Source organism: Malaya genurostris, chromosome 2 (genome assembly GCF_030247185.1).
Source record: "Malaya genurostris strain Urasoe2022 chromosome 2, Malgen_1.1, whole genome shotgun sequence".
NCBI lineage: Eukaryota > Metazoa > Arthropoda > Insecta > Diptera > Culicidae > Malaya > Malaya genurostris.
Genome location: NC_080571.1, coordinates 211,823,522 through 211,961,297, shown reverse-complemented (window position 1 = coordinate 211,961,297; position 137,776 = coordinate 211,823,522). Strand labels below are relative to the sequence as shown.

At 36.5% G+C, this 137,776-nt stretch overlaps 2 protein-coding genes across 2 annotated transcripts; both read left to right on the top strand.

Moving 5' to 3' along the window:
* Window positions 1–43,588: 43,588 nt before the first annotated feature.
* Window positions 43,589–44,762, top strand: LOC131427384 (mantle protein-like). The gene is made up of 2 exons (XM_058590528.1): window positions 43,589–43,701; window positions 43,831–44,762. Exons 1-2 carry the CDS (start codon window positions 43,696–43,698, stop codon window positions 44,380–44,382), a joined length of 558 nt encoding a protein of 185 aa, XP_058446511.1. The 5' UTR covers window positions 43,589–43,695; the 3' UTR covers window positions 44,383–44,762.
* A 9,853-nt stretch (window positions 44,763–54,615) lies between these two features.
* Window positions 54,616–128,798, top strand: LOC131429116 (uncharacterized). Its single transcript, XM_058593162.1, has 4 exons — window positions 54,616–54,650; window positions 90,457–91,330; window positions 91,511–92,047; window positions 126,448–128,798. Exons 1-4 carry the CDS (start codon window positions 54,616–54,618, stop codon window positions 128,470–128,472), a joined length of 3,471 nt encoding a protein of 1,156 aa, XP_058449145.1. The 3' UTR covers window positions 128,473–128,798.
* Window positions 128,799–137,776: the final 8,978 nt, after the last annotated feature.

The following is a 137,776-nucleotide window of genomic DNA, read 5'->3' as shown; positions in this document are numbered from 1 at the left end:
TTTCCACAACCTGATAACACTCAAAGATAAAATTGCATACTATTTTTAAAACTCCAAACTTGGAGCTTAAGTAATAATTTTCTCGATTTTGCTTTCTTTTCACACGGTACTCAAATAATGTAACGATTATCTATTAACTAACGGAGCAAAACGAATTTGAAATAAATTCACTTGCATTTATTTATTTCAAATCCTATATCACAAAATTGTAGGTGGTTGAACCTAACTTAGTACTTGTCAGATTCGAACACAGATACTACTGTGACTCATGAACGAGTTGCAGGCAACAACTTCGAAACATAGAAACATTTTGCAATTTCAAATGCCGATCGTCGGCTCTGCATGCGGAGAATGAGCAATGCGTGGAGAGATGTATCATTTGATAGGCAGTCGGATTTCATTGTTGAATTGTATTATAACAGTAAAAAATGCGCAGTACTATTTGATAGTTGGTTGTTCGGCAATTGATCAGATAGTAAGAATTTTTTGCGCCAAACTTTTACTTTCTGTTTCATTCACGGCTTTGGTGAAGTAGAATCTGAGTGATACATTCCGATGCGGAACTTGAGCTTCAGTTGTTATCTTAGTGGCTTTAAGAATCCAACAAGGGAGTAGATAAGAGCAGCTATTTCAATAAATGGCATAATCTCTTTCACACACACACACAACTGTGAAGAAACAATCAGAAAACATCAAATTGAGTAACCCTTCCAGCAAGACCCTAGGTAGGTGAAGTACGACAAACAATGTTCTACCATCAAGGCTAAAAGCAAATTAAAGCATCATGACGACGCATTCAAGCATTTGGTGATCCTCTTTAATGGCATCGGTCAAGTACAAGATCGCTTGATGCGTGGCCATCTGTGCATTCTACCATCAACTGCCATCAGCAAATGTTTTAATTTGACGAAACCTCGAATACAAAGTACGGCAGTTAAGTTCGTGCCGGGAAAAATGAATTATTCCAAAATCGGCGGCCACAGCGCAGAACCAAACTAGTCTTGCTTTGCAGAGCAAGCCGGTGTAGGGGACGGTGTGACGGTGCGAGCACCGGCAAGAGTTGGCGGATGTCGGACGCAGTAAAGCTTAACACTGGAAAATGGACATGCTGTGTAGACGTGGAAAACTGCGAATAATTTTTAATTGTGCTCATCATTGATCGCTGCCGGTTGTGAATTGATTGGTCGAATAAAATATGAGCGAAACACAGTCCGTGATCCGCGGAACAGATTATCGCGTGTGAATTGTGCGGTTTTGTTGGCTTTGATTGAATAATGAAAACATAATTAAAACGCCGCTACTAAAATTGACAGTACAAGATGTGACCCATGAATCAAAACCACAGGAAGTACGAATGGTTAGAAGGTCCTTGGAGAGCATTCGAGTTGATATGTCCAATTATTGGTATATGGATATTCAATTACATATAAGATAGTTTTGGATGTAGTTGTGAACAGACTTGTAATAGGACACTAGTTGGAAAACTCATTTAAGCTGTGAGATTGCACTATATTTTCGATTTTTTACTACACTATCGGCTGTAGGAAATTTAAAAAACATCGAGTAGCATAAAATTTCAATGCACGTCTTTTCAAATAACGTCTAATTCTGTGATGTTCTTTCATACTTTCTGCCACACTTCCCGTAAAGAAGCTATGATTTTTCTGAACCGCAGCACGGTCATTTCTCTGAAAGCCATTTTGTTGAAAGGGAATTGGAATTAATCTCAAATAACAACAAAAGAACGATCACGAGATTCACGATCGTTTTGTTGACCTACACTCGTACTTCTTAAACATTTTTTATATTTGAAATAATCGATAAATTAATTTTCCTGCGCTTTATCCAGAAAGACATATCTCTTGATTAAATTTTTTAGATTGATTTAGAATCAAAACGGAATTTTCAAGAAAACTTGTTGATTCTATAAGTTACTAAGCATCAAAATTGAAATAAATGATAAGATATTAACTTAAAATTATTAGTATTTCACCTTCCGCTTATGTTTGTTAAAATCATTTATTTTGTTTTGTTTTTAACAGTACAATGATTTTTTTCGAAATAATTTGAAGGTTTGTTTTTGGAACATCTTTCTTCGATTTATATATTTATAAGTAATTATATCACAATCAAACCCTGGTATATTACTTTTTATAGTATCCAATGGTTCGGTGACCCTTCAGTCCGGTTGAGATAGAGGTAACCTGTATCAAATATGTGTTGTGAAGTGTTATGGAAAGTTATGCAGTTTCTAACTATATTAATTATCAATACTTACGCTTGGATCGTAAAAAATCCCAAGAAAAAGAAACAACTATAAAAAATTTCACTTTTGAAACGCGTAAAGACTTTTCTGTTCACTCACGATTTAAAAACAGCTCTGATTTATAAGAAACTAACTGATTTTTTTTTAATTAAACTTTATTAATAAATATTGCGGAATCCCAGTGGAATTGATTTCCTTTTAAGGTATCCACAATGATACAGGCTAACTAAAAAAAATTATACAAGAATGAATTACTGTTGACAGTTTGTAAAACAAGGAATGAATTAAGGAACTACATTAATTAAATATCTCGTTCAGTCTATGCTTAAAATGATACTTCAGTCTAGCCCCGAATAAGGCACGGCTGGATGTTCTTTGAATGTCAAGTGGAAGTGCGTTATATTTTATTGGACCAACAAAAAGAATCCTTCTTTGACCAATGTTTGTGACTGCTCGAACGCGAAGCAGGTTGTTACTTAACGACGTGTAGTTCGAGAGTGAGTTGAAGTTGGAAACTGTAAATTATGGTGAGTTGAGGGGTTGTGTAGGATATTTTGAACGAACAGTAATGTTTGAACATCACATAAGTATGCCAGAGGATTTATCCGGTGTTGCTCGGAAATGTTTCGTGGAGGCAATTCTAGAAATTGTCCTCCTCATTGATAATCTGATTGTAATGAAACCCAACTTAGACGACAACCCGATTGAACAATACTCCGTTCATGTTCAGATTGCGAATGATCAGTGTGCCATCTCAGATCTCACAATAATAATAATTTTCATAATATTCTCGACAAATTGGGTCAGTTTTATATTTGTACCCTTTTGTTAGAAACATTTAAAACACCTTTCATTCTATAAATACTTTTTTAGTAATCTCCAAGTTTCATATGTATATGTGTTTGTTACGTACTTCCGTACTTCCTCGTCACATTCGATCTTCAATACCTTTGGTTTCCATGGCTATAAACACTTTCTACTTCCTCCTCTTTATAAGAATTTTTATGACATCATTATTTCAACGTAATTGCTCAAAATTTTCCATCTGATAATGATTATTCCATAACGAAAGGCTGTTTATCATCATAACTACATTCGTACTATAGAATTACTTTTTATATCATTTATTTTACACCGGATTTAACAATTTTTTGAATAACGATTCAGTTAATACAAATGTTGTTGTAAACTAATTTCCATCACCTTGAGTCGACAGATTTCTCAATTTACATAAAAAATGCACATTGATTGTATGATTTCGTCAATTCAGATCAATGTTGAGAATACTTATTCCCTTTTCCCTCTTGTGAATATTTTTGTTAACCTCACTTAGTTGCTAAAAATATGCTGTACTCGTAAAGAAGTACCAATTTTTCGTAAAACCTGATCAATTTTCCCTTACACTTTCCATGTTCGGGGCACTTGCTACACTCCCTCACCCCCAAAATAACCTTATAATCTATTTTGATTTGACTTCTCTTATGTTAGTGAACTTACTACAGATTACCCTGAGTAGTGTAGAAATTAACTGTGCTTTTCAAAAAATATCGATTCCCACCTTTAGTACATGTGTCAAACTTGGTTGCGATTCGTTTAGTTGTTTCGTAGTTATGCTGAGACTTAAATACACTCGCGTCCATAGGCACTCAAAGATTATTTTCCTTTAGTTCTTTGAATTCCCCGGAAAAATAAACCAGATCCTTTTGAAATTAATTGAAGAAAATTGCATTGTATTCAAATTAACAACAGCAATACTATCTACTACAACCTTGAAATTCTTGACACTCTCTTGTTTTACAAAAAATTAGAGATAAAAATTTATTTTCAAAAACCCCTCCTTTTAGTTTTCAATTCTTTTCAAATTACGTAAATTTCCTCATTGACCCCCTCACCCCATGTTAAAAACACTTGCTAAACACTCTCTCCCCTGAAAATGCTCTACTGATCATCTTTGAAGAGCAAGAAGTATCTGTGCCAAATTTGATAGCAATCCGTTCAGTGGTTCCGGAATCATGCCGTTTCAAACATTACATCTCTCTTTTTAGATGCACGTACTACATCCACCCCTCCCAAATGCCCCTATAATCATATCTATGGTCTGCAAAACAGTACCGATTCTCGACAAATTAGATAATTCTTTTAATGATCCCCTTTTTTAAGGACACTTGCTACGCTCCCTCCCCCCATACAAATATTCTTATAATTATCTCTGAAGAGCAAGATGTACAGGTGGCAAGTTTGATAGTAAGCCGTTAAGTAGTTTCGGAGTTATGCCGTTTTAAACGTTACCCCCCCCCCCCCCCCCCCTTTTTAAAGGCACTTGCCGCATACATCCCCCTACACCCCCACCCCACCCCTATAATCATATCTATTGTATGCAAAATGTTTCTATGGTCTTAAAAACGTATCGATTCTCGTCCAGTTATATGAATTTTTTCATGACCCCCCTTATAAAATCCCCCTGTTAATGACACTTGCTACGCTCCCTCCTCTATAAAAATACCTCTTAATAATCTATAAAATGCAAGAAGTACCTGTGTCAAGTTTGGTGACAATCCGTTCTGTAGTTCCGGAGTTATGGCGTTACAAACATACAAGCTTACATTCTTTTTATATATAAGGAGTGTATCGATAAGTAGTTAGCAACATTCAAACAGTTATTACTCTGAAATGGCTTAATTTTTTGCAGCGTGTTTTGCGGTGACATGTTTGTTTACATGTCAATAACAGCTGCGCAATCGATTGGTTTCGGTACGATTTATCGTTTCAATGATGAGTCGAATTGATCCGGAAACGCGAAAAAAAATTCTGCACACTTGGTGCTCACAAAGTGGTGTTGGCCAAGCAGTTCAACACCAGCATCGGGATGATTCAACGGATCAAAGTTCGGAACTTCCTGAAAATGTACAAGAAACAGAAGGTGCCGAAAAAGTCCCTGGTACAGTAAGTTCAGGCCAAAACAAGAGCGCGAAAACTGTATAACCGGATTCTACAGAATAAAGAAGGATGTATCCTGATCGACGACGAAACCTACGCCAAGGAAGAATCTCGAGCGCTGCCCGGACCGCAATATTATACGAAATCGGTGTACCAGGACCTGGACGACGCTGACACCACGGTGGCGATGGAAAAGTTTTGGCAGAAGGTGTTGGTCTGGCAAGCAATTTGTACCTGTGGTTTGCGGTCGTCGATTTTCTTCACGAAGAGCACAATTATCGCCAAGGTGTACGAGGAAGAATGTTTGAAGAAGATAATGCTGCCACTGTACAGAAAGCATAAGGCTCCTCCTCTCTTCTGGCCGATTTGGCTTCAGCCCACTACGCCAACTCCGTTCTACAGTGGTTGTCAAAAAATAATGTACAATTCGTGGAAAAGGACATCAACCCACCGAACCGCCTGGATCTTCGGTCAATTGAAAGGTATTGGGTAATTGTCAAGCGGCACTTTCGGAAGGAAGGTACAGTGTCCCAAAACATGCAGGAGTTAAAAAAACTAAACAGCTACCACCAGGAAAGTCACAAAAGTAACTTTGCAAAATTTAATGAAGAATGTCAAGTCCAAAGTGCGAGCGTTTCGCAGAAACTAGGATTTTCTTCAATATAATCAGTGAAATGCACAAAAATGTGATTTTTTCACAATATATCGAAAACTGATGTCAAAATATGTTTTTTTTTCGCTTTTTTATTCAATAATCAATGTTGCTAACTACTTTTCGATACACTCCTTAGATAAAACCTATACGGTGAATCAATTTTTTTTCATAACACGAAAATGAAGCAGAATTAAATCTATATAGATATTGCCAACAAAATCAATTCTACTTTTGTTGATAAGCAATGAATAAGTGATTTATTTCAACAATAAAATCAACCTGAACAATGACTCCATTTTTTGCGTATAACAGATATTCGTGCCTGCGCCGAGGTTCTGGTTTCTTCAACAAGACGTGCTCATATGTGCTCGATACCGATAGAATCTGTTGTGTTTTCGTTACCGAGCTTCGGTGTAGGTTTTCGTTTTCTGTGCTGTGTGGATTCGTTCGTAAAGTCAGTGTTGTGTTTGTTTCGTTCATACTAGGACGTACCAGTTTTTCATCATCACTTGTGAATAAAATACTCACGAAAATGAAAATTTCCCCTCAATTGCGCTGTAAATCCATAGTCAGATGGCGGATCTGGATCAAATTCAAGACGTTTTTAAAAATTTGAGTTTGCGAAAATCGGTTGAACCGAGAAAATTGAGTGCACATATTTTTATCCATTCGCAAAAAAAGCAATGTCTTGGTATTACATTTCTTTTGTGGATTTTGGCCTTTCTGTTTCAACAGACTTCGCAGCCAATTCTTAGCGTACATAATCATTGCATGCCTTGTACTACTGACACTATAAATCCTTCCAGGTCGGGGCTCGAACATACGACAACTGGCTTCTAAGACTAGCGCCGTATGCATTGACCCAGGCGCACATATCACCCTGTAATTTCGGAACCGGAAGTCGGATCCTGATGAAATTAAGTAGTAGATTATGGAGCAAAAATACCTTTCATTTGGATCTAAGTTTGTGAAAATCGAATAAGTTATCTCTGAGAAAAGCTATTGCATATTTTTTTCATATTGTTGGTGCATATCAACTTATATTTCGGGAGTCGGACTGAGGATTATGATGAATCTTAATAGCAGACTGTGAGGTCGTGATATGACCTATCATTTGTATCTAAGTTTGTAAAAATAGGTCTAGCCTTTTCTGAGAAAAGAAAGTGCGCACCCGTACGAACGAAATTCGGCACTCCAAGCCTCGGTTTAAAAGTAGATTTTCACAGCGGTTTCATAGCCTTCCTATATGAGGAACACAAAAACTGCATAAAAACGTTGGCTTCCAATACCGGACTTGGATACTTGGACCTGGATTATCGATCCGGAGCGAAGTGAATGGTTTTTGTAAGATGGAGACGAATAATGATCTACTCTGCAGTTGCGAGCCTCTTATTCCAACGTTTAGCAAATTTGAATTTTTACAGATTTTCGAAATATTTACTTCCAGCTTGGTTATTTGTGGATAAGACTAGCAGTAATGCAACCATCGTCACTTTCAGATTATTTCTTTATCTTTCGTAAGGATGGATATTTGTTTTTTGTCATCTATCTAAGTAGCATCACATCACCTGTTCATGGTACAGCTCAATGCAATATCGCCAATATGTTTTTGTGATGTCTCAACATCAATTGGCCAAAGCAGAAAATGATTTCTTATTCGAGAACTTCTCGTACTTGTTAACAGAAAGCGCTGAGAGCGATGTTAAGAATAACTCTAAAAAGGTTCGGTTACTTAAAAGTGATCATTTTTTTTTTTCATAAATACGTTTATTTCTTAAGGCAGTTTACATAAGTTTTTCTTCGCCGTAGCATCACTTTTACATAATATTCTTATCCTAATTTAATTCTAACATAGTCACAACGTTTTGCATTTATTAAAACATATTCTCTTATTACTTAAATATCATCTTAGGTAACTCGTCATTAATTATGAAATCTACTCGGAAATATTATTTGAACCAAACGATTAACTTCTATAAATTATAAAATAAGCTGTTATTTTCAGACATTTTGTTAATAATTTCATAAACTGTTTCGAGTTTGTTTGTATCATTACATTATTTTTATTCTAATTTAGCTATTGGTTGAACTCATGGACGCAGCTGGGATCAGAACTAAGTCTTGAAAGGGGCCTTTATTAAATTGAAACTCCAGTTTTCTTTATGAAATGATAAATAAGTTTCATGTATGAAAGGTCACGACAAGCAAGAATGTCTCGAACTGGGATATTGGATAGTCTACCTTGGGTACGCAAAGAATTTATTAGTTGAGATCTGACGTCACAATACTCCACGCATGTCCAAACGACATGATCAATATCTCGATAACCTTCGCCACAAGCACAATGATTAGTCTCGGAGAGCCCAATTCGAAGGAGATGTGCATCTAACGTGTAGTGATTGGACATGAGTCTAGACATCACACGAATGAAATCTCTACTCACATCCAGTCCCCTGAACCATGCCTTTGTCGATATTTTCGGAATAATTGAGTGCATCCACCGACCCAGATCATCTTTATCCCAAGAAGCTTGCCAACTGGCAAGTGTTCTTTGGCGAGACGAGCTATAGAATTCGTTGAAAGCAATTGGTCTCTCATAAATTTCACCCTCAATAGCACCACGTTTGGCTAAAATATCGGCTCTTTCATTGCCAGGAATGGAGCAATGAGCCGGGACCCAGACTATAGTGATTAGATAATTATTGTTCAATATGTCGTTCAGGCACTGTTTTAATTTGCCCAGGAAAAACGGTTCAGTCTTGCCAGTCATGTTTGAGCGAATGGCTTCAATTGCACTCAGACTATCTGTGAAGAGGAAATAATGGTTTGGAATTAATGTGACGATTACACTCAAACTATATTGAACTGCTGCTAGCTCTGCTATATAAACAGATGCAGGTTCTTGGAGCCTAAATGAGGCCGAAACATTATTGTTGAACATACCAAACCCTGTCGCTTCTTCAATTCGCGATCCGTCCGTGTAAAACATTTTCTCAGAGTCAATATGCCTGAACTTACTTGAAAATATTTTTGGGATTTCCGTCGAACGTAGATGATCCGGGATTCCACGCACTTCGCGCTGCATGGATGTATCGAAAAATAAAGTTGAGTCAGGGACATTTAGGAGGCTGACACGGATAGGAATATATCTTGAAGGGTTGATTTCCTGTGACATATGGTTAAAATATACTGTCATGAATTTTGTTTGAGATCGAAGCTCGACTAGTCGTTCGAAATTATTAATTACCATGGGATTCAGCACCTCACATCTTATTAGCAGGCGTGATGAAAGCTCCCAAAATCGATTTTTTAATGGAAGAACTCCCGCCAGAACTTCAAGACTCATTGTATGTGTCGAATGCATGCACCCTAAAGCAATTCGCAAACAACGATACTGAATTCGCTCCAGTTTGATAATATGAGAGTTTGCAGCGGAACGAAAGCAAACGCATCCATATTCCATCACTGAAAGTATCGTTGTCTGATACAATTTTATTAGATCTTCCGGATGAGCACCCCACCAAGATCCTGTTATTGTTCGAAGAAAATTTACTCTTTGTTGGCATTTTGTTATCAGAAACCTAATGTGTCCTCCCCACGTGCATTTGGAATCGAACCACACCCCGAGGTATTTAAAAGTTAAAACCTGTTGGATCATTCTTCCCATCATATGGAGCTGAAGCTGCGCGGGATCATGCTTTCTTGAAAAGACGACTAACTCTGTTTTCTCCGCAGAGAATTCGATACCAAGATGAACAGCCCAATCGGACAAGTTATCTAAGGTATCTTGCAATGGTTTATGCAGATCAATAGCTTTGGGTCCAGTAACTGAAACCACGCCATCATCTGCCAATTGTCTTAGTGTACATGGGGTTACTAGACAGCTGTCAATGTCATTTACGTAAAAATTATAGAGGAGCGGACTGAGGCATGAGCCTTGCGGGAGACCCATGTAACTATTTCTGAGTGTTGCCAAATCGCCATGTGAAAAATGCATGTGTTTCTCTGACAAAAGGTTGTGCAAATAATTATTTATAACCGCTGGGAGTCCATTTTGGTGAAGCTTGTCTGAAAGAACATCAATGGAAACTGAATCAAATGCTCCTTTAATGTCTAAAAATACAGATGCCATTTGTTGCTTTTGAGCGAAGGCAATTTGGATGTCAGACGAAAGTAATGCAAGGCAATCATTCGTCCCTTTATTTCTACGGAAGCCAAACTGAGTATCTGACAACAAACCGTTCGTCTCGACCCAAGTGTCGAGACGTCGTAGAATAATTTTTTCGAACAATTTTCTGATGCAGGACAACATCGCAATGGGTCTATATGAGTTGTGATTGGAAGCTGGTTTCCCCGGTTTTTGAATGGCGATAACTTTCACTTGTCTCCAGTCAGGTGGAACAATATTTTGCTCAAGAAACTTGTTGAACAATTCCAACAAACGTCTTTTTGCGAGGTTGGGCAGATTCTTCACCAAGTTGAATTTAATTCTGTCCAACCCTGGAGCGTTATTGTTACAAGACAAGAGTGCTATAGAAAATTCCATCATTGAAAATGGGTTATTAATAAAACCATTATTTGGAGGAGATTCCCGTATAATGCTCTGCGTAGGAACAGAATCTGGGCAAACTTTCCTAGCAAAGTCAAATATCCATCGGTTCGAGTATTCATCACTCTCATTGCCTACGGTACGATTCCTCATTCGTCTGGCCGTGTTCCAAAGAGTGCTCATTGAGGTATCTCTTGACAAACCTTCGACAAAATGTCTCCAATAGCTACATTTTTTGGCTCGAAGTATGCTCTTGTACTTGGTTTCTAAAACCATAAGTTTTTCAAAATTCTGAGGAGTTCCTCCTCTCCGTTTTAGAAACGTCTTGCAAGCATTTTGTTTTGCGAGTTTAGCCTCTGAGCACTCTTTGTCCCACCAGGGGTTGGGAGGCCTTCTGTTAGTCGTTGGCCCAGGAAAGCGTTTAGTTTGGGATTGTTCTGCTGCTTCCAGAATCGAACAAATGAGGAAGTCATATTCTTCAAGTGGGGGGAGCTCTTCCATTGAATTCAAAATACTAGAGATACTACTTTGGTATTTAATCCAGTCGATATTTTTTGTCAAATCATATGGAATACTAGCGGAAGTAGCAATGCAATTGCTACTGCTAATTGAGATGATGATTGGTAAATGATCGCTACCGTGTAAATCAGGCAGTATTTTCCAGGTGCAATCTAGTCGAATTGATGTTGAGCAAAGAGATAGATCTAATGCACTTGGGCGTGCCGGAGGTCTTGGGATCCGTGTCATGCTACCCATATTTAATACCGTCATGCTAAAATTGTCACAAATGTTTTGTATTAAAGATGATCTGCTATCATTGTAAATGGAACCCCACATAATACCGTGCGAATTTAAATCCCCCAGAATCAATCGTGGTGCAGGAAGGGCTTCAACCATTTCATTAAGCTGTTGCTGTCCAACTTGTGCTTTTGGAGGAATATAAACCGAAGCTATGCAAATATCTTTGCCTTTAATGTTTATTTGGCAAGCAACAACTTCTATACTAGAAGTTGAAGGGATGTTTAATCTATAAAAGGAATAGCATTTCTTAATTCCCAAAAGCACTCCACCATACGGAGAGTCTCTATCGAGACGTATAATGTTAAAATCATTAAAATTTAAAGCTATGTTTGATGTAAGCCATGTTTCGCATAAAGCAAATACATCACATTTTTGACTATGCAATAATATAATAAATGAATCAAGTTTTGGCATGATGCTTCGACAATTCCACTGCAGGACAGTGATTGTATCATTTGCGACGGGTGATAAATTATCCATCAAAAGATACAAAACCTGAGACAATTGGCCATTGAGCTGATAACTGCTTCAAAAAGGTTCTAGCTATTGGAAGGAATGCCATTATGAGGGTCTTTAAGGGTTCAGATATATTGAATGCTGAGAAAATCCATTCAACAATTTCCGAAAACTTCAGTAATCCTGTTGGTGGCTGTGAAATGGAGCCCACTGGATTATTATCTTTTTCTGTACTAGATCCTGGATTGGTTTGTGAATTTGACAAACCAGGACGCACAGTCTTTGGTTTTGACTTTTTTTGTTTAACACGGGGATCTTTTTTTGAAGATGAAATTTTAGGTGTCTTTTTTGGTAATTTGGAGGAAGACTTGTTTCTCTTAACTGACCCTTGGGTAGTGATAAACGAATTACCTTCACTATTTTCGTCAGAGTCAGAGTCCTCTGGTTCCTCTAGATTTGAAAACCCGTTTTCGGTTTCCAAAGGGGGGACATCAATGACCGTTTTAAGCATTTCTGCATATGTGCGCTTAGACCGTGCTTTTAAAGAAAGCTTAATTTTGTCTTTGTGCACTTTAAATGCAGTGCATACTGAAATATCATCATGAGGACTATTCCCACAATAAATACATTTTTCAATTTCCTTGTTGCAATCATTATCTTTATGAGGCCCTTCACACTTAATACATTTTGGTTTATTACTACAGTAAGTAGCTGTGTGGCCGAATTTTTTGCAGTTCGTACAATTCATTACATTTGGAACAAAAAGCCGAACAGGGAGGCGAATTTTATCGACATAGACATGGGACGGCAACGCAGACCCGGCAAATGTCACTCGAAACGAGTCTGATGGGCGATAAACTTTTTTTTCCTCTTCATGAACAGTAGTACAGTTGTTTGCACTCCAGTATTTTCACACCCTCAAGCATAGAGTTCTTGAAACGACCAACACCATGCTTGAGTAAATCATCTACCGAAGGACTCGCTTCGGTAACAACACCGTCAATTTCGACATCTTTGGAGGGTATGTAAACTTTATACTCTTTATTGAAATGTTCCGAAGAGACAATATCATTCGCGTGTTTCAAATTATTTACCACAACACGAATTTTATCGTTATTTACTTTTATGATCTCTTTGATTGAAGAGTATCGTGATGTCAAACCTTTATTAATTTGAAAAATGTTTAATGGCTTTGATATACGTCTAAAAAAGACTATCCAAGGCCCAGAAGAGCTCTCCTGATATTTTTTCGTTCGTGGGGGTATCGGATTCATGCTAGGATTTACGTCCATGGATTCATCCATTACATTAAAATTTTTAACTAAACTTTAAAATAAAATTTGAAACCAACACTACACAGTACTCAATCAAAAGGAAAAGAAAAAACTTCTACCTTGAAATTGTTGTCTATCTCCGTTGCACTGCCGTGTAGATCCTCGTTGCTCTAGATGTTCTTGTTGGCTGTGATGCTACTGCTACCTGACATCCAGCACCACTCGATTTCCGATTTACTTTTGTCTTCGCTAGCTGCAACCAGCGCAGGTCACCGGTGTATACCTGCGTGTTGTATGGCAGTGGAAAGACCGAGTTGTCTTGTCTCCTTCTTCCTAGTGCTCCGCACCGATATGCTTCTGCACCGAAGTGCCTTCGCACCGGTGTGCCTTTGCACTCTCCTGCTTCTATGTGCCTTTGCACTCTTCCTCTTCGATGTGCCTTTGCACTCTCCTGCTCAGCACTTGTGGCTGTATATTGCAGCCTGGGTAGAGTTTGGGAAACGCCCTTTGTTGTTTCCTTCACCAGCTTGGCCCAGCACTAGGGCTCTCTTATGCAGCACGACTATACGTTTTAACGGCTGCTGCCAACAGGTTTCTACCTGTAGTTCAACCGTTGTCGTATTTAACGCGTGTAAACCAACCAGCGTTATTAAACTGTACGCTTCTATACACAACCTTCTCGGTTGAACGGCTATTACTGAATGAAAAGTGATCATTTTATTTACATAGTGTATTATTCCACGGTTTCACAGATCGCGTGATTTTAACGGGCGATTGGTGCAACTGTTGTTTTTTCCGTTCCAGCTGTCCCAGAAAGTATGGACGCACTTTGATTTCGCTTTAAAAAATTCACAAGTGTTGGATATTCAAAGTTTATTCGATATACTGATAATATTAGACTACAACAACAGAATATTATTCTCAACATTTGCTACTTAGTCATTGTAGACTAGCTGGCGCACCTTCTTGCGAACGTTCCTCATTAAATTCCGTACAGACTTCTTGGCGATAAGTTTTGACACTTTTCTCCAATCTTTTTCGAACTGTTGAATGGTTTCGGCTGTCGAGACATGTTTCCTAAGATGTGTCGAAGTTGTGGGCAATTTGGTGGATTCATGGGGTTTGGGACGAAAGTGATATTTTTGGTAGTTTTATGATGTTTGTTTAAAATTGAATGTTATTCTTTTATCCTCACGTTTCGTCTTAGACTCATCGGTAATTGTCAGCTCGAATTTAATGGCTATATCACTTACCAGTTCAACCACTAAGCAGATTAAATATATAACCTTCAGATTAGCACATTTTTAGATTTTCTCGTATAGAAAGGCTATGTAATAACTGTGAAAACCGATTTTGAACTTAGACCCGAAGGTCCGAGTGTCATATACCATTCGACTCAGTTCGCAAAATGTCTATGTGTGTATGAAACAAAAATGTACACTCGGTTTTCTCAGATTTTCACAAAATCAGATTCCAATAAAAAGTCTCTCGGTAACACAACCTACTATTGGGTTTGAGAGCAACGGGATAAAAAGTGCCGTCGATTCTCGGAATGAGGGGAAAGGCTCAATGAAACATTGTTAGATCTGCTTCAGTATCCAGGCAAACCTTTTCTACAAGAAAGAGAAAAAAGTGAATATTTATCTTTGCACATTAATGTTGATATAAACCCCTACTGAGCACACATTTCTTGAAAACTAGTTCAGTACCGATTAATTTTTTTGATGATTTGGATTGCTCGAAATACTGAGAAAAATGTAAATTTCACATAATATTGAATTTTATACAGTTCATCTGCGTGTGCGTTCAACCTAAACTCAAGTTTATCGCATAAGCTCGGCGTAAACATTTAAGTTTTGTAAACTTCCGACATATTGAACTCAATTCTTGCGATCAAGTTCATACATAAAAAGATTGTTTTAAAACACAGTGAGTGTTCATACAAGTGCAAAAACCTCAAGTGTACACACACGGGTGCACTATTGTGTATGACTTGTATGAGAGAAGCATGGGGCTCGTAAGAATAGAAAAACTTCAAAATATCTATGAATGTTCAATTTTGGCTACTCAAATGAGTGTAAAAGTTTTTCGTAGTTTCGTGGTACGAGTTTTGAGTTTCTTGTAGAACACTAGTCATGAATTAGTACAGTTCTACTGCTAATTATGTTCAAATAATAGGAGCAGTACGTTTTTCACTCAGAGTTTCTAAATTCGATCCATATTTTATTTTTTGAATTGAATGCAACAATGTTTAAGTTTGATGTTTTGATTACTCTTGTGTGTTGGAAAGAAGATGATAGTCTAGAGATGGGAAGAAATATTCGCATTGAAGAACCATTTCAAAGTGCAAATGATTCTAGTTTGTTTATATGATCACTCCGCTGTTTTCTATTCGTCATACAATGTAATGTTTACAAACAGGTCTAGTATGCTATTAGTAATTTCATTAGTAGAGTCGCCATGTTATTTTTTCAACGAAGCAAACCTGTAATTGCATAGAAATCAATTAAATCTCATTAGGACCAAAACCGCCATTGCAGCCTTCACATGTAAACTTTTGAGGTATAAGTGCAATATAGAACGCCGGGAATTTACTCATTTTCCGTATCTCGACCAGCGACTATCGAAGGTCAAAGATATGCAATAAAATTTTTTAAAAGGACTTCACTTCGAGATTTGATTGAGTTGATTACAGATGAAGAAAGAATCAAGACTCCAATGGTTTTAATGAAACGATAAAGAAGTTAAGTGGAGTTAAGGTTAAGGCTCGCGTATCTGGATATGAGTGCGAAGTAATTTAAATGAATAATGCCCAGCTAATTTTAATAGTTTCTTTTTACTCCCTGAGATTTTGATAACAATCGAATAAAATTCGAATTTTAAGAATGGATTGTGTTTGTGCGCGGATTTAAAACGTTACACCCTTAAGTTGAACTATTGCAGCAAAATTACCTATCCAAAGTCAGGTTGAGAAATTTGCACTTGAAAAATGTACTTCTTTGTGCTGACGATTTCTTCACGCGGTTTATTCCATATTGCCTGAATTAGCCGCCGGCGTGTCGAGTGCACTGACTTCATATACCTTCAGGCGATCGGCTGCCGGCGAGATAGCGATTCGAGTGCCACTTTGAACTATTAAAAATTTAAAACGTTGACAATGTCCGCCATAAATTATTTGTCAATCCGGCGAAGAATTGCATTGCTACTGGTGCTTGCTCGAAGAAGGTCATTTCGCACGCTTGGGTATTTAGTTGAACTCATCTGCACACCCGTTCCGTGCATCTGGACGGCAGTTAGTTAGTAATTGAATGGTCACATCCTGGAAGTGAGCGTCCGTTGGAAAGGCTTCAAGTTGTGACAAGTTGATGAGCCCATATCATGCGTGCTTCGTTGAGCAGATTTCACGACATAAGTGTTCATCGATTTGAAACAATGTCATTCGTGGTAAATTAGTAACTTTAAGCTCTCCGTATGTTACTTTTCCAGTTAGAAATTTGAAAAACCAAGAGTATTGAAAATAGTTCCTTATATTGTAACTAAAATTGTTGTTGTTCCAATTTGTGCATCTTGGTTGATTACCAAAATGTAAATCGAAGATCACCTGTTCGTTTAGTCAAAGCCTGTATCATGCATTATGTGAACTCACTTTCGGTAGCAAATTTCAACTTTTTGCCTCCTGCACAGAACCCAGGCTAAGATATATTTAGATTTCGCAGCAGCATCGCAATGGCTCTCAGAATTAATATCAGAAAAACTACCATGCCGTTTTTTCGCCTAGCTTGCAAATTAAGCAATAAGGCATTCCTTGAAACGCGCTACAGCAATTTTCACGCATCATAAGCAAACTCTTTGCCACGGGTAATTTCATCCCACCACTAGCTATTTTTTGCGGATTCAGTTTGCTGGCCATTCAAGAAACGAGAATAAACTTCCAGTTGGTAGTTGTCGTGTTTCGTCGCAAGAACCGACGATCTGAATGATAGTGACGGTAATGACTACAATGACTATGCTGTAAATTCGGACAAGTTTGGTTGCGAAATTTCACAACTTAGTGATCAAATTACCATTCGGAGTGCGTATAATGATCAGGTTTCGCATCATGCTGCCATGAGCCTGAAGGTGAAATCAAAATGTACATACATAGTATGTTAAGGATTACCGTTAATGAACGGTGATGTTCTATTGTCTCATAGACTGACGTCCTCGAATTAATTATTACTAATTTGTGCTGCTGCTGACTAGATTCTAGGATTTAGGCAATTCGTCATTTATAAACAATCCTTAATGAATTTCGCAATTATTTCTCAATTTTCATTTCAATTGCATTTGACTCGCCCATACCCAAAACTGATTGATTGATTATTTTCACTGTCCTTTGAACATCAATATTCTTCAAAATTTCGTTTTTCAAACAAAAATGTCAAAATAATATCACTTTTACCTTTTATTATAGTCCTTATTATTAACGGTTAGATGACATAGAGTCTGCTTTATAAGAGCATAGTCACTGTTGTGAGAAAATAGAAAGACTCCGCTGAGCGGATTCGGAGTGCCCGTAGTTGTACTCTGAATTCTCTGAAGTTCACATGTGATTGTTTGTGTCAGCGAAACTTGATGACTAGTTTCCACCCCTAGAAATATCGCTAAAGATATAATCGAAAGGTAAATGAGTCTCCTATGATATTTCGATGCTGGATTTCCACTACGCTTCAGTTCGACACCGAAATTATTCGTACATGATTCATTTATTATATTTAATCAATAGAAAATCTCTATTGAATAAATTCGCAATTGAGAAATAATAACTGCAATATTTTCGATGCACGTAGGGTGGTCAATATGAAAAACAATATTTTTTTCTACATTTCAAATAGTCATAAAATCGAAAAACTGTTTAAATTCCAGCTGGTTGTTTACACTGTACTATTTCGATTAAACCCAATAAAACGATATTTAGCATTAATTCGATCTATAGAAGTAACAGGAGTGCAGCATTGTCCAAGTCTCGAACACACAGAAGGCGCAGCGCTTGAATTGGCGTAGCGATAGCTTGCGCTCCAGTTACTTCTGTGTATGAAATTGAAGTAATTTGGGTGATATTTTTCAATCAGCTGCAAAACATGCTTTGTGATTGTTTTGCTTTTCTCATATAGAAAGACTATGCAATCACTGTGAAAATTGACTTTTTAACCGAGGCCCGGAGGCCCGAATGCTATATACTATTCGGCTCAGCTCGACGGACTGAGCAAATGTTTGTGTGTATGTGTATGTAACAAAAATATGCACTCACTTTTCTCAGGAATGACTGAACAGATTTTCACAAACAAAGATTCAAATGAAAGGTCTCATAGTCCCATAGCATGCTATTGAATTTCATTCCGATCCGATTATGTACCAGAAAAAAGAAAAAAATATGCACTCACTTTTTTCAGAAATAGCTGAACTTTTTTCAGAAATAGCTGAACTGAACAAACTAAGATTCAAATTAAAGTTATTATGGTCCCATAGCTTGCTATTGAAGTTCATTTTATTAGTATTTTAGTTAGTAATTTTATTAGTATTTTTCCACGAACGATGGTTAAAAACAGGTACAAATCCCATAAAACTGTCTGATAAATTCTTCTAGTTTGCAGAGCTTGTTAGTTTGTGGGCATAAAAACTTAATTCGGCACTACTGGCCCCCTCTTTTCCTGTTCCGAAAGCACCGAAAGTGGAGAAGAAAATCTCCTTAAACTATATTCACTTCGATTTCTTTGCCATGCTTGAACCGATTTTCACAAATCTTGATTTGAATTAAAGTTCATACTGGTTGTAAAGCTACTGTGAAATTTCATCCGGATCCGACTTCCGGTTCCAGTTACAGGGCGATGAGTGTCAAAGCTTTCAAATCGCCATACAAAGTGACAATATGTACAACACCGAAAGAAGAAGAAAACCCAAAACGAACAAGGCGTGCTTTGTTCTATTTCGTACACGTTGTGTAGTGATTTCAATAATAATAATAATAATAATAATAATAATAATAATAATAATAATAATAATAATAATAATAATAATAATAAGAATAATAATAATAATAAAATAATAATAATAATAATAATAATAATAATAATAATCCTACTACATGTTTTATGTTGCTGATTCATGCTGTTTAGCTTGACTCACATATGCATAAGTAACAGAAACGCAGGTTCGTTTCATTTGTTAGATTTCGTTTAATTGGTTTAATCGAAATAGAGCATGAGATAGTAAGTATAGGTTTAACTACGTTCAAAACTGTTTCAATTTGTAGGTCATATTTGTTGGTAGCAAACGAGCCAACTTCGGCTATTCCGTTCATCTGAATCCGGTTTCGGAAGAATTGGAAATAGTGATCAAAAACTGCAAAAAGGATCTCACTCACTTTTCTTGGAGATGGCCAAATCGATTTTCACAAACTTATAGGTTCAAAAGAAAAGTTTCACAGTTTCATACGGATTTCCTTAATTTTTTGTGGATACAACTTTCGATTCCGGAACTACAGGGTAAACAGGATTTATAGAGTTTGTGAAATTAGATCCGAACAAATTATCCTACTTCTATTCAATAAACAGTTGTATTTGCGAATTTCACGGTTATATTCATGATGTAATGAGTAATATGAGAAGGCATCATTACACCACTAGGTGGATTATAATTGGTTTTTTATTTATTATTAAAATAGGTGTTTTATTTATGTTCTGCCTTTCTCGTATTTTGAAAGCTTTTAGCTCAGTGGTCTGTAGAAGGATTCATATAATCTAACTACCAATAGATTCGAAAGTTTTCAACCTGAACGTGTATTCCAACAACATTGGAGTGTTTCAATAGTACACTATTGAAAAACCTGTCTGATGTGACCCATGTCAACACCAGCCAATCAGAACGCGTTTCGAGTATGAGAACAAAATGTCTTTGCTATACAGTTGCATCGATATAGAAGACGAATATTTCACTTTTTGCATCATTTTCTGAGCAACAATTGTCGAAGCGAGGCATACGGAGGAACAACATTGAAGACCTCACGCTTTTGGAATGAAGTGAGCGCCGAAGAACAGTCGCAGCCGGGCACACGGCAACACCACACCGAAAGCCTACCAGTGGAAGTTGTCAGTCGTAATGGGAGCACTGCTCAGTTAATTTGTCCGGAATTAGGGCCGGATTTCATTGTGAGTTCCAAATTCACGATTTGATTCCTCCCGAAATTGTTTCATCTTCTTTGGAATCCAATTGAAAATCACATTGAATTCTTAGTCAAATTTCGGACGAGTTTATCGAGTGTACACGCCAAAAGCCATCTCAGTTCAGTATAAATGCAGATCCTGTTAGTCGTGACAATTCAAAGCACTTTTCACTTCCGCAGACCAGCAATAAAAATGAATTGAATTTTCTCCATTTCCTATCAAAAACATCAGATTCATCAAAATGGAAGTTGAAAAGTTTGCGCCGTCACTAACATATTCAATTACGACGGTAAGGCTCTCTCGCAATGCGAAAATGAAATTATTAATGTAGAACACATCTTTATACTAGTATGGATGTCGTTTCGAAATAAACCGTGCGAAACAGGGTTGTCACATATACAGATTAATCTCTATTTTATTTCTCATGAAAATTACAGATTTATTTGTTGCAAAAGGAAAGAATTTATTAACACCGCTAAAAACAACATTTGTTTGAAAAGTATGTTTCTGAATATATTTCATGTTTCTATACGGATTAAGAAATCAAGTACGCGCTATTTTGTCGTGAATACGACTTACTTTACTATGGGGCGCCTTTTCAGAAGTGCCAGTATCAAGAATTCAGTTCAATATTGAATCTATTGCGGGATGTTCGCTGAGCCAGTTTCCCTTCAAAGAAGATCGATTGCGTCATTCTGCTGCTGGTCGTTTGCATTGGACCAAAATACCACGAAAAATGGACAACGATGAGGATGTTTAATATCGTAGAGAATTCCACAATTTCACCCTTCGGAAAGCCATAATTACATTCCCGTACAATATTTTGATAGTTTCTTTCACTAAAATATGCAAATACGAAATAAAACAATCGACATCAATATTATGTGTGTTGCTATTTGAATTTCGTACGATGATTCGTTTAATCAATGCAGTTGGAATTTTGCCTTATTTTGACACTGCATTTCACCTTTACATTCGTTTCTACCAAACATTTTGGAAAATTTCATTTTTGAGTAATTTGTGGTTATCTCATACTCCTGAAAATTGTTTCATAATTTACTGGTCATATTTTCAATGGTATGGGGAAAAAATTATGTAACTGCTTTAAATACAGGAGATAATCACGATTAAGTTCTGTCAATTCTTGTGCAGAGTTAAATTTGAAAAGATGCCCCAGAGTATAATAGGACTTATCCACGTCAAAAAGAGCAATGTGCAGTTGATTTCCGTTTAAAATGTACGGGTCATCACTTAACTTTTTCAGACAAATTTCGAATTGGGTGAATGAATAAAAGTTTAGTATACAATCAAACTAATTTCAAATGGAGCTTCAATTCTCAAAGTTTATCTATAGATTAGTTTCGAGATCACAAAAAAAAGTTTTTCGTTCATTGGCTTAACAGGTAAGATAAATAGGGTTTCGAGTTCTCCCTTCCATGAAAATAATGCGGCAACCACATTTCTCAACACGTTATAAGTCGAATCGAGTTCAATGATCAAAGACAATAACGATCTGTTTATTAGAGCTGTTTCCCAGAATCATGTCGTCCATATCCTAGAGAAGATTAAAAGCAGGACATCTCCACAGACTTGAGAAGCTTTTCGGTATATTTCACTATCTCACATTCATCTACCATTTTCAATGTGCAACTTGAGGAGTATTGATAAATAAAAATAACATATCCGGCGAACGACCAAAATTAAGTTAGGTTAATAAACGATATATAGAAAAAGCATATGGTTTAACATTTTTCTTGGTTGTTTAGTTTTCTCATTCTTCTTCTTCCTTCTGGTTATATTGCCAGTTAATTTTTCGTTTATAGTCCAATGAACATTCTGTTCACTGGACTACAAGCGAAAAACTCGAAGTGTGGATACGTCGAATCGCCAAAGTTTCTTTCTTGCGGGATACTCTAATTTTCACCGCACTAACACGATACAAAGTTCTCACCCGTTAGTATTCCTAGTCTTATGTCAGATTTGTAAGATTCATAATAAACCTAATTTAAATAAATTATATCTGGAAACAGAACACATACAAATTTAAAAACATTTAGAAAAAAATATTACAATAAAAAACAAAATTACAACCTGAGTTGCCTTCCACTCACCATTGGGAGACTCAACATAATTTATCAACCAATTTACGATGAACTTTGAATCGGACATTTCAACTGCTGCTTCATTTTGGCTGAATTCAGTTCTCTGAAAGCGCTCTCATCCGCGATTATACCTCTTAAGCACCACATAAATCATACCCAAATGCGGTAAATAAATATTGACTTTAACACCCGTACATCGCATACCTATATGCATACCGGTTGAACCAATACCGGTTCGGTCAGCTGGCTGGCACCGCCGGAAAGTGTCAAAGCAAATATCAAACCCTAAATATGACATGATGTTGGTCTGGTTTTTGGCAATCCGATTTCCGGTGCCAATGGCTGATGGCGTTGCATAGATATCATAATTACGAGATTGGAATCAATCAGACCGGATGGTTGACCTTCGCCCCAATGTTGCTGCAAAGTTAGTAGATTTAGGGCAGCAAGTGGTAGCCGTCGGACGTTGATTTGCTACATTTGAAGCCCATTTGCTCTAAAGGTTACCGCTTTGATTTGTGAAGGCGACATTCGGGCACTGCACATCGGACTGTCGGATTTTTTTGTACAAAAAAACAAAGGTTTTAATGATTAAGATGCATTGCTAGATTTCGTTATGAGAAGGTGGTAAAATAACTACTTTAATTATTCGCTTGATATAATGAAACGTTGTCTCTAAATACCAAATAACTAAATGACACTGAATACAAATCGTATGTCGATGCTGATACTGATCGAATAGATTATTCACTCTAGCCAATGATCAAACTAAAATTATAGTATCATTAATGAATCTATTGTTTAAAAAAAGCCTGCTTGAATCCACCTAGTAGTGCAATAGTGTCATTATCATAAGTTTTGTTTCGCTGTGTGAAATCGACATGAGTTATATTTTGGAGTTTTGACCGCTACAGTGTTCGGAAATTGTGGACCAATTTAACTGAATTGATATGCTTTGGTCAGCAATTAACAGTAAGTAACAATCTGATAAGTTTTGATATCAGTTTTGAAGATGGCGTAAATTTATGTACCGTCACTTATACGGTTTAAAAATTTTAACATTCATCATCATGTAGTTCCGGAACCGGAAGTCGGATCCGAAGAAAATTATTCAAGTAGCCTTTGAGAAATTGAAGCGAGTTTTATTCCGCTTTCATTGAAAATGAAACATTTCCTTTTGTGTATAACGTTTATATCATGGGTTGATGAAAACTGGAACTAGTTTAGAGTGAATGTTCGCTTGTGAAAATGTCGCAATATGTGAAGCCTGTGGGTTCCAAACAAAAAGCATTTCAACAAAAAATGATAGACACGGTAGGAGACATTTCAGATCAATATCACAGGTGAATCGCGTAACAGTTGAGAATTGACAATTTGACATTGTTCCGTCAAGTAAAATTGATAACAGAGACCCATAGCAACCAGTGGCATGTTGTCAGTGGAAGAAACGCAATCCTGTGAACGTAAGGAAGGTGAAGTATTACTTCAGGAGTAATCCAAACCTCTCGAATCAGGTCGTGGCCCAGAAGGTCAATTCTTCAGTCTGATTCATTCTAGCAGAAAACGAAGCGTGCCTTCAAGGCATGCACCTAATCAAACCTAATACGTGGCAGACGATCTGTGAGTACGGCAAAAGCAAACCGTAAAGGCCTGCTGTCTTTCCTCCAGCCCCACTTTGGCAAATAGAAAAGGCGGTTGGGTAATATCAGAGACATAACCGGACGACGTAAATACGAATAAAATGGATGATTCAGCTTGAAGAATCGAAATTCTGGAACCGAATTTTGGAACGCAGCACTAGAACTGAATTCTGGCCCTGGACTTAGAAAACGAACTCGTTAACTAAATTCTGCACCTATATTTTGGAACAGAATATCGAAATTGTTGAACCTGAACTGAACCTGTATTCTGGAAGTGAATTCGAGACCAGAATTTTTGTTCGCACTGAGTTCTGGACCTAGATTTCAATCTGTAACAGATTTTTTGTTACAGAATTCCGGTCCAGAATCTAATTCTTGAACTCCGTTACACCTTTAGGATTGTGGAAATTTTTTTTAATAAAATATTTTATTTATTTTCCATTTTTTGTCAACATTTATATACAGTAGTCTACAATATTTTAGTGAAACAGTTTATAACTTTACATCTATGGTATTTGTGGAACTGAATTTTACAATCAAGAGACCTGCACTCTGAACCTCAATTTCAGTTTTTAAACTCATTTTCGAAATTCAGTTCTAGAGTCCATGTCTAGATTAAAGATCCTGATCTCAGTTCCAGAGTTTGGTACCAAAACATCAAGAATAAATTTCTGAAGTTCGATTTCAGTTCGAGATGGAACTGGATTCTGGTCGAGGATTCAGGAACTGAATTTTCGTTGGGGAATTTGAAAATGAAGAGCAAAGCTGGATTTTGAACTAGAATATCAGAACTGAACTCTAGAATTGGACTCTGAACCTGGCGTCTGGTCAGAACTGAACTAGTTAGCTACTCAGGCTAGAATGAATGAACCCTCAAATTAATACCTACCCTACATATCAAACGTTTGAAAAACTTTAATTGTGAGTTATTTTTGGATATCTCATACTACTGGAAGTTCTATCACAAATTTCTGATCATATCTCCGAAGACGTGGAGAAATATTTTGTTGTTAAGTTAAATAAAACCAGAGATATTCACGATCTAAAATTTATCACTCATCCAAGTGACGAATTTTGAAATGGTACCTCATAGTAAAGTAGGACGCCTTCACGTAAAAAATTCTGAGCGATCATGAAAAACAAGCATCGGAAAACAGCGATAGTTTTCAAAAACGACTACGATTTAAAGAAAGAGTGGATGAACGTATGTTGAAAATATGGCGCAAGTGTTGCTCAGTATTTGATGGATAGCGTTATATCCATGGTGCCGGCATTTACCCTTTTACTTTGGGAAAAATTTTGATATTTTTTCTAAGTCCCAAAAAGTCGATATTTTGAAAAAAAAAATTCGAGATGACACTAAATCTCGACGTTTCATGCAATTCTAAGCCTTTTTGCATCAAAAATTGTTTTTCGATTTCGAAAATGTCATGTACTCCCCCCTATGGTGATTTTTCAAGATATATGAAAATTCCACTAAGTGGACTGAGAAGGGTTTTTTTTGATTAGCATCACTGTTCTCATACAAATAGGCAACGCAAATGTCAAGCACTAGTTTGGAAAAATGATGCTTTATGAAATTAGTATCCGAAATTATTTAATAAAAGTATGAAATATATTTTCATGAGACTGTTATGAAAGAAGAGAAAGGCATTATCACACCACTAGGTGGATTAAGAAGGGTTTTGTTAGTTCCGTTGCAGTGATCGAAATATTTATTTCGCGTCTCATAAAAGATAATATAGAGATGTGGCACAAAAACTATGAGAGATGCCGCCTTTTCAATGTTAAACACGTGAAGTAAAATGCGTCTAATTCTCAAAAAATTTACAGCATGCCTACCCAATACAAAAGGAAGGCCAGAGAAATGCGAAATCCGTGGTCACCCGTAAATTTAGAAGCAGCCATAAAATGAGTCGAAGAAAGACAGTAGACATTTTTTAATCTGTTTCTTCGATCATACATTCTGTGAAAGTGGTTGACGAATAACAAAGATACATTCACACCCTTTTTTCAATCAAGAACGAGTACTTCATTTTTGTCTTAGTCACTTCGAATCAGTTCAAAACGAGTGGCATTTCACACTGCAAAGTCCCAAAAAAATGATCATTGATTTTTCTCCAAACGAATACATTGAATTAATTACATTGTTGTTTATAGTACTTTTAAAAATATTCACGATTCGTTACTTTCTGTTAATTTCATCTTAGCTCAAAGAAAGATGCGGAGTTTCCTCCCCTCTTCACTTACCTAATATGTCTTTATTTATTTCCCGAGTGTTTGAAAAATCTTACTTAAAATAAATTTTTTCTCTTGCGTTTTTTTTAGTACAGTCTTCTGCCTGTGCTTTTGGAGTCAGAAATTGAGGACTAGTGTAACGGATGTGAGCTTTATTTTGACATTAAATAATAAATTCTGCAATCCAGTAGAATTAACTGCTTAGTTAAAATTAGCTTCGTTACATTGTCACTTATAAAACGCACTTTTTAAATTGATAATTACGTCATCTTTCTACCTGTAATTCCGGATTTGTAAAAAATTAGTAGCATGCTATTACAAGTTTTGAATAATAGGTTCAACCATCCCCGAAAAAAATCGAGCCTCGGTTGAAGAAATATATTATATATCAATATTGATTACTCCAGGTAATCCTATAACAAATTACAAATCGAAAAAGACATCAAAGTTATTCCATCTTGCAACGGAAAAGGTTGCTAATTCAATATGGGTAATAGTTTGCTTTTAGCATGAACCAAAGTCTGAAATGTCAAAACTAATTGATCATGAACCACATTTAGAGGTGAGAACTTTTCTATATTTAAATGTTGTTTTTGCCTTTCTCATGTAAAGGTTAAGCAATCAGTGAGACTTTTTAACTGAGGCCCAGAGGGCCGAATGTCATATACCATTCGACTCAGCTCGACTGAGCAAATGTCTGTGTGTGTCTGTATGTGTGTATATATGTGTGTATGTAACAAAAATGTACACTCGATTTTCTGGGAGATGGCTGGACCGATTTTCAAAAACTTAGATTCAAATGAAAGGTTTCTTGGTCCCATAGGGTGAATTTTACTCGAATTGGACTTCCGGGTCGGGATGTGCAAGAATAGAAATAAAAAGTGCACTTGATTTTCTCAGAGACCACTAAACCAATTTTCCTCAAATAAGGTTTAAATTGAAGGCTTTGTAGTCTCATAAGTTGCTATTGCATTTCATCACGATCCGACTTCCGATTCGGGAATTATGGGGTAAAATGTCCAAAATGAACTAAAAACGTGCAAACGATTTTCTCAGATACCGCTCATCCAATTTTTACAAACTCGAATTCAAATGAAAGGTCTCACGGTGCCATACAAAATTCCTGGATTTCATCCGGATGCGATTTCCGGTTCTAGAGCTATAGGGTAAAGTGTGTTCAATATTGTACAGCGTACCTTAAGCAGGCAAAACAAAAACCGCAGAAAATTTTCTAAACTGGACTCAAAACTACACACATCGATAGCCATTATCAGTAGGCAGCTAAAGAAACCGATTCCGGCTATCCTGGTTCTCGGTTCTGGTCCTGATTCGATTAACGACGGAAGAAGATAGCCATATGCTCAAAAGTAGATCTCACTCACTTTTCTCAGAGCTTGCAGAACCGATATCTTAGGGTCAAATAAAAGGTTAGGTCGGCGTCATATAGTATAGTACTACCCAAATTACTGCATATTTTCGGACTCAAAAACTTAAATTTCTAAACCGTCGCACAGTGGTTCGAATCAATAAAAACCTGTTTTAATCCACCTAGTGGTGTTATGATGCCTTTCTCATATCAATCAAAATATCATATATAATACTGTGGTATTCTTCAAAATTATTTTGCTTCGATTCTTAAAAGAATAATCGAAATAGATTTGTTTGACCGTCTACTGATAAAAACTATCAATTGGAAAAGATTTGAGGTCCATTTAGAAAACTTTTTACGGTTTTTCGCTCTTTTCAGTGATGGTATAAAATTTTTAACACACTTTACCCTATATTTCCGGATCCGGAAGTCGGATCCTGATGAAATTCAGGAATTACGCATGGGACCACAGGACCTTTCATTTAAATCTAAGTTTGTGAAAATCGGTCGCGCCATCTATGAGAAAAGTTTCATTTTCATTTTTTTGCACATTTTACCCCATAAAGTTAGGGCAAAAACGTTACATACACACACACGCACATACACATACACACAAACACACACACAGACATTTTGCGTACTCGACGAACTGAGTCGAATGGTATATGACACTCGGCCCTCCGGGCCTCGGTTCAAACGTCGGTTTTCACAGTGATTGCATAACCTTTCTATATGAGAAAGACAAAAAAAAATTTCTTCGATTCTTAAAAGAATAACCGAAATCGGTTTGTTTGACCGTCTACTGATAAAAACCATCAAATTGGAGAAGATTTGAGGTCGATTTAGAAAATTTTTTAAGGTTTTCAGTGATGATTAAGATTTTCAGTGATGGTGTACAATTTTTAACACACCTTACCCTATATTTCCGGATCCGGAAGTCGGATCCGCATGAAATTCAGGAATAACGCATGGGACCACAGGACCTTTCATTTGAACCTAAGTTTGTGAAAATCGGTCGCGCCATCTATGAGAAAAGTTAAAACACATATTTTTTTTTTTTTGCACATTTTACCCCATAACTCTCGAACCGGAAGTCGGATCGAAATAATATTCAGGAATTTTGTATGGGACCCCAAGACCTTTCATTTGAATCTAGGTTTGTGAAAATCGGTTCAGCCATCTCTGAGAAAAGTTAGTGCACTTATTTTCACAATTTTTTGCACATTTTACCCCATAATTCCGGAACCGGAAGTCGGATCCAAATAATATTCAGGAATTTTGTATGGGACCACAAGACCTTTCATTTGAATCTAAGTTTGTGAAAATCGGTTCAGCCATCTCCGAGAAAAGTTAGTGCAAAAAAAACGTTACATACACACATACGCACATACACACACACACATACACACACACATACACACACACACACATACACACACACAGACATTTTGCGTACTCGACGAACTGAGTCGAATGGTATATGACACTCGGCCTTCCGGGCCTCGGTTCAAAAGTCGGTTTTCACAGTGATTGCATATCCTTTCTATATGAGAAAGGCAAAACGTGGACATAAATCAGTAGCTGCCAAACCGTTCTTTTAATGCATATAGTTGCTTTGAAGAAATTATTTACAAATATATACCGCGTAATTTGATCCTATCATTAATTGTTCATGGCCTACTTTGACAAAAAAATGTAACCATAACTTTTTTATCTGAAGAGATAGAAAGTTTTTTTCTTTTACAAAGTTTTAGAACTATTAAAAATAATTTACTTTGTCGAATATACCAAAAGTCTAGGTCGCACCGTTTCGGATATACAAAGCGTTTTTATGGCAACCCCCTTAAAATCAGTTTTTTATTCATAAATTGTTTCGAGTTATTTTGTTATGCATACTTTGTTTGGAATAATTGTAGAATTTATAAAATCGCATACTTTTGTTGAAGATAGTGCATAGGTTTGTTCTTTCCTGGCAAAGTTATGCAACATTTTACCTTTTTTTTACCTAGGATAAAACCTTGCACCGAAGCAAAATATGCAACTTTATGCAGCTGATTTTTACAAAATTTGTAGGAAAAGATGTGCCCAATATCATAAAAAAAAATCTAAGTGGAACTCGGTGGAACTTTTTTTTTAGGTCTTTTCAAAGTTAGTTTAAATTACTGAATTATGGCAACCCCCTTAAAACTAGTTTTCTAGTCATAACTTGTTTCGTGTTATTTTTTTATGCATACTTCGTTTGGAATAATTGTAGAAAATATAGAATTTCATAATTTTGTAGAAGCTAACACATAAGTTTATTCTTTTCAGGAAAATTTATGCATAATTTTACCTTTTTTTACCTAGGAAACCTTGTGCCGAAGCGAAATATGCAACTTAATGCAGCAAACTTTAATAATACTTATAGGAGAACATGTACCTTATCCAATTTATTTTCCAATGAGAATAACTTGAGTACTCTTCGTGTGACTCATTTTCACTATGACCATGCTGAAACCATGAATGGTTTAGAAACAGAGGGCGCACAGTGGTCCAAAACTGGAAGACGACGGTCACAAGTCTGTACAGACTTTCACTGATTTTTAATAGCTAACGTGTCTTCGAAGAAGTTTTACAAAATTATATAGCGCTTCTTTTGAAAGTAGCACCTTAATTTTTTGTTAAGGGGGTAGTACCGATTTCGAAAAAAAAAAATTTTGTTTTTGACGATAAATTTTTTTTTCTATCTCATATCAAAGAAAAAAACATTTCAAGTATTTTTGCTGAAGATATGAATAATGTGAAAAAAAATATTTTTTGAGATATTCGCTGTATTTTAAAAACTTTTTTTTTTATTTATCTACGTAGAATTTATCTCTATTACCTAAGTATCTACTACAAAGTTAGCATTTAAATGAGTAACTTTTCCCAACACTTTTCACAACCTAATCAATCAACTAGGTAGTTAATGTTACCTAATAAATCATTACAATATGTCACTTAGTCGCATTGCATTCGATCAATCAGTATCAGTCACGCTATCGTCCGAGTTTTCCGTATCGCTAATTCCTTGTTCTGTTGTAAGTTCTAGCATATCCAGTGCTTCCAGTGACAATTTCTTTCCAGTTTTGATAGGTTTGTAATAAATATTCGAAATCAGTGGGTCAGACGCTACTAGGAGTCTACAAAAAACATCTGTCATCGTTTTTTCACGGCTGTTTTTCCTCGTGCCCAAGTTTGGATTTTTTTTATTTGTTTATTAATTTTTAACTTTTTTCATTCAATAAACTATAAAGGTTGTTTTATGGAATCGCTTATTTGAAACCTAAGAAAAAACCGTACGTTCATGCCTTGGACGAATTTTTGTATCTTTGTTATATTTTACAGGCTGTTGAAAAAAGGCTTTGTGTGAAATACCCCATGGATTATTACTATACATGCCATGCACGTATGCAAATATATGAAAGATATTTCTATCCTATTTCCGACTACCAGTCTGGACGCGCGTAAACACGCATAAACAAGTTCATGCTTGCACGCGCAACTTGAGCAAATTGTTGCGATTTTTATTTTGTTACTTTTTAAAATTGACAATACTAGAATAAATCTAAGTGGAACTATATGCAATTTTAGGCCTTTTCAAATTTAGTTTTAATTATTGAAAATCCGAAAAATTATCAAAACTTCAACACATATTTAAAAAGACGTTTTCTAGACAAAATATGATAAAGTATTGTTAAAGTACAAACCTTTACGAAGAGATTTCATGTTTAAACGTGTAAATAAATTGAGTTATCGCGAAGCAACACGATTTTTAAGACGAGGTGTTGATCGGGCGACGCTCACTGCAAAAGTGAGTAACAGAAATAGCAGACGCGTGGCGCCCTTTGTTTCTTAACCATTCATGGTTTCAGCATGGCCATAGTGAAAATGAGTCACACGAAGAGTACTCAAGATATTCTCATTGGAAAATAAATTGGATAAGGTACATGTTCTCCTATAAGTATTATTAAAGTTTGCTGCACTAAGTTGCATATTTCGCTTCGGTACAAGGTTTCCTAGGTAAAAAAAGGTGAAATTATGCATAAATTTTCCAGAAAAGAATCAACTTATGCATTAGCTTCTACAAAATTATGAAATTCTATATTTTCTAGAATTATTCCAAACGAAGTATGCATAAAAAAATAACACGAAACAAGTTATGACTAGAAAACTAGTTTTAAGGGGGTTGCCATAATTCAGTAATTTAAACTAACTTTGAAAAGACCTAAAAAAAAAGTTCCACCGAGTTCCACTTAGATTTTTTTTTATGATATTGGGCACATCTTTTCCTACAAATTTTGTAAAAATCAGCAGCATAAAGTTGCATATTACGCTTCAGTGCAAGGTTTTATCCTAGGTAAAAAAAAGGTAAAGTGTTGCATAACTTTGCCAGGAAAGAACAAACCTATGCACTATCTTCAACAAAAATATGCGATTTTATAAATTCTACAATTATTCCAAACAAAGTATGCATAACAAAATAACTCGAAACAATTTATGAATTAAAAAACTGATTTTAAGGGGGTTGCCATAAAAACGCTTTGTATATCCGAAACGGTGCGACCTAGACTTTTGGTATATTTGACAAAGTAAATTATTTTTAATAGTTCTAAAACTTTGTAGAAGAAAAAAACTTTCTATCTCTTCAGAAAAAAAAGTTATGGTTACATTTTTTGTCAAAGTAGGCCATGAACAATTAATGATAGGATCAAATGACGCGGTATATATTTGTAAATAATTTCTTCAAAGCAACTATTTGCATTAAAAGAACGGTTTGGCAGCTACTGATTTATGTCCACGTTTTTATTGATTCGAACCACTGTGCGTCGTTTAGAGTACGATGGCAAAATCGTATAAAAACTTAAAAAACTAGTAGAGTTTGTACATCATGTTACGGCATGACCTACGCGAACAAAGCACTGTTTTATTCTATAGGTTATACTAGTTAATGCACAAACAATCCCTTAGTTCCTGTGAAAAATCGAAGAGAAACATATTGAAAAGAATACCACAGTATTACATATATACATATATATATATATATATATATATATATATATATATATATATATATATATATATATATATATATATATATATATATATATATATATATATATATATATATATATATATATATATATATATATGAGAAAGGCATCATTACACCACTAGGTGGATTAAAACAGGTTTTTTTATAGTTTTTTTTCGTACTGTGCATATGGAGAAATGTTTTATATAATTAGAGTTGTTCGATTCAGTGTATTGATTGGCAAAGCTGACAAATGTGTATACAAAAATTTGTTGTGTATTAGTAACCTTTTTTGTCACCGCAATATCGCTGTGATGTCCCTCGTGAATCGCAAGAGTGATCCATATTGATATATAATATATTTGGTTGAAGAGTCGATTTCCATAGGGATTATATCGTCTTTCTATATGAGAAACGCAGAACACACAAATTTTACTGAATAAAAAGTTTCGGTTGTAGTTTAACTTTTATTTCTTACGATATTTTATCGTTGATGCGTTCAACATTGTCTTCAAAGGCAGCAACTGTGTTGCTTCGTCGTAATAGACAAGACAAATGGATGTTATGAAAATCACACGTTTCTGGAAAACGATTGACAGCACTGAAAGGTGACTACAGCTCAAGCATAAGAATTTCAATGGGATAATCATAAACAACGTCTCATTCACCTATGTTTATTCATTCTAAGACAAAACACGATCCTGTTCTGTTTTCGGTTTTCCTAATTATTTTTTGAGAATTCATTATATTATATTTCATATTCGACGCTCATAAAGATGATTTTTATCTGAAATATTAGGGCATGTCAGTTATGTCATATGTCAGTTTTAACATTTAAATCTGGATTTTATAACACGAAAAACTGGCAGTCCAGAAGTGTTTCACACGTGTTTCAAATTTAGAAACAATAGAACGGCGTCATATATGAGTTTTAAATTCAACAGAAGAACTGTTCGATTAAAAAAAACTAGAACGGTTTGCTGGGGATTCGTTTGTTCCAGTTTCATTTCTATTTTAGATCTTCCATATAGAATTTCTAGCTGCTGAATTTTCTCTTAGTATAATTAATCGTGTCTCGTGCGTTGGATAAATCAAATCACTAAAACAGTTTACTAATCTTCTAGTCTAATTGCTTAATCTATACCAGTTTTATTCTTAAGTTACCTACATCTAATAACCCAGAACCATTTTATTGGGAAAGTTACAACAAAGCCTTCAAAGAAAGACGACTGCATAACAAAATGATTGGCTTATCGCATAAACCCCTTTGAAACACCTTGGCTGCGCAAAAAACGTGACTTCGATCTTGTCGCATTGCTTGGCTGATATCCCATCAGACCTAGTAGTATGTATCTAAAAGAAAAGCGGATCAGTATCTGTCACCTTGTGTAAATCCCTCATTTCATCGGTATTGTTTCTTATGACCCGAAGCGGTTAGGTGTCGTAAAATCGGTGTGTAATCGAAACACGTTTGTGACGCGTAAAATCACTGACTACAGTGAAACAAAACAAAACTCTAAATTAGTTTAGGCATTCATGCGGCGCGATTGATGGGGTATGGTTCGAATCCGCAGAGCGGGGACTTATTTTGCATATTATTTAGATCAGGTCTGATTGCAACAAGTGTCACAATTCGCAAAAACATACACTTTTGCAATTAAACGGTCGCGCAAGCTAAATCAGACAGTTTGTAATATCTTGCTTACTTATATGACACAAATAAATTACGATAATTGACTATTTTCATCAGACTTTTTCGATGGCAATATTGATTCTGCGGTCCACTGATTTTCTTTGCAAAATTATTTTATCTGTCTTCTTACTTATTTCTTATCGATTGAAGGCAAATATTAGCATGATTTGTTATCAGTAATACTTTTCTTAGAGTTCAAATGACAATGCCTATAGGCTTTTTAAGATAGATTTTTCTACAGAATAGGGCCAACATTTGTAGAACCACCAAGAAAAATGCTCATGTTTGCATTCTTCAAAAGACTTTTCCTTGAATATCGAATAAGAACAACAAAGTTTGTTTGGACATACATTAGCATAACCTTTTCAATTCTTAACAGTTTTGACCCAAGTTAGTCAGAATTCCGGAACCGGGAATGAGATCCGAACAAAGGTCTCATTCTCGGAAGTCTACTTTTATAGACCTTTCATTTGAGTTTAAGTTTGTTAAAATCGTTTCAGCTGTGCCTGCGAAAATGAAGAGAGTTCCATCTTTAAGGTGAAATGTAGCGTCATAAAATGCGCGCAAAATTTTATCCGCTTCAGTTGAACGAATCATCGCACAAAGCATACCAATAAAAACGGACACATAGAAACAAAAACTTTTTTCAATGATTGAGCGCAGTGGGCTTACCTCTCGTTATATTGGCTTGTAAAAAAGACTGGACGTAATGGATTTTTGAATCCTTCACACTTTGAATATATGCTTATTCAATCGTTATTGTTAATGATAACTCTTACACTAGCGCTATAAATCATGAGTAATTATGAATGATTAACATGAGGTTGTATGAATATGTATTGACTAACTTGCTAACCATGTATATGCCTGAGTTTAGTAGCAAGCATGGATTCTCCTTCAAAAGAACGATTGCAGACAACAAATTTCAAGTATTTTCGATATCTTTGCCAGTCGTTCACCAGGCCCTTCCCGCCGATGAGATAGAATTTACTTAAAAGTATTTACTTGACTCGCATGATAGAGCGCGTTTGAATTTACTTATCGAATACATTCAATGCCAATATATTCCATTCTAAGTGACTTTCATTATCATCTTCGAAAGAGTAAAAAGTATTATTTCTGTTGTGTCAATAGGATCGTAGCACTAGCCATGTAATCGAAGCTATGCTATGAGTTGGCTGCGAAGTATGTTAAAACAGAAAGGCCAAATTTCTCAAAAGGAATGTAATTCCAAGACTTCCACACCCGGATATTTTCCTGGTGTGGATTCAGTATTCTCCCAATACGGTTCCGCCACTCCTTGTCTGCGAAGTCTGTTGAAACAAATGGTCATATTTAACAATAAATGTAATACCAAGACCTTGCAATGCATTGAACTCAACAGAATTGGACATTATAAGCATTATAAATGACAGTTACTTAGAAAATAAACGATTTCTCACAATACCCATTATATAGTATTCAACAAGTGTTTATTTCAACACAAAACCCAATGCTGCATAAATTCGCGTCATTATTTTATATGTAATTTTTGCTCACGATATAATGCCACCGTGCCCACCGTGCATTTCTTACACCACCTCAATACGAAACAGCAGCGCGCAAGCAATAAAAAAAATGCGAAAAAGTTTATATAAACTTTTTCAAATTTCGGTTGTTTTAGCTAATATTTTATAATTTTGAGTTGCACTTTCAGATTCTTCGTGAAATTCTGCTACAAACACTACTTTTCAGTTCTAAAATCATCACCGTGGAACGGAACAGTAACCGTTTATACATTTCAAAAACCAATTACGGGTCGGCAAAGCAAAATTTCAAAATTCTAAGAATACTTAGTTATGATAAATTTGATTTCGAAAACTTAAGTGTTTTTGGTTTTTCGAAAATCGGTCTAGTTTTTGAATACTGGATCAAAAACGCGATTTTCGCATTCCGCTACATTTCATTTTAAGTTTTTGATTACTATTTCCGAAACTGGAACTGGGAGCCGGTATAGCTGAAATCGATGCGTTTGGCAAGCAACTAGCATAAACTATAAATTGAAACAGCTTTAGAATAATGTTGATGGTTTTTGAGTTATAGCTCTATATGACAGATGCAATTCCATACACATTACCCGATATTTCCGGAGCTGGAAGCCTGGATAAAATTCTACACCAACTTATGAAAACATAAAACTGTTTGGGGGGTTGCACGTGGAAGGTAATCCCTGATCCCCACGGTAGCGATCATCTGCCTATCGTAATTTCAATCGCCACCGGATTAAGACCATCGGAAACAATCAATGTTTCGTATGACCTCACAAGAAATATTGATTGGAATAGCTATGCGACCTCGATATCTGAGAAACTAGTAACAACACAAGAACTTCCTCCGGAGGAAGAGTACACGTTTTTGGCTGGCTTGATTCTCGACACCGCGACTCAAGCTCAGACGAAACGTGTACCCGGCGCGAAAACTAACATCCGTCCCCCCAACCCGTGGTGGGACAAAGAGTGCTCAGAATTAAACGCGGAGAGAACTGCATCATTTGTCGAGTTTAGGAAAAACGGAACACCTGATAATTTCAGAAACTACGCGGCATTAGACGCTAAAATGAAAAGCTTGATTAAAGCGAAGAAAAGCGGTTATTGGCGTCGATTAGTAGACGGATTATCGAGAGAAACATCAATGAGCACTCTTTGGAACACAGCCCGACGAATGCGCAACAAAAACACCACAAACGAAAGCGAGGAATATTCTAACCGCTGGATATTCGATTTCGCTAAAAAAGTATGTCCTGACTCTGTTCCGGAACAGACAATCATGCGCGTCGCTTCATCAAACAGAAACGAAACACCTTTTTCGATGGTCGAGTTCTCACTTGCGCTTTTATCGTGTAACAATAAATCTCCGGGGTTAGACAAAATCAAATTCAACTTGTTGAAAAATTTGCCTGACTCTGCCAAAAGGCGCTTATTGAATTTATTCAATAGGCTTCTACAGGATAATATTGTCCCACATGACTGGAGACAAGTAAGAGTTATCGCCATTCAAAAACCAGGGAAACCTGCCTCCGATCACAATTCGTATCGGCCGATTGCTATGCTTTCCTGTATCCGGAAATTGTTCGAAAAAATGATTCTGTTTCGTCTAGACAATTGGGTCGAGACTAATGGCTTACTTTCAGATACACAATTTGGTTTCCGCAGGGGTAAAGGAACGAACGATTGTCTTGCGTTGCTCTCAACCGAAATTCAAATGGCATTTGCTCGTAAAGAACAAATGGCGTCAGTTTTCCTAGACATCAAGGGGGCTTTTGATTCAGTTTCCATAAACATCCTATCTGAGAAGTTGCATCAGCATGGTCTTTCACCAATTTTGAATAACTTTTTGTATAATCTGTTGTCCGAGAAATACATGTATTTCGCGCATGGTGATTTGTCGACAATACGATTCAGTTACATGGGTCTTCCTCAGGGCTCATGCTTAAGCCCCCTTTTATACAACTTTTACGTGAACAACATTGATGAATGTATCAACACATCTTGCACGCTAAGACAACTTGCCGACGACAGTGTTGTGTCTATTATAGGCTGCCGATCTCCAAGGACCATTGCAAGATACCCTCGACAACTTGTCGACATGGGCTTTTCAAATGGGTATCGAGTTCTCTACGGAGAAAACTGAGCTGGTTGTATTTTCAAGGAAGCGAGAGCCTGCGCAATTACAGCTTCAACTAGGGGGTGAAACCATAGCTCAGGTTTTCACATTTAAATATCTCGGGGTCTGGTTCGATTCCAAAAGTACCTGGGGATGTCACATTAGGTATCTGAAACAAAAATGCCAACAGAGAATCAATTTTCTTCGTACAATAACCGGATCATGGTGGGATGCCCACCCAGGAGACCTGATCAGGTTATACCAAACAACGATATTGTCCGTGATGGAATACGGATGCTTTTGCTTCCGATCCGCGGCGAACACTCATTTCATCAAGCTGGAAAGAATTCAGTATCGTTGTTTGCGTATTGCCTTAGGTTGCATGCAGTCGACTCATACGATGAGTCTTGAAGTACTGGCGGGCGTCTTACCGTTGAAAAATCGATTCTGGGATCTCTCATATCGATTGCTAATTCGATGCGACATCCTGGATCCGATGGTGATTGAAAATTTCGAAAGGCTTGTCGAGCTCAATTCTCAAACCCGTTTTATGTCCTTGTATTTTGATTACATGGCTCAGAATATTAATCCTTCTTCGTTTGTTTCCAATCGTGCTCATTTCTTGGATACTTCTGATTCTACTGTGTTTTTCGACACATCCATGAGAGAAGAAATTCGTGGAATCCCGGATCATGTGCGCCCTCAAGTGGCCCCAAATATTTTTTATAATAAATTTAGAACAGTCAACTGTGAAAAGGTGTTTTACACTGACGGTTCAAACATCAACAGGTCCACAGGCTTCGGCATCTTCAATCAAAACATCACCGCTTCGTACAAACTCAGTGATCCGGCTTCAGTCTACGTCGCAGAATTAGCTGCTATTCAGTACACCCTTGAGATCATTGAAACCTTGCCCAAAGACCATTACTTCATTGTCACGGACAGTCTAAGCTCAATAGAAGCTCTCCGGGCAATGAAGCCAGGAAAGTATCCCCCATATTTCCTGGGGAAAATACGGGAACACTTGCGAACTTTATCTGAACGGTCTTATTTAATATCGTTAGTCTGGGTCCCTTCGCATTGTTCCATTCCAGGCAATGAAAAGGCAGACTCATTGGCTAAGGTGGGCGCATTAGAAGGTGATATTTATGAAAGACCAATCTGCTTCAATGAATTTTTCAGTATCTCTCGTCAGAAAACTCTCGAAAGTTGGCAAACTTCATGGAGCAATGGCGAACTGGGACGATGGCTACATTCCATTATCCCTAGGGTATCGACGAAACCTTGGTTCAGGGGGATGAACGTGAGTCGCGATTTCATTCGTGTTATGTCGCGGCTCATGTCAAATCACTACACCTTCAACGCACATCTCCGGCGTGTTGGGCTTGCGGAGAGCGGTCTCTGCACCTGTGGCGACGGTTATCAGGACATCGAGCATGTCGTGTGGTCGTGCGTAGAGTATCGTGACGCCAGGTCGAAGCTACTGGAATCCCTTAGGGCCCGAGGTAGACCGCCTGAGGTTCCGGTTCGGGATGTGTTGGCGAGTCGGGATAGTTTATATATGCTTCTCATATACCAGTACCTTAAACACATTGATATACAAGTGTAATGTGTTATCCCTCGCTCAGAAAGTATAAACTCCACCTACAGGTTCGACACTAACATCCGCCCGATTCTCTCGATCCCCGTCCCTGTCCACCATCTTCATTGGAACTAACAAGATCTTTTTTTGTCACTAACTTTTTCGTTACCCCTTCCCTATCTCTTCACCATCCCGATGGCAACTAATTAGATCTTTATCGTTTTCAAACATTTTGTTCCCACATCCCCTTTTTACCCCGTTTCCACAATATTTACTTTTTTTTCATTCTCTTCCGTAACATCACCATCATCGTCCACGGAAGGCCGCCCCAGTCGAAAACCAGCATGCGGGCCACCCGCCGGGCCTTCGTAGCCTGGGGGTGTTTCCCGCGGACCCACGCGGACCGAAGGATGCGGCCAACATGGATCTTCGCCAACGGCATATGGAAGACCCTCATGCGATATTCAATTCACCGGCCACTACCGATAGCTTCTCGAGAATCCGCTACCGCTACATTACATAATGATACTTTTCTAGTTTTAAGTTAGTCGTAATTAAGATTAGTAAATACCCTTGGCATCTTAGAGCTTAAGCAGTGTGCCTTAAAATTATACTATAATATTGAATAAAAAAAAAAAAATAAAACTGTTTATTTAAATCTGAGTTTGCGTAGAGCGGTCTGGACGTTTCTGAGAAATTGAAGTGATTTCCGGTTTGAAGCACACTAGTACTTTACCGGTATTTCCGGAACCAGGAACGGTGATCCGGTATACCCAAAATTAACGTATTTGATCATCAACTAACCAAACTTGCCTAATTGAAGAATTATACGGTTATTTGAATGTATTTGGGTTGATTTTTCCGTGCCAAGTATAAAAACGCGCTCCTGAAAATGAAATGTTTGTTCTTATCACACGGAGAACCCGCAGATCACAAAATTACAATATTGCAATAGTTGTTTCACGCCCTGGTTATTTCAACTAAAATGTTGTTGATTCAACTAACATATCTGTTGATTTTGTCATAACCATTCAGGTAATCGAAATTGTTGTATTCAAATGCTGTCACTTGGCGGAGACCGAAGACAGCAAAACGCAGAACAAAAAATCTCTTCATTTCACCAGAAACGTTTCATATTGAAAATTTTCAATGATAAATGAACGTCATTTATGTTGGTTACGTTGTGGTCGTTTTATGTAAGTGAAAGTATGCAGAAGAATATAACAGTTAATTGCAAAACAAGTTTTCCATGTGTTAAATAGATATTCATACAGTATAAATGTTTTGATTTCATCTGACAGTAACTGTACTAGGACAGTTCATGTCAATTTTATTATTATTATTAAACCGCTTAACGCTTAAAAATTTTCTGCTAAAGTGAAGTGGTACTATTTGTATTTTCTTGAAAGTGTATCTGTAGCATTAGGTTTACCAGCGAGCCATTCTGCAAGTCAAGGAAAAATTTCCTAATTCCCTGTGATCATTTTTCTGGTGAGTTCCCTTTTGAGAATTGTAATCTTTTGGTTCATTTCCATATCCTTTGTGAGTTTAGTGATAAAGATATAAGCAGTTAATTAGGTAAAATTTCGTTGTACAAGCAGTGAACGATTAGCTGCCAACGAAGAGGCTAACAGTAAAAAATATTTATTGCAATTGGCGTTTTAAGTTCAAATAACTGAATAATTTGTTGAAACAACTGAGACATTTTTTTGCTTTCATGCATACAAGTAACTTTGCTGGGATTGTGTCTTTTCTCAAGTGCACGAGTGACACCTCATTGAAACGTTTCATTGTTCGCTCAGGGTGTTTGGCATTGCTCAACTGAAACGTTTCATTACTTGTTTGTTACTTGTTGGGTGTCGTTGCTAAGCCTGCCGATACGATAAATCAAAAATGACAGATTTGTTAAAACAACAATCGATTAGTTGTCCCAAATTTTAACCAACCAAAATCAGAAAAACAACTCATATTTTAGTTGTTTTGCGATCGCTGGCTTTTCCGTGCAGCCAGTAATTTTAGAACCGGAAGTTGTATCCGGGTGAAAATCGGTTGATTTACATGAGATTATCCACCCCCGCAAATACACACACACACACCGTAAACTCTAAAGTTTAACTTACTTGGACATATCATGGAATGTTCAATCCATTGTCACACTTTTAGATTCAAATTCGATCCGATTTCGACATTACAGAGTAATGAATGATTAAAATCTCAAAGTGCCGCTTAAAACGACGGTTATTAACATAATGTCATGAGAACTAAAACACCGATAAATATTCATGCAAAAAACACATGCGGATTGATAAAAAAGGTATCATCTCACTGCTAGGTGGATCAAGTACGTTTTTTTCTTTAGAAGACACAAAGGCCCAAATTGATTTCCTCTACATACTCCTCGCGAAAATTTAAAATGTCGTTCCGTTCATTATATTTCAAATGTTAGGCGCTTTTTGTTGATTTAACGAGCTAGAAAAATACTTTATTTTCGTTTTGAACACTGTCAAATTTGGAGCCAAATAAAAAGTATTTGGGGCATGTCCTGAGTTTCTTGCTAATCAAAACAAAAACAAAAACATTGAAAAGTCATCGAGTTCTTGTTGAAAGTTTGTTCCAACCGTAAAAACTTGTGAACGCTGGTTTCATCGTATTATAAAAGCGATTTTAACGCTATTGTCACAAAACGGAAACAAGTCCGGAAAAGTTTGAAACTTACGAGCTACAATATTTTTTTGTTTGTTTTTGAATGTCACTCAGCAGAACATTTCCGATTACCTGATAGCAATGAGAAAAATTCAAAAGGTTGGCTATTTCAAACTATAAATGGAAGTGTTTTTGAATTTTTTTTAATAAATTTTGAGAGCCTGAAACGCAAAAAAAAACATGGATAACGCCGAGTGCAAGGCCGAATAATTTTAACAAAAAAGAAAAAGTTATTTGTGAGTAGTGGGATCTGAAGGGAGTATTGTACCGTTCGCTACCGTCAACAAATCATTAATTTGAGAAATTCATTAATCGAAAAGTGACCAAATTGGTTCGCATATACGACAAAGTCATTCTGCAGTATGGTAACGTCTGAGAAACAATTTCTACACTTGATTGGAAACTTCTACCGCACCCGCCATATTCAAAAGATCTGGCACCTTTTAATTATCACTTATTTTTATCGATGCACTGGCTGAGCAATAGTTTCCAATTTTCGAGTATGTAAACAAAAATGTCTCGATAAATGTATGTCAATAAAAGGTGAAGACTTTTCTGTCAGGTGGTATCCATCAATTGACGAATGGACAAAATATGTTGAAAGCGAGAGCCAACACTTTAAATACAAAATATTTCGTCCTCGCTCCTGAATACTCGTGTGAAACCATCATTATGAACCATATGCGAGTTGAAACTATATTTAAATATTTGCTGTATTTTAATCCCAACATGACCAAATAAAGGAAGAAGACAATATCAAGTTATCAAATAATTAGAAACTAGTGATTTTTCCAATGCTCATAAAATTTTCCAACCACTCGAATAAAACAGGAAAATCGAATCAACTGAATTAAAGTTCCCATTACACAACGAAATGATCTCCGCTGAACGGTTTCGAGCTTTGTTCTAGAGCACACGTAACACACTCACAAAGTCCAAGTCGCGGAAAACCTCCCCAATAGGTCAAACAATGAACACTGAATGACAAACCTGTGAAAATCCACAGCCCACCGACCTATACCGATACACTGATTCATCTCGAGGGTTGCTCCCACTGTGAAAACCAGTCCGCATTCGGTCGGTCGGCCGGTCGTCCGTTCTGCGTTCTGCCCCTGGGTGCTTATGTGCTATGCTAAAACGGGGGTCATCCGCGGAATAGGCCCCCCGAGATGCCGATGATGGGGGGAAACGTTGCCGTGTGTCGCGCGCATCGATCGCTTCCATACCGTCTCCTCCGTCTTGTGCACACCCCAAAGCACACTGGAACGAGTGACGCGGAGACAAAAGCGGGGTCTATCCGATTTGTTCGCTCGCTTGCTCTCACGGTTTGCCGCTAAGTCAATTTATGCTACTGCCGCTGCTGCTGAAACTGCAGCCGGGGGTTGAAATTCCAACACTTTTGTGATGATTTTGGCTAGAGTGGCTTGTTTTTTTCTTGCTCGCGTATAAATATGTTGGGAAAAGTTTGTGAAGCCATCAGTCAGATTTGAACATCTACTAGTGTTACAATTCCTACGTTTAAACAGTTGAAGAATGAAGGTGCGTGTTTTTGATTGTGTTCTAGAATAACAGAAGTGTTCTTCTTGGACTTTTGAAAGACTTTGCTAGAAAAGTGTTTGCATTCGTGTGATTACCACCAAAAAAAACATGTGTTTTTATCGTTCACAGGCTTTTGTAGTGTTTGCTATGGCTGTGGCCATCGTGGCCGGTGCTGCCGTGGAAAAGAAGGAAGCAGAGAAATCTGCCGCTCCAGCGGAAGGCGAGAAGAAGCAGGACAAGCGAGGCCTGTGGGATTTGGGATACGGATACGATTCGCACGGTTGGGATGCATCACCGAAACTGTCGCATGGATGGGATGAGCCTCATATTACCACCATCATCAAGAAGGAACACGTTCCAGTGCCATATGAAGTTGAGAAACATGTCCCGTACCCGGTGAAGGTCCCTTATCCAGTGACCGTCGAGAAACACGTGCCAGTCGTGGTTGAGAAGAAGGTTCCAGTTTACGTCGAGAAACCAGTTGCTTACCCAGTCAAGGTTCCAGTCAAGGTTAAGGAATACATCGAAGTCCCCAAGCCATACCCAGTGCACATCGAGAAACCGTACCCAGTCATCGTGAAGAAGCCAGTGGTTGTCGAGAAGCATGTGCCAGTCTATGTCAAATCCCACGGTTGGGAACCGCATAGCCACTCGTACTCCGAGATCCACTCATACCATTAAACTATAAGACTGGCTCTAGCCCACAGGCTAACCTAGGCTAACCAATAAACTCCCAAAAAATGTTTATTAATCCCATAAAATCAAGCTCAAGCTATTCCTATATTGTGATCTTCATGTATTTCATCGCTTCTAGCCCGCGCAAGTCACTCGATTTACGATGTGCTGTTTTACGTCACCGTTTCATATCGATACTCGACTTGTTACAATTGCTGGAGAGAATACTCAACTTTTCGTCTCGTAGAAAAGCACATAGCTCTCGTAAGCTACAAACCGATCATTTTTTCAACTTGTTGACCAATGTAAATAAATTATTTTACTTTGCCTACATTTTGTAGGCAAAATGTAATAAAAAAGAATAAAAAAAGGCTGAAAACTGAAAATTGTACTAGCTTCAATGTTCCACAAGATGACCCAGAACCATCATTCGCTTATTGTGAAATATAATCCAATATGTAGTCGTTCAATGCCCAGCAGGTAAAGAACCATAGGAAGTTCATAATTATGTTAATTAGTTCTATGACCAAGCACTGCATTGTACCAACTCAATCCCGCTCAGCATAAGCTCGTAGCGCAGATCGTAATTTAGAGTAAGAAGCTGCCGCCGAGTGAAGGTCTTCACATCACTTCTTCGAACGGAGGCCGTTGTAATGATGAGTGTAAAATTGAAAGTACTATTCAACCAACTGACAGCTGCCTAGTGCAGCATCCAATAACTGCCATTATAAATCCCTCACTTTGCAGAGAAGCTATTCGTTATAATGAGGTTTGTCTAACGAATCTTTCATGTAAGTACATTTGATCCATGCATTTTTTCTAATTCAGTGCTGTTTTGATCGTAGTGGCACTGTTACGTGGAAAGCATCAAGGTTGTATCTCTATTTCTGCTATGTTTTCCTGTGTCTTAACTATTATAATCAGATTTATGTATGACTGCATTATTGAAAAAAAAAAACACAAAGGTCATCTAAAAATATTGTCATCGAAATTTTATTCAAGAAATCTCAGAAATTAACAGTAGAAGAGGTGGCAAAATTAAGATGGTCAAAAGTCTATGATGACATATGGTCAACAGAACGGCGTCGACAGTAGCAGAATGAGAGGGTGCGAATTGGTTTTTATGTAGGGCAAGGGCTCCCTATTTCATCTCATTTGTAAGGACGTTACCTTGAAAACCTGATTTAGCCGCCAAAATCACTACGTTTTTTTTTTTTCATATTTCTGCTTAATTCGCCTTGCTCCACATCGGGAATTGATTCACATTTCTTGGAAATTAAAATAATAATTAAAAAACCAGCTAAAAACACTTCTGATATGTTCACTACTGTGCTCCTAATTTCATCTCAAAGGTATCGTTGGTCCTTTATTCATCCCATAAATTAGCAATGGCGACAGCAATCAAAACCAAAATATTGCACTATTACACTCTCAGGTTCTAAATGTCAGAATTTTCCTCAAAAAGGGCCTAATGCCAACTATGACACAACACACGATATTTAAAAAAAAAACAGTTTGGAATCATTTCGACATTTAAAATTTTTTGGATCGTTTTTATTACCTTTCGTTTCAAATTTAAAATTTTACTCTGCATTTGGAGAATTGAAAAAAAACAAAAAAGGATTGTTACTATTTAGGCATTAGCGCTTCTAAAAACAAAATGTAGAACCAGAAATGCCATTCATACAGATTTATCTGTATTGTATAGAATTTTGCGTTCGCGTTCGTTAAATCAAATTTCAGATTTTCTAAATTTAATACAGATTTGTAAAGGTTCATAAAAAGTGAGAAGTAAAACGTTAGACTTTTCTCTCTGAGTATCTATTAGTATTTGATTACAGTACTTTTTTAATTGTTTATTAATCAACGGACCAATCACATGTTAAAATGGAAATCGAAATGAGATGAAAACAAAGCACAATCAAATGAATTAAGTGCAAATTTTCATCTCATATTTTTCATTGCTTATCAAATAATTTCAGAAGTCTTTAATCGTTGAATAAACAAGTGGAAAGTAAACATTACTAACTATAAAGTCATCCAACATTGAATAGTGGTGTAATTGTGTGAAATAGTGATCACGTTTTGAGACGAATCGATTAGTAAATATTCAGAAACATGATGAATTGTAAAACTTCAGACGAAAGTGGTTCCTAAATCAAAGAGTGAGTTTATTTTAAATGAAAAAAGCGATCGTTGAAGGTTTTTTAACTATTTTTTTCAATTGGAAAGTGTGGCAAAACCTTGAATAAATGTTTTAAAACGTTCCACAGTTTGGAATATGTTAAACACACACAGAGAAAAAGTGACAAAATAAAGATCGACTTGCTCTGGTTTGCTGAAACTTTCCACACATTTTCAGTATGACAAACCATTTGTTTTGCACAGATGGAGAAACCAATCTGATTCAAGACTGATTTTTTTAAATATGGAACCTAATTTTGCATGAAAGTAATAGAAAAATGGTGTCGAAAAGAAGTGGAATGGCATTAAAATAAATGCAAAGGCTGAAAAATAGTAAAACTCGTTTTCAAGCTTTCAAGAATGGACCGAACAAATATAATTATGATAAAACGCATCCGATATTTCTATTTTAACCTTCCGATTATTGATTATTATTTTGGCAAAAACCATTATTATATTGAATTTGAAGCAACACGAAAACACGTTCTAGTAAAATATTGCGACACAAAATGTTGTTCGTAAAATTGATTCGCAATCCCCTGGTTGGGCAAAGCTACCATAAACCATTCGATTGAGTTTGTCAAGACCGTAAAATGTCTCTGTGTGTGATTGTTTTTTTACAGTAAGATGGAAAAACTTCAACTTCGTTTGAATTTACCAGATTACCTGACTTCGTAGATTCCTAGATATCAAAGATATATCAAGAAAAACAAGCTATGTTTTGTGACAAAAGTTGTAAATGCGCCTGTATACCTTTCTAATAATAATGATGCCCAACTTACGAAGGTCTGCTTTAACCCTACCATATTTGCCTTTCCCTATAGAAAGGTATTAGAATTGCTGAAAAAAACCTGGACTTTGGAATGGTGACTCGTAGCCCCTAATTGTTATATACCATTCGATTCAGCTCGACGATATCTGAAAATGTCTGCGTGTGTATGTGTGTATGTATGTATGTGTGTATGTATGTATGTGTGTATGTATATATGTGTGTATGTATGTATGTGTATATGTTTGTATGTGTGTGTACTTCACGAACATATTTTTATAGTTCAATTTCCAGAGATGGCTGAATAGATGTAAACAAGCTTAGGCTCGTTTGAAACCTATTATTGGGCTATTGATCAAGTTTGAAGATCAATCGGCTGTCACTTCTGGTTCCGGAAATATAATGGTATAAGTGACGTAGCAGACAAAACAAGTTGATTTATTACCGCTCAATTTTCTCAGAGAGAACTGAACCGATTTCAGTAAGCTTTTTAGATTAGCATCACTCTTCTCATACAAAAAGGCAACGCCAATGTCCAGCGCTTGGTTTGAGAAATGGTGCCGAAAATGTGACATAATATGAATGATGAGATACTGATAGTATTGTCCTAGGTATACCGTTCACAACCGATTATAATCTTCCCATGAAGAAAACATTAATTCGCTGGGTTGATCAATAATAAAATAGGCCTGTGATATGAAAAGTATGAAATATATCTACGGCTTGCTGCATTGATATTTCTAGCAAATACGAGATCAATACATGTGCCTAGCATAGTAGCTATTATCTTGTTTTGAATCATATTTATTAAAATCGGTAACAACTATCATCGGCGTATTTTTACAAGAACATAAAATTGCCAGTAACAGCGAAATAATTTTTCAATACAAAAAATATTCGAGATAAAGCTTCTAAATTTTTCTAATTAGAATTCACTTCCGATTTGCATATTTTGACAAATAAGTAATTCTAATAGTTCTTTAGAAAACATTTGGAGCCATTAGAAGAGCTGATTTTGCTAATGTTTCCCAAAGTTGTTCACTTTTCGTTTTCTTTCTCTCCAATGCAAACGACCAGCAGCTCTGTATACCGCAATCGCTCTTGTTTGAATTGAAACTGGCTCTGCGGACGAACCGCAACACAACCGCTCGCAGTGCCGAATGATGCCAAACTGAATCAATTTTGCTTAAGAGGTTTCTTTTTACTCGATATCGTTTGTATCTTTTTCACAAATGGGCGGTACCAACGGCCACACATATAGGCACTTCTGTAAGGAAGATATAGGCACATATCTTCCTTACAGAAGGACGAAATTGTAGAGCTCTCTACCATATCAAGCACAGTTCGGAACATTTTTCTCGAACGATTTGTTGTACAGAAGCAGATATTTTGTTCTCTTCCTCAGAACGCGTTCTGATTGGCTGGTGCTGACATGGGTCAAATCAAACAGGTTTTCCAATAGTGTACTATTGAAAAACTTCAATGTTCTTGCAATATACATTCAAGTTGAAAAATTTCGAATCTATTGGTAGTTCGGTTATATAAATCCTTTCACAGATCACTGAGCTATGAGCTTTCAAAATAAGAGAACGGCAAACGCGCCTTATGAATTATCCTCTTTGATACACGTTTATACCAAACATTTCAGAAAAGTTTAATTTTGAGTTATTTGAGATTATGTCACACAACTGAAAATTTCATCATAAAATTGTGTTCATATTTCCGATGGAATGTAGCAAAAATTACGTTGATACGTTAGATACAACAAGAGATATTCACAATCAAAAACTTATCACTCTCTCAGGGGGTAAAAAGGCGCCCCATAGTAAAGTAAGTCGTATTCACGACAAAAGATGTAAAAATATAGCTTCCATAGCTAATTTAAATGAACTTGACATTAAAGCAGACAGAAAGTTGATCGATATGATATCAACTCTTGATACTCGAAAATGCGGCATGCTTTGTTTCATGTCATGTGTAAATTTCATTTTTTAGACTATACACTTACATTTATGTCGATCAGTTCCTAATATTCCCTGTATTTCGAGGGGTTTCCCTTAACAATTTCGAGGGGTTTCCCTTAACAACAACAATTTCGTATATATATATACACCTTATGAACCGGAATTTTATTAAAAAAAAACGTGTTTAATCCACCTAGCAGTGAGATGATACCTTTTTGCCTTTCTCTATAGAAAGGTATTAGAATTGCTGGAAAAACCGACTTTCGAACGGAGCCTCGGAGACCCATAGTGTTATATACCATTCGACTCAGTTCGACGAGATCGGAAAATGCCTGTATGTGTGTGTGTGCACTTTTCGAAGATATTTGAACGCGCTCAATTTTCTCAGAGATGGCTGAACCGATTTTAACAAACTTGGGCTCGTTTGAAAGCTACTGTCGGGCCATTGATCAAGTTCGAAGATGAAATGGCTGTGACTTTTGGTTCCGGAGATATAATTGTATAAGTGACGTAACCGACAAAAAGCGTTGTATTTTTTTTTTTAAATCGACTTTTTGGGACTTAGAAAAAATATGAAAATTTTTCAAAGTCCCAGAAAGTTAATTTTCTCAAAAAAATTTTTTTTTGAGATGACACTAAATCTCGACGTTTCATGCAATTCTAAGCCTTTTAGCATCAAATTTTTTTTTCGATTTCGAAAATTTCATGTACTCCCCTCTATGGTGATTTTTCAAGATATATGAAAATTCCACTAAGTGAACTAAGAAGGCTTTTTTTTATTTTAGATTAGCATCACTATTCTCATACAAATAGGCAACGCAAATGTCAAGCACTAGTTTGGAAAAATGATGCTGACTGTGTGACATAAACACTGAAGCGTGCTTTTGTGAACTACTTGAATCAATCTGAATCAATTGGTGTCAAAATTAGTACCTGAAATTATATAATAAAAGTATGAAATATATTTTCATGCGACTGTTATGAAAGAAGAGAAAGGCATTATCACACCACTAGGTGGATTAAGAAGGGTTTTTTATCAATCCGCATGAGTTTTTTGCTTGAATATTCTTCGATGTTTTAGTTCTCATGTTGTTTTATAGAATCTTAAGACCCTTCATTTGAATCTTAGATGGTTTTTAGATTTCATTTGAATCTTAGATCGGTTCAGCCATCTATGAGAAAAATGAGTTACAATCTTTTAATTTCGTTTCACATATCATCCTGTAGCTCAGGAACCAGAAGTAAAATCCAGACGTAATTCAGAAACTTTGTTTGGCAGCACGTCTCGTATGAATCTGAGTTTGTAGAAAATGGTTGAGTCATCTCCAAGAAAATTGAGTAAAATTATTTTCCACACAAGCATTTGCTGATCTCGACGAACTGATTCGAATGGTATATTGGTGTCATGTTCTTCCAGCATTCATTACTGTCAGTAGTTTAAATCAAAATAATTATGCAATTGTTTTTAACTCGAAAATGCTGCCATCTTGGCCATCATCCGATTTATATATGTCGTATTCGAACGATTATGTTGCCAAAAACGAATCGTGCTAAAATTGGTCGGAGTCAAACTGTCATGAAAAAGGATGTTGTACACAGTCTTAGTGGTACTTAGAAACAATCGTATGAACCAGTATAAAAAATCGTGTTTCACGTTGCTCCCAAGCATTGCATTATCATATAGCGCTCAAAATTCCTACTACTGGCATAAGGGGAAAAGTCGCTTACACAAAAATATCTATATCTCCGTTAAAAATGGACGGATTTTAACAATCTATGGCTTGTTGGATAGCTATTACCGTGTGGAATCTAAGTCTAAAAACATATTCTGTTTTCAAGGTCAATTGTGACAGATATTGTCAGAAACTGAAAATTTTGACATAATACTTCGTATAACTCAAAAAGTAAACATCCGATCTCAAAACCATTCAATAGCGTTCTGGGTGACGGGGAGACCTTTTATTTGCGACTAGTTTGGTCAAAATCGGTCCAGCCATCTCTGAGATCTCGACCTCTTAGTTGACAACACACATACAGACACACACACACACACACGGACATTTGCTCAGTTCGTCGAGCTGAATCGATTGGTATATGACACTCGGCCCTCCGACCCTCGGAAAAATTTTCTAAAGTTCGAGCGAATTTTATACCTATTTTTTATATTTATAAAAAAAGGTAAAAACGCAAAATTTCAATTTTTAATAAATTTCTTTATTATCGCCCTCAAAGTACTCTTCTCCTGCGCAATACATGCATGCCAACTTGATTCAATTTTCCATACAAGTTTTATAGGCCGCCGAAGGTATGGCCTTTAGTTCACGCAGCTAATTCTCTTTTATGGTCTCTATGGTCTCAAAACGCGTTCCCCGCAATGGCAATTTGAGTCTGGGGAAGAGGAAAAAGTCACACGGGGCCATATCTGGAGAGTACGGTGCTTGGTTGATGATATTGGTTGAGTTTTTGGCCAAAAACTGCGACACAACCAACGCTGTGTGAGCCGGCGCATTATCGTGGTGTAAAATCCATGAGTTTTCCTTCCATAACTCTGGCCTTTTTTGCGAATGGCCTCACGCAAACGACGCATAACGGCCAAATAATATTCTTAATAATTCCGTTTGACCGTCCGGAAGGAATTCATAGTGCACCACACCACGAATATCGAAATGTTTTCTCCAGTAACAGATGTTATTGGGCGGTCAGGGATCTCATCACGATCCAAGCTTGTACGACAACCTTTGAAGCGTTTATACTACTCGTATGCCTGTGTTTTTCCTAGACACGATTCACCAAAGGCCTTTTCTAACATTTTCAACGTTTCGGAACACTTAAATTCATTTGCAACACAAAATTTGATGCACGCACGTTGTTCTAACTTTTCATCCATTATAAAAATCGCCACACGAATAATTTTCAACCTCTTTGTATAGACGCCAAACAAAAACTAATCGTACGATATGCGTCAAAATTTGACAGAATGTGTATAAAAGTGTTGCCAACGTTGAGAGAATAGGAGTTTACCGATTGGACAAGCACGGGAATTTTAAAACGAAAATTCCGGTTTTTTTTATCATAAGGTAAGTGCAGGGTTAACATATAAATTCCGCTACTCGACGTAAGTGTTTTAATTTAAGAAGAGCCGTCAAACGAAACAATAATCTGTCATGCTTTAATGTCATAAAGCAGGTCGCACGAAAAATATATTCATTAAAATTCTTATGTTTTTTGAAGTCGTGGAAATCACAGGATGATCTCGATCATAGAGTGCTAGATGATCGTAATCAGAAGCTTCCAACATGAACACCAACTAATAAACAACCCTTTTCAAGGCATTCCTCGCTCGGCATTAATTTAAAGCAAAAAGATCATGCATTTGAAGAAAGTTGCTTTTTTCAACTTTTCTTGTAATGCTGCAAATATAAAAAAATCGTTACGTAACACATGATGTTGGAGACGTGCTTGAGTGGTAATTACACCACATTATTCGCATTTTGTTAGGGGTGTTTGTATTTAGCTAGTGATGCGCATGGTTTTGTCTAATTTGCCTAATTCGGAGCTATGAGATCTGAGATCGCATCAGATTTGAAGTTTTGCATAATTTGTTGCTAATTGTAACATTCACAGGAATAACCCAAATATGAATAAAGTATGTTGAGCTTTATTTCGATAAAAATTACTCAAAGCCTATAATCTTTGCTTAAACAGGTCATGAACAATCATAATATCTTGATCAAAATTGAATGCAGACAGATATTTCCAGAACAAATCTTGTTTGCAAGTTTCTTTTAGCATAAATCGTTATAAAATCTGTACTGTGTGGTACCAGATCACAACATGGTTACCATTTTCCATTCCACAATCATTAGCAACCAGTTTATCTCCATCACAGCAATCGTTTGAGACTTCACACCCGCATTACATTATTGGATACAAGAAAGAACGTAGCGTTCCCTACAGAGCATGATTGGATTGAAAAGAGCCAAACTTGGAATTCAGAAACTACACATGTACCAAATGCTTATACTTTCCGGTATATACGCTGTAAACTAAGAACTTACAAAAATATATATAAATATATACAAATTTCAATATTGGAATCCCACTGTGGTTGTCTTGTTTGACACTCGGGACTTAACCACAAAATCGATAACAAATTAAATCTCTTTTATCCATTCTGAAACATTTTCATCTTCCTTTTTCTCAACATTAAATCGGTGAGAGTAATAAGATTTGTTTTTAATTTTTTAGGAAATTTAAATGAAATGCTAACCTTTCAATATTAAAAATTGTGTTTTTTGAAAATTACAAATGATATTTTATTGTTGGATTTCATTCTTTGGCGTTCCTAACGACTTCTTTTTATTTTTCGGAATGTTTTCAAAATACTCGATGTCCGTATTCGCGGAATTTTTTTTCAGTTCTTTTATAGCAAAGAAGCTAGAAAAACATTTTTAGGAAAAGTAAAGAGTTACTCGGTTCGTAGTAAACATAATTTTGTTGTTTAGTTCCACCTTATCCTAGACAATTCGTATGATTGTAACATATGAACAGCTAATACAGATTTTACCATGTCATATATCTTCAGTGGGCGAATGATAGAAATGGTTGTTGTGGTTTTGATATAAAGACTTACGAGTAAAATTAAAAACTTGTTTGCATCGACCGTGACAAATGTTAGGCTCTGCAAGTTCGAATCCAGTCTCTGAACTTTCTTATTTCGCAATCTCATAATAAGTGAATGATTATTTTATATCATAACGAGTTAAAACGTGAATCTTCAGGAGTCGTCGATTGCGCCGCGGTCCGGCAGAATTTTTGTAACTCCGGCAGTCCGGCAGCTTCTCCTAGATCCTTCACTGCCTGGCAAAATTCGTGCAGGTGGCAACCCTATTCAGAATTCATACAGAATCATTTTCGAACAAATATTTCATTCAGACATGAATAAGTTTATTTGGAAAACATAGAGCATGCTACCAACATATTTTAGCAACGATTTTGACAATAGTTGTGGAGTCCTTTGTCAACAGTTCGAACAACCGTACTGAGCTGTATCTTGTAGTTTTTTAAATAGCAGAGCCATCAAAGAAAACTGCATAGTTCCAATAAGTAGAAATGAAAAAATTTCATTAGTAAAACGTGAATCGAACATCCAAATGTTTGCTGGTCCGTTCGAGTCGGTGTGTTTAATTAAATATCGTATATATTACGTATAATTTCCAGAGCAAATATGACCGGAGCTGTAATTGCATACAGTTGCCTTTCCTCATTTCAATACAACAATGCTTCGATGTGAATTCGCTCAAACTGAGAGGTCCGACTAGTATGGATGGTCGCGTCAAGGCCTCGAGGTTGGCGAGGTGAATGCGTCACAAATGTTGCAATGCTTCAATAGAATTGCATTCACTAAGTGAAGGGCAGTAATCGTCATCTGGAAGATGTTTGCTTTAACATCTTATCCTAATATTATGCTTCAGATTTGACGTGGCCGAACGAACTGATGGGGAGTAGGACAGTTGTCTCATAAACTGCTCGAGCGTTTAAGTAGAAGAAGTATATGTATGTAGGGTCGCACGAACTATAGCATCAAAGACTGATAGAGCTATATTTCTATAGATTATGAATAAATAATTAAAGGGTCTGAACGATTCCAATTAAAATCACATGTAAATTATGAATGTTCAGCATTACTTGTGAAGGAACAAGATATGCAAAAAGGAGAACACAGATTAATTGATTTTGCTCGAGGGCAGTTTCTTGCATTACATACCTGTTGAACTAGTAAAATTTATTTTTGGAGACACTCCTAAACTTCGATCATAGCTCAAGAGCTTGTAAGGTGCAAGTGGAATACTTTTTCCACACTTATAAAAATACAAACTCAGATGAATATGGGGTCTGAATTAATTTATTTACGAAGTTTTCGCACAGTCATTCGATCACGCAACCAACTATCCTCAATCAGAATATCATCGATCGTTGTTTGGTATTCCCATCACCCACAGCAGTCGCGAACAAATTAACTGAAATAAAAAGAAAAGCTTGCTACAGTCTCGTTCATGCCGTCCAGCGTCTCTCAGTCGGTGCTCCATATCACGTACGTGTGAGTCATAAATAAGCCTCGTCAAACCTCCTCATTTCATCTTCTTCGCTACCAAACAATAGTGATCATCGAAAAAAAAATGCTATGTGCCCAACTCAGAAAAATTCATGGGGGGAATCTGCCGACCGCCACGATTCAGATTGAACTGGGCCGGTGCTTTCAGCCTTGGCCTTGGTCAGTGACTGGTGACTGCGATCGTGTTTCCGCTATGACATAACCGATTTTTCCACCAGCTAATGTAAACCCAACAGACGGAGACGGGCACGATCGGCTACAAGCATCATGAGATAACAAGTTAATTCAATCTTTGCTTTCTATCGTTTTCCTGTAGCGTCTCCTCCACATCTTCGCCGGACCTGAGCACATGCTTCGCGAAAACATAATAACAATAAAAATCGAAAGTGTAACGGTTGATATCGTAAAGCCGCTAGCCGGTTTCGTAGCTGTGTCCTACTTAAAATACTAGCCTGGGATACACGATCGTCATCGCTGCATTTATTTAACCCTTTGCAAGACGGGAGTTTTTAGTTTCATTTCTATGCAAAAGTTCCTCAACGAAAAGATATAAATTGAATTTTGCTGCTTTGACATCGAACAATAGATTGAGACATAGTATCTTTAATATCCTAACGTGAATTTCACCAACTGTTTGCTTTCCAAATTTGGAAGAACCTACCATCCTACAGGAGCCCTTGGACCAATCTGGAGCCGAAGGTGTCATCCGATTGAGCTCGATGATTGTTTTCCTGTCGTCGAAGTGTCAGCTAGGATTGAACAATTTATAATTTAAGCTTCTCAATAGCTTTCGTTGGATTGTGTGGCAATTGTTTTTTTTTGTTTCAATTATAGAGGTTTTAACCTTAAGGTCATTCGCCTCTTCGGGCCAGAAAAGTTTTCTGATCCTATATGCGGGGCTGGGAATTGAACCCAAGTGGGCTGCGTGAAAGGCATCGACTATTCCATCACGCTATACCCGTCCCCAGTGGCAATTGTTACAACTAAAGATCGATAATAACATCCTACAAGTATTTGATTATTTGGCCCCAATGTTTTGCAGATCCACCATATGTCAAAGCTAAGTCTTTGAATTATATTGTGGATTTTGACCTTTTGAGTCTTTGTAGCAGATTTTTTAGCGCACATAACCATCGACTCGCTTGTATTTGTGATTGAAGCTCTTGGTTGGTCTCTACTGCGATGTTTTACTGGATTTCATCCCAGTGCACAGTGGTTCAAAAGCCCAATTTCACGCTCTTAATTGATAACTCATAGGATCGTGGTTTTTGAGGTACAGTATCTTTAGAAAAGTTGCTCAGAATGATAGACGCCATCTTTTGGAAAATTTCATTTTTGTTATCAATCTCCCTAAAAGTGAGATAACAATATTATTTTTGCTCAGGGTCAACATAAGTGCTAAGTTACTTCGACAAAGTTGTTTAGAAAGTCATTTCAAACAAATTTGCTGAAGGTACTATTTCCGTAACTTGAGTGTAATTCATGATATAATGTAAAAAAGGGTGTTCTAAAACCAGTTTTTGTAAGAAAACATACATATTTTCAATTTATATGAGTTTTTCATGTTCCACAAAGTATTTTATCATTAAAAACTACACAACTTTCTCAAACATACTATGCTGCTATCATTTCAATTTAATGAAACAGAGCCATTTTTCAAGATTTTTTTACAAAATTTTTACATGTCTATCATCAAAAGGCGCAGAAAAGTGCAGATGAGACTACTTACATATTAAACTACTTCAAAAGAGCTTTCATACCGTGGTTGAATTACTCATCTGCGATCGTCTGCAGGCGAGATATGTTTTTTTCAAATATCCTTGTCCTTGACATTTGCAATGATAAGGTTCATTGTATGTCACATCAGATTTCAGTATATATTCATTACCATAGTACTTGCTACAAAATATGATTTTTTTTTGCACATTGAAGTCTATACATAGAATAGTTTATTAACTGTTTTGTCACGACTTTCGAAAAAAATCAATCATCAAATTGAATTAAGTTATGTCATCTTCTGGTAAAGAAAAGTATTATCAGAACTCATTGTTTAGTTATTTGTATTTATTTTATGATAGTTGACAATGTTCTCAACCAGCTTAAAGACTCTTAGCATCGTCCGACAGATTCTTCTTGGACTGTTTTGGCCATTGACGAACATTTGCCAACAAAGAGTCCGATGAAACTAATAACCAATTCATGGGATCCCAATTCGTAAGTGAACTGAATTGCTCGCGTGTGTAATACTCTCGAAATCTGTATGAAAGAAACTTCTTAATCATTGTGAACAGTACAATATAGCAAGCGTTTATCGATCTCCACTTTAATTGATGAACAGAGAATATTTATCCGCAGAGCTTTTCTATAGAAAAACTTACCAAAAAACGACATAACGTAATTCGACATGATGATTGCTTTTTTCGAAGTCGTGGCTTCTTATCTCACTTTCAAAAAATGTCTGACAGTTACTTTCAAAAAACGGTTGTAATGATTACTAAACTTTTCTATTTGTAGAACTCGATGTCTATAAAAATAATTTATTGTGAGAGTTACCATGGTAACGAATATACACTGAAATCTGATCTGATATAAAGGGTGATTTTTTAAGAGCTTGAGAACTTTTTTAAACAATAAAACGCATAAAATTTGCAAAATCTCATCGGTTCTTTATTTTAAACGTTAGATTGGTACATGACATTTACTTTTTGAAGATAATTTCATTTAAATGTTGACCGCGGCTGCGTCTTAGGTGGTCCATTCGGAAAGTCCAATTTTGGGCAACTTTTTCGAGCATTTCGGCCGGAATAGCCCGAATTTCTTCGGAAATGTTGTCTTCCAAAGCTGGAATAGTTACTGGCTTATTTCTGTAGACTTTAGACTTGACGTAGCCCCACAAAAAATAGTCTAAAGGCGTCAAATCGCATGATCTTGGTGGCCAACTTACCGGTCCATTTCTTGAGATGAATTGTTCTCCGAAGTTTTCCCTCAAAATGGCCATAGAATCGCGAGCTGTGTGGCATGTAGCGCCATCTTGTTGAAACCACATGTCAACCAAGTTCAGTTCTTCCATTTTTGGCAACAAAAAGTTTGTTAGCATCGAACGATAGCGATCGCCATTCACTGTAACGTTGCGTCCAACAGCATCTTTGAAAAAATACGGTCCAATGATTCCACCAGCGTACAAACCACACCAAACAGTGCATTTTTCGGGATGCATGGGCAGTTCTTGAACGGCTTCTGGTTGCTCTTCACTCCAAATGCGGCAATTTTGCTTATTTACGTAGCCATTCAACCAGAAATGAGCCTCATCGCTGAACAAGATTTGTCGATAAAAAAGCGGATTTTCCGAATGGACCACCTAAGACGCAGCCGCGGTCAACATTTAAATGAAATTATCTTCAAAAAGTAAATGTCATGTACCAATCTAACGTTTAAAATAAAGAACCGATGAGATTTTGCAAATTTTATGCGTTTTATTGTTTAAAAAAGTTCTCAAGCTCTTAAAAAATCACCCTTTACAAGTAACCTTATCATTGCAAATGTCCAGAACAAGGGTATTTGAAAAGAACATATCTCACCTGCAGACGAGTTATTTAACCACAGTATGAAAGCTATTTTGAAGTGGTTTAATGTGTAAGTAGTCTCATCTTCGCCTTTCTGCGCCTTTTGATGATAGACAAGTTGAAATTTTGTAAAAAATTCATGAAAAATGGATATATTTCATTAAACTGAAATGATAGCAGCATAATATGTTTGAAAAAGTTGTTTATTTTTTAATGATAAAAAACTTTGTAGAACATGAAAAACTCAATTATATTAAAAATATATGTGTTTTTTTTTTTACAAAAACTGGGTTTAAGACACCCTTTTCATAAAATACACTATATAATGAATTACACTCAAGTTACAGAAATAGTACCTTCAGCAAATTTGTTTGAAATGACTTTCTAAACAACTTTGTCGAAGTAACTTAGCACTTAAGTTGACCCTGAGCAAAAATAATATTGTTATCTCACTTTTAATGGCGTCTATCATTATGAGCAACTTTGCTGCAAATAACACATGGATCAATAAGTCCCGAGACTAAAGCAGAGATGGTGCTCGTAGTAAACCAATAACCACGTCTTTCTAGAGTACTAACCTTTGCTTGAAACGGGTCAAAATTTTAAGTCGATCCGACCAGAAACAGCTGAGTTATCGAGGTTGGAGTAAAGTCGTTTTGTAGTTTGTTTAAAAAATGAAAAAAACCGAGTTTCGTGTTTTGATAAAACATTGTTTTTTAATGTGATGTGATGTGATGTGAAGTGAAGCCACCATCAGTTCAAGGACTTGCCAGTGGATGCGGATAGACTTACAGTAGCCCCGATATGACTCATCCATTCACCTTCTTACTATAGCTGTTACCGAAAAGCGAACAAAAAGGGTTGGGCGGATACGTAAGTAGAGTCACTTACTCGTATTCCGCGGGAATAAAAGATGCTCTTCCAACCATAATATCCACTGCATGGATGAAGCATTTCGCTATACATGCTTGAACCCGCCTGATGGTTTGTTTGAGAAGGGCGCGTCAGACTCATTTCAAACCTTCAGAAGGAAACAAGTTTCCTTCAAGTGACTTGGGCTGGCTATCCACAATCCCTCGTCCAGTCATCAATTCGTCCGATGCCCTGATGCTCCCTCCCCTTTACGCCCCGTGCAAAATGTTTTATATTGATAAATACAATGAAACATAGTGTAATGAAATTAATATAACATAAAATGATATAATAGATTACAAAATAATATAATATAACATAATATAATATAATATATTTTAATTTAATATAATATAATACAATGATATAAAATAACAGTTAATGTAGTGTCAGTTATGCTCTTCTATCTTCGCAATACTGCACGAAGTAGAATATTTCTCTTCTAATAATATAAATAATATCCACATCTATAAAAATAATATATGTTATTATTATTGATGACAAATTAATAATAATAACAATAAATATAATAATGAAAATAATAATAAAAAACAACATAATATAGTACAATGAATTATATAATAAATAATAGAATGAATAAAATGATATGTTGCGATATGCTATGATATTATATTACTTGAATTTATATGTCATTTCTCATCCTCTCATTCTGCCATCAACGCATTCCATCGACCATTTGTCACCACAGACACACGTGTAGGCATGAAACAGGAACCAGTGAGGACCAAGCTCACCTTGTGACTACCTTGATATTTAGTTAAAAGATTACTTTAAAAATGATAACTTACAAGGAAAACAAATTCATATTTTGCGCAGAGGTACGTAGTACTACTCATAATAAACCCTATAATATAATATAATATAATACAACATAATGCAATACAATATAACATAATACAATAGAATACAATATAATATAATATTATATAATATAATAAAATATAATACAATATAATACAATATAATATGATATAATGCAATGCAGTATAATACCATACAACATAGTATATAATAACATAAAATAGTGTAAGACGATAATATATGAAATAATATGCTATGATACAATATAACAGGTAATGTCGCAGTGTAAGTTACGCTCTTCTAATAATAATAATAATAATAAAAATAATAATATTAATACATGATGTAATAAACAACACAATTATATGTTGTAATATACTATGATAAACACTGCACTTTAGGATGGGCTTCAACCTACAAGCCATTTCGCACCCTCTCATTCTGCTACTAACGCAGAAGGCGATAGCACCCAGTCGACGCCGTTCTATTGACCAAATGTCATCATAGACGCTCGGGGAGGCATGAGATAGGGACTTGTGAGGACTTAGTTATCTCACCATTTGACGACCTTGATAAAACATTGTTTTTTAATGGGCAAAAACACCGTGCAAGCGAAACAATGGATTGAAAAATGTTATCCGGACTCTTGTCCATCAAAAGCAACGATTTGTCGGTAGTTCGCCGAGTTTAAACGTGGTCGTACCGACACAAATGACGCGGAACGCTCGGGTAGACCTGTGGAAGCCGTTACACCGGAAAATGTGAGTGAAGTGACAAAAATAATAATGAAAGATCGTAAAGTGAAGCTCCGTGAGATTGCTGAGATGACACAGATATCATTTAGAAGTGTATTTACTATCCTTCATGAAAAATTGAGCATGAAAAAGGTTTTTTCCAAGTGGGTGCTGCGATTGCTTTCGATGGAACAAAATGCACCCTGCCACAAGTCGATGAAAACAATGGCGAAATTGAACGAATTGGGCTTTGATCTGCTTCCCCACCCCCCATACTCGCCAGATTTAGCCCCCAGTGACTACTGGCTTTTTGCTGATCCTAAAAAAATGCTCCAGGGAAAAAGATTTGTCTCAAATGAGGAGGTCATCGCTGAAACTGAAGCTTATTTTGAAGCGAAAGATACATTTTTTTATAAACATGGTATTGAAAAATTGGAAAAACGTTGGAACCATTGTATCACCCTAAAAGGTGATTATGTTGATGTATAAAAAAAAAAAATTTGCAAAAAAAATGTTGTTTCCATTGTTAGTCTCGGAACCTATTGATCCATGTGTTACTGTACCTCAAAAACCACGTTTCTATGAGTTATCAATTAAGAGCGTGAAATTGCGCTTTTGAAGCACTGTGCAGTGCTTGTTCTCGTTTCCACTCTTGTTAAATGTGTGTGGCCGAATCACATCCACTTGCGTTTCAGGAGTTTAGCTTCTATCGATTTCTGATTATACAAAAGATGAAGTTCAGTGTTTGAGACCCAGTTGTTGGGCTGTTAGGCACGAATCATATACCGGAGACATCGGTTGATTAATTTCTGCAGTTTCTTCGTGTTCTTCATTGATACACACTATGTTTCCCTGACGTATAAAAGTACAGATTTCACATTCGAATAAAAAATTCGTACTTTGGTGTATCGACTGATCTGGTTCGATTTCCATTCAAACCTGTAAAGCTAACTCTGGCCTTCCTGATTCGTGCCCTCGATCGATGCCCCCGTTTGACACGATTTGACTACCAGGATATTGGAATTGTTCATAGTTATAGCCTTCCAAAGCACCCCTCAGGATTTTATTGCACTTCAAATTTCGAATAATCGTGTTCTTGTTTGGGGAGCATACCAATGACGGCTCGTGCTGACTACCTCTAATTCGTGTTTGAGAAAAAAATGTATGTATATTGCATTTTTGATTTGTTCAACTGCAGCTCTTCCACCTTATTCATGGTGCATTTGTTTTCTTTAACTGAATCACTTGTTGAAGATCGAATACTGCATCAGAGCTTTCTGTTCCTTGGCTTTGCTCATTTCGAAGCCGGCTTATTGTTCATTACGCTGTATTGCTCACTACACTGTATTGTATTTTTTTCCAGTCACCGAGACTGTAGTGGCGAGTTTTGTTTTGGCCAAGACACGCAAGTGAACTTATACGAAATAATTTTCCTCGGCCAATGTAAGAATCGGAATTACGTAATAATCAAACATAAACTTCAACCAAGACTAATTTGGCCCATTAGAGTCGTTTTGTTTCTCCTGTTGATTCATTTTATGTAACTGATTGACTCTGGAATACCTACGAAATGGGCATTGTGGATATTTATATATTTGTAATCGATGACCTTAATGGCTGGAGTAAACTCGGAAGTTTGTAGTTTCTTCACGAAACCTAATTAACCAATGCACAATTAAATTAATAAAAAATGCATTTTGGATTGAACCAACAGGAAATTTGTTTTATTCCAAATTAAATCTGCGATATTTTGTCGCGAACAAACCTTATCAATAAGAAATAACGCAAAATCGAATAAAGTGCGACAATTTAAAGTAGTTCATATTTCGAAAGTTATAACACAGGCAGTCTGAAATTTTTTATTGTTATACAGAAAAAAATAATGAATTTTACACGACATGCAAATCAATAGTATTATGAAATATACATCAGTTGAATCGAAAATCTGATTTAGAACCATGAATGATGTTAAATTAGTTTGTAATGCATTGATTTTTCAATGAACAATACGGTATATTTCAAGAAACGCTTAGTTTTACTTTAAAAGTATATTAAAAAATGAACAACTGTGAAGTAACTTTCCATTGAACTGCCTGTTCCAAATATGTGCACGAAAATTGATGTAAATTCACAAAATATTTCTATATGTGTAGAACTTTTTAAAGAATGCTTCATTTAAATGCTATCGCAATATTTCTGCCGTTTCCTGGTTTATCTTTGAGTTATGTAAAAATGATGTTCAAAACTTCCATCTTTTACCACTCAATATCAAAATCTTCAAGATTGTGCTGCAATAACTGAATTACACAACGTTGTAATTTTAGTGTTCACTAATGTCGTTTTTGCTTAATGCAATCCTAGCTGCTTTCAAACTATTTGTTGGAAGCTAGGTTCCAACCTAGGTTCAATGACATTTGTCACACTTTCCCACTAAAAAATGGTTTCAAATCCTTCAGTGATCGGTTTCCTACTAAAAAATAAATTCACTTTCCAATCTAGGAAACAGGAGGAATTGAGGAAGTTTTACAGTTTGTCATGTTTATCTGAATTGATTCTGAACTAATTGATTCGTCTTAAAACATGATCACTATTTCACAAAACGCTGTCAAGTATGTGGTTAAACGACTGTGCATCTAATATTTTTACATTCTTAATAGGTTCGATATTTTGCGATAATTGTTAACTTGCGATTCTCTGGTAAATTGCATACAGCGCAAAAAAAAACTTTGCAAAACTGTATCTATTTTTGTAAGGGCCGTAAAATACTCAGAGTATGAGATGGAGCGAAGAAATGTAGAAAAATTCTCTCACGGTTCATGCATTGAGAGGCAGCGAGTTTTTATGGCATCATCTACCAGTATGACGATGCCGCTCTCTAAAAAAAGAAGATTTCTGTGGTGAATAGGATAATGCTTAAATGAATAAATAATGGTAATTTAAAAAAGGCTTGAATAAATATATATAAAACTATAACTATATATAAAGCGGTTTTCGCTTCCGAAAGCACCGATAATAGTGAAGAAAAGCTCCAAAAACGGAACTCACTTCGATTTCTCACCAACGGCTAAGACGATTTTCACGAATCATATTTCAAATTGAAGCTCTTATTGTCTTTCAATATACTGTGCAATTTCATCCACATCCGCCATCCGGTTTAAAAATTATAGAGCGATGAGTTTCAAAACATTTACGAGGTCTGTTCAAAAAGTTCCCGGAATTTTTTAATTGCTCGCGTCTGGAGAGTCCGGTGATCAAAAATTTTTTTATTGTGTTGGTACATATGTCCCTAATGTATGGTGAAATTTTCAGCTGTATTCATTGTTTACATTCTGTCTTGTAGCGGCTGGTGTAGACGTGTTTTTTTTGAGCTCGACGATTTTTGTTAGTTTAAACAATGGAAGAATTGAAGAGTCAAAGAATTTGTATTAAATTTTGCGTGAAAAATGAAATAAAGTGTAACCAAGTGTGCGAAATGTTACAGAGAGCCTACGGTGAGTCTGCTATGAAAAAAAACAAGTGTTTACGAGTGGTATAAGCGTTTCCGAGATGGCCGCGAAGACGTTGAAGACGACGAACGCTCCGGTCGACCCAGCACGTCAATAATCGATGAAAATGTGGGAAAAGTGGATAAAATGATTATGGATGATCGCCGAATCACTATTAGAGAAGTTGCTGATGAAGCTGGCATATCAGTTGGCTCATGCCATCATATTTTTTCAAATGTTTTGGGCATGAAACGAGTGGCATCAAAATTCGTTCCAAAACTGCTGAATTTTGATCAAAAAAAACAAACGCAAAACAGACTTTAATCATGCCTCAACCTCCTTATTCACCAGATATCGCTCCGTGTGATTTTTTCCTGTTCCCAAAGTTGAAGAGACCCATGAAAGGACAGCGTTTTTCATCGATTGAAGAGATAAAGGCAGAATCGCTAAGAGTGCTACAGAGCATTACAAAAAGTGACTATCAGGGGTGTTTCGAAGACTGGAAAAAACGCTGGCATAAGTGTATTATATGTAGGGGGGATTACTTTGAAGGGGACCATATAGATGTAGACGAATAAATAAATATTGTTTTAGAAAAATGAGAATTCCGGGTACTTTTTGAACAGACCTCGTAAATCGTCATTCAAAATGACGATACAAAACTGATACGCGTACGCATACGTGCGGCTTTGCTCCGTTTGCGCGTGCTGTTTTCAATTTCGTACAGCGTGCAGGGTTGCCACATTTAAATCAATATTTTTCAGTTAAAAATAGATGTAAATTTGTAAATCTTTTATTCAATTTGTACCTACTTGTTAGTGTTATTACAAAATCATGATAATGACGCTTTTCCATAAAAGTACACTTATTGCATTTCTCATGAAAAAAGTTTATGTTATCACTTGAGGAATTGACTAGTGAAAATTAGCCTGGAGGGCTATGTGTTCTGTGTAATTGGAAACAGTTCATCGAGCTGAGCAATATCTGTGTGTGCATGTATGTGTGTGAGTATGTGTCAAATAATGGCACTCATAAAATAAGGGGTAATGTTCATAGAGTAAAGTATGTTTAAAATTGCACACCGTTGTTTGGAGCAACGATGCAAAAAAGGGTAAAATTCTTCTTGATTTGGCTCAAAACTGATTCAATTTGTAGACTATATTAGTTACTTATTAAACGAACTGACTTCGGCTGTGTATAATCATTTATTGTGACTATGCAAAATAAAGAAAAAAATTATAATTTAATTGAAAAAGTTATGTTAGTTCGCACTAAAAATAAATGTTTTTTTTATTTTACTCAAGAAAAAATTGCTTGGCAGACTCTCTAGTGATATTTTTGGAAATATAAGTAATATGAGAGAGGCATCATAACACCACTAGGTGGATTAAAATAGGTTTTTTTCAATATTAGTTTAATTTTAAAGAAATGCGAATCGGATCTCAATGTGGAGATAGGCGAATTAAGCAGAAATATGAAATAATTTGAGTAACTATGAAATAAAGAGCCGTTACCCCATTTGCAAAGTGCGAGTCAAACACAATTTCATGAAAAGAGTTTGTTTGATGAAATTACTCTAGCTCTAGTTTCAGTTTTCTCAAGCGAAAACGACATAAATGGTTTATATAATTAATTTTATTGTGCCACCAGAAGTACAGAATAAACTCGCTGCTTAAGTGTACGCATGGTACTTCTGGCAACTTGAAGGTACATTCTGGAAACGGATACCAAATCCACGTGGACGTGGAAATGAGCTTGAGCTTGAGCGACCACCCCTGGTTGCTACTCCGTTACTGATCGGGATTAGCTGAAATTGTACAGGGAGTTTCTAGATGATCCGACCTGGGACTATTAAATCGTCCTTCAATGTACATTTTCTGGTAATCCCAGAATTCATTGATCAGTACCAGCGCCGACCAGACCCGAACGTAGATCGTCTAGGGAATGGGAAGAGATGTTAGTCCAACACTTGTTGTTACTAGAGGCCGTATATACTTCTGCACACTTTGCAAGTGTCACGGGAGAAGGATATTTGTTAGAAAAAATTTCAGTATTGGTAGTATTCGCGCGCGACTCGGATGCACCACTAAACTCACTGGCTTCCCGAGTGAACGTTCCAACAATATCCTATGTTGAAGTTCCGGAAGGTTTTGATTCACAGCTCTTTTTCGAGGAAACTGAAGAAAAATTTGTAATACTATCGCGTAACGAATAAAAACTTCCCTATTTTTTATAAATGAAATTACGTGATACAAAATAAACAAGTGAATAGGATTTAGACAAAATAGTTGATTCATTTCATTGACATATTCTGAACAGTTTTTATAAAATCATTTTAAATCATCAAATAAAGGTCAACAGATTTCACGCGCGTCTTGATTCTTTATTATTTTCGCAAAATATTTATTTAAATTATTAATTGGTTATATTGGTTGATCTGGGCAGCCGACTACCGAGAAAAATATTAATTTATTGTTTAAATATATTAATATCAAGTATTTTTTACTATGTATTCAATATACCGATATATGTTATCTCTGTTATTAACTTTGTAATATCAACGGATTTGCGCACGCTAGACGGAAATTGATAGGTTGAATGAAGAGATCATTTAGTAAAATGGAGTAATCAGAAGTGAAACGATGAAAATATCTGATAACTGAAAGGAAAAAGAAACTCCTGAAATTGTCGCCTTTTACGACATGGAAGCAGGAACCCAGTGGATCTATTCTTGGTTCATTTTTTTTTCCACCGGATTCCACACGGCATCTAGGCTGGTACTGTGCGGAGAGAACTAATAGGTACTATCAATCTCCTAGTGGACCCCTCCAAATCCACGTGAACGTGGAAATGCTTCTTAAAATCGGCCAACTTGAACGAAAGTTAGCTCAAATTCATGTCACATATACACACATACATTTTAAGAACTCGAAGAACTCGGTCCTCTGAGATTCGATAGAAAAGTCGGTTTTTACAGTGATTGTAACGCCGTTCTTTAAGAGTAGGGTAAACACGAAATAAACAATGCAAAGAACTTAAAACAATAAACAAAAAAGTTATTATCACAATATTAGGAACAACAATCGTTCAATTCAAAAGGGACTCATTGATGCAGGCGGGAAACATACTATTTAATTATTTCACTAATATTGTAGTTTACTCCGCCTAAAGTTTGCTATAGGGACCGTGCACGAGGGCGTGGTTTAGTGGCCGGCGACGACAGCGCACGAGACGGCGAGTGGAAAAAATAAGGCTACCATAGCAAAACTTGTAAACTGAGTTTGAAAATACTTTCTAGCGTATTTTCTCCGCGGATTTTTTTCCGAACCCTATGGAATTATTCGCGTGTGGTGCAAACGATTGTTCAACATCGACTGACTATTAAATTTTGAATCGAATTATTCATTCTGTATCTAAATACGGCCACGTCATTTTCTGTCATTGCAGTTGGATTTGTGTCTAATATTTGTCATATTCACTCAAATTCAAACACTCAAACGATATTCTCAGCACATTAAATGATTTTTTAATCGACTTGACCGGAAACACTGAAAAATATCTTGCTAAAACATTCTTATTTCAGACCTTTAGTAAAAATTGCTTCTGTGTAATTTCTTTTTATACTTTCACTCAAAGAAAATACCCAAAGAAAAAGTTTAAATATTTTTTAAATGAAGTAAGTTTTTCTCGAAGTTATTCTTACTTTCGCTGAAATGCAATTATTACACCACTTGCTATTACTTTATTTTCAGAGCAAAATAGCAACCCAAATAACTTTCCATCCGTCAAACTTTGAAATAGGCCACAGTTTTAGATAAATTTAGCTAGTCGATAAAAAATAACTGCCCGACTGTCAAATTTTAACTAAAAGTTCAAATAATTCAGAGGATGGTCCATACTCTTAGAATGGAGGAAGAAAACAAATTGTAATCGTAAAAATGCTAGCAATCTCACGAGTAGCCAGTTTGACGTATATTGAAAATACGAGTCACGAAGCTAGCAACAAATAATCATTTTATTGAAACGCTGAACTGTTTTGCCTTTCTCATATAGAAAGGTTATACAATCACTTGAAAATCGACTAGTAAAAATTGGCCAAGTGTCATATGCCATTCCACTCAGTTCGTCGAGCTGAGCAATCTATCTTTGTGTGTGTGTTTCTCGAAAATGACTTAATCGATGTAGACCATCTTAGATTCAAATGAAAGGTCTCATGGTTCTACACGGAATTCTTGAATTTCATCCGGATCCGACTTTCGGTTCCGGAATGATAGGACAAAGTGTGTTAAAAATTGTGTACCGTCACTTGAAGAGTCGAAACGAAAAAAGTAAAAAGTTGTCTAAATTGGTCTCGAAAGTATTCCCGGTTTTCGAATAACGACGGCAGATAATAGTCATACACTCAAAAAAGGATCTCACTTACTTTTACACTTGGTCCGGTATTCCTAATCTTAGGTTCAAATGAAAGATCTTATGCTCCTACCGAAAATTGAGCATATTTTTCGGTTGCAATTAAAATCATGTTAGTTGATGGCCATACGAACCAACTTCGATTATACGTTCTCGGGTTCTAGTGCCCGAAATACCTACAATAGTGGAACTCCCTTCGTTTTCTCATCGATGTCAGAGAACTGTTTCATTCTGTAGGTTATACTAGTTAATGCACAAACAATCTCTTTGGTTTATTTTAAGAATCGGAGAGAAATATTTTTAATAGTATACCACAGTATTATATATGAGGATATGATTGATGTGAGAAAAGGATCATTACACCACTATGTTGTATTAAAACAGGTTTTTGACTATTTTATTCAGCGTGAACATATGGTAACAGTGTAAAGCTATGGTAGAGTTTTTTCGCCTATTCGCCACTAATGGCGCTACTTGTTACCGTGCACGGTCCCTATACTGAATAGAGCTCAAAGCAAAGTAAGATAGCATGACTGCAGAAGCAGCCGTTTACTGTCGACGCTGGTGCTGGCTCCTCAGATCATGTTACTTTATAGCAGCATAAGCGTGCAAGGTGTTGGCACGTTATTCATTGTAACCGTAACGCTGCAAGTATCAACAGGAAGTATACTGTTTGGCGTATTTTTCCAAGCTAACCAGAAACCTATTAAATAGTTTTATTCAGGCCTTTGCTCATCAGTCTTGATATATTTTTGTGCGCAACTTTTCATTTTACATATGAATTGATTATGAAGTACCATTAAGTTTTTTGCAATTGTTGTGCATTTTGATGGTCAAGGAGATTAATTTTCTCCCTATCTAATAGTTAAAACCTAATCATTTCCACGCACTACTAACACCTGTTTTTGACAGTGTCGCTTGTCATACAATAAAATCGTAAACTGGTAGCAACAAGTCGCTAAAATTTTGGTCCAGAATTCAGAAGTTGAATTTCTGAATCAGAATTCTGGATACGAACTAGAATTAGGGCCTAAATTCAATTCCAAAATCTATCAAGAAATCAGTTCCAGTATTTTAGTCCCTGAATCAAGACTTAGGGTTCAGTTCCAAAATCTCAGTTCTAACTTAAGAATTTGTATTTTAGAGGTAAAATCTGATTTTAATTTTTCAATCTTAAGCTGAGTTCTTAACTCAGGGAAACCAGAATCCAAATTCTAAATTCAGTTCAAAAGTTCAGTTTTAGAATTCAGTTCCAATTCTTATGTATCTTAAGTTATCAAAATCAAACAGTTTCAACAGTAGAAACTAAGAAAATTCTGGGATGTTCCAATTCTTTTTATTGCACATACAAGTATACATTTCAGATACAATTCGTGAGGGACATTTTTTACACTTCCCAATAGATTTTGTGAGCACTAAGCATATTATTAAAAATTAAGAAATACATCCATATCTGTTTTTACATGACGAATACATATCGTGCCGAAGGGAAACCGGGCAAAATAAACTCGAGTTTTTTTTATTCTATTATATAATATTTTAAGGCACACTGCTTAAGCTCTAAGATGCCAAGGGCTTTTTCTAATTTTAATTAACAAATAACTTAAAACTAGGATACTATATTTAGATAATGTAATAACTTTGGCAGATCCAGCCTTCAGCTGGCGATCGGCACCGGCCGGCGTATTGAATGTAACACGTTGATAAGTATCTATGTTGGCAACCCCAGGCAATAAACTCGAGTTGTTAAAAATAATACTTTCAAATAGAAACCCTAGGTTATCTCGACAAATCATGCATGGTTCTTGTTTCTCATTTTCATGCGAATCGACAATTATAATTATAATTACAATTATGAATAATGTTGTACACAAAAAAAAACCTTTAAAAAGATGACTTTAAATAAATTGCGAGTTAAAGCAAAATAGTGTGTACGAAATTCTTTTTTTTATTCAATAATATAATATATTTTTAGGCACACTGCTTAAGCTCACACACATGCTTAAGCTCAGGCACACTGCTTAGAGTCTTCCAGATGGCGTTGTTAAATATCTATGGCCGCTTCCTTCGGTTCGTGTGGGTCCGCGGGAAACACCTCCAGGCTACGAAGGCCCGCATGCTGGTCTTCGACTGGAGCGGTCTTCCGTGGGCGGTGATGGTGATGTTTCGGAAGAGAATGAAAAAAAAAGGAATTATTGTGGAAAGTGAGGTAAAAAAGGGGCATGGAAACAAAATGGTTGAGAACAACAGAGATCTAATTAGTTGCCATCGAGATGGTGAAGAGACGGGATAACGAAAAAGTTAGTGACAAAAAAAAAGATCTAGTTAGTTCCAATGAAGATGGTGGACAGGGACGGTGATCGAGAGAATCGAGCGGATGTTAGTATCAAACCTATAGGTGGAGATTATACTTTCTAAACGAGGAATAACACATTACACTTGGATACTAATGTGTTTGAGGAAATGGTATATGAGAAGCACATGTGGACTATGTGTACGAAATTCTGTTCTTCCGGCAATTGTAGTTGCTAATAGTTTAAATCGTGCAAACCGTGTCAAAATCGAAACGTGGCAAAACACAGGCTTTTTGATGCTTAGAATTAACTGAATACAACAGTATTAAAAATCGTGTTTGACTTTACTTTGTAACATCGCTTTATCATGTACACTGGAACCACAACCAGCGTTATTTCAAATTTTTCAAGTAAAAAAAGCTTTTTTAAATTTCGTTTGATTTTAGTGTAAATAACATGAACAGTCCTACTACGTCCCAAACTTCAGCGCCTGAGGACCTTCTGAGTATGTTCTGAGGCTATGGAAATGCTTAAAAGATGTTCTAAGATCCAAGAACTACTTGGAGTATTGTCCCTAGGGACTACACTGTGTCACAGCAAGAACGACAACGGCAACGACAATACATTTTTGTTTGTCATTCATACTTTTAGAGCTATATATTGCTTACTTGTCTATTTATAGCTGCTTACTTGTGTATTTTGATCTTTTCTCGGAACATTCTCAGTCGTCCAAGAACTTCAGTATAAACAGATCTATACGAGCATTCAGCAGACCGAGATTGATAAGTTCGTTAATATACTTTGTTACATTGGTAGATCATAGGGCCTGAGCTCCAGGTAGTTTTTGGATGGCCTAGAGAAATCACAATTGTTCTATTGATCGCATATGGCGAGAACGACAAGCTCGTTAATGCGCTTTGTTACACTAGTAGATCTGAAGGCCTTAACTCCAGGAAGTTTTCGGATAGATCATCGGTTACGTTGGTAGACATTAAGGCCTTTTCCGAGGAGGCTTTGGATGAGCAAGTTCTTCTACAGATCTTATCACAGTATGTCAATTTTTTTGTAAATAGTACTACGAATACATACCGCACTCAATGGTTATATGAAAGCAATTGTATACAATATTTGTTTTCCGGATAATTCTTGGATGCCCACGCTCTCATTTAGATGCTATGAAACTGAACAATTAATTAATGTACATTTCAAAATATTCAATTTCCTGAAACATGTTCCATTGTGTTGAGTATATATATATATATATATATATATATATATATATATATATATATATATATATATATATATATATACATAAAAATTGAAATTTCCATCATTTTGCAAGAAAATGCTGCCTGGTCATAAATATTCATATCTCCGTTAAAAATAAACAGATTTTAGATGTTTATTGTTTGTTTTCTGGGTATTACCATAGGGTATCTGATTTCTGAGCCTAAGTTTTTATTGATTTTTTGGTTTCAAGGTAGATTGTGACAGATATAGTTCAAAAACTAAAAATGTTAACCTAAAACTATGTATAAATCATTTAGCAAATATCAGATTTCAATAAGATTCAATGACGTTCCGGCTGACGTAGATAGCTAACGCACTGATGAATCGAAGACGAAACGTAAAATTAAGGATTAAACCTCTTTTGTTTCTTTCAAATCCGAGACCGATGAACGTAAACGTATCAAACTGTGATGCAATGAATTACAAACTGTGAATCAGATTTACATATAAAATCTAGTTTAGGTCCAATTGTTTCGAAACGTGTTTTATGGAAGAGAGTTGGCATCACTGGATGCGGTGCCCGATCACGATGCGGTGCCCAAGTGTTGCTCTCAAAAAAGCCTATTTACAATGCTTATCTAACAACTTATATTAAAATAATTGATCAAAACAGTTATCCGGAGTAATAAGCTGTGACCAGTGTTGGGAAAAAAGAAAAATTTCGAAATATTCATAGCCGATGTACCTCATCCTATTGCAGAATACACGATGAATAAATTCGCCGATAAACAAAAACTGACCCTTCCTGAAAATGTTCAGTGTGCGTAAAGTGTTTGATAAGTGGAAGTGCTGTGATTAATAATAATTGTAATGGTAATAAAAACTTTAATAAAAACCTGTTTTAACCCACCTAGTGGTGTAATGATTCCTTTCTCATGTATAATATTGTGGTATTCTATTCAGAATTTTTCTCTTCGATTTTTGAAAGAAACCAAGGGATTGCTTGTGTATTAACTAGTATAACATACAGAATGAAACAGTGCTTTGCTCGCGTATGTCATCCTTATGAAAACGAAGTTGGTTCACGATTATATGCACCTCCGGCACCGGAACCCGAGAACCGGTATAATCGAAGTGGGTTCGTGCGGCCACCAACTAACATGACGCACAAACTGTACTAGTTTGCATTCACATTTTAAAGATTTTATACAATTTTACCATCGCACTCTAAATGACGATTTAAATATTTGTTGTATCCGAAAATATGCAGTAATTTTTGGTAGGACCATAAGACCTTTCATTTGACCCTAAGATTGGGAATAACAGGTTTGAGTCAATGTTGCAAATATTCTTCGTGTAACTAATTCATTCACGCATCCTCGCTGTGATTATACTGCCTTCGAATATGCCAGTCTCGAACAACGTTGAACTATTCACTGCACGAAAGAGAGAAGGGTGCAAAAGGAATAAGCAATAATCGTAGAGAACCCGAATATACTAATACATTCTTCGCTGCTGGTATACATCGTGCATGTTCGTTTTATACATTCGTTTGTCATTCGTTCATTTATTTTATTCTTTGAGTTAGATCGAACAGCGTCACGGCGAAGATCGTTGGATTCCATTCTTCGCGAAGCATTCTTCATCTAATAAATTCATCTTATCTTGTTGGGTAGCAGCAATGGGAGAATGCTGGAATATTATTCATCACATACACATAAGACTATGGTAATAGTGCGGGGGGAAACATCTTAATTTGCTTGTTTCAAAGACAGCACGAACGATCATCGCGAATTAGGTTTGGCGATGATCGCTGTATGAATATTCGTTCCATATTCGCGTTAAGTCATTCGGGAATATGTCCAATGCGAATAACAACTGCAAGGAATAGATATTCGTGCGAGTAACGAAGCAGCGTCGGCTTCGTTCGCGCCCGAATTTACGGACAAGTCCGAATACCAGAACGATTATCGAACAAAGGCGAAGGGAAGCGAGCGATTATCATTGACATTCGTTGTATTTTTGATATTCGAGCAACAATGGTTTGAGTCCAGTTTACAACATTGTTCACGTTTTTTGCTCCGCCGGTTTAAGTGACGGTGTACAATATTCAACACACTTTACTCTATAACTCCGTAACCGGACGTCGGATCCAGATAAAATTCAGGAATTCCGTATGGGAAAGTGAGACCTTTCATTTGAATCTAAGTTTGAGGAAATCGCACGGAGAATCCTTTGATCATAAGATTGCGATATCGCAGTTTTTGATTTTTGCGATAGTTGATTTAACTAATTTCTTTTTGATTCAGCCAATATGGTTTTTGATTTGCATATATTCAAGTAGTTGAAAAATATGTTGTTTTGAATGCTGTCAAATGCTGATTTGAGAAATTTATGATTCCATAACAAGTGTTTATCTAACAGCGGTGCTGTGATAAAGTTAACCTTGTTTAAGATGAAAAATATTTTATGACAAATTAGAAAATGTTAATGAATGATCATCTCGTCATCTTTCAGGTATGCGCAAAAATTTTATACTTCAAATTCGATCATTGATTTACTTCCAGCAGACTGTTTTACTTCCAGTTGTTTGATACCGATGATGATATTCATGCATTAGTAATAAAACGCTTTTTGACATGAATTTAATTTATAAAAGTAACAGGAGCGAAGGGTTTCAAACACACAGAACGCGCTGCGATTGAATGGCGCGTTTGAATTGCCGTCGCAAAATTCCAATTCCCAGCGGTTAATGCACACAAGCTCCTATAAATCGACTAAAATTATCAGTGCATAACTTTAGTTCAACCGTTTGAAGGCCTCATCTTTCAATACTCATTTTATTTAAATTTAATAATTTCGCTAATTTACTCGCCCCTCCGGGCACTTTTGCTGATTAAAAACGTTTTTCTACATCAATCATTTCCGATCGAATCAGAAATATTTTTTTAGAATTTAGATCTTTACTGATCTCGACTTAACATGATCATGATCATACAAAAATTAAATTCTCTTAGAAATCTGATCAGTTCTGATTTCGTAATGATAATTTATTCCTTGGTTAAGATCACTTAAAATCAGCAGTGATCGGTGGTTTTCCCAGCCCTAATGATATTACATGTCAATATAAAATACTGTTTATATTTTAACAACGATATTTATTTCATGAATCTCAACATACCGAACTTATTTCAAATAGATCATGACGTGTATCAGTAAGTATATTTTGATTATTTTCGCAAATGAATAACATTGTTCGAGTTGATTCAACTATTTTCAATGTCTAAAACAAATAAAACCTATTTATTTTTCAACTAACAGAATTTTGTTTCAATAACAACGCCAGTTATTTCAACTAAAATATTTGTTGAAATTGAAAGGTATATGTCCTCACTAATTGACTACTATTCTGGTTGAAATGGGATTGCGGGTGGTTCCGTGCGGTCAAACCATCGCTGAGAAAAGTGAATGAGATCAATTTTGGTATATATGACCACTAGTTCCGTTGCTTCTGGAACCGGATACCGGGAACCAGGATAGCCGGCATCGATTTGTTTAGTTGCCTACTGATAATGACTATCGATATGTGTAGTTTTGAGACCAGTTTAGAAATTTTTTACGTGTTTTGTTCCGCCGGTTTAAGTGACGGTGTACAATATTGAACACACTTTACCCTATAACTCCGGAACCGGAAGTAGGATCTGGATGAAATTCAGGAATTCCGTATGGAACGATGAGACCTTTCATTTGAATCTAAGTCAAAATCGGTTGAGCCATCTCCGAGAAAATCTAGTGATATTATTTGACACACACACTCAATATAATAATTAAATCTTGCACGAATCACTACGGTATCGAACTGAAGTGTAATGGAAATTTAGCATCAAAATATCATCGGAGACTCATCTCTCTTTCGATTATCTTTTCAGCGATATTTCTTTGGGTGAAAATTTGTCATCAAGTTTCGCTAACACAAAAAATCACTTGTGAACTTCGGGGTTCCGATGGATAGTGGAATGAACTGATGAAGTGTTTCTGATCATGATTTTCCCAACACTTGTGACAAGCAGTGTTAGTGATTGCTGAAAATTTGACAGAAGCTGCTCGATTTTTATCTATATTGTATACAACATTTTCAATCCGGTAGAAGATGCTACAAGAATTCGAGTCTCTCAATGCATGAACCTCGAGAGAATTTTTCTACATTTCTTCGCTCCACTTCATACTCTGAGTATTTCATGGCCCTTAAAAAAAATTTCAGTCTGATAATGATCGCCGCTGTGTGGAATTTACCAAGAGAGAATCGCAAGTTGACAATTATCGCAGAAAATCGAATCGATGATTCGACTTGATGATTCTCATACTAGGTTGCAATATTTAAAAAACCCTTGTGTGGAGCATTCACATACATTTTCATAGACACAAATTATACAAAGGTTATAAGCACATAGTTAGAATAAACGGCAATAGTAAAATGATTCTATCGCAATTATCCACTGCCCATACAGAATCGGATCGCGAAACGAGAATAAGCGACCGTTTGTTGCTTCAGAGAGAATCCCCACAGCAGCGTGCTAGCCGTTGATTCTCAGACGGTTCACCGAGAGAAATTCGCCCTCGCACTAGTGTCTATTCTATGTTAAATGTACCATGCCCGTTTTCTTGTTGTTGCGATGATTTCTGATTCTCTTTGATGGCACTGATTTAATCGTGGAAGAGTTGCGAGTGAGCATTCTTTGATACGAAAAAAGCCATCCTTGGTGACAAGTATGCGTTGATTAGTGAATTTTTTTTTATTTTTTGCATAATGCTGATTCGCAAAACTAAAAAACGTTCTAGTGACGGACAGTGATAACTTACCGCCCTAAATTCAACTATTTCAACCGATTGGAGCGCCATCGGCGTTATCAGATTCAAACATAGCAAAAAAAGATTTTGATCGTTGTGTTAAGACAGAAGATGGAAGATTGTTTGTTTTTTGTGTTAAACTCAAAGTCAAACTGGTGCGTGCAGTTTATATCCGGGAAAGATATTTCTTGCGACCATGTTTAACGCGACGGTATGTAAATATACTTTAGACTGGAAGAGGATCCATTTGGTAATTTATTACTTTGGTTAGGCAGTAGATATCGACATTACCTCGAATCGCGTTAGACGCTATTATTCGATTGATAGTGATCGAATGCTATCCTGCCAGTATTATGAATTTCTTTTGAAAAAACAGAACGCAAAAGATCAAAAGCATGAATTGATGGTGAACCTCCTGAAGGCCGTATGTCAAGAGTTTTACGAGTTTCGGAAGGTAGTCGTTTCAGACTTTGTATTTTAGTAAGAAGCACATATTAATACAAAACATGATAAAATTTTAACGTATTCTCGGTACCCGGCTACCCAGAGCAATAAAAACTTGACAATATTATTTGGAAATTCACTGCCAAACAACCAACCCTTCCTGTGATGCATGTAGGTATGAAAGTAGAAGACGCCACGGTTTATAATAATTATATTATAACCATCATCATTGATCAGCATGTAGGAATCAATGCTATTTACATAATTTAAACTAAGTACTATTCCCAAGCACATTGTTTCAGAAAAATATTTTGCTAGCTCTATTGGTTCTGATCAAAAACGGAGTAGCAACATACGGGCGGTCACTAATGCTAAATTGTTTCAGAACGTGGATTCTTTTATTAAATTTTGCAACACTTGCCAAAATTTTATTTGCTTTAATTTACTAAAAATATGATTTGTTCTATTCTTCAGAAGCTCGAATTCGAAGGTGCTCTGTTTTTATAAAAAATAAGATTGATTACAAGGGCTTAAGTACAAATATTAAGTTGATCAAGAGCTTGTTCCGATCATCGATACAATGGAGAATCTTGGAAATCAATGTTTCAATCTCAGACAAAATATTTCAATTACCCTATTCAACAGGAAAACGCAAACATTAAAATAAGTGCAATTTATCATTCTACTTTCCTCGAGTCAACTCACTGCAAATTGTTGGTAAATAACCAGTAAGAAATAGAAATAAACATTTAAACTTGGAACAATGTGTATTGAATCCTGTCGAACTAATCGGTGGCTGCAAGTTATTCAATACCTATCCGACCGGATAGCACATTAACCGTAATGCAAACTAAAAACTAATATGATGTAATCGCAAACATGGGTTAGACACCAGTCGTAGCGTGTATAGTTCATACTCCCAGTACTTCAATTTCATTTACTCGTGGCTCATTTCCACCACTTTTCACTGTCCATAAAGTCACCAGCCAGCATAGTTCGTTGAATATGGGGAAATGAGCTCAAACTACCAGTTTCGCACTATTTTTTGTTTCTTCTTCCAACTTATTTACCCGACAGCTGAAGGAACTGCAACAATATCGAACAATTAAGCCTTCAAGTGTGCCACAGTGGTGCCGAGGCGTCGGCGGCAGCCCCTCATGGGCTTTCCGTGCATCCTACTAAGCCCGTCCGCGATAACTAATTCATCATTATGCAGCCACGCGATAACGTGCGTCAGATTTCGACCAGTCGATGTCTGCACGGCCTCGGCTATACTCGCTAGGACGTAATCATTCTTACGAGTGCGGATATTGTTTGAGGATAATGAAAGCTAATTGAATACACCGAGTGCGCTGATAATGCCATCGTATCCAATAATTCATACCTATCCTAGCTACTGAAATACGATTACCCCGGAGTACTGATTAGTATTTCGAAATTTCCACACTCCGAACCATGTACGCGGAACTATATGAATTCTTCTACTCCAGTGACATCCTATCAGCTATTCTGGTGTTGCATCCCTCATGTCATACCGAATTGAAATCCAAGGCATTTCCGGAGAAAGCGTTCCAACCTCCGCCACCTGCCAGCGGCAGATTTTCAAGCGCCTCGCAAAGGCCAACTCCTGGGACGGGTGCGCAAAGAAAAGAAGTTACCGGATCTTCCTCATTTCACTAATCATAAAGAACAGAGCAGTCATAAAAGCTTCTTCCGACCGGGGGGGTTTGCAATAAAAATAAAATGTGAACACCATAAAGCTGCAGTAGTGCATCGCACCATGTAAATACGTAAATTAAATTTCCTTCTTTGTAATTAAATGCGGAAAATCACCGCATTGACTGACTTTCGCGCTTCTTTTGTGTGTTTCGCGTTTCAGAGCTTTACAATGTTAATCCGTCTGAGAGCGACAGGGTGTAATATTGTGATTCGTTGTTGATTATTTAATTCTACACCTTTCCGGTCGAAAAAAGCTGTTATTACGAGATCATTTGAATAATAGACCATAATGAGTCATTTATAATTCTGCGGAACGAACGCATACGAAAACACTGGGCATACCGAGCTGATCAGGAGAATAAACAGAAAGAAATTCCACATGTTGCACTGTCGGTATTGGCAGCAGAAATTAACGACCATTGGAGAATCCAGATCAGTATCAGTTTATACAAAGTGATTTAGACATGATTTGGAAACATCATCCATCAACGAAATGTATATGTTAAAGGGTGTATTCGATAAAAACGACTCACACATATTTAGTACCCAAAATTAAAGCGATTATCGATTTTTTTCAATTTTTAAAGAGAAGAAAAACTACTAATGACTTACGATTTAGAAAATTTGTATTATTAAATTTCGTCTCACATACCAAATGCCCACCTTTTCCTTTTCACTTAAATCATCAAGTTTTGAACAACCGATTTTTTCTATGCAATCGTACTATTTTTTCAGCTCCAGTTTTGTTTCACTAGTTTTCGAATGTTTGCAAAGCACCATCCTTAAGCAAAACCTTGATATTACATTTCTCTATGCCTTTTTCATATAGAAAGGCTATGCAATCACTGTGAAAACCGACTTTTCAACCGAGGCGCGTAGGGCCGAATGTCATATACCATTCGACTCAGCTCGACAAACTGAGCAAATGTCTGTGTGTGTATGTGTGTGTATGTATGTATGCATGAAACAAAAATATGCACTCACTTTCTCGGAGATGGTTGAACCGATTTTCCCAAACTTAGGTTCAAATGAAAGTTCTTATGGTTCCATACCCTGCTATTGGAATTCATCCCGATATGATTTCCGGTTCTGGAGATGGAAGATGATATGCACCAAAAATATGCACTCACTTTTTTTTTAGAGATGGCTAAACCGATTTTCACAAACTTAGATTCAAATGAAAGGTCTTATAATTCCATATCCGGCTATTGAATTTTATTTGGATCCGATGACTTCCGGTTCCGGAGTTATAGGGTAATATGTGGAAATTAAGTATAAAATTCGCACTTAATTTTCTCGGAAACCGCTTGACTGATTTCTATAAACTAAGATTCAAACAAAAGGTCTTGAAATTATTTGAAATTTTCTAGAGCATTTTATCCAGATTTGACATCCGGTTTCGGAACTAGAGTACGATAAGTGGAAAATTTTCAATTTCAGGTGTGTTTTTTTATAAACGATGACAAACACAAGTACAAATCTCATATAACTAACTGATAAATTCTTTTAATTTGCAGAGCTTATTAGTTTGTGAGCATATAAACTTGATTTGGCACTAATAGTTTATATTGGAGAAGCCAAATGAATGAAAAACTAACAGAAAAAATGATTTTTTGGAAAAAGATACGCTCAGAGACAGGACTCGAACCTGTGTTTTTATGCATTCCGTGCATACGCGCTACCATTTCGCCACTCTGAATCTTGTTTTCAGTAACTCTAAAACGCCAGTCTGACATAGTAGAACGTACATCGAACATGGTCTACATCCTGGCCGTCACCCGACCGATACCTTACATCCAAACATCTTTAATAAATCGTTACTAATAGTTTCCCATATCCTGTTCCGAAAGCACTGAAGGAAAAGTGAAGTAAAACTCCAGATCCAAAGTTCTTAAAGTTTCGAAAATTGCTTCTTTAGAACATCCTCCGGAATATCGAAATTAGATTTGGCAATGAAATATACTAGCTCAGAAAGTTGACGAACGTCGCCCTTGACGTAAGTTTGTTTTCATCCCGATTTGAGGGTCTTTGCACCTTGTAAACATGTAACCCAGCACACTTGATGGTTTTCTGCTCCGAACCGGTTGGCACCTTGGACATTTTAAGGTTCGGTTTTAAGTTCCGAATGTTTGGGCCGTTCTTAAACTGTTGCACCACTTTCCTATCCATTTTACGGTCCACGGACTATTGTCGTGAATACGACTTACTTTACCATGGGCCGCCTTTTCAAAATTTACCCTCCGAGAGAGTGATAAGTTTTTGATCGTGAACATCTTTTGTTGTATCTAACGAATCAACATAATTTTTGCTACATGCTATCGGAAATATGACCACAATTTTATGATAAAATTATCAGTTGTGTGACATAACCTCAAATAATTCAAAACTAAACATTTCTGAAATGTTTGGTATAAACGAGTATCAAAGTGGATAATTCATAAGGCGCATTTGCCTTTCTCGTATTTTGAAAGCTCATAGTACAGTGATCTGTGAAAGGATTTATATAATCTAACTACCAATAGAATCGAAATTTTTCAACTCAAACGTGTATAGTAACAGCATTAAAGTATTTCAATAGTACAATATTGAAAAATCTATCTCATATGACCCATGTCAACACCAGCCAGTCAGAACGCGCTCTGACAATCGTTCGAGAAAAAATGTTCCGAACAGTGCTTAATATCGTAGTGAGTTCCAGAATTTGGTCCTTCTGAAAGGCAGGAATGAATCCAGTAAAGCATACAGTTTCTTTAAATGATATGCAAATCCAAAATGAAATAATCGACATTAAAATTCTGTATGCGGCTATTTTTATAGCAGTTAGGACCGTCCATTAGTGACAAAGCTACAAACGAAATCACGTAAAAAGAAACCTCTTAACAAAAGTTGGATCAGTTTGGATTCTATCGCAACTGCGAGCAGATGTATTGTGTGTCATTTGCAAAGCTAGTTTCGCTTCCGACAAGAGCGATTACGTCACAGCTGCCAGTTGTTTGCATTGGTGAAAAAAACACCGAAAAGAGGACAACGGCGGAGAGCATCACACAAAATCAGCCGTTCTAATAGCTCTAAAAGTTTTCTAAAGAACTATTAGGATTTCATCTTCGCAAATCGAAGGTAAAAACCCTCAGTTTAGTGCAAATCTAGAACTGTTTGTTTATATTTGTGCACTTTTCGCTGTGTGGAATTCACAGTTATCGAGATCAAGTGAAGCCTTCTTTGTTTTTGGGTAAAATGTGAAGTGTTAAGGAACATGTCAGTTGTTTTCGTATTCACAGCATCTCTGAGATTCCGCGCCTGTTTTTTATGCTTACTTTCTTCCTTATTTCGGGCACTCAAAGGGCTCCTAAAAGATTTAATCACAATGTTATTTGCATCTGCAAAGCTTCCTAGCGATCCTTCGGTGGGACGAATTATTTCAAAGGGCTTTTTCTGTTCACTTGACTGAAATTCACTGTATGAATAATTATGGAACTTGTTCGATGCGAAAAATACACAATGAATTGGATTTTCCGAAAAATTTCAAATGGTACCAAAGTTATAGAAAATTTTCATTGAGCCATTTTTATCGAATACACCCTCTAAAGATGTTAGTACGTGATTATCAATGTTGTGAATTCGCTGCATACGCATCCGTATAGAAAACCAACGACATTTGGTATACGTCATGAAAGAAGACGCCCTAAGCTGGGGAATGAGGGGAGTTTCGTAGCATGGGAAAGTCGAAAAATTACATAGCAAAAAACAATAAAATTTTCAGGAGGCAAAAATCACAAATAACACAATTCCTTTAAATGTAATTCGTTAAATAACTGAATTTTACGAGAATGATTCAAATACGTATCAAACATATCCCACTTTTCAAGCAGGCATTGAAATTTACATGTTTCAGCAAATAACAAATTTGTCAGGAACTGTCAGGTCGGAGGCAGCAGTTCAACATAAACTACTACGCACTGATGAGTCTAAGACGAAACGTAAAATCAAATGAAATTGGTTATGTGCACCTAGCATAAACTAGGGGGTAAAAACCTTTTATCTCTTAAACTTACCATTTATATTCTAGTTTAACTCCTATTTTAAAGGCTTAGAAAAGTTGAATTTTCCAGAGAGTTATTCGTTATAAGAAGAATTTCGCGTCTACTCGTACCTATGTTGGCAGCACCTTCACTCTTTTGCATTTTTCGAAAATTTATTTGGACTGTCTTTTTAATTAAAAGGACCAAATTTTGAAATTTCACTTAAATTTAAATATAATATACAATTTTTTGGATATCGACTTTATAAATGTTTAAAATCAATTATTTCCAATGGTAGACCAAATTTTTCAAAATCCTTTTTTCAAAAGTTTATCGAATTTGTAAAAGTCATTCATACAATACAATTTTTCACGATTGGTGGTTTTTAGTTTATGCCCATTCAAAACGAATAATATTCAGGGTACTACATTCCGACGCAGAACTCGATCTTCTGTTACAATTGACTTCGCAGCCGACTTGTAACTCACTTTTTATTTCTCGCTCAATTTGCTCGGAGATGACTAAACCTATTTCAACTCGTTTGAAAGCGACTATTGGATCATTGATCAGCTTCGAAATTAACATGACTTACACATCCGGTTCCGGATATATAATTGTATAAGTGCCGTAACCGACAAAGCTAATTTTTTCCTATTCGCACTTTTTCAGAAAGTTCAAACTTTTGTTAATTACTCAAAACAGCACTGGGATAATTCCATTTAAATTCGAAGGTCGATTTTGTTTGTATATTTTTTGGTTAAATTTTACGTGCACCAAAAAGGACAATTTGCAGCCTGCAGGACTAGCCTCAATTTTTAAAAGAGCTACGTCAAAATTGATTGGAAATTTTCAGAAACACATCTTGAAAACGGTTTTTTATTTCAATATTCTCATGTTTCGCTTCCGGCTCATCAGTGCTTAAAGAAATTCAAATTGAACTGCCATCACCGCCGAGTAGTTTAATTTAAACCACTGAGCAGACGCAAAGTGTACACTACCTGAATATAAAGTGAGCAAACTTATATCAAAGTAATCGTTCATTTTACTATCATTGCTTTTCTAGGCATTATTTTATTATTGGAATGACAAAATAATGCTTTAATTTGGTATAATATAGTTTATGTAGATATAAGACCAACGTATTTATTGGAAATTAGTGGAAATTAGTGAGTTTAGTAAAAGTGCAAGAAAATCTCAAATTGTGTGTGGTATATATTAACATGTTGGATATGCTTTTCGAATCGTGTTCCCTCAAAGATAATTCAAACGCAATTTCGATTGGGTACTTATGTAACAACTTTTAGGATAGTGCACTGAGGGGCAATATTTTTTCTGATAACTAGAACGAACGTTTAAGATTATTATTGATTTTTTCAATTTTTGATATGATTTAACTGATAATTAAAGTTTATCGAATTTTATGTGAATATTAATATTTGACAAAAAAAGTTTTATTCTTTTCAAAATAAAAGTTTGAAAATTGTGCAAACATTTTTTTAAATAATTTTGGAAACTATTTATGAGAGTATGCAAAATTTCTGGAATGAGTCTTGAATCATAAAATAAAATTACTGAAAACTTTTATTTTTCGGTCGATTTGGGGTGATTTGGAGTTTATTCAAATTAAAAGCTAATTTTCCAAGAATAATTTTGTTTTTTTTTTATACAGTCATAAAAAAAAGATTTGTAGGTTTCCCTAAACAGTATGTTCTATAAAAACTTAAAATTAAACTCGTTATGGAATCAGAAAATTCAAAACTTCCTGTACAAATGATTTTAAATCGCTATAAGTCGGGAACGGTAGCAATTAGTAAAATTTTGATTCTAATAATTTTTATTTGAAAGTTATTGCGTACTTCTATAAATTGGGTCGATGATTAACAATTTTTTAAAATTGTTCTATTTTTAAAAGTCTATAACTTATTGGTCCATTACTGCTAAATCTTTACCTCGAATGCAATAAACATAATTGAAAATAAAAATCAAAACACCTATTTTAAGATCACCCATTCTTAAGTTTTGTGTTCGGAATAAAATAAAGACATAACAGTTCTGTTAACGGTGTATGCTTTTGCCATATAGTCCCAGTAATTACATAAAACACTGTCGAAAGTATCAATAGAACCAAACATGTTTGAGACATATGTTTTTGAAAAAAATTCTACAGCCCTGTTCAAATTTAAAGCTAGAGACAGAATTGCGAACTTGCACAAATACAAACAATTTTCGGTGGACCGAAACCATGAAATAGTTGAGTTTCTTCCTTATCAAACTTTTACCATAACTATTTGCTTCCCCACTGAAGTTGGGAGATAGTTCAATTGATCAAGAATTGCAGAACACAAATCGTGCATTGCCGGTTCGAAGCCACCGTGAAGGGTGGTAGCCAATAAGCTAACAAGAGCGAAAATCAAGCGACACAGCCAAGGCCAAAAGTTTAGGATTAAAGGATAAACTATGATGAAATTAATCGATTGAAACAACCCAATTCTGTGACGTTCGCTGTTAGCACAAATTAAAATCTGTTAAATAAATATGCCTTTCAATGCTCGATTAGGTTGTGTTGAATGGAAAATAAGGCGGAAAATATCGTTCAAATAAGTTACGTACGCATTTATATGTGCAACATATATGGAAATTTACCAGCTCTTGTATAATTATAATAAATCATATAGCATCGAATTGTCCTCCCTGTAGCTGTACCTATTTGCAATGCGCGATATGCCAGGCACATTAAAATATATGCACAGCAAGTAACGAGGTTAAATTCAGTATGTAAGCATCGAATGCGTGCCTTGATTGAGACTATCTGGTGCAATTAGTGCCCGTCGGTGTACGATTATGCGTTTTTCACCAATTCTACGAAGCGTAGTACACATTGTCAGACTAGTTTTTGTTTTCTCCAGTGAAAAACGCCGTCAAGTTTTTGTGTACATTTTTTGTCCGAATTGTTTTCAATCATCCAACGAATTTAACACGTAACCGTACGAAACAATTTGCTAGTTCTTGTCATTCAACCGAAATTAAACTCGTTCAAGTGATTGAGATTACCGAAAATAAACAAATAAATTAATATTATGCTTTGTAGTTATATAAATTACTCTAACATAACTTATCTAACGGTGAAGATATGAAAAATAAGGAGAAAATACCACCCTTTTACGTAAAGGATTTTCCGCCTACACACCTAGGAAAAATCGCGTGAATTTACGTCTTCAGAGACCGACATATATGAGCGTCAAAAATGACTCAGTTTTACAGCAAATCTAACTTATATTTAATGCATTCTGACATATTTTTAAGGCATAAAACATGTAAATTTACACGTTTGCTTGAAAGGCGAGATGTATTTGACGTATATTTATATTATTCTTGTAAAATTCAGTCTTTTCACGGATTACGTTCTTATGAAATGTGTCATATGTCGATTTGCGTTTAATTTTTTGCTGTGTACACTAAGGACGGACCTCAACAATCTCATTAACCATGGCGTATAAGCAACAATTCGTCTGTGTACATACGGTTACAAGATCGTCGTTCCAAATAGACATCATTTCAATGCAGTGCAAAATTATCTTAAGCAAGTGAAGTTTGAATATTTTACACACGACATACCTTCCACTAAACCATTAAAGGTAGTCCTGCGCGGTTTACCCGATCTGCTGGCGAGTGAGCTCCAGTTAGCTTTAACGGAAAAACGTGCTTAATCCACCTAGCAGTGAGATGATACCTTTTTTTATCAATCCGCATGTGTTTTTTGCATGAATATTCTTTGGTGTTTGAATTTTCATCACATTATTTTAATGACCGTCGTTTTAAGCGGCAATTTGAGATTTTATTCCCTCATTATTCTGTAATGTCGAAACTGCACATCGGATCGAATTTGAATCTAAAAGTGCAACAATCGATTGAACATTCCATGATATGTAGAAATGATTTCCACTTTAGAGTTTACGGTAATTTGAGGTACTTCCAGAGCCGATATTCAGGAACCAACATAAACCAAACCGATTCGCATGGCCATATGACGAATAAATTTCAATAGTTTTGAGTCCAACTTTAAAGCTTTTCGGGATTGTCATCTTCTATATCGGTTTGAATTTTAAAAATTCATCATCCTGTAATTCCAGAATCGGAAGTCAGAATTGAATAAAATAAAATTTTGTATGGGACTATAAGTTTATTTTAATTTGAATTATTGTTTCTGAAATTCGATTTGGCTTTTTTTAGAAAACGATTGAATACTGAAACCGGCATTCGAAAATCGGTGTAGCCGAAGACAGATAAATCACCTGAGAAGCGGTATAGTTTACTTTTGTTCCAAAATGTTTGAAAATCAGTGTAGACATCTTTGAGAAATCGCAGCGCGATTTAATTTTTTGGGTATCTCCTGAATCGAAAACTGAATACCACTAAAACTGAAATAAGTTTATTTGGCTATCGACTATCCAAATCTGCTAACCCGATACACCTGATTAATTTATGTGAAATAGATATTTTTATACTAATCACCCTGCATTTCCGAAACCGGAAGTTGGATCTGACTGAAAAGCAAGATGTTTTATAGAATCTTAAAACTTTTCATTTGAATCTTAGATCGGCTCAGCCATCTACTACGAGTTACTCAATTTTAATTTCGATACACATATCGACCTGTAGTTCCGGAACCAGAGGTCGGAATCAAACATAATTCAGGAACCTTGTTTGGGAGCATACGACTTTTCATATGAATCTGAGTTTGTAGAAAACGGTCATCTTGTTGTAGAAACAGTCATCTCCGAAAAAAATTGTGTGAAATTATTTGTCACACACGCATTTGCTGATCTTGACGAACGGACCCGAATGGTATATGGGTGTTATGTTCTTCCAGCAGTCATTACTGTCAGTAGTTTAAATCAATATAATTATGATATTGCTTTCAACTCAAAAATGCTGCCATCATCTGGTTTACATGTCATATTCGAACGATTATGTTGCCTAAAACAAACCGTGCTAAATCAGTCTGAGGCAAAATCTCATGAAAAAGAATGCTGAACTTTGTCGTTCACACAAAAATATCGATATCTCTGTTAAAAATGGACGGATTTTGACAATCTATGGCTTGTTGGATAGCTGTTACCATGCGGAATCTAAGTCTCAAAATATATTCTGTTTTCAAGGTCAATTGTGACAGATACTGTCAAAAAACTAAAAATTTTGACATAAAACTTCGTATAGCTCAAAAAGTAAACATCCGATCTCAAAACCAGTCAATAGCGTTCTGGTGACGGGGAGACCTTTCATTTGCGACTAGTTTGATCAAAATCGGTCCAGCCATCTCCGAGATCTCGACCTCTTAGTTGACAACACACATACAGATACACACATACACACACGGACATTTGCTCAGTTCGTCGAGCTGAATCGATTGGTATATGACATTGTGCCCTCCGGGCTTCGGAAAATTTTTCTTAAGTTTAAGCAAATTCTATATCTATTTTTCATATTTTTAAAAGAAAGGTATAACTACTGAAACCGTTAGCGGTGTATAAAATAAGAAGACAGAATGAAAAGTATCGAGATCAACTCTACCTGATCCATTAAGAGAAAGGGTCTGTAACGCTAAATGTGTTAAAAAACATAAAAGCCCTCTTCCATATAATTGTTGAATGGGAGCGTTATAAACCCGTGCACCGTGATGTGACGCAATGCACCAATTGCTTAAATTTCGGACATGGAAAAGCGAAAAACTGTTTCATCCGCTCCAAATGTATCAAGTGTGGCGAAAATCACAAACTAGATGAATGTTTGATGGATCAAATCGAAGAAAATTTTTTGAACTGTTAGGTTTTTTACCGTCACTGCTAACCTCAATCGGATGAACACATTTTGACAGTTCAACAGTACTGTTTGTAAACAGAGATTTTTTTGTTTGTCTGTTGACAAATTGGATAAAAGCATTTACGGTCCATATCGCCTAAATAAAGTATTAAAACATTTGCTCACGATTTGATACGGTTCGTTTTTGAGAATAATTAAATAAAAGTGACTAGTTGCAAAGTGTAAAGATGATTGTTTGAAATGTGTTCTTCGATTTTTGTTTAAGCTTGTTTGTAAACAGTACCGCTGAACTATCAAGGATGAATTTTTGTTCATTCGTGACGTCGCGATAAAAAGTTCAGTGGCGAGAATCACCTTTCCACAAATAGAACCTGTGAAAAACGTGCGGAATACACCGAAATTCACAACAAAAATGCTGCCAAAAACCAATCCAGGAGAAGAACACTTCCTCCTCCAGCGATCAACGACCAGAACTACCCAATGCTAAGTCCTCGATTGGGGAATCCCTAATCTATTGCCGATAATTCCTCAACAACCACTGCCGAATGCTCCAACATCTGGATCATCAAAGGTGGAAAAACGTGATGGACCATCGGTGCACTTGCCTTCAGGATTCCAAAGTCAACAGAACACTATTCCTCTCCCCCCTGAGGAAACCTCACCGCTCTACACACCGGAGCAGCTCGCCGTTTTATTTCAACATCTTGCAACTAGTCTGCGTAATTGCAAGTCTGGTTTCGAACAGATCTACACCCTTGGTTTATTTGTCATCGAAACTGGCTGCTAAATTGAAGCTGGTCAACTGGAACGCATGCTCACTCAAGAGCAAAATTATCGAATTGGGACTCTTTCTTGAGGAGAAAAGGATTGACATTGCTTTCATCACCGAAACTCACCTCAAACCTGAGGTGAACATCAACATACCAGGATTCCGCCTGGTAAGACGCGATCGACCGAACCTCAGAAGGGGAGGTGTAGCTATTGCGATCAGGAATAACATCAACTGTCAACTACTACCGAGTTTTCAACTACAATTAATCGAAGCTGTAGGAGTGGAAATAACCACATCTGTAGGCACCATCACCTTCATCGTGGCATACTGCCCGAAACAAGCGTCAGTTTCTCTTCGGCAAGACATCATCAAGTTGACTCGACGGCAGGGTCAGTTCATCATTGCTGGCGACCTAAATGCGAAACACCAATCCTGGGGGAACTTGAGACGAAACCAAAACGGCGAAATATGGAGCAACGATGCAGATGAAGGGCATTATATCATCCTGGATCCAGACGGTCCAACACGCTTGAATCGTTCCGGCATCCATGCAACATTGGACCTCTATATCACCAACACGAGCAAGATCATTCAAACGGTTGTCTATCAGAAGCTCAGCTCAGAACACTACCCGGTGGTGAATGAAGTAGGCTCCTCGGTCAATCGATCTGAGTACAGCCGGCGCAACTATCATCTGGTCAACTGGGGACGGTTTCAACAATGTGTTGACAACAACATGAACTATAGTCACCATCCAGAAACGCAGTCAGACATCGATCATCAACTCCACTCCATTGTAGCTGCTATCTCACAGGCACGTCCACAATATGTACCAGCTTCTCGTATGGTGAGTATCTAAATATCGATAATCATACTAAAGATCTCATCCGCTATCTAAATATCGATAATCATACTAAAGGCCCATTCCACCGTTGTTGCCATTAGACATCAGCAGAGAAGGCAGCTGAGATAGGTTGGCATATCGTGAGCTCCCACAATTTTGGAGAAAAACATTGTCAACCCGCAGGAAGCGGCTGTTAGAAACAATCCGAACAACCTACTGGTTCCCAACGACTTTTCGGAGGAGTTGGAGATCACAGCTCATGAACCGTCGACCTACATTAAAACATCCAAAAACATGAAGGCCCCAGGTTTCGATAACATCTTAAACATAGAACTCAAACATATGAGCTTCGAGTTCTTTAATCATCTTGCGACGATCTTCAACCAATGTCTTCGATTTAGCTACTTCCCCTCGTTGTGGAAGTCAGCTAAGGTCATACCCATAATGAACCCTGGGAAAGACCCTTCTTCTTCTAAAAGTTATCGTCCCATCAGTCTTCTCTCGGGGTTATCAAAGCTTTTCGAAAGGGCCATCTATCGACGTCTGCTTGCATCTACCGAGCAACATAACAACATCCTACTCGATGAACAATTCGGTTTTCGACAAGGACGATCCACTGTCCACCAACTGACCCGCGTCACCAACATCCTCAAATGGAACAAATCCTTGTCCAAAACATCTGCTATGGCTCTACTCGACGTAGAAACGGCCTTCGACAACGTTTGGCATGATGGTCTGATATATAAACTCTTCAGATACAACCTTCCTAGCTTCCTAGTCAAGATAATAAAAAGTTATTTGTCAGAGAGAATATTCAGAGTCTTCATCAACGGAGCAATATCCGACGCACAAGAAATTTCTGTTGGTGTTCCACAGGGAAGTATACTTGGTCCACTTTTATTCAACCTTTTCACCTCGGACATACTCCCACTCTCAAAAATCCACAATGGTAGGGTCATAAAATCGCTAACATCAAAACTCCAACAAGACCTGAATGTTCTGGCTGATTATTTTACCAGCTGGAAGATCTTTTTAAATGCATCGAAGACACAGACCATTATTTTCCCACATTCAAAATCTCAGAGACTTGTTCCGGCTGAGGACTGTAAAATCACCCTAAACGGCACAGCAGTGGAGTGGACCAATGAAGCAGTCTACCTAGGCTTGACTCTGGACAGCAAGATGATCTTCAGGCAACAGGTTGACAAAACGGTCAATAAAAGTAACATCCTACTAAAATTTTTGTGTCCACTAATAAACCGTAAGTCGACCTTATCCCCGAGGAACAAGCTTGCGGTCTATAAACAAATCATCCTTCCCGTGATTGAATACGGAATGACAATTTGGGAGAGTTGCGCAAAAACTCATCACCTAAAACTTCAACGTGTTCTGAATAAATTGCTCCGAATTATTTTGAACACCCCTTCACGAACAAGAACAACTGAGATCCATCGTCTAGCCGGAATTCAAACTTTGGCGGAGAGATTTCAAAACAACATGCGACGGTTCAAGGACCGATTTAAATCTGCTCAAGAATGAAATCCCTACTCACATCCAGTCCCCTGAATCATGCCGTATTAAGGAGGCGGCATACTCCCCTAGAATTAGTAAAGGAATGTGAGGAGGCTGGGATTTATAAAATACATATTGATTTTGAATTAAAACACATCATTCGTTTGTGGCACAATTTTTTTAGAGTTTTCTGGATCTTCACGTTCTTCAGATTGTAACGAGAGAGATTATCCTTGGCTGGAGTGCTTTGTGGGTGTGCTCTGACGTTGATGTGGCGTTTTTGGGTAGTTTTCAGCAACTCAGTCAGCTCAAAACAGGTGCACGCTCCGAAGCATCGTTTATACAGGTCATACTTTCAGCAGCGTAAAGAAGAGTGCGATAGAGCTGTAGACGAGAGATAGATAGGGAGAGCACTAAATTTGAGCATTGATAATTTTCAAGAAGTTATAGATGAGAGTCATATAAGGAAGATTTCGCGTTTCCAGGACGCCGCGGACTGGTACGAAGGGTGGCATACCTCGGGCTTGAAGGGAACCTATGGGTTGAAACCTGGCATTACAATACTCGACACACATCCAAACAACATGCTCGATAGCATGATAACCCTCACCGCAAACGCAGACACCACTCTCGAAGAGCCCCACACGACGGAGATGCGCACTGAACATATAATAAGTAGACATAAGCCTTTCCATTACACGAATAAAGTCTCGGCCCACGTCTAACCCCAGGAACAAAGCTTTCGTCGATACCTGTGGAATTATTGAGTGTAACCATCATCCCAGAGTTCCACTTATCCATGTATTTTGCCAGCTGGCTAGAGTTTTCTGACGAAAGCCACTGAAAAATTCATTGGAACAGATTGGTCTTTCATAGATATCACATTCAAGTGCGCCCCGTAGAATGCATTCAGCCTAAGGCAATACGCAATCAACGGTACTAAATTCGCTCAAGTTTGATAATATGAAAATTTGCAGCGGTAGGAAAGCAAACGCATCCATATTCCATCACTGAAAGTATCGTTGTCTGATACATTTTTATTAGTTCTTCCGGATGAGCACCCCACCAAGATCTTGTTATTGTTCGAAGAAAATATACTCTTTGTTGGCATTTCGCTATCAGATACCTAATGTGTCCTCCCCACATTGAATTACTGCATTTTTAATGTCATTGCAACCGGTCGTGGCTTGTACACAACCTTGTAATTTTTTGGACTGTTTTTCTCTCATGTATTTTGCTTTCGATACATTTATAGTCAGTCCGATATGCCTATCTTCGACTTTCAGTTCGATGTATATTTCTATCATCTACTCAGAGCTACGTGTCACAACATCAACGTCGTAAGCGATACCAAAAAGCTGTACAGACTACCAGAAAAACGTATTACTCGTGTCGATACTCACATTTCGAATCTCACCTTCCAGAGCAGTATTAAACAAGAAACCAGAGAGTCCAGCACCTTACATAGCCCTCTCCGAAATTCGAAGGGATTCTAGAGCGTCCCAGATACTCGGACGTAGAACATCACTCTATCCATCGATACTTTTAGCAATGGCTTCAATTTATTCGAAAATCCGCATTCGTACATAATCTGCTAAAGCTGTTCTCGATCGAAAATAAATCCCACTTCGTACGGCACTGTACTTTCCGTTATACATAAGAGCTGGAAAATTGTAACTGATGGGACTACGAATTTTTTTAGTTTGCAAAAATTGACCCAGTCATCTCTGAGCTAGCCCTTTATTTTGATTTTCTCTAACAAATTTGATGGATTCTGTTGCCAGTTTTGAAAAATTCGCACCTTTTAACATGGTCACTTAATAAAAGCGCACTCCTAAAAGTAATATTTTCAGAACACTTTAATTTTTCGAATTTTTTAAGTCAAATTCAGATTGAGCTTAATAGCTCGAATGGGATGACTTTTCCTATGACTTTTCATCTAAATATAAGTTAATCTGCTGAACAATTTTTGAGGATTTCGAGTGACACTATGTTTATATACTTTATAGAATTAATGGAACTAGAGGTCCTCGCATTCAAATTTTAGTTCTTGGCACACACAAGCAGTTTCTGAAAGACACGGGTAGATTTGTTTTTCTCTTTTGATTACCTACTCACTGGTTCCATTCGATATGAATGTGAAAAAATGCGCAAAGTAATCGTCACCAGCATCATAGCTTTTGTCCTACAAACATCAGGAGTCTTTCCGAAACCGTCAGGTTGACGACAATTTTCTGCAATGTAAGCACATTTCCTTTACAGTTTTATAATTTACTTTTAAAAATATTATTTACCTCATAACGTTACAGCATAAATCAAACATTCAGAAGCGTTTAATAAAACAATTTTCCTCTCGGTCGGTAACTTTGCAAGTAATCTTCGTAAGTGGCTCCTATACAGTTCCAACATAAGTTTCACGCTTGATCTTTCGATCAGATTCATGTCTGGGATAAGACATAGAGAGAGTTGCAAAAAGGATTTGCTGGTTTTCTTTCACTTGGCAGACAAACAATTATCGTTTGAATAACTTTTTTAAAGAACACGCATGAGAAACAAAATGAAATGAAAGCTATGGAAAATCACGCTGATATCAATTTAGCTTAAATTTCAAATCCAAAACTATCGAACTTCTAAATATTTACATCTGTCGTCATAAAAACATTAAATATAATTACGCTTCCCACCGAAAACAAAAATAACATTGACTGAAACCAAGTTACGCAATAAAAATACGTTGATTGATGAAGTTCTTGTCATCCACGGAAACAGTTCGAATCGCAGACAGCAAGAGTAAACTTCCTGATTGGATTGATCCGGATAAGAATCTATCAGATACCAACTATAATGATCCAATAACAGCAGCTTGTCTCGACTATGCCGTTCGCTGATAAAAGCATTGAATATTTTGATCGATTTATGTATTCGTTCGCTCTTGCACTGTACCTACTAAATGGTTAGCAGGTGGGTTAGTAGTGTTCGTTGCTTTGGAATGGAGGAATGATTTTGATTTTTATGCTTTGGAAGACCTGCACGGACTACGGGTGCATCAGACTATACCGACTCGGAGCTACAGTGGCCTATGGTCTATTGGCATTGTTGCTAATCATGTCGAGCAAAGAAAAACGAAGCAATAAATCCACTTATCAGATTTAAGTTGAAGCGAATGAAACCGAATAAATTGGTTGGCAAACATGAGTTTCATGTAATAGAGATACATTAAAGCGACTTTGCAAAATTTATAAGAAACTTTTGCTTCTTACTTCGTATTATTCCTAGGGAAATGTTCTTAAACAAAAATCCTTACATTGGTGTGTGTGTGTGTGTGTATGTGTGTGTGTGTGTGTGTGTGTGTGTGTGTGTGTGTTGGACGATTATAAAAATAATTGGTTTCGTTTGTAACAACGCACAAAATAACCTCTTGATTGATTGAGCATTGATTTCACATTTCAAGCAGAATTCCGAACATTTCGATGCAGTAAATGCAGTAATTCACTTAACCCGGTCTAACAAATAGAGAGCGTTTAATAGAGGCATCTTTCAGATGTCATATGTTGAAAACTCATGACGTTCCATTCATAGGTGTGTTAGCTATTGTGCTTTCAGTAACACTACTTTTGAAAAAGAGAAAACAATGGAAAAAAGAAAGAATTTAATTTTCAGAATTTACCTCCTGAGAGAGTGATAAGTTTTTGATCGTGAATATCTCTTGTTATATCTATCATATCAACATAATTTTTGCTACATACCATCGCAAATATGATCAACATTCGGTGACAAAATTACCAGTTGTATTAAATAAAAATATATATTTCATAATTGAAGTTTTCTAAAATGTATGGTGTCAGTGAGTATTAAAGAGAACACCTCATGACGCATGTTCGCGTACCTGGAACGACGGTAGTAAGCCACATTTCATTTCTACTTTGTCTACTAAGTAATTATAAAAGGTTAACACTTTATATTTTCTTTTCATTCTAGGCTGACTGAGCAGAAAGTAAAGCAAGTGCATAATTTCGGTTGATTCAAGTCCAGAGCTCAGTTCCAGTTTCAGTATTGAGAAGTTTCAGTTTCTGAATTTAGCTTCAGGTTCAGAATTCAGTTCCAGTTACAGAATCAAGCATTCAGTTATGCTGCGGGACGGATTTGTTTTGTGCACCGTTCGCAGTGTGAGTTTCGTTTTCGTTACATCAGTATTTAGCTGCTGGACGTTTGCATTGGAGCAAAACACACTAAAAAGAAAGTAATCGAACGTGAAAATTCTACAAATCAGCCATTTCAAGGGCAATAAATGCTAAGAAAAGAACTATTAGAAATACTTATCTGTTGAAATATTCAAATCGGAAGAGAGAATAAACATTTTAGTGAACCGATTGCAGTGCAAACTCTACACCAAACGAGTGAAAATAAACCCACCAAACCAGCTGCTTGCGTTCGAGAGAAAAGTTTGGCTAAAATTTAGCCAGAAATGAATTTCGTATTGCGTTATGATAGATTCACTCGTTGAAATACGTAAATCCAAAATGAAAAAATCGACATCAAAAGTCAGTATGTCCCACGAGCACGCCTGCATCAATCATATCAGTATCACATCCAAGGTTAGCCTGGAAATAAATGACGGGGATCAGTGGCACCTGCATCGAAAATCGAATCAAATTTGTCACCACAAGCATCATAGACAACATAAAGTTCTTTTCGGAACCATCATTATTAGAAAGAATTATTTATAAGGGCACAGTTTCAATTTCAGCGAGCCAATATTATTCGTATTTACGTCAATCCGGTTATGTCTCTTACATTAACACCCGCATTTTTATGAATACAAACCAACCTGTGCCACCAATGAAATGGCTTGTTGATGATTTTGAAGGTGATCGTACAAACTTCGTTGATACGCCACGCCCAGGTCGTCCAAATAAGTTCGTTGTTCTGGCAGTCGCCTCAAAAGTTTATTCTTTCGTTATGGAAACCCATGAACACTTGATTATGAAAAAAATGTGTGCAAAATAGGTGCCGCGTTTTATCACAACTGACCTAAACTAATTTATCTTAACTATGGCTAAATTCTATGAATTGAAACTCGAATGGACACCGCATCCGTCATATTCATCATATTTAGCCCCAGTAACGATTTTCTGTTCTCAGATTTGAAAAAGATGCTAGCTAAAAAAAGATTGAGGTCATCGATGAGACTGAATCGTTTTTTGAGGCTAATACCCCTGACAGACATGTGATTTCCGTACAATGATTTCTGTACAACGCTGTACGCGTACAACGACGAGGTGACAGACATGTTTTGCGCTCAGAAAGAATATGCAGCGAAACGAAACAACTCAATACTTTTCTTAATTTCCCAGCTCCGATGATCGATAATATAGAAACCAAAAATATTTGCGGTTTGAAGTGTATTCCTAGTAACTGATTTATGACAGATATAATCAAATGAGAGTGGCAATTAAAACTAATTCTGTGTGTGAGTGTTCTTTGGATGACAATTTCACTCATATCAAATTTTAAGGTTTTAAGATACATTCATGACTCGTTTGTTCTGGGATACATGATTTTTACCTTCATTATTTAAATGTAATTAGCATTAGGGAAAATTTGATGTCCACAATTTTGATGTTCCACCGTAAAATCAAATAAAAAAAAATGGAGGAAGTATGAAAGGCTTTTAGAACTAATTTTCGGAACACTAGCACTATCTTTTATGCAACGAAGCTGATTTGTACCGAAAAGGTGATTAATCACCAAATTTTGTTTGTAAATCATGCCGACTTTTGCAAAATCCGCAAAAATTTCGAGTTGTTCAGTAATAATTCCTTTTTTACCCGTATATTCACAATAAAAATAAGAGCGCATTAACTTTTTACATTGAGCCTCAAAATAGTAAATAAATTTAAGATATTCTTATTATGTAACCAATAAAAACTGCATGGCGCACACATATTGCAAAAAAATGCAGTTTATTCATTACGAAATTTTCTTAAAAAGGATTATGTTTATCATAAAGCTGATTTTAAAAACTTCTTGAATTTGAAATCATTCCGAAATAGATTTGACATAGGTTTGATACTTCGTTTTACTTCACGCTTATGAAAAATGGTCTACTTGGCTGTAGGATTCTGAGGAGTTTAAAGTTGTGACTGCACAATTGGTTTATTGATGTATTTATCGTTAATTATTACCATATGTGCACTCGAAATATGAATCATTATGTGTTCTATATCCATTTCAACAATGAATTTACTTGTTATTGAAAAGAGAACAATAACTCAATTGTGCTAAGTTTATGTACAAATATGAATATATTGTTTTCCTTATTTGTATTTAAAAACTTCACCAAATTTATGAACATTTCTTGGTTTGACTGCTTTTTGAAGATAAGCTAAAACGTTGATAAATTGTATAAGTTTTATGCTGCTGGTTAGCATTTTACAGAGATTGTTTTTTCAAAATAAAACAAAGGTTGTTTATTATTTGATACTCAGAAGAAGGAAATATTGTTTCGTGAGTTCACCATCGCTCGTCATTGGCGCTGGTAGCAGTAAACAGTGATGTGATTTTGCACAGTACAACGATAAATGACCGTAGTACGGAAATCACCGTTGTATCATGATGCTCGCGTGATACCACCGTGATTCAGGGTGACAGACATGTGATTTCACGGTGTACAGTGATTCCGATATCACATGTCTGTCATAAGCATAAGGGGACATCGTGGTATGAATGTGATGTAGAATTTTTTTGCGTTTTGTCGTAGATTCGTCTGTGCATAACAGTGTATGTTGAAACTGTTATGCACTAACGAGTCTAAGACTAAGATAGAAATTTTGGAACACTATTGAAACAGTTATATTGGTCTTTAGGGAACAAACATTGATGATTAAAATCGAAATTTGAAAAATAAGCGCTGTTTTCTTTGTTAGACCGGGGATTTTTTGATCGACTCGTTAGTGCAAAACTTATACAATCGAAACGAACGTCAGTATAGTGTTGCAAAAACGACATGCGGAAAATTTACACGAATCTGCTAGCAAAATTATTAGAACTCTGATTTTGTGAATGTTTGGATTTCCTGACATTCGCACTTCCGAACATTTCGAATCGCTCTCGGAAAATTTCATGATCCAACGAGTCAAAGAGGAACTAATCGGATCTGATGAGTAAGCCGCATGAAAAAGTATTTCACTCTGGAGACTTCTCAGTGTGTCGCAAACGCTTTTCGACTTGCGCGGCGGTATCATTAAGCAATTTTCGCTTGTTAGAGCGTTTGAATTTTCGAAACCGAGTTTTATGTATTCGAAGTGTTAGAGCACGTGATCAAGATCAAGTGGTTACTATTGAATTTAACATTTACTGCGAACTACAAGTTATACCTCATATTAAAAATAATGGGACTTTATATCCTTATCTTTTTCATCAAAAATATATTATTAGTTATTTCATTGCCTAACTTTATTTTAACACTTCAACTACACTTTTTTCTCTTATACTGGATGGTTACATCGATTACCAGCTGTTACTACGTGAAGAAAAACTAAAAACAGTGAATCATTACAAGCCATTGCTAAAATTTGATGGTTGAGAATTTTTTTTTAGTAAAAAGATATTTTATTCAGGCCTATTTGCGTACAAGCTTTACGTGGCCGATTTAGCTGAGTTTTTAGATAATTTTTTTTTGTATTGGATCTCGTTGTCACCCTTTTTCCAAGAGCTTCCATTTTCCATTTTGTTCGTGGTTCGTCTCGTCATCCATTGCCGTGGTATTTTTGTTGATTTCGTTGCTAGTTGCTGTAGATGCGCCTTGTTGTACATTGTTTGCAGTTGCTGGTTGGTTAGATGGTAAGCTGTTAATTGCAGCTGGTGTACTTTGTTCTATAGGGGATACATTGGATGGTTTCGTTGAAGGGGATGCTTCACTGTTGTTGGTTACTGTCACAGATGTACTGGGGTTGGTGTGAAGGAAGCACCGTTGTCTTTTGGTATAATTGTCTCCTTGTCCGGTTTATCACATGGCTTACCGTAGTGAACAGCTTTTTGCCAATATTGACATGTGGCCATCTGATTGTCATAGGTAACAAGTGATTTGCACGGGATTCTTGTATCCTGACCGAATGTCACATAGGTATAGGCCTCCTCAAGCGCATGCGTAACAAACGTGGCTGACATTATCTTCTCTCGAGCCCCTGTCTTTCATGTACTTTGTCTTTGACACATTGATGTCTAGTCCGATCCGCTTGGCCTCAGCTTTTAGTCCGATGTACGTTTCTTCCATCTTCTCAAAGTTGCGTGCTATAATATCAATATCATCAACGAACCAAGTAGCTGGACGGACTTTCTGAAAATCGTGCCACTCGTGTCTATCCTCGCTCTTCTTATCACACCCTCCAAAGCTATGTTGAATAGCAGACACGAAAGGCCATCACCTTGCCGTAGCCCTCAGCGAGTTTCGAAGGGACTGGAGTTTATCCCCGATACTCGAACCACGCACATCACTCGATCCATCGTAGCCTTGACGTAGGCCTTGAGTTTGTCCGGGAATCCGTAGTCGTGCATGATTTCCATAGCTGTTCTCGATCGATTGTGTCGTAGGCTGATTCGAAATCGATGAATAAGTGATGTGTGGGCACATTGTATTCGCGTCACTTTTGCAACACCTGGCGGATGGCGAACACTTGGTCCGTGGTAGCGCGTTCGCCCATAAATCCGGCCTGATATTGTCCCACGAATTCGTTTGCAATCAGTGAATGTCGACGGCATAAGATTTGGGAGAGTACCTTGTAGGCGACGTTCAGCAGAGTTATCGCGCTGCGCGGTAATTGCACCAATCCAGCTTGTCGCACATTTTGTAGATGGGACACACGATTCCTTCCATCCATTCCTCCGGTAAAATCTCGTCCTCCCAGATCTTTGTAACGACCCAGTGCAGTGCTTTCACTAGTGCATTACCACCGTGTTTTAGTAGCTCGCTTGGTAGTTGGTCAACGCCAGCGGCCTTATTATTTTTCAACCGGCTTACCACCTCCTCCACTTCTTGGAGGTCTGGGTCCCGCATGCGTTCCCAAGTTCGTTACCGCACCGCCACTTTCGTATTCCGCCACATCGCCATTGAGGTGCTCGTCGAAGTCGAAATACTGCCGCCACCTCTCGATCACCTCACAGTCGTTCGTGAGAAGATCCCCGTTGGTGTCCTTGCACATATCGGCCTGTGTCACATGGCCTCTGCGCGAACGGTTCAACTTCTCGTTGAACTTCCTTGTGTCATTAGCACGGAATAGCTGTTCCATCGCTTCGCGATCTCGGTCTTTCTGTTGGCGCTTTTTGCCTTTCTCATATAGAAAGGTTATGCAATCACTGTGAAACCCGACTTTTGAACCGAGGCCCAGAAGGGCCGAGTGTCATATACCATTCGACTCAGTTCGTCGAGTACGCAAAATGTCTGTGTGTGTGTATGTGTGTGTATGTGTGTGTATGTATGTGTGTGTGTGTGTATGTGCGTATGTGTGTTTGTAACGTTTTTTTGCACTAACTTTTCTCGGAGATGGCTGAACCGATTTTCACAAACTTAAATTCAAATGAAAGGTCTTGTGGTCCCATACAAAATTCCTGAATATTATTTGGATCCGACTTCCGGCTCGAGAGTTATGGGGTAAAATGTGCAAAAAAAAGAAAATATGTGTTTTAACTTTTCTCATAGATGGCGCGACCGATTTCCACAAACTTAGGTTCAAATGAAAGGTCCTGTGGTCCCATACGTAATTCCTGAATTTCATCAGGATCCGACTTCCGGATCCGGAAATATAGGGTAAAGTGTGTTTAAAATTTTATACCATCACTGAAAAGAGCGACAAACCGTAAAAAGTTTTCTAAATCGACGCAATTCAGAGCTGCATTCTTCTCGGCCACTAACTGTTCACATTCGTCGTCGAACCAGTCGTTCCTTACGTTCGGAGCCGCCGTACCTAGCGTTGCTGATGCAGTGCTACCTATGCCAGGACGGATGTCTCTCCATGTAATGCTTGATGAATATTGAATTTATCTTACATGGTCAATATTATCGCAAATAATACTAAAGGGTGATTTTTTAAGAGCTTGAGAACTTTTTTAAACAATAAAACGCATAAAATTTGCAAAATCTCATCGGTTCTTTATTTTAAACGTTAGACTGGTACATGACATTTACTTTTTGAAGATAATTTCATTTAAATGTTGACCGCGGCTGCGTCATAGGTGGTCCATTCGGAAAGTCCAATTTTGGGCAACTTTTTCGAGCATTTCGGCCGGAATAGCCCGAATTTCTTCGGAAATGTTGTCTTCCAAAGCTGGAATAGTTACTGGCTTATTTCTGTAGACTTTAGACTTGACGTAGCCCCACAAAAAATAGTCTAAAGGCGTCAAATCGCATGATCTTGGTGGCCAACTTACCGGTCCATTTCTTGAGATGAATTGTTCTCCGAAGTTTTCCCTCAAAATGGCCATAGAATCGCGAGCTGTGTGGCATGTAGCGCCATCTTGTTGAAACCACATGTCAACCAAGTTCAGTTCTTCCATTTTTGGCAACAAAAAGTTTGTTAGCATCGAACGATAGCGATCGCCATTCACTGTAACGTTGCGTCCAACAGCATCTTTGAAAAAATACGGTCCAATGATTCCACCAGCGTACAAACCACACCAAACAGTGCATTTTTCGGGATGCATGGGCAGTTCTTGAACGGCTTCTGGTTGCTCTTCACTCCAAATGCGGCAATTTTGCTTATTTACGTAGCCATTCAACCAGAAATGAGCCTCATCGCTGAACAAAATTTGTCGATAAAAAAGCGGATTTTCCGAATGGACCACCTAAGACGCAGCCGCGGTCAACATTTAAATGAAATTATCTTCAAAAAGTAAATGTCATGTACCAATCTAACGTTTAAAATAAAGAACCGATGAGATTTTGCAAATTTTATGCGTTTTATTGTTTAAAAAAGTTCTCAAGCTCTTAAAAAATCACCCTGTATAATTGCACAACGATTTGTTTTTAGTCTTGTAAAGTCGTAGAGCCGCTTTTAGCTAGTTTTTAAATTTGATCAGTATCTAACAGGGAAAACTGATTGAAAAATTGACATACGATTGCAATTATGTAATGAAAACCGCAGAGACTTGAACCCGTAGTTAGCTCCTAACCGGAGAAATCGTTTTTCCAATTAATCTACCCTGCATATGAAAACACCGGATTTACCGGATATGTCCCGGGTTGGCGGTTCAGTGCATAGGACGCTGGTCTTACAAGTCAGTTGTCGTATTTTCGAGCCCCAACCTGGAAGGGTTCTTAGTGTCAGTAGGATCCATAGTACTAGCCATGCAATGATTCTGTACACTAAGAATCGGCTGCGAAGTCTGTTGAAACAGAAAGGCCAAATTCCACAAAAGGAATGACAAAACAAAAAAAATATGAAAACACATGAAGAGTTAGCCTAATTGACTAGAAGAACTAAGCATTTTTCGCTTTACTTGGCCACCATAGCATTCAATTATAGTCATATGCAGGGTAGTTTAACTGGCAGAATAATTTCTTTGCTTAGGAGTTAGCTACGGGTTCGAGTCCCTTATCTGCGGTTACATTTTCACGGTTTTCATTACATATTTCCTTTCGCATGTCATTTTTTAAAACTATTTTCCCCGTTAGATACTGATCAAATTAAAATATAATTGCTTATTTTTTACAGATCTCTAATGCTAGTGCTAATACGAATCGTACTGCATGTGGTTGAAGAAAAGAAGTGTCCTCGATGTTCATCAGCTGCTCCAGGCAGTTCTCCTAGAATTTTCACTTTACAATGCTATCTATGATGGCTGACAGGTTAGTTTTTTTTCATATGTTTATTATGTCTCAATTGGAAAAAAAGATAAAAGAATTATATCGGGATACTAAAATTAAAAGGTAATGAGTTTATATATACTACGCCGCTGCATTTTTCAATAAAGTTGATGTAGCTTAACAAAGTCTTCAATATATGTGTCCGCGTAGTTTGTGTTATCCACTCTAATGATGGTCGTAGCAATTCACTACTCTGGAATGTGTGTCGGCTACCAACTATTGCCGAAAGATGTAGCTGTAAAAGATTATGAGCTTCCCGTAGTCTCAAGCAGTCGAAGAATTTGTGCTCGATGGTTTCGATATGTCCTGTGCAATGCAAACATTGCTCGCCGTCAGTTCGACGCATTACGTTCATTAGTCGCTGTGTGGAACTTTTTGGTTGACCCACATCTACAGTGCACTGCGCTGAGATGGTAGCAGCTCTCGGGTATCAATGTTTTTCATATCTGAAGCCAGTTGGATCCAGGATTTGTTGTTTCTACCTTTGGTCTGTCTGTACGCATTACATAAAAACTGTGAATAAGATTGGTGGATGGGTGTTGGCGGATCTGGAAAGGAAAGTGGGGATAATTTTGTAGTATTATTTTGAGACAGGGGAGGTCTGAGACGGAATTTGCGCGGGGGGAAATTGCTTGGTGAAGAAGGGAAGAATAGTACAGAAGGATATCAATTTTTAGTTGGTTGTTTCGGAATTACAATTCCCAACCATCAGTTCGGTTTCACATCTCATCCAAGTCAGTCGATAAACCAAAACCGCTTACGTTCGGGACAGAAGAAACCAAGTACAGTATTGTGTAGTAAACAATAGAACGATCTCGAAATGAGTGAACCAAACGAACAAAAGCTACCGCCGGTACGAAAGAATACAATTATTGTTGACTTCAGGCAGTGCAAAATTCGACAGTGCAAAATTCGATACGAGAACTTGAAGGTTTGCTTAAGGAGCAAATGCATCTTGACATTAAACGTATGCATTTACTTCAATGCAATAAGACCAATAATGTTGTTTATATCCAGTTCTATAAAGAGTTGGATGCAATTCAATTCGCTAAAGACAATAATAATGTGCACTATGTGGAGCATGAAAATATCAAGTACAACATTCCAGTATATATGGAAGATAGTGCTATAGAAGTGCGTGTGCATAATCTTCCCTCAAGCGTCATCGATCCTGATATTCGCAAAACCATGTCCCAATACGGAGAGATTCTCTCTATCGAAAAAGAAAAGTGGTATTCTAAATGGCGTAAGTTGGGGACGGGTATAGCGTGATGGGATAGTCGATGCCTATCACGCAGCCCGCCTGGGTTCGATTCCCAACCCCGCACATAGGGACAGAAAGATTTTCTGGTCCGAAGAGGCGAATGACCTTAAGATGTTAAAACCTCTATAATTGAAACAAAAAAAAAAAAAACATTACGAGTTCTGATTGATGGTGATGAAATCGAAATGGTCGACGAGTTCGTGTACTTGGGCTCACTGGTGACTGCCGATAATGACACCAGCAGAGAAATTCAGAGACGCATATTGTCAGAAAATCGTGCTTACTTTGGACAGCGAAGGACACTTCGATCGAGCAAAATTCGCCGTCGTACGAAGTTATTTATCTACAAAACCCTGATTAGACCGGTTATCCTATACGAGCACGAGTCCTGGACAATGCTAGCGGAGGATCAACGCGCACTAGGTGTTTTTGAACGGAAGGTGTTGCGAACTGCACCAGTTGCTGGGAGGACCAACCCTCGTCCAAACGGCCAAGATCGGGCGGTTAGAATGTCGGAGAACAACCCGGCTAAAATGATTCTTGATAATGATCCGACCGGTATAAGAAGAAGAGGCGCGCAGCGGGCAAGATGGATCGATCATATTTGAAGACGACTTGCGGACCCTTCGCAGCTACCGAGGCTGGCGGCGAACAGTCATGAATCGAGTTGAATGGAGACGCCTCCCTTATGTTTATGTGTCCCTGACGCCATACTTAATTTCGTGAGAAAATTACCAACACTATCAAAAATAGCTCATTCCTCTACCATTGTGAATCTATACATTGTGCCAGTAAGCCATTCCATGCACATTGTGATACATCCATGATCAGCCGCAAGACATGATATATTTATTTCACCACTACTTCTAAACGATTCACAGAAGCACGTGTGTCTGCACTGCTTCCATGTACATTTTCACACATCAGGGGGCATGAACACGAACAGCAGACAAGCCAAGTTTGATTCAACTCACTACCACAACTAAACGACTTCGCAAGTCCCGAGCACTGATTCTAACCTACCCATTTTAATTACTACTAAGTCGACAAATACCACAATTCACCCGACTTTCCAAAAACATCCTAACCTTCACCTCTTTTGCAGGGTCCGGATGCATGCGTTTTGATGGACGATGAGACTTATGTAAAAGAGGACTCAAAAACCCTTCCAGGTCCACAATACTTTACTGTCGTTGTTGGGGAGGATGTGAGCGATGCGGACAGGTCGATTCAAGTGGAGAAATTCGGTCAAAAGATACTGGTATGGCAAACAATATGTTCCTGTGGTTTGAAGTCAACCATTTTTTACACTACCAGAACTATAAATGCAGAAATCTATCGATCTGAGTGTCTCCATGAGAGATTGCTGCCTTTATATAAGAAGTATAGTGCACATCCACTGTTTTGGGCGGATTTAGCGTCGGCTCACTATGCCAAAACCACTCTCACTTGGCTTGCGGAAAGGGGTATAAACTTCGTTGAGAAAAATATCTATCCACCAAATTGCCCTCATCTTCGACCCATCGAATGTTACTGGGCAATTGTGAAGAGGGTCTTCAAGAAGACTGGTAAGGCAGCTGGGAACATGCAGGAGTTCGCAAAAATTTGCTCTCAAGCGTCCAAAAAATACGATGCAACACTTGTCCGGAACTTGATGAAGAGCGTTCGATCAAAAGTTCGAAAATTCTTGAAGGAATAACATAAATTTCATTCGGTTTTCATTTTACTCAAGTTTAACTTCGTACAATAACGGATCAATTTTTAGTTTGAATACAATATCGTTTTTTATCATAATTTGAAAGAAAAATTTGTGGCTTATTTTCGGTACACTCCTTACAGTGCAGTGAACACTAGAGTGTACGAAATGGGCAAATACGATTTAACAAAGCCTGAAACTTGGCCTACAAGGCCAAATTCAATTTGTATTGATTTCAAGCGCTGCAAAGTTAGACCTGCAGCAACCGAAATTGAAATCTTGCTTAAGGAACGAATGCATCTAAACGTTAATGATGTAAGTGAGATTCAATTGAACAAGGCGTCTAACTGTGTGTACATTATGTTCAAACGTGAAAGAGATGCAATTGCATTTGCTTCGGTTAGTAACGGGGTGAACAGTGTTGATCATGACATTGATAAATATAAAATCCCTGTGTACATGGTGGACAATGCCATAGAAGTACGCGTGCATGACCTTCCCCGCAGACCAGCGATCAGTTTGTTCGGGAAAGTATGTCGTATGAAAACAAGGAAACGGAAACCACTCACAACTCCTACGATGTAGCAATGGATGATATAAGCCACGACCAAGGTGATTTCTGATTTTCGCTAGAAGGAAATGGAAGCTCCTCTCCCCCTAGAAGGAGGGTGACAACGAGATCCAACAATAAAAAATAATATTGTCCAACAATTGGCCTGAATAAATATTGTTATAAAAAAAACATCTCTAGTTTTCCTTCATGAAGATTTTATATACACAATTTCCAATAAAGGTTTTAAATTTTCATATAATTTACATGCGATCCACGACAAATGTAATGAATATTTACAATATGTCGGGTGATCTCATCGACTTTTTGCATAACTTGTATATGATATTCTTATCAAAATCCATAACGGTTATACGATTATAAGCAGGGCCGTACCAGACCCTGTCAGCATGGAGAAAAATCAATCTTAAGCTCAGTAACGACATCCCACGGCATCACATTCAACATATCATGTCAATTGTATGGGTGCACAGTGCTGCTATTTTAGCGCGCACGAATTTGACATTTCTCTCCCCTATTTCTATGAACACGATTTGATGCGGACTCGCCTGAGGGCGCCATGCTCGCAAAAAAGGATGTAGCCAATCATTTGTTCGGGAAACGGAAGAGCTGGATATCTTGTTAATATGATGTCTTTGCCCGTACTCAGGATTTCAAACCGGGAAGGGCCCCAGATAAAAAAAATGTTACTGAAGATTGCTTATGTACATTGTTTTCGGTGCGCCTTTTACCGGCGTTTTTAACAGACACATTAAACTTTTGCACTGGAGTTGTCATTATTACGTATTTACATAAAAATTGTGACTGTGACCGAGAGAATGTTATTATATTACATTTCTCAACGTTTACTGTCATGCCATTGCAGTCGCACATGTCTAAGACCTTCGAATAGTCCAGTGTGGAGAGCGAAAAACGAGTATTCCAAATCAGGTGAACAAGGTGGATTAATGCACGCTAATGCTTGTACTTTTTCTATCTTGAGGTAGTCCTACAAAAGCATACTATGACAATCCCAGAAAACCGGCATAATGATCTTTCAGACCCATTGAGCCTCCCTTCCAGGCACTAGTGCCGCTTCGAAGAACGACTTCAGTCCATTTTCGGGTATCCATTTTATTCTATGGCGTTTAATAATGGGTCCAGCCAAACATGTACTCGAAGTGCACTTGCGTTCGTTTTTTTAGTCCTAGATAAGTATGTGCGAGATCCGCCGTTAGGATATCTGCCGAATCTTGCCCGACTATGGTAAGCTCGCGCACTTTCTCTTTCAAGTTGTCTAGCACAATTTAGTGTCTTGTTATAATTGTTGTTTTCCCCCGGAGGCAAGGGCCTATCGGACCTGATTTCATACTTCTTTTATCAAATATCATCTGCGTACGATCTATATGACACATCCAAAGAATATAGCATATTAAATTTTAAGGTTTGATTGAGTTTCCAAATAAATTTTATAAGATATTCTTATAAATTTCATGACGGTAACGCTGATTAAGACTTTACCTACATTTTTAATAGAGAAACTAAGTTTTAATAGAGAAACTAAGTTTCCATATAACTACAATGAATTACAATATACATACGATTCATCTGACAAATGCAATGAATATAAATAAATGAGAAAGATAAAACCAAATAAACCGTGCTATTGTGCAACTTATTCTGACGCTAAAAGTTCCAAATGTTCGAAACTGTTTGTTGAAACGTGAGATAAATAAATACTTCTTTTATGCCTAACCCACAGTTTTGCTTCTTTGTTCTATGATTGTAAAAATGAAAATTCAATTTTGAAATAGTGTATTTGTTGCAGTGGTAGTTCAGAACAAATTCAATAAGATTCAACCACGATTGATGATTATGCATTTAAATATCTTCACCATTTTATTTTGTAACAAATGACTAGTCTTGATGTAAGCCAAATACGTATTAACAACAATTTATATGCGAAAAATGTGTAACAATTTTATAGTTTATTAGTGCGTTTCAAGAGTGAATAAACATATTCAATACCTAACCTGGCGATGGTAATGAAAAACAACGAATTACTTCATTTTTACAATAATTTATTACTAGCCTAGGTTCCCATAATGACCTAATTAGCAGTCACAGACAGCAGACCGTGCTGAAACTGCCCGGCTTCGTGAGTACAATACTATTCCTGCCGAAAAACCAAGCGCCATCGCAATCGGTTTTGTGGGCTGCCAGGTTTGAGGAACTGGTGTGAAGTGGCATCGTCTCCGGTAGCGCCTATTGCAGCAAAGCCCTATGGTAGTGAAAGGGCAGCTACTAACACCGTCGTCACCGCCGCCCACCGCTGTTTTTGGCGAAAAGTGTATAAAAGAGTTACACCCGGGTGAAATTGCAAACAGTAGTCAGTGCAATTTCCGTCCAAACATTTCCTCGTGGGAGTCGCTGGCCCCAATCCATGCAACAAAAGCAACGTCAACAGAAGCACGCCCCGTTGCGAAGTTAATTTTGATGCTGTGTTCCTGGACTAGACCATAAGACATTTTTCTCATCAGCGACAGATTAATTTTGCGAGACGAACCGGAACAAGCGAACTACGTTAAACGAACAAATGGACTGAGTGGTGTGTTGAATTGCGGTCATTAGGGGAGATAGTGTTTGCGGTGAAACCTTGAAAGTGAGACGCCCTAAAATGTGGCAAACTGTAAGTTCTTGTGGCATTCGCGAAAAACTATTGTATGTTAATAAAATCATTATGTGTGTTTGTGGAGTGCAGCTGTGGATTCTAGGCATTGGTGTAAAACATCGGCCAATCTATGCGCTACAATGACTTGAAGAATGGACTCATGAAGCATGTGGAAGTGTATGAACTCGTATGATAAAGTCACTGGAGCATGACTAATGGAAGATATTGACCATGCATAAGTTTAGTGAACGGTTGGACAGTTCTAGTTCCAGTGGGGTTGATTTGTTCTCGTGAACTTATCGAACCGTAACTGTCATGTTGTAGACATAATTTCAGCGGATAATTGGATGTCAGTAGTAATAAATAGTCATGAAGCGGGCCTTAACAAGAAATCCTTGCTGGAATCACGAATTTCGATATGAATTTTGAAATTTATGTCGATCATCAAGTGAAACAAATGTGAACAGTCTTCTGAGCTTGCGTTCAAAGCAATCGTTTGTGTGGGAAAGCGCTTTAAGAAATTGTGCGAAAAGGATTTAAATGCTTGCAGAAAATTACCAGTGATTAACTCAAGATATCGTAACATACTTCTTGATAGTTTCATATCTTCGAATGCTGAGATACATTTCTAAGTGATATTTCAAGATAAACAAAGTAATCCAATAATCAAAGTAATAACTTTGAACTCTCTACTGTGTACCACTCTGAAGGTACATCTTTCAATACCTTTAATGGCGTTAACCGAAATAAAATGTTTCACAAATGATACATCTATTTTTTTATGCAACAGTTATTAAATAGTGTTCGACAGCCAAAATAAGTTCAAAGCGAAAAAATCAATAGTTTCAATAACACGTCTTTGTTGAGTTTATCCCGGGTTGGCGGTTCAGTGCATAGGACGCTGGTCTTACAAGCCCGTTGTCGTATGTTCGAGCCCCAACCTGGAAGGGTTCTTAGTGTCAGTAGGATCCATAGTACTAGTCATGCAATGATTCTGTACACTAAGAATCGGTTGCGAAGTCTGTTGAAACAGAAAGGCCAAATTCCACAAATGGAATGTAATGCCAAGACTTTGCTTTGCTTTGCTTTGCTTGTTCAGTTGAACTTCTATTTGAAAATTTAATGGTGATTTCTAGAAAAGCACGATTTTTGTGGAATTAACAAATCTTTGAAAAATATTATACTTGAACAGTATACCAAAACACCTTTATAAAAGATTTTTTTGAGAAAAACAAGCTTTAAAATTCATCACCGTACAGACATACCTTCTAAATGCTTTTCAATATAATACCATTACTGTTTACATGCAAGAATTTTCTATTACCTAACTTGAACAATTTTCTGTTTTTCATATTTTGAGCGATTTTATACGAATACCGTGATTTGCATTTAAGCCGGATCGTTGATTAGGAATATTAGGTACAAATCTCACATCTGTTTCAATTTGTTGAAACAGAATGCCGTGTTCCAAATTAATAATTTGTATTTATTTATTTAAAAATACAAGTTAAAAGGTATACTGCTCAAGCCCTAAGATGCCGAAGGCATTTTCTAATTTTGAAAAAACTATTTACCCAAAACTAATATAAATTCAACTATTGTTGAAATGTCGCATTGGATTAACGGTGGTCTACTCTGCCGCACAAATTAATAACTGTTTACACTGTATTACTCTTTGAGAAACAAATCGAACAAGGCAGACAAAATAAACATCGAAAACGAGATTTTCCAAATTTTTCTAACCCGAGCCTGCTCTATCATTGAGTTAACCTAGATATGAAAGAATCCACTTCTCAGAAACCATCCGATCGAACAAAGTGCCGTACATGTGCGCTGTTTACGATCGGTAAGGTATTTCTTAAATTTAATTCAAGTATGGCCTAATATTACAAGCATAACCGGTAGCTGTTTGATATATTCAATTAAGGACTCTTTGCATATTCAATTAAGGATTCTTTGCAAGCGTATGAGTAATGCCAACAATGTGTGCGTGAAAACAAATTCCGGCGCTTCTTTTCCTGATTTTAATCAATAAATTTTCCATATGGTTAAAAAATGAACCAATCAGTTCTGCTGATTGCTTAAAATTGCAAAAATCTTAGTCTAAAACTCTTGCGTTTTCCTTGAAACTGCTCGAGAAAAACCCGCAAAATAGGAACCATTAATTTAACATGCGAAAGGCATTGGATATGGAATGTTTGTAACAGAAAATATTTAGTTTTGTTTGTTTTGTGTGACGCGATCTAATACAAATGCATTGAAGCAGTTTCTCTAACTTTCAAAACTGATATTTCATCCAAAAAGTCAGGCTTAACATTCGTTTGAGAATAAATGATTGCTAAAAAAGATTGTTTGAAACTCAATAGTGCAAGCCACTTTGATAAACTGGTTGCACTGCATATATGAATACATAGATCTATGATATACGTACCAAATAAAATGTACGTAATATACAAATTACCAACACAAGTTAACTTGGTTTACTCTTGATCCTTAACCTTAACTCCTGATCTTCAGAATTCAGTTGCAAAATTTAGGTTCGAAATCCCAATCAAGAATTCAATACATGAAATTAGTTTATAATTCTGAAACAGAAGCCAATATCAGAGTCCAGGTTGCAATTTAGTTCTAGAACTGAATTCTGAAGTGGAATTTCAAACTTGAATAAAAAAACTGAACTCCTCGATTAACTAGGACTAATAAAATTGTATCTGAGGTTGTTTCGATTTTTATATCTAAATAAGTCATAATCTTGGGCTCGTTTATAATTAAAACTATAAGAAATTACAATTCAATGTGATATAGATAATAACAAAATTGTTTCATAAAATTGATATCAATATTACATCTAAATTTGTAACAAATTTAGTACGACATTTCAGCTGTTATTGTTAATGTTCAGCATTACTCGTGTTAAAAGTCAAAACCAAACCACGATCGACAAAAGTATTTGAACTCTCAACAACATGCTTAACTAAAGTAGTACATTTTTTCAATTATCTAGTATATTTTTTCCAGAAATAAAAAGGCCCTTGATAGAATATCCAGACTTGCTACAAAATTAATACAATCAGAATGTTTGTTTCTGATTTAGAATTATATTTATACCATAATGAAATATAAACATCAGATCATCAGACCAAGATCAGATATAATTTTGATAGATTCCTGTTATGCTCTGTTGATCGGGCCAGTTCCAAGTTCTTGTTCCAGAATCCAAGTTCCGAATCCAGCTCCAGTATGCAGCAGAACTGAATTCTGAAGTTTCATTATTGAAAATCAAGAATTTAATTATGAAACTGAAATCAGGAATTAAGTTCTACTTTAGGAATCCAAAACTCAGGTTTCAATTGGAACAATTTTTGGAACTGATTTCTTGACTTGATTTTTCAACTGAATTTAGTTCCTCGATTTATGTTCGGATATCTAACAACTAGTTCCAGAATCCATCTAAAATTTATATCCTGAATTTTGTTCCAGCGCTTTGATGTTGAAATCGTAAATCAGATGTCTGGATTTGAACTCCGAACATAAATCGAGGAACTAAATTCAGTTGAAAAATCAAGTCAGGAAACCAATTCCAAAAAATTTTCAGTTATTAATTTCTTTCCAATAATCTAAAACCAAGTTGTGAGACTGGATTCTGAAACTAAATTCCAAGCCTGGAATTAAATTCAGGAATCAGACGAAGAAATCAATTTTAGGTGGCTTAATTGAATGACTAAACTGATCATCTTGAACAATGTGCACAATTGTGTCTTCCTCATATTAGTCAATTAAAAACACTCATGGTTTATAAACATACATAGTAAGTACCTGTTTTTCTAACGAACAAAATGTGTCGTAAGCACACTGCGCTCAATCACTGAGTTTATTTCGTATTTCTATCAGTCGGTTTTGCACGACACTCTTTGGGCGATGAATCGTTCCGCATTATTTTGCGCGTCTTAGTTTGGCACTGAATTTCGCCCTAATGCTCGTTCATATTTTAAGTTATTTGTGGTTATCTCATTCCACTGAAATTTGTGTCATAAATCGCTGAAAACACTTCTGATGGTACAGAAAAAAAATATGATGCTGACGATTAAGTTTTTTTTTTTTTTTTTTTGTTTCAATTATAGAGGTTTTAACACCTTAAGGTCATTCACCTCTTCGGACCAGAAAATCTTTCTGATCCTATGTGCGGGGTTGGGAATCGAACCCAGGTGGGCTGCGTGATAGGCATCGACTATCCCATCACGCTATACCCGTCCCCCCACGATTAAGTTCTACTCATTTCTGTACATAGTAAATTTAGAATAAGGCGTTCCATAGTAAAGTAAGACGTGATTAAGAACTCGTGCATAATAACTTGAGGCCGCACACGCTCTTTCAACACACCTCATGGTTTGAGTTGCGATTACTCAAATTCATAAACTGGAACAATATATCAAAATTTGAGTATGGATTTGAGTAAAGTAAACTCGTTGCCTTGAGTTCCCTCGCATTTATTCATACATTAGAGTAAGCGTTGAGTTTTTAAACATTTGAGTGAAAAAAATACTTCTTGCAGTTCAGACCGTTCTCATTCTTGGAATATTCTTATCGAAATAAAGAATGCAAGAATACGTCGTTTTCCAGTGCCGTTTCTAGATCCGGTTTTGAAAACATGAATCAATCATCGATGTTTTGTGGTTTCAGTTATGCGTAGTGAAAAGCCCAACATGAGGATATCAAAATAATTTAATTTTGACTCCAAACCGTTAAAAAAGAACCGTTTTTGGATCACTATTTTGCGCATTCAAAAGAAAGAAGAATAACTTTGTATATGAAAATAACGAAGGAAAGTTTCTTCATTTTGAGAGCAAGGAAATTAAAATTTTGAGTTGAACTTACTCAAATTTTGAACAAAATATTTTTTCCTTATTTTGAGTAAAAATTACTCAAGTTTTGACAATTTCGCCCCTTAACTCGAAAATGAGTAAATAGGTGGTAACTCAAGTTTAGAGTACGTGCACTTTTAATGAATTTGAGCGATGTGTCACTCAATTTTGAGTTATGTTCAATGAGGGTGTAGGGCATATTTATATACGTAAATTGTAATTCTACTTGAGTGAAACTTTGTAATTGCACTATGGCGTAATGTCTTTTCAGATATCTTTTCTCGTTTTTCTGCTTATGAAACGATTTTAAACGATTTATTTCACATGCATATGCAGAAAATACGAAAATCAAGTGAAATCTGCAAAATCTGGATCAGAGCTGCTAAATGTCACTATCAACTAGCAACTTTGCACGACGAAGATTGGAAAGCTTATGTCACTGGACTGCTGCCAACCAGGCTCTACCAATCATCATATATTGAGTGTCTGAGAGTCGATCTGTCATAACGTAAATTCTCTTGATATTATACTCACCAGGACGCTCATTAATTGCCAATGCGATTGATATTATCTTCATTTCTCCTGCCACAGCTTGATTATACGATGTGACTAAATATTAATCAAACAGCATAAACATTGAATTAAATTAATTTACAACTCCGAAGTCCGATGATTTTTTGCAAAGAACAATGAACTTTATCAATTTATGTTTAAGGAGTGTATCGAAAATAAGCTATCCATAAATTTTTGTTTCAAATTATGACAAAAAATGATATTTTATTCAAACTAAAAATTGATCCTTTATTGTACGAGGTTAAACTTGAGCATAATGAAAACCGGATGAATTTAAGTTATTCCTTCACGAATTTTCGAACTTTTGATCGAACGCTCTTCATCAAGTTTCGGACAAGTGTTGTATCGCATTTGTTGGACGCTTGAGTCCAAATTTTTTTGAACTACTGCCTGTTCTCAACTGCCTTACCAATCTTCTTGAAGACCCTCTTCACGATTGCCCAGTTACGTTCGATGGATCGAAGCTGAGGGCAATTTGGTGGATTGATATTTTTCTCAACGAAATTTATACCCTTTTCCGCAAGCCAATTGAGAGTGGTTTTGGCATAGTAAGTCGACGCTAAATCCGGCTAAAACAGTGGAGGTGTACTATGCTTCTTATATAAAGGCAGCAATCTTTTCTGGAGACACTCAGATCGATAGATTTCTGCATTTATAGTTCCGGTAGTGTAGAAAATGGTTGACTTCAAACCACAGGAACATATTGCTTGCCATACCAGTCCTTTTCGACCGAATTTCTCCACTTGAATCGACCTGTCCGCATCGCTCACATCCTTCCCGACGACGACAGTCAAGTATTGTGGACCTGGAAGGGTTTTTGAGTCCTCCTTTGCATAGGTCTCATTGTCCATCAAATCGCATGCATCCGGACACTGAAAAAGACGCGAATACAATTTCCGGGCCCTTGTTACTGCTCGCTTCTTCTGTTCTACCCTTTGTTTCGAGATTTTCTGCTTCTTGTAGGTCAGGTGATTTCGCCTCTTGATACGCTGGATCATTCCGACACTCGTTTCTGCTTTTTTGGCCAAATCACGTATTGACATTGATTTGTTCTTCATGATTAGAGATACAACTTTCTGGTCCAGTTTCGGCTTGGAAGAACCGGGTTTTCTGCCTCTTCCTGATAGCTCATCCAAAGAATAGTGTTCCCCAAACTTATTAATGATAATTTTAACACTGACATGATGAATTCCAAACCGCTTCTAAAAGTTTCGCATAGTAATACCCTTCTCACTTAGCCATGTGTCCAGAACCTTAATTTTCACTTCCCTTTTAATACGCGACATTTTGAAAACGCAGAATTTCAACCGCACAAACAAGTAAACAAACGAAAGCTGACAGCAAATGCACAGCATGCTGTGATCTGTGCATAAAAAACCACCACAAATACATGCGTACATCACAAATGTATATGGATAGCTTATTTTCGATACACTCCTTATGTTAGTACTTTCATTGAATTAGGAAATAGGAGAATGAGAGATATACTTTTACTTGGTCATAGAACCATCGAGTATCTCATTTGACAGACACTTTGACCGTACCGATTACAGTTGACGATGATTTTAGTCAGTCTGTCAAGGTCATTTGACATGACTGACAATTTGCAACTCTGATCTTGCCAAAGCACTGGTTTGTTATAGTGTATGTCGTAGTGAGGAAATATGGTATATAACAAATATATCTGGAACATTGACAACTGTGTAAACATCCAGTTGTTCTTTCGCCACGACAAGGTGAAACTTAAATTCGTTCGAAGAGAAATTTATTTGAATCTAGACAATTCTTCTTTTTTATAGTAAAAACAAAATTTCGTTAAATTTAACATGAAGATTGGCAAGAAAACAAAAAATTAATGTTACTATACTCCCGAAATTCTTTGGAAGGTGAACGTATGAGATAAGGGGAAACAACAGGAGATCAACTCCGTAAAACGGTGTTTGTTACTATCGATTCTTCTCTGATTGAAAAACGTCTTATTAATTCGTCCAGTGGTATGAAAATACTGCGGGTTGTCGGTAATGTCACTTGAACACATGCGTTCCCGGAACCGAAGGTATCAGATATTAGAACTTCAATTTCGATAAATGATCTAATATTAGCTTTCAAACGTACCTAAAATTGTTGCAATTAATTCAACCAGCTCCAACAAAAATAAGTGGATAGATTTATCGATTACATCACTCATACTATTATATCTCCAGAATCACAAGTGTCAGCCGTTTGAACTTCGAACTTTATTATTAACATAAAAGTAGCTCTCAAACGAATCTAAGATTGTTTCAATTGATTTAGCCATCTCGGAGAAAATTGTGCGGATAGGAAAAAAGGTGTGTCTGTTAAGTAACTTTTAGTTACGACTAAACCATGTCAATCGCGACGCTAAGATCTGGTTCTATTTATTATCTAGAGCGGAAGAATAAGTATAGAGTGAGAAGACTGGTGTTTGTTGTCTAAAGGTCAGAAAGGATGTTTGGATATATGATACCGGTCGTGAAGCGGCTAGGATTTAGACCATGTTCAATGTACGCTTTACCAAACCCAGTCCTGTGTTAGAGTCGTGTCTATCACAAGAATGGAAAAGCGTATGCTAATAAATAAGAAATCTTCATTTTACATATGTTTTTTTCCTTCAAGCACCACGATCCTTTTGGACTTGACAATTTTAGCCGATATGTAAGTTTTAAGGCTTTACATTGTGTATTTTGTACTTCGCGTATTTCTGTACTTTGTACTCCAAACGTTTGGTTTGTTCGCTTTTGTTTGTATTATCTCGTCTTACCAGTATCGTTGTAATTTCTCTACTTCTTTAAACTAAAACCATTTTCAAAAATTATAATCTTAATTGTTTTGAAGATGTTCGAGCTAATCTTTCTAGTACTGAATATATTGGAAAATTTCTTCACGTGGAAAATTTTGATTTTTCGTAATGTCAATAAGCGAAGTCTGATCTAAACACCACAGAAATATTCTTCGACACTAATATCTCAGTTGACAGTTCCAGTTGTCACAAAAATTTCATTTCTCTGCTCTCAAATCGCCTGCTAAACTAAGTATTTTTATGAACATTTGTAACTTATTGTAAACCCGTATTTTTCAAGTAGTCAAGTAACATTCCCATCTTGTGCCTATTGTAACGGTTTGATGTTTTTATTACCTTGTAAATTGACAGTACTGCTCGTTTTTTTTTTTTTGACTGTTTTGTGAGGTATTCTAATTTCTGGAGTGAAGCGCAGCATTACGTGTCAAAGCGTTAGCTTTCTGTCTGAATGCAGCAGCATCATGGCTTTGGTTCTCTCCCTTACTAACAGTTGTTAGACATTTCTCAAGCCCCCATTTGTCACAGTCGATTACTTGGTCACTTTCTGCGATTTTGTTAGGCTTGCAAGGGATAAATTTGTATTTCGTTTTTGTGCGAGCTACATTTTCATACGTTGATTTTGACAACTCATTAGTAAAAAAAAGAGGCAAGGTAGCTTATACATCAAATTTGAGTAGACGCATTTTTGCACGTTCCTCTCTCTCTATGAGCAGCTCTCAATATTTAAAAAAGTTGTTCAATAGCACATAATTCAACAAACAAACTATCATCTACCGCAAAACTTTGGAAGCTATGCTCAGATTAGCAATAAAAGTTAAAACTGAAAACATATTCGAGTTTTAATAATAACACTCTGTATAAGTTCCATATGAGAGAAGGAATAGGAACCGGTGGTGAATTATGACTAATAGAGCAATATTTTTAACACCAGACGGAAGAGAATGTTTTTGTTTGTCGTTTACTGTTATGACTAACTCTCAATGAGTTCAGAATTCTTCAGAATTTCTCTTCAAAACGAATGTTGCTAGGTGGCTTATTGACGGTGATCAAAAAAGGTGACATATATAACTTAAGAAATACGATTACAATCAACAATGAAAAGTTGTTATTACATAATACTAACATGTGAAGCCCACTGTTGCAATGTTGTTAAAAAGATAAAAAATATATATGTTGTAATCTACTTTTGAAGCAATTATACATGCGTCGATATGTAATACCTTACCGAGCATATCGATAAACACCATCGCTATGGTCGCGTGCAGTTCGCTAAAGTATGCTCGGAAGTCAAACATGAAAATTAGTTTTTGTATACAGTTCGACAGTACTTCCTTCATGGACTTTGCCTTATGTCTGTCTTATGTTAAGCCAAGTTGTCTTACGAGCATGTAAACAGGACTGCTGAATTGTCAAATGAATTGAGGTTAGCAGTGACGGTAAAATGTTTAATACGTATAGCACTACTTCCACTGTTTTCCAATAGATGATGTTGTGGGTAGGTAGAAGCTGTTCGATATAAATCAATAAAAACGTCACAGAATAAGTCACAGTTCCTAATTTTGGTGGAAATCAGTTTGCATCATACGCTTATATCATTTAAAAACTTCAATGAGTTGAATCGTCGCTTTTGTTTGTATTATCTCGTTTTACCAGTATCACTGTAATTTTTTTACTTCTTTAAACTAAAACCATTTTCAAAACTTCCAATCTTGATTATCGAAATTGTTACTTATAACTCGGCGAACGACCAAAATTAGGTTAAAGCCGGGTATAAATAAACGATGTAAAAAAAATCAAAATTGTTCTTAAAATGATCAGGCTTATCTTTCTAGTACTGAATATATTGGAAAATTTTTAATCTTCGCGTGGAAAATTTTTTTGATTGTTCGTAATCTAAATAAGCGCAGTCTGATCCAAAAAGCACAGAAATATTCTTTGACAATAATATCAAAAATTGAAAGTTCCAGTTGTCACGAAAATGTCATTTCCCTCCTCTCAAAACTTCTTCTAAACTAAGTGTTTTTATAAACATTTGCAACTGATTGTAAACCCATATTTCTCAAGTAGCCAAGTAACATTTCTATCTTGTGCCTATTGTATCGGGTTGATGTTTTTATTACCACTCCACTTCGTCCCGGGTTGGCGGTTCAATGCATAGGGCACTGGTCTTACAAACCAGTTTTCGTATGTTCGGGCCTCGACCTGGAAGGATTCGTAGTGTCAGTAGAATCGCAGAACTAGCCATGCAATGGTTCTGTACACTCTGAATCGGCTGTGAAGTGAAACAGAAGGTCAAATTCCACTACAGGAATGTAATACCAAGGCTTTGCCACTTCCGTTCACAAAAACATTATTTAAGGCCGTGCTTTTTGAAAAAAATTCCACATATTATTAATAAAATATTTCAAAATTAAACTTTTTACAGATAAAAGTACATATATTAACTTTATAAACAAAATCTTTTTTTTTTAATATGGCGGCTCTGAAAACTTGATGCTTGGTGTCATCGTTTATTGATAACCAATCAGCGGAAAGCAAAAAGCAAAGCAGTGTCATATTCTGTATCAAATTTGCTATGGTCGGAATTAGAATAAAAAATTTCCACCAATGCCGTTTAGTTCATTTTGAAACGTGCAATAGTTTTGGAAAACGAATGACCCCCAGTTGAAAAAAGGCGGGTGGGTAATGTCAAAGACATAACTCGAAAATGTGAATACCAATAAAACTGACATGCTTCTTTCATAATCCCAATAATAATCGTTTGTATTAGTTGATTGGTTATTTCACTGTTTCGCTTCCAGAATTGGAACGGTGCATCTATACTAAAGTATGACTTATTGACAACACCCATATTCTACCACACAAATAACGCTGAACCAATGAGTGTAAAACAATTAAACAAACAATTTTATAATTGTTTTTTTTTGTTTGTTTATTTATTTGGGAATAATTTAATGGTTCTAAAAAGAGCTGCTTTGTGAAATTTATCCGATGTTCACTACTATTGAGTACTTTTTACCACCATTTAGTTATCTAAACCAGAACCTGAGTTCACGACCTTTCAGGAACTGGAACTCAATTAAAGTACTGAATTTGGAATCATGGACTGTTCAGTAGCAAAATTCAGGTTCGGAATACAGATCAAGAAGTCAGCTCATGAATTTATTTCTAGAATTCTGTAATTTAAAAAAAATAATGCTCGTAGTTTCAATCTGTTTGTGCAAGGCGATGAAACCGCTTTGGATAATGTAAGCAAGGATGGTTTTTATCGTATCAAAGAATGCTCTCTACCAACTCTCCACACGATTCAATCAGTGCCATCAAAGAGAGACGGATATCATCTCAGCAACAAAAAACCGGCATGGTTCATTTAACATAGAATGGACAACAGTGCGAGAACGAATTTCTCTTGAAGACCTGTCTGAGCATCACGAGTTAGCACGCTGCTGTGGGGATTCTCTCTGAAGCAACAAACGGTCGCTTATTCTCGTTTCCGATTCTATATGGGCAGTAGATAATTGCGATAGAATCATTTTATTATTGCCGCTTATTCTAACTGTGTGCATATAACCTTTGTATAAGCTGTGTCTAATGAAATGTATGTGAATGCTCCACACAAGGATTTTGAAATATTGCAACCTAGAATGAGAATCATCAAGTCGAATCATCGTTTCGATTTTATGCGATAATTGTCAAATTGCGATTCTCTCTTGGTAAATTCTACACAGCACCGATCATTACCAGATTGTAATTTTTTTTTATGGGCCGGGAAATACTAAGAGTAAGAAGTGAAGCGAAGAAATGTAGAAATAATCTCTCACGGTTCATGCATTGAAAGACACTAGTTTTTATAGCATCTTCTACCGGATTGAAAATTTTGTGTAGAATGTAGAGAAATATCGAGCAGCTTCTGTAAAATTTTCGGCAATCACCAACACTGAATGTAAGTGGCAAAAATATTATTCAATTACTGTGGAGACGCTTGATGTTTAATTCTAGAGCTGAATTCTGAAATTGAATTTCGAACATGATTCAAGAAATTGAACCAGTTCCAATATTTAGTTCCAGAGCCCAAGTTGCGAGTTCAATTCCAGCATGCAGGTTCTGAATTCAATAAATGAACCCTGAAACCGAATTTAGGAATTAAATTCTAAAACGGAATTAAGGTAGTAAATTCTGAATTCAGTGAGTTTTGTTCTAGAATACTGAAGTTGAATTCCTGAACCAGAATTCTCACTACGGATTCCGAATTTAAATTAAAACACTAAATTAAAAGGATAATTTTTTTCAATACTACCATTCAATTCTGTTATAATTTATAACAGAATTAATTGGTAATATTAAAAAAAATTATCCTTGTAAAATCATTCTGTTCAAACACTCAAACGAAAAGTTAATAACTAAATTACACTCGTACTCGAAATTACAGTTGAACATCGGGAATGATATAAGTGTAATGAGTTTTTCTTATTGTTTCCAAAAATTTGAAAAAAAATTTGTCATCTTAAGCAAAGTTTAAAATATTTACTAGAATTCAATTTTGCATTCAAATGATGTAGCAGCGCTAGGTAGTATTCACTTTTATATTATTTTTCCTTTCTCAAAATAGCCAATGAAGATTATATTATGTGCAGCCCAAAATACTGAAGGCATAACCCTTCCAGCTGACTGTTGTGCCTTTGGATGCTTCGGACGAGGTTCACCGGCTGCAGTCCACTCAGATGATGATCGTTTTGATATCGATCCATGTTTTATCCATTGGCACATATCAATGCGAAAAATCTGATTAATCTATGTATATAAAAAGTGATGTAAGTTTGTATGTTTGTAACGCCATGACTCTGAAACTACTGAACGGATTGCCACTAAACTTGGCACAGGCACTTTTGGCATTTCAGAAATGGTCCTTGGGATATTTTCATAGGGGAGGGAGTGTAGCAAATGTCCTTAACAGGAGGTGGTCATGGAAAAATTTATATAACTTGACGAGAACCGATTCGTTTTGAAGACCATAAAAACATTTTGCATTCCTTAAATATGACTATACGAGGGGTGGATGTAGCAAATACTTTTAAAAGGGGGGGTGTAATGTTTAAAACGGCATAACTCCGAATTTGCTGAATGGATTGCCACCAAACTTAGCACAGCTATTTCTTGCTTTTCTGAGATAGTTATAAGGGTATTTAAATGGGGGAGGGAACGTATTAAGTGTCCTTAATATGAGAGGTCATGGAAAAAATTGTCTAATTTGACGAAAATCGATACTTTTTAAAGACTATAGAAATATTTTGCATATAATAGATATGATTATATGGGGGATGGATGTAGCAGGTGCCTTAAAAAAGAGGGGTGTAATGGCATAACTCCGAAAATACTTAACGGATTGTTATTAAACTTTGCACCTGTACTTCTTGCTCTTCAGAGATGGTTATATGAATATTTTTATGGAGGGAGGGAGCGTAGCAAGTGTCCTTATCAAAGGGGGTCATGAAAAAGTTTATCTAATTTGACGAGAATCGGTACTTTGTGAAGACCATAGATACTTCTTGCGCTACTTAGATATGATTATAAGGATATTCGTGAGGGAACGGTGTAGTAAGTGCCTCTAAAAAATGGAGTGTAATGTTTGTAACGGCATAACTCCGGAACTACTGCACGAATTGCTCTTCAGAAATAGTCATAAATGTATTTTTATAGGAGAGGAAGCGTAGCAAGTGTCATTAACCCCCCTTTAATGACACTTGCTACGCTACCCCCTGTTAATGACACTTGCTATCCCCCTGGTCATGAAAAAATTCATAAAATTTGACAAGAATCGATAATTTTTGAAGAACATACAAACATTTTCCATACCTTAGATATGGTTATATGAGGGGTGTATGTAGCAAGTACCTTTAAAAAGAGGAATGTAACGGTATAACTCCGAAACTACTGAATGGATTCCTATCACACTTCGCACCGATGCTTTTTATTCTTATTTACGAGTACAGCATATTTCTACCAACTAAGTGAGGTTAATAAAAATATTCACAGGAGGGAGGGGTAATAAGTATATCAACATTGATCTGAATTGACGAAATCATACAATCAATGTGCATTTTTTATGTAAATTGAGAAAACTGTCGACTCAAGGTGATGGAAATAAGTTTACAACAACATTTGTATTAACTGAATTGTTATTCTATAGGTTTCCCCCCCCCGGTGAACGACCAAAATTGTTAAATTCGGGGTAAAATAAATCATATATAAAAGTTATTCTATAGTAAGAATATAGTTATAATGTTGAACAGCCTTTCGTTATAAAATAATCATTATCAGATGGAAAATTTTTGAGCAACTACGTGGAAATAATGATGTCCTTAAAATTTTTCTAAAGAGGGGGGAGTAGCAAGTGTTTATAGCCATGGAAGCCAAAGGTATTGTAGAAGTGTAACAGGTGTGCTTATACAGTTTTTGTTGATCAAGAAGAAATAATAAGCTGTTACTTTTTTCTGACTAAGCTGTTACTTTTTTCTGACTAATCGAAATGTCATGAAATTTCACACATTTGATTTTTGAAAGTTGGTTCTTCATAAACGTAATATGGATTTGTCAATGATAGCGCCATCTCTGTGTCAGTCACACGACCTATTGAGCGATGTGTTACTTGCAAGCCAGAAGCTTGTGCAGAAACTCAACAAATGTATCAAATGTCTTAAAACGGGTTCATGAAAATCATCAGAACATTTAGTGCTAGATTTGTGTTCCATTTGGCTAGTAACAATAAATGTCGTACTTTACTATTAAAGTTTGCAGTTGGAGTTTCGAAACCGAATGAAGTACGATTTATTAATTTTAGTTGGTTTGACGTAAAGTCGCCATAACTATGTTCAGTTTTTTCAATCACTGAGTGGAAACATATATTGAAGAAGCCAAATTAATGAACAAACTTACAGAAAAGATGATTCGATGTACGTTTTACCATGCCTAGTCGTGTGACAGATCTGTGTCTATCACAAGGCTTAGGGTGGCGAAATAGTAGCGTGTATGTATGGAATGCATAACAATGCAGGTTAGAGTCCTGTCTCTGAGTATATCATTTTCCAATAAATCATCTTTTCTGTAAGTATTTCATTCATTTGGCTTCACCAATATATGTTTCCACTCAGTCTTTGCAAAAACCAAATGAAATAATTTTGTAGATAACTTTTGCGATCATCCATCAATTTCCTTATTTATTTCATTTCAGGCTTTAGCATCAGTGTCAATATGCAAAACAACATCATCTGTAACGAGAATATATTTAATTCAAGATCTCATTTTTACTTATAGATTACTCTACTTACGTTGCTCATCGGAAGCTTCGATCACATTTCGGCTACGGGATCATACAGCGACAATGCCATCGAGGAGCAACATCGAGTCATCAACGAGATGAACCAAAACTTTACCGATTTGGAGCAAGCCAGTGAAAAATTGATTGATCTCGGTACTTTCGTGGGACGACATAAAGTTCCACCCAAAACTGTCAAAATTACCAATACCGTGGCAGTTAAGGTTCCTGTACCATATCCCGTTCGGATTCCACAGCCTATACCCATTCCCATTCCAGTTAATAAACCGATTCCAGTACCTGTAACGAAAATTATTAAAGTAACAGAGACAACTCCGGTGAATACAGTGCCCAGCTATAGCACCACGGCACTTCAGAATTTATTAGCTTCCCCAACGGTCAGTTCGTTCAGCAGTAGGTCTTCCAACTCAAATTCTCATCTACTGACAGATGAGCAAGAAGTTTCTCATACGGATCACAATGAGCATATCCATGAGTTCACTCGATCGTTTCCCGTGCATTCCGTTTTCAATGTCGGAGCGGATTATAACCCTTATATGGGAAACCGTGCTGCGTTAACAAAGCAGGCTGCACCTGATTCCGTGTCACAACATACTCATTATAGTGAACCAGAACAGGCCCACAGAGGGCGCAGTACCAACATTTATAGTTCGAATTCAATTCCAGAGATTCAAACTAATCATGAACCGCGAAGTAGATACCGTGTGTACTATACAACCGAACAATCAATCGAGACTCATTCTTCCGATGGTCAGGAATACCATAAGATTCACCAAACTCCAGAAGAAGAAGTTATTTCCCATTCTTACAAACATCCAAAATCTGCGTTTTATCCAAAAAGCTATGAAAAGTATCCCAAACAAAAATTCTCTAGACCTTCGTATTCCGTTCCTCCCACAACCCCTACCTTCAGTGCGAGTGAACAATCAAGTAATGATGAATATCACTTCGAGAGACCGCGTTATGAAGATCATCAAATCAAATCTTCCCCTCCAGTTCGTCATTTTCAAACGGTGAAGGATTCCTATCCTCAATACGAACATCCAGATTTCAAACAATATCACTATCAAAAACCCAATCAAGAAAGTTACAGTTATTCCGAGAAGCCACATTATAAATCTGAAAAATACTCGGAACACTATACTAAACCAACTCCGAGCAGTTATACCAGTGCTAACCATGACCCAGAACATAGGGAAGTGGAGGAATCGAAAGATTCTGCCACGCATTATAGGCAATATGAATATCGGGATCATGCTGAACAATACGACGAACATAAGTCCCCAACCCAACAGTACGAATCTCGTGATCATGACTACCGAAAACCAATCCATAATGAGGAAACCTACGCTCACGCTGAGACCAGAGAGCCCCAATATACTCCAAATGAATACAAAACATACTACGCCAACCCATCTCCGGTTTCCGAAGCTCTGAGTTACACAGAGCAAAGTGAACGACCCCGCGAAACAAGTCACAAACAGTACTACGAAAAACCCGAAAGTTACCGGCCAAATCCGGAAAAAGAGCACCAAACCCGATACTCTTCGAAACCCAACACCCTTGAGTATAGCTTCCCAAGCGATTCTCACTTACATCCAACCTATTCCGAATCATCTGCTCCCAAGCATCCTCAAACCCATCACTACTACGCTTCCACCCCAGAACATCCTTCGTTCGATGAAACTCACGAATCGGAACACCATAAATACTACCATCAGGCGCAGCACAGTCCCAGTCCTGCTCCGTCATCACACGAACCAACGTATCACCACGGGGAACCCGAGGAAGAAGACTATCACCATTACTCCTCCCACGGTGCGCACCATCGTCATCAGCGCGAATCGGGAGACATGCAGGGATCCTCCTCGACTGATCACGAAGCCTACGAACGAGCCGTAGAACGCGATTACCGGGCGGCCTATTCGAGCAAGCATATCGAGTACACCCATGAGCATCTCCATCATCATCATCCGGCAACCACGGACGGAAGGAGTTATTAGCCTGGGGGGCAAACCAGTTTCCTGCGGGCTGTGATTTAATCGACGGTGTACCTTATTATACAAGTTACCAGACGTAAATAGCACTATTTATTATTTTCGTGCGTAATCTCCATGTCGCTCACACCTGCGCTTCACCTGCTTTATATTCTTCATCGTGCAAATTATGAAGAAATTGTTAGATTTTCAGTTCGATGTCGCCCTCCATCCACAATGACACCTTGCCTATGATTGTAGTACATAGCTTAGGAGAACTGGTATCGAAGTGCAGATGTATTGTTAACTAGTTGATAAACCGTTTGCGACTATTGTAAGAAAGTATGCGAATTTTTTTCGATGTATTATAATAAAGTTTTAATTTATGTACAATGTTTGTTTTATTTGCCATAAATTAGATGCTTGTTTCGAAACAATTACTGTCTCACCTGTTCCCCATCCATGCTTCATAGCCTCTGAGTTATCCAACCCATGGGATTAAATCGTTGTAATTTATCTTGAAATTCTCTCACAATTATTTTGAGTTGTATTTTTTGATAACCTTATTAAAAATTCCTTGTAGGAGGTCTTCGTTTTAAGTTGTATGAATGATGTCATCCAAGTGTGAATGTGTTGGAATAGCTACTGGGCATCAGCTGATGTGACGATTTGTATGTCTCGTCGCTTTTTTCGAATATTTCGCTTTTCATCACAAATAGTAAGCTACACGGAACCACACAACAACCTAATTTTAAGCGCATTTCACCCAATTCGGGGATTCCGTTCAATAACCTAATTTTAGGTAAAGTGGCTCTAAGTAGTTTCCGTAAGGCACGTGCAAGAAAAATACTTAAAGATGAGTTATATTTACTCTACAGTTGAGTCGTATTAACTCAATATCAGATTGATACGGTTTACATAATTTTAGCTTATTGAACGAAACTCTCGCTGTTTAGTGGTTTTGCTTTTTTATTTTGACAACAATGAAAGGAGCCAATAAAAGAAAAGATTCAAAAGAACTCAAGATTAAGTAAAAAAAATGAAATAAAAGGTGGCTTTCAATTTCCGTGTATGGAATATACGGAATTAATAAAAATTGAGGTTAGAGTGAGAACCGTAAACAAACTCGATCGCAGCTCGCTGACTCATATTTCGTTCACACAAATATCAATACACATCCGTGTTTGTAACAGAACTGTCGAACTACTCAATTGTTAATTTTGATCCACTCTCTGGCTGCCTCTTAATATTTTATTTACAAACGAACAGATTAGAGCTATCTTATGGAAATATACATTGATCGGTGCGAGTCTATTTAGGGTAAAGAGTAAAATATTGAGATGTTTCTATATAAATTAATATACTTTCTTCGAGAATGTAGATATTTCTTTCCATCACGGCTTAAAAACATAATTTTTCATTAATTGTTTCACGTTTCACATTCAGCTCTGAGCTCATCAGCGCATTCGCAGATTATGTTGGACTGCTAATACCACTTAGCACTGCTAAGAATATTCGCAACGCGGTGATGGATATCTGTTCTAAAATGACAGACTGTCGTATATTTTAAAACTGTCAAAAATAAAACTCTCTCAACACGAAGATTTAAAATCTGTTCTATATACACCCAAACATCCATTTACGTAATAATCGGGACTACGTAAATCGAATTATGACGTAAAAAAAGTTTACATTATTCGGAATTTTCGACGTAAAAACAGTTTACGTTATTTGGAATTTTCAACGTAAAAAAAATTTTCCTTTTGTATATGTTTTATTAGATATGTATAATATATTGGATAGTTATGGAACGAAAATTATGAGTATTTACAGGAAAAGGGTGTTCTAAGCAGCATCAATTTCCAAGATGGCGACCTCCTGTTTATTGATATTCCTTGAAAACTCTTACAATATGGATATTTTCGGAACGGGTTTGATAAGTAGATATCGGAAAATGATGTTTAAAGTCATTTCCAAAATCCAAGATGGTGTTTCTCGAAACCTGTAGCAAAACGAATGTTTTCGGAACGAGTTTAAAAAACAGTTCTTAGTAAACGTTGTGTGAGTAATTATGACTTAAATACTTTATAATATTGTTACTTTCGGAATGGAATTCACGAGTCAATATTAGGAAGAAAGTTGTTTCAAATGAACTTCAGGAACTTTATTCCAAATTCAACATAATATTAGCTTGACACTTACAATCGAATTGTCTAACAAATACATAAATTGATGACAATGCTTCGATGTAAATATTTTAAGGTTCATTCTTTGTTGAAAGAAATGTTAATATTGAAATTCCAGTATTGTAGTAAATATGATTTATTTAAATAGATTAAAGTTTTGAACTGCTGTTAAAACTGTTATTTTCGTTTTCGTTGACTGATTTCAATCCCTGAACTGTTATTCATTCTTATGCACAAATCGGTCCATATCAGCATGGTCACGCTTAAGATTCAAATATAATGGCACTCGCTAATGGCATATGGCGACGCACTTTCATACGCGAAACATTTGGTGTGCACATTTTTTGACACATTTTACCCTATTATTTTGGAACTGGAAGTCGGATCCAGATGAAATTGAGAAAGTTTGTAATGGACTATTAGACCATTTGAATCAGTTTGTGGAAATCGGTCACGCCATCTCTGAGAAAAGTTAGTACACAAATTTTATTTTTTTTACACATTTAACCCATAACTCCGGAATCAGTGGTCAGATCCAAACAAAATTCAGGATTTGTATAAGACCTGAAGAGCTTTCTTAACTGATCCAAGTGTGTTAAAATCGGTTTATTCAACTCCGGAAAAAGTTGGTGTACTTATTTTCACATTTTGTATGAGACCTCAAGACCTTTTATTTGAATCTAAGAGTGTGAAAATCGGTGCAGCCATCTCCTATAAAATTTTGTGTAATAAAACGTTACGCACATACACACACAGACATTTTGCGTACTCGACGAACTGTTACCAGTCGCCATGTGTTACATATATAGTTAATGGAAGGTATCAATGGAGGACTATGACTTAAACAATGAAAACCTTAGTTACTCAATAAACTGAGAATCAAATTAAATAATATTTGCAAAATATAGGCAACATAATTTTACTTTACATAAAACATTGGACGGATTACAATAAATTTTTTATTGATCAAGTGTGAAAGTACTGGAGTACAGAGTGAAACACTTGGACTCACAATATATCACGTGTTTTTTAGAGGCACAACATAGTTTGTTTTAAGCGACTCTTCCTATTTAGAAAATATTAATACAATATAGGATACGATCTGCAATCCACCAATATTCAAACATTATTTTCTACGCAATATGCACTGAACCAGCTCCGAAAATACCCATATTGTACGGGGTTTCAAGGAATATCAATAAACCGGAAGTCGCCATCTTGGAATTCAGAACCACCTCAAACATCATTTTCCGACATCTACTCATCAAACCCGTTACGAAAATACTCATATTGTACTAATTTCCATGGAATATAAATGAGTCAGAAACGATTTTCATTGTATGCAAAAACTTCTTTTTACGAAGTATTTTCAACGTAAAAAAGGATTACGTTATTTGGGATATTTGTCGTAAAAAGAGTTACGTAAAAAGAGGTAACATAAGAAAAGTTTACGTGGTTTGGGTGTATTTCTGTAAATGTATTGGTGTGGTGTCTATTCACTATGATGTTTCAAATCAGAAACAAACAAACTAATGTCATTTAGGAGTTAGCCAAATTTTGTGCTAGGGCCCATAACCGCTTTTATTATTTTTACGTTTCGTCTTTGACTCATCAATGCAGAGCACATTGCACTCAGTTGCAAAACAAAAAGTGTTCGGTAAATAACAGAAACTTTACGTCTGCTTAGCGGTTCAAATTGAACTGCCTAGTTTAGCACTAAGCAGTTCAATTTGAACTGCTCTGCACTGATGAGTCAAAGACGAAACGTAAAAATAATAAATTAATGTTGTTTTTACTTGAGAAAACTGAAACTGACCCAGGGTACACTTTTCACGAAACTGTGTTGATTTCCACTTAGCAATCAGGGTTTGAGCTAACCTGATAAAAACCAGGTTCGAAACTGACCCGATTTTCAGTTCAACAACGTTGAAACTAGGTTCGAAACTGGCTCCAAACAAACGGTTAGACAGCAGTTAGAGTGGAAACTTGGTTAGGTTTGGCATCAATCGAAAACGACATAAATTAATGACTTCGAAACCGATATGAACTTTTTACAGGAACTTCTAGAATTTCTGGATGGTGAGCCAGAGGGCTTCTACATGAAACTGTATTATTCAGGGCAAAACATTTAAAGCTAATATTGATAATTTCTGAAATGTCATTCGACGCTTTGGCATATAGTCTAACAGATTTCGTTACCGACACTCACGCAAAAAAATTAAAACAGTGTTCTATTCGTGTTTCAAATATACATTAATTTAAATTATTCCGTTTTATAATCTGTTTTAAATTTGTACTCGAAAAATAGAACTAGATTTCAGCGTTAAGGCTAATCCGCAACGCTGTGATGGATATCTGTTCTAAAATGACAGGTTGTCGTATAATTTAAAACTGTCAACTCGAGCTTGATGATCTTAACGCGAATATTTAAAATCTGTTTTATATTTGTCTGTTAATGTATTGGTGTTATGTCAACTCACTGTGATGTTTCAAATCAGAAACAAACAAACAAAATAAATGATTCCGAAAACGATATAAAGCTTTGTCACGAGCTTCTAGAGAAAATTTCTCGATGATAGTGAGCTAAGGTGCTTTTAAATGATACTGTTTTATGCAGTGCAAAACATTTACTGCATATATTGACAATTTCTGATATGTCATTTGACGCTTTGACATTTCGCATGTCAGATTTCGCTACAAACACTCACGTGAAAAATTTAAAACAGTGTTCTATTCGTGTTTCAAATTTTCATTATTTTGAATCGAATTCGTCGAGCAGTTTGAAATCTGTTTCAAATATGTGCTTGAAAAATAGAACTAGATCTCAGCGTTGTGATTGACATGGTTCAGTCGTAGATCTAAAATAGATTAGCCCATACGTAATAAAATAGCGTTGCGAACAACCTTACGCTTGACATGTTTTAGTTGTAGATCTAAAGTAGATCAGTCCATATGAAATAAAACAGCGTTGCGAATAACCTAATGCACTGATGAGCTGAATGCAAAACGTGAAACAATTAAAAACACGATTTATTAGTTTTAGTTTGACGTAAAGCCGCCATAACTAAGTTCAGTTTTTTCAATGACTGAGCGGAAACATATATTGGAGAAGCCAAATAAAAGAAAAACTAACAGAAAAGATGAATTCTCGGTTGATTTTTCATTAGGGCGTATAAACAAGTGACAGTTTCTCTTTAATCACTCTCTCTTTCGATTATTGTGATATGATTAAAAAGATTTTCTTTGATATCACTATTCTGTTTGAAAGTCAAAGGAGTCTGTCGCTGACGATGTCCAGCCAGCAACTGGCACCATTAAAGAAGGTGACAAGCGATTATAAATATACTCACCTACTCAATGCTTGATCGGAGAAATAGGTATAAAGCGAGAGGACTAGTGTTTGATGGACAGAGAAGATGTTTGGATAGAAGGTATCGGTCGGGTGACGGCCAGGATGTAGACTATATTCGATGTCTGTCTGGCGTTTTAGAGTGACTAAAACAAGATTCAGAGTGGCGAAATGGTAGCGCGTATGCACGGAATGCATAAGAACGCAGGTTCGGGTCCTGTCTCTGAGCGTATCTTTTTCCAAAAATTCGTCTTTTCTGTTAGTTTTTCTTTCATTTGGCTTCTCCAATATATGTTTCCGCTCAGTCATTGCAAAAACTGAAATTAAAAACAGTCATGTGCTCTCTAGCACAAACCGGTACCCATGAGGTACCAAAACCTAAAAGAATAATTTCTCATGATTCTGGTAGAAGTGATGAAAATTGGTTGAGTAAAACAAAACACCTTTTCAAAATGACCATATTCTCAGTTTTTGCCTTTCTCATATAGAAAGGTTATGCAATCACTGTGAAAACCGACTTTTGAACCGAGGCCCGGAGGGCCGAGTGTCATATACTATTCGACTCAGTTCGTCGAGTACGCAAAATGTGTGTGTGTGTATGTGCGTATGTGTGTATGTAACGTCTTTGTGGAAAGTATACAAATACATTTAACATTCACTGGATGATATAAAAAGAAAACATGAAATCACGAAGTGTGATATGGACGAGAATTTTGATTATCTTGGTTGTACTTCAGAATAGAAAAAAATTTTTGGATAATTCTGTTTGTTATTATTTTTCCCAATTTTAATATGTTGGATATTTTAAGTAATGGAACTGCAAAAATTTATTTCCCAGAAAAAAGTGTTTTAGATAAATGTTATTAAACTGTTTCAACTTAACGTTTTCTTTAAAACAGAGCTACTGATTTTTGACTGATATAACATTTGTCTAAGTGTATTCAAATGATAAATAATTGCATGTTATAAGGGGAGAAGCTTTTCAGAATGAATAATTATCTCTACTGGCAACAGTGATCGCGAGGAATGTATTATTTATAACAGGGAGCAACCGGAATAGGAAGAGAATTATTTCTCTGGAAAAAGAAACCAGTTGTCTGGTCCTGTCCTAGATCCAAACCTTCATTTACGAACCTATTGAGGACTCATGAATCAAATCTGCTCGGGAATAAGTTAACATTATTTTAAATTTCTTTCGTAATATAAAGTTTATGTTATTTGGGACATAGTTTGCAAAAAAAAACCTTTCCGTTACTTGAAATTTGGTTCATAAAAATTGTTTACTTTATTCGGGATTTAGTTCGGGAAAAAAGTTTCGTTGAACGAATATTGTTAAGCCAGTTCATATAAATCTCGATGAACATTAGAAAAGGTCCCAAGTGCAAATGACAGTTTCTCTTGGTTTACATTCTCTCTCAATTATTACGGCAAATTCCAGCAAATTCCAATTATTACGGCAAATTCCAGTAATTTCCAACGGTAATATGTTGTAAGTTTAAGAGGTAAAAGGTTTTTACCCCCTAATTTATGCTAGGTGCACATAACCAATTTCATTTGATTTTTTTACGTTTCGTCTTAGACTCATCAGTGCGTAGCAGTTTATGTTGTGTTAAATATCACAAAATCTACTAGTACCAATGTTTGATTCAATGAAAATGTTTTAGAATCAATAATCTCTGACATTTGATTCAAAGACGAAAAGGCACAAATCCCCGAAAATATGGGGAACGTGCCGTTATGAGCCAATTTATTCTGATACCAGTATATTTGATTCAGTTTAATTCAAGAGTCAATATAATTTTTTATTTGAATCTATCCAACAACATTTTTGATTCAAATACATTTAATGTACTGTGACAAGCATTTGAATCAAATAAATTTTTGATTTGTTTCAATAAAATTTTGGAATTTTAATCCATATCTCAACATATTTGAATTTAATATACATTGTCACACTAAATTTGATTAAAAAAGAGTTTTATTTGATTCAGATTTCAATTCAAAAATAATTTTATTTGATTCAAACAATTGTTTGAAGTTGACTTAAAGACTCAATATATTAGAATCTAATGTGTTCTATTTCTCTGTGTGTACACGTGATGTTTCAAACAATATGCAAACTGTACATTTGATTCTTTTCCGGAAAAACATGTATGAGAAAATTTTAAGATTTGAATTGTTACGATACTTAACAACCTACACACTCTATAGTAAAAAGAAAGTTCACAATTAATTGAATAGTGTATAACAATACATTAAAAAATTTTTCAATTGTCACAGCAAAATTGTGGAAGGTTTTGTAACAACAAATCGTATTGCTTTTCTATAATATTTTTTATTCGGGAGACTATGGGTAAGAAAGTAAGTAAGCTGGCTATAGGACTTTAGGATCATTTTCACGATTCACGATGATCATCTCTCAAGTTTGCACCGACGAATGTCTGAAAAAGCGCCGTGTATACGGGCAAAGTAATCTTTGGTCGAATTGCTCACTACTTCAAGGTGGCCAACAAGATCCTGGTTGTCCCCAGGCTAATGAATCATCAGAATTATCTGGAAATCGACGAAGTGGCGAAGCAGTCAAGGACACCCAGCAACGTGTCCTTTTGCACTGTATACATTTCCACTGTGTGAACGCTCACAGGTTCCATCAGAAAGGTTCAAAATTTAGTTCGAACTGAAGAAATGTAACTATCTTATACTGTAACTTTGAAGTACTATTTAACAACAGGTATTTTGTGCCTACCAATTTACTTCTAGTCTGCCTTTACAACCATATGATATAGTTGTTTCACTTTGATATTCTTTGCATAGGTTATCCAGTTTGAAGTCCGGTTACTCGTCTTGAATTACAAAAATTTCTATAGGTTTTATCTTGCAGCCCCTTCTTCCCCATTGTTAGGGACGTTGACTAACCTTACCCTTTATAAAGAGACGTAAAATAATAACTTACTACAACCTTTTCGTATAAATATCTTTTTAGGCCACCTCTATTAGTAACATCCGTTCATCTAAAAAATATCATCCGAAATCTGCATCATCAAAGAAAGAAGCAGAAATGTCTCACAGACGAAGCTCTGTTTTTTCTCTCTTTTATAAAACGGAGATTAGGTTTTTTCTTATAATAGCATACCCTAAATCTAGACACTGGACAGCAAATGCTCCGCTATGCTTATTCACTTTCGATCCAGCTACATAATTTTTTTTAATGAATGCAATTTTCTAATTATCAATTTGAGCACCACTTTGTAAATATTGGTTTGGAATGTTAAGATGTTGAAATTACTATCATAGAGGCAATTGAATTTGCATGTTCGATCATGTTACATACTTCTGATGTTATTAAGCATTAATCCTATTTAATTAGTCTAGCTTGTATCACGTTAACAGAATTGGTGCTTTTTATCGAAACACACAAGAAAGTACCGACCGTCAGAAGCATATTCTCTTTGCACATGATCGATTTCTTATTTATAACGAAGTTGACAGCGAAGGCAGAGGCCATAAAATAACACTCTTCGATCAGATTCCGAGACGCGAATTATGCTCAACTATCAAACTTACGTAATTCGTACTGTCAGATCTGCCCTCCGACCATGTGTCTGACATCTGGACTATATCAAGCTGCTTATCAATGCACTACAAAAATGTGCATCTAATTATCATATCAAATACGTCACCAAGCGTTCAAGTGATCGCGTGTGCAAACCAAGCGTTTTTCGAATCCATTGGTGCGCTTGAACGGCTCAGTAATCGTAGCTCCTCGGAGGTCGTTCATCAACAAAGTGAACAGTAT

What these genes read in the sequence shown, in the direction of transcription:
- LOC131429116 (XM_058593162.1), top strand. Translation starts at nt 54,616, where the DNA reads ATGGATGGTCGCGTCAAGGCCTCGAGGTTGGCGAG. An exon ending in AAGGCCTCGAGGTTGGCGAG is followed by an intron (nt 54,651 to 90,456) that starts GTGAATGCGTCA and finishes GGTTTCGAACAG; the next exon opens with ATCTACACCCTTGGTTTATT. An exon ending in ATGTACCAGCTTCTCGTATG is followed by an intron (nt 91,331 to 91,510) that starts GTGAGTATCTAA and finishes GTCAACCCGCAG; the next exon opens with GAAGCGGCTGTTAGAAACAA.